Source organism: Pempheris klunzingeri, chromosome 6, assembly GCF_042242105.1.
Source record: "Pempheris klunzingeri isolate RE-2024b chromosome 6, fPemKlu1.hap1, whole genome shotgun sequence".
NCBI lineage: Eukaryota > Metazoa > Chordata > Actinopteri > Acropomatiformes > Pempheridae > Pempheris > Pempheris klunzingeri.
In genome coordinates this window covers 16,614,019-16,758,197 of record NC_092017.1, presented here as the reverse complement: position 1 = coordinate 16,758,197, position 144,179 = coordinate 16,614,019, and the positions used below count along the sequence as shown (strand labels likewise).

Sequence of the window (144,179 nt, the reverse complement as noted above, 5' to 3'; positions counted from 1 at the left end):
GCTCTGCTTCCATCCTCCATCCCTCCCTCCTGTGGCCTACATATTTCACCATTCAGAGCCTCACACGTGAGTTCAGCATCCACTCACACCTACATGTTGTCTGTCTGCAGTCACTGTGAGGAAAGCATGACATAGTTTGAGGCGTGAAAAGCTTTCTGACCTTCTCTTCTTTGTTGGTTTTCTTGTCTGTTCTACACAAATGGAGCTGAAATGACGAAAACCAATGAATTCAAATCAACACCAGATCAACAAGAAAGAATGAAAACAGATATGAAGATACAGCAAAAGAATACAGCAAAAGAGCATTATTATCGACTTTTTCTTCTAAAGTTCTAAATGAAACAGGACATCTGTAAGTTGTTTTAAGAATAAAATGTAGTCATACCTAAGTAAATCCCAGGCATGTTTTATTGACACCTATTTCCCTAACATTTCTCATTAAAACATAATCATTGTTGAGCATTAATGGCTTCACAAGAAACTAAATGAATGAAAAACATTCTTCAACATTTTCATCATAGGGTAGGTTCATGTTATCCTTCTCATTCTCTCTCAATTCACTCGATAGCATATTCCCAGCAGTTGTTGTAGGTGTTTTCTTTGGGAAAGGCCTTTGGGCAGTTGGTGCCGTCTGCCCTTACATGATTTAATCCAACAGCTGGCGTCAGACTCTGTATCTGATGAAGTCTTGTATGGAGAATTTTATTATCGTCACTTCCAAATCTTTGTTGTGCTGAGTGGGAAATGATGAGGTCATACATCTTGATGCCAAATGCCAACTGTGTACAGACAACTGTGTAGTCGACAGAGCTGGCTGACTGAAATAGTGACTGGGATTGAAACCCTCTTAAAGTATTTTTGAACGGGACTCTGACACTCCAGTGATGATAATTTCCTCTTGACTATCATCTTGAGTGAAGCAGTGTGTCTCTTTGAATCCAGGTAGTGATAATTCCTTGTCAGGAAATCTAATTAGCCTGCAAATACAGAAATAAGCTCCATTGCTCTGACCAATAGTAGTGTGTCTATACCACTCATGCTGAAACCATTAGTCAGTAATCCATTAGTCAACAGAAAGTTAATCAGCAACTACTTTGATTAATCAATTAATTATTTGGGTCATTTTCAAGCAAAACATTTGCTGTTTCTAGTTTCTTTAAGATCTTTGTCATAGTAAGAGGCATGCTCAGATTTGCGGTGTGGCAAAAGGTAGCCCTGAATATAATGTAAATGTAGCGTAAGCTGGGTCTAGTGTAGGTCCGGGTAGAAAAAAAAAAAATTATTTTCAATTTTTCAAAAAGAGAAGGAAAGGTAAGAAGCTAGCTAACGCAGTAACTTCTTTTTTTTTTGGTTGAAATTGCTTGTTGATTTATAATATGAGGTACATGACAAGAGAAAGAGACGAGACCGAGACAGACAGACAGACAGACAGACAGACAGACAGACAGACAGACAGCATTGTGTGTGTTTAATATCTCAATAAAATAATGCTTGCATAAACACCTTTGACTTTTTTTCAAACTCAAGTCAATCAATGTTTAATGATAGCTGTTGTGACGTATTCTGTTTCTACTCAATACTAATACTACTTACTAACAACTACTGACATCACAATTCACGTAGTAGCATTTTTCAATGATTAAGGCCTGTACTTTCAATGTAAACAAAGTGCCTGATTGAATAAAAAAGAAAGACCACAAGTGCCTCTGCAGACTTGACATCTAGCAAGTCTAATAAACCAGCACCATAAGCTGAACATCTGCTCTCAGAACAGTAGTAACACTCTGTGTTGCTTGGGACACTTGTACTTTTGTACTCATAATGTAAGCTTCTTTGTTTACCTGAGGAAATAAGAGAAAAGTGTTGAATACACTGAATATTATTTGATTCCAAATTCCAAATAATGTAGAGTTTGTGCAGAAGGCGTCTAAAACAGACACTTATTTTCTAGTTAAATGCATTTTTATGTTAGTCTCATACTGGCCTCCCCACTGAAAATTTCCTGGCTCCCCCTGGTGAACGGAGCATTTCAGCATTTTGCATTGTTGGTCAGGAAGAAGAAGCTATTTGAATCTGCCACCACGGGCTATGGAAAATTATTATGGGCATTTTTTGAAGTACATTTTTTATATTTTATGGATCGAAATTATTGATTTAAAATAATCAGGAAAGTCATTGAAAATGAGAATAATGGTTAGGCCTACATATCATGAGCGACCTTAAATTCACAGTTTTAATTGCTTCTAATCAACACCTGAAAGTGGAATATTAATGTCAAAACGTTACATCTTATTGTTTGATGTACTGAACGAGTCTTCCATGCTCTGCTGGATCAATACTCTCAATCAGCTCGCATTGACCCGACATGACATGTGATCTGGATGGCGGTGGCGATGATCAGCTTCTGCAGGATTTCAGCAACCTACAAGGTCACCCTGCACATAAAAAAATGAAAAACAGCGTTCACTAAAGAGGCCAGAGCCTGTTTCCTAATGCTGCAACATCCATCCTCCCAATGTTTGGCCTTTGGCAGATTTAGACCTTCCTCGCTCGTTCAAGGACCTCAGGACTGTCCGTAGTTATGAAATAGGACAAACTGACACACACACATATGCACAAAACACGTAAATATACACACACAGAGGTGGTTGTTTACTTTGTACACATTGCTGTGATGAATGCAGACTGCTGTGCAGCTGATAGAATGTGTATCATTGTAAAATGTATTAATCATGTTAACCACTGTTGCAATATATGTACACAATAATGAACACTAGGCAGAACGGGGCCATGCTGACACTGTTCTTCATCATCTTCTAATTACTCTGTGTTACAAGCTATGAATAGTTTTCCCCACAGTAAAGCTGTGCGTCCTCCTGTTTCACTTCTGTCATGTCATGTTTTTCATCAATGACTTTAACACGCTTTCTCGATCCATTCCTCTAATAAAGTGGCAGACGTAGGACATCAGGTCTTTACCCTGACATCTCTCTCATACATTACGTGGTGACAGGGCATTCCATCACGGGAGGAAACCGTATTAGCAGACCTTTAGAGGCTGCACGTTGCCACAGAGTGATGTCGTTCGATGCAGCTGATTGCATTTTCACGTGGCAGATAGTCCACTAATGGCAATCATGATATGGTGAGAGTAAATGAGATAGCTGTGAAGAAAATAGGTTGGAAGCAGATTAGACAGACAGCAGCCTCAGCATCATCTGCTTGGCACTCTGCTCCGTAAGCGCCAGGGTCAGAAAGATAGTCAAAAATAATCTGCAGCTGTGATGGTTTTTTGCTGCTCTGAGATATATGATCTACAGTGTTTGAAGCATTAAAAAAAAGTGTTTATGGAGAAGACATAATCCACATGCTGTGCTTTATATTGCTCATTTGGCTTCACCACACAATCCAGATGAGCAGTCAGTCACAGCCAACTCTCCTGTATAGGCCCTGGCAGTTATAATGTGTTGAGATTTGGCAAACCCCCTTCTAAAAATGGTATGACAATCCTTAAACATATCCACTGTTTGCTCAAGTCTGTTCAGCTAACTTCAGCTAACACAGAACGAGAGCTGAAACTAATTAGTCAATTGGTAGAAAATAAATAAACAGCTATTTGTATAATCGATTAATTCAGTAAGTAATTTTTTTTTTTTAAGCTAAGCTCCCCAAAATGTGTTGGTCTCAGCTTCATAAACATAAATATTTGGGGGTTTTATTAGTCTTTTACTAAATATTAAATTAAATACCTTTGGGTTTTGGACTGTTGCTCAGACATAACAAGCAAAATGAAGACATCACTTTGAGATCTTGGAAAATGTGGGATTTTATAGGCCAAATGAATAACCAAATAACTGAGTAAACATTAGCAGATTAATCAGTTAGAAAAATAATTGCAATCCTACAGTAAATAAAGACAGAAATAGAAACATTGTTTTGACGAATGAGCCTTATGACACTAAACACAAAACTAATTTTCAAAGTTAATAGCTTTTACAAAACTTCTTGTGTGCTCATGTGCAGACACACACACACACACACACACACACGCTGCGGTTTGATCAAGCATCTCCTTATTAAGAGCATCCATCACCTTATGACTTCTTGAAAATCTAAGGACTTCTAAAATCTCTTGGCCACTTGAGAGAGATAATAACATGAAAGTGAACTTACCCTGCAGGGAATAAGAAGTTATATCAGTCAGAGCCAGGCTACCTCTCCGCCCTCCTCAGAGAGTTACAACCCCAGGACGAACCTTATTAAGGTGGAAATAACTCAACTGGATTGCCAGAGGAGCCCTCATACAGGGGATCTAGCACTTTCAATTTGGCTCACCAAAAAGCCTGCGAGGTCAATTTGAGCGCAGATGATTTCACACACCAGTGGTTCACGTGCATTTCAGCTGCAAGGAAATTTTGCTCCTAAATGATAAAAGTGCTATTTGAAATTCTGCCATAAGATGCAGATAACTTCTGAAGTGGAAGAAAGGTTGAGTGAAGTTCTGTTGTCTTAGAGGTGCCATGTTTGCAGAATTAAAGTATGAGAGCAAAAGATAGAACAAAGATAGTTTACATGTTTAATTTGTTTTCCCAGGATGTACCTGCAAAAGGCAAGTGCTTGCACCTCAAAATCACTAATCTTTCAGTTCTGTGTGTTTTTGCCATTTTTATTTCCAAAGCAGACATGTTGCAAAACAGCAAACAAACCCTCATCCATCCATCCATCCATCCATCCATCCATCCATTCTCTATACCGTTTATCCGCCACGGTCGAGGGAACAAACCTTCATATGCTTATGAAACTACGCACAAGTTTTGTGAAGCATTTTCTGAATACAGAGGTCAGGCTGAAACTCCCCCCAAGAAAAAAGATCACATAGTCTAAAAAAATTTTGATAAACCTAGAACTGAGAATTTCCTTCTGTGTCAAAATTTGCCACAATTACATTAGTTGAAATGCAATTTATATTTATAATGGTTATAACTACAGTATATTATCACATTTAGCAACGTTGTTTTGATGACAGTGGCTGATTAGAAACATTCATCTCTAATACCTAAATCCCTCAAAGTTATAATATAATGGATGCAGGGAGTTGCCTAATTTGCCTGAAGCAGACAAACTGAAAATCTGCTGAAACTGCTAAAAAGTAGGTCAAGAATTCATGGCTTCCTGCAGTAATACTCCATGATTTAATATTTTACTTAAAGGCCACAACAAAACTCCCAAGAGATGTGATATAAAAAGACTTTTAGAGCAAGCCAGAATGAACATAAACCTCTAAAAAATGGACTATATCATAATTGAACTTACTAATTGAACTAATTATCAAAACTAAAGGTGAAATGCACATGGCAATACTTTTATATTTTTGAGTTTTTAACAGCATAAAAGGGCACGCATTTTTGCACTGTACCTACTGAGTTAAACACATGACCTGATTACGGTGATGAGAAATATGACTACGGGTCAACATCAGACTTTGCACTTATGTTAGAGTAGTGAAGTGTTTGCAGAAGTCGCTGTGAGAAAAAGACAGCTGGCATGGAGAACAACATGCGTAATATTCTGGTCTGACCTCACTGATAAAGCTCAAGAGGAAAAGGTGACATCATCTGGGACTCTTCACCACAGTCGACATACCATCACCACATGGCACACTTTTCTGCTTCTGGGAACCGACTTCAGATGTGGATTGAACCTCCGTTTGACAGCATGGTTTCCCGTAAACAGGCCTGTCTGATGATCTTAGCTGGGAACACTGTGATAATAATGCTGTTCTCCTGCATCTATTGGTGGCACAGATGAAGCTTTGTTTGAAGAGATACAAGCATATATATTGTAAAAATAAATCTCAATAAGACTTTTCAATACACTCTTTTCCCGTTTAACAATGTGTCAAATTTCTCCAATTGAAGCAATACCAAAATTCAGTTTTTACCTATAATAGCGGTTCAGAAAACACACACTTAACAGCGGGACTTCTCATTAAAGGCTGCATCGTGACATGATTTCAGCTCTGCCCCATTTTCATTGTTACACTATTTGACCGCACATCCACAACACTGGCCCCTGAACTGATCCATGACATCTTTCAAACCGATGATGAATGAAGCTCTTCATGTGGCCTTGGCCTGCAGACACCGTTACCTGCTATTTAATTTTTCTAATTCTTTTTCTAATTCTATTATATTCTGCTATTTAATTTTTCTAATTCTTAACTGTGTGCTTTTATTTGTTTTTGTCTGTCCCTTTGAGCTGCTGTAACAGCAAAGTTTCCCCACTGAGGGATCAATAAATAAAAAGCTTATCTTATCTTATATCTTACGTGTCACATTAATAAAAGGTTCAAGTCAGATTTTTGGACGTTGTGGATGTTGAAGACAATATCAGCTGACTGTGTGGGAGTGCAGACATGATTGTACAATTTCTTTCCACCCGAAAATGTCATTTAATGTGTTAAATTGCCTCACATTGCTCTATTTGAATAAGTTGTGCTAATTGATGAATTACTTTATCCATCTTGAGTGAGTGAGCAAGAATTAAATTGAGACACCATCCCTGAAAGATCTGATTGAAAACGAGTAGTTTGATATGTATTTTATAACTGTGCATAAACAAATCCACACATTCAGCCACACCCATTCAAATAATTTTGTACCATGTAAATAAATGTTAGCTTAGTTGAATGCTCATGAATGAATGAATGAATGAATTCTGAATGCTTAACTCAATTGTTATTTTATTGTAAATATATCTTATGTGTGATCTATTCAATTATTTTCTATTCTGTTCTATCCTATTCTATTGTGAGTGTTTTTCTGTGAAAGATGAGACACATTTTCTTAATTTTTCAATGGAGGGGAGGTTTGAAAATGAGTCATGCTCTTTATTCGCACGATGCTGATTCGTATTGACACCTAGGAGCTGCCCAGTGCAACTGCATTCCTCTACTTGGTCACCTCTGAGTTATTAGTTAATGGATAATTTGAGGCTTGAGGTCACAATGACACAGCATTTTGAGAGCATCTAGAAGATCCTCCGTAGTACTTTATGTTTTTATGCTACAGTAGAATAATGGTCTGGGATGTAACACAGCAAAAGAACATGGGCCTTTTTCAAAGAGGACATTTTGACATGTCACAGAATGAAAAGCACAAGTGGAAATATTGAAAATAATGATGGTTGGACTCCATTTATCTGCTTCAGTTTTGGGGTGCTGGTATGCTGGTATGCTGGTTCAGTGTCATACTGTCCTGACTTAAGTAGAAATGAATCATGGTAAATGTTATTAGCAACACCTGTGTTTTTCCCACTATGACAAGTCAGAATGTCTGCTGTGAAAAAGCCTGTTTCACAACAGACACAAAGGAGGATAGCAGAGGTAAAAGGTTTGCTGCTTGGTTGGAGTTTTTCTTTAAGCTAAGGACTACACACAAAAGATATACTGCACAAGTTAATTTGAGATTAACTTGACTTTAAACTTTATTTCCTGTTGGTGTATGATGCTCACAGACAACACACAAGTTTTTTTTCTGTGAGTTTAAATGTTAGGAAGTACGGTACCCCAGTAAAAAACCTAACAATCAACAATCACTGAGATCTACAAGTACACCAAGTTATGCACTGAATGTGATCCAGTTTAATTAATTAGGCTTTTGTTTACTTTTACAGCATTTGGCAGGTGCTTTTATCAATTTACAGCTAAGTACTTGTGATTAAGAGAGCTACAGTACATCAGATTAAGTGCAGATTGAATTTGGCAGCTGTGAGATCATTGTGGAATTCGGTAAAGAGCCTCAGAAGTATCTGACGACAGAGGCGAGAGTTTTCCTTTTCTCTGGAAGTTCAACCAGCAAACACCAACTTAGAGGTTGTGAAACAAAGTGGTTTTTGTCCCAAACATTCCAGTGTGAATAAGAGTAAATTATGTTAATCCTTGTTAAACCGGCAGCAATTTGTCCAGGCGATCTCACAGCAGGTATTAAGCCCTTGCCTCTGTTACAAGACTTTGAGATTACCAAACTACGGGGAATGCATGTTGATGCAAACATGTACATTTTCTTATTTTCCACAAAAGATGTATCATGCTACTTTGAATCCACAGGTGTGGTGTGGATGAAGTCACCATCTGCGCTCACACATGTGCAGTATCCATAATGCCCTTGTTTGACCTCAAGTGGATTTTTAAAGGTGGAAGCTGAGGAGACTGTCTGGTTATAGCCACATATTTCACTGACACAATCTTCAACAAGAAAATCCTGTCAGGTTTATGATGCTGATTCCACGTGTTATTGAAGACTGTGACGGAGGGCAGACTGAAAGCGTGGGTGCATGTGTGAAGAGATACAACTGGCAGAGACACAGACACAGACACAGGGAGCTTGTTAGTCCAATGGTGACATAAGTGTCACCTCAACAACGGTAACGTACAGGAGACAGGGAGGATGTGTCTTCTGTCACTTTGAGCAGGAATTTTTTCCAGATTATTTTAGTAAAATTATAGTTTGACCTGTCACAAACATTACATTGCATACATATACACTGATGTATTTTAGTGTAATAACAATATCTTGTTGATGATAACATTATCGACTTATTCTATGATATATGGACGTGACCTCGACCGTTTTTGCTGACCTAAATATTGCGTCTGCAAGCGCGAGTGTCATCATCATTTTAGCTAGCATGATATAACGACAAAATGCAATACAATGAATCATCCCATTCAGTTTTCTTTTATTTAGTTTTCATTTATGTAGGATATTTTAATAATTTCATATATCCCAGTGTCTGAATATCATTAAAAACTGAAAGTTCAATTCTTTTTTAAAAGTTGTACTTTTGTTAATATGTTATTATATTATCATAATATCAGTCGCATAAAAAGGCCTTAAAATGGCAATGATATTATTTATCACAAGTATTTCTGGGACAATATATTTTCCTAACAAAGGTAGTTTGTAGTAGTAGTAGTAGTGACAGGCCTACTTATGGCTGATTTACATTTTCCAAACTTTGATTATTTGAGTGTGTTTTTCAAGAATGCTTTATGATCACAGATAGTCGCAGGTGCTAGATGTAAATCAGTCATGTTGCTCACTGTCAGTATGATAGAATACAGATGTGTGCATAAAGAGTGTGGGAAGATCTCCACTGAAAAATAGTTTTCTGTCATCAAATCATTTTTTATTTTAAATGTTCAGCTCTGTGTTTTGTAATATGTAGACTCACACTTTAGTGTCACATGCATCCTGCACGTTGCTTATGATTAATTAGTTGAGCACTCTCACGTTGCTTACTCCAGCTAAAGTCCTTTGTTTTGGCAATTTGGCTTTTGGAGTCAATGCTTTTTTTTTCATGACCACATCATGCAGTATACATGAGGTCTGAGTCACAGGGACATTGCGTGCAGGATGTAGCCAGGAAGCATCACCCCTCGAGTCAGAGATGCATTTAAATTTAGCCCTGCACCTTGTGATATAATTAGCCCACCTCTACCTCCTGTTGGATGTTAAGCTTGTTTTGTAGCACTGCCAGGGAGCAAAGAGAGAGTGGTGACTGGCTGAGGACGCAGACTGTGAACAAACAAAACAAGATCATCCTTCCGATGCCAGCTCAAAGATTTTACAGCTCCAAGAACAAGTTGTCCTGATGTTGATTTGACCTGGCAAATGCCTGGATAAAAGCACACGTTACCTGTTTAATTATGGCAGAAAGTGTCAGGTTTAGTGGGTCTGATTATAGAGCACGACGCCCCCAACCATCAGTTTCGCTTCAACAAAGCTGCTGACCCACTGTGGCCTTATAAGCTTATGTTAAAATACCTGGAAAATGTACTTGGAAGACTTTCCTTTCTGGATCATACCAAGATGTGAGTGAGATGTTAGAAATTTTGCATAAAACATCCTGAAGCTTTACAACCCTGTTTGCAACATTGATTTGAATACGTTCTGGTATAAATCCTTGACTTAGCTGCAATGCATACTGCATGTAATGCATAATGCATATATACTGCAGAACTGCAGACCCTGGTGCAGTGGTCTGTTATGACAAATGTATGCACATTTGCTGTCAATGCTCGTTCATAAGAGTCGAAACAACTAGTGCGTTATTCAAATAATACATTGGCATTTTTGGAATTATGCTTATTTGCTTTTCTGATGAGAGTTAGATGAGAAGATCGACACATCTTTCAGCTCTGGTATATATGAAGCTACAGCTAGCACAGTGTAGCACAGATTCTGCACAAATTCATCTAGACTGGCTCTGTCCAGTGGCAACACACTCTGCATACCACCATCTTTTAGCTCACTAATAAACACATTGTATGTTTTTCGTTTAATCTACGCAAAGCCAAATTGTTTTATGAGGGTTTATGTGCCAGACTATTTTTTGGCTTGTCTTATCGTCACCGTGAGGTTGCCAGGCAATCAGTGGAGACTTCAGGAAATCAGTGCAGCACATAAATCCCTTGTAATGCTGCATGACAGTGTTTACTGCACAGACATGAGAGTGGTATTAATATTCTTATCTAATTCTTGGCAAGAAAGCAATAAGCATATTAACAAAATGTCTACTGTCTACTACACCTATCAGTCCCTTTTTTTTTCAGGTGCAAATATCAAACATTTACTGGATCCAGCTTTTCAATTGGGAGGATTTACTGCTATCCGTTGACTTATGTAATTGTTAATTTAATATTTTTGGGTGTTAGACTGTTGGTCAGGCAAAACAAGCAATTTGAAGACATCGCCATAACCGTTGGGTGTTTTTCATAATTTTCTGACTGGGAAAGGATTAATCAGTTAATGTCACATGGGTATTATTTGTGAAAGTGCACAAAAAATACCCAGTACATTATCATGGGATGTGAACTTTTGCTGCACTCCGCATGTACAGTATGAACCTCATTTGTGCATCTGAGGGCCATGGATAAAAAAAATTCAATTACCTGATGTGACAAACTAGAATTATCTGATATTCTTGTGAAACCAGTATCATAATCAGCTGGAGCTGCTAAGGGAACAAAAATACATTGTTCAATTCCAGACAAATCTTATTATTAGTTCAACAGTATCTGTGGTAAATTGGCTTTGGCTGTGACTCCAAATATTCATACTTGAACTGAGCTTGTGGTCCAAACAAGAATACCTTGACATAAAAAGTGTATTTTTACAGCCCAGATGTTTTCAGTCAGTGGACAATGGTGGCCTGGACTGCCAAGGAGGGAAAATCCTTGAAATGTCTCCACTGGGGAGTCATTTTTTATTAAAAGACAAGGGAGTGGTGACAATGCTGTCATGTTAGGAGAAAGATAAAATAGAAGGTCAATTCAGACAAGCTTTTATACAATAACTGGAGTTTTTAGTATGATGCAACAGGTTGGGGAATATATCATTCTCCTAAAACATGTTGGTGACTAATCTACGTAGCCATAGCGTCATATATTATCAAGGTCTTCTGAAATGTTGTGCTTTCACATAATGACTGCAGCCAAAAATCCTGATGATGTTATGGTTTTCTTTCTGGAGACAGATTGTTTCATATGGCAGGAAGGAGCAGAGAAGTACAGGCTGTGCTGTTGTTTTTGAACACTTACCAAATTTCTTTTTCTTTTTTTTTCTAAATTCCTTTTGCATTTTTTATCTTATAAACTGTTATGATTATGTAACATTACACATAAATGGCAATTGCTGCTTGGGGTCGGAGACAACAGTACAGTCAAGGTCACTGCCAGGGGAGAATTTTGCATTTGTTTGTGTGTCTTTTTAGGATCCACAAGTGCCTCATTAGAGCAATAAAAGTTGAGCAGATTCGCTGTAATTTTTTTCCAGGCTGGTTATGTGACCTTTCCAATTATCCGTGAGAAAGTGTTGCTTTTAGGGCCCCAATTCTTTTGATAATTTAGGGCCTCATTTCTACTGAAATGTTATCATTAGTGATTTGAGTAAACCCATTATGACTAGCTGGAGGTTGTCTTTCCTTGCCAACTGTTACTCTGACCCAAACTTTCCCCAACCCCCCAACCCCATTTATTATTGTGTGTACTGTATAATTGAGCTTTGTGGTCATACAGAACTCATTAGCTTGCCAACAATGTGCTGCTGAGACAATAATTAGACATGGTAGTCATCCTGTATTAATGCGGTCCCTGCAGAAAGCTTACAGAAACATGTCCAACCAATTACTGTGGAGTGGTGAACCCCCCATGTCCTTGAACAAAAGAGTGGAGCATCATTTCCTCCTATAGAGAAGCTGACTTTCAAAGGACTTTGCTGAAGCCTCACAGAGGGTCTCACTTTCTAACAAGCCTCATTTGATGGTCTCTCCTCTGTGCAATAGGAGGAATCTGCTAAATCTGGTGCATGGCTGTGCAGATATATTTCTGACCCATTTACACAATATCCAGAGAGGCTTTCTGGAGCCTTTGTAGCCCCCCTGCTCATCCCCTCCATTTGTCTTCATGGTTCATCACAGAGAGGTGCAGCTCTAACTCTCTCAGGTCTCAGCTGGAGCTGGTGAAGATGGATGCAGTCCCACCTTAGTTTGTTATTGTTTCCGTTCCCCTTGGCTGATGAAGTAATCAATAATGACAACCAGCTCTCATGTGGCCACATTAGCTGCTCTCTTAAGCTGCCATGGGGCAACATCCATTCCTGAATCAGATACATGATCACGAGGGCCAAGTCTGAAGCCAGGTACCGACTGCTGGCTCTGAAAGGAGTATCAGGGAGTATTTGTTTCCAGAGATGAAGCTCTGATTGCCTGAGTTGTTTCAGCAGGTTGGCGGTTCTTGGAAGGCTCAGAGCTGGGGATAGAAACAATAGCGAATGATTCTCAGGAGTTCAGACAAGCATTCAGGCATGAAGAAGAAAAGGTGACCTTCACACTAAATGAGCTCAAACACAATAAGAAAAAAGAACATAGGTTGTCTTCATCAATAAATTTCCTTGTGTTCACTGAGGATTGATGGTTTTCATTTGGCATATTTTATCAGACCTGTGCAGCAGCTGTAACAACAGATACAACTGCAAAAGAGTGTTGCAATTTCTCCACATTATCAAGGAAATTAGCACCCAAGGTAACATAATATTTTGTAGAGAGCATGCGTTGGGAAGATAATGCAATAATGCAACTACATTTACATGAACTGGATAAAAGAACTCAATTATTGGGAGAAGTCAGGTTTAAGCAAGACACCAGGAAATGTATTTTGCACTGAAATTGGGTTTTCAGTACAATTAAGTAGTACAATCTCTCTAAATCACCCACTTTACTCGCCTTTGGTCAGTAACACTGTATGTTTTCCTTGTTGTAACTGACCAGTGTTAGCTGTAATTAGTTCTCTGGTTTTATTATGAAACTGTTGCATGTGTTTAAATTCTTGTCTATTTTCCTCTGTTGGAATTAATGTATTTAGATTTATCATTTATTTATAGCAATACAGTTTTGGCTCATTTACAGTCTGAGTTTGGGTTGAATTACTTTGGCTTCAGAACAAGAGGGTACTTTAAGAAGTCTGGTTAAGCTTATGCATGTCCAAATAATCAGGTTTCTCCTTCAGAAATCTACCTTGTTACCTTGGTTTTCTTAATCCTTCAATCTGATAAAGTGACGCAGGTCTCTCATTCAGAGGGAGCTTCGCAGATTTAGTTTACTGCTAAAAGCAGTGATGATCATATTACTTAAGTGCATGTGAATGCAGCCTATGTGTGTGTGCATAAGCATGTGTGTGTATATGTTTACGTGTGTCTCTTAGTGTCCAGTGGGAAATGTGCTAATGGGGGCTTTTCCTGGTGCAGAGGGCCTCTGCAGATTAGAGAGCAGATGTTGTGTTGATTGATTCATCTGTACCTCTCGCTGCATATTCCTCAGAACGAGCAGTGGACCATCATAGTGTTAAACCCCTCACAGTGGGCTCCTTGTTTTATGATGTAACTAACACCACACAGACAAGCATTCCTGCATTCCTCACACTGCTGAATGCCAAACGGAGATTGTAGTCCTGGGCACAATGTTTCTTTTTTAGTAAAAAAATATAAGTGATTTAAATGTTGCAGATATGTGCAGAGCTACTCCGTGTTAATGTATTCTAATATTTCAACTTCGAGGTGATGACAAAACTCCTGGTCCTGACAAGGAAATTATAACATATGCTGCTGTAAAATCACAACTTATCACGGTAAATAAGATATGGTTCAGGTATGTTTAAGGTATAGTTAATGTTAGAGAACTGAAAAACTGATTAAGTTTAAAGAAAGTTTGGTTTTCAGGAACATAAAAGTCTCTGGGCATGCAACCTTACAACACCACAACTCTCACATGATAATTTCTTTTGGCAAGCGACATAACAAACACACACAGACACATTCAATCTCACACAGGCACTGAATGCTGACATGGATATAATAGATGTAGATATTGTGCTTCAGGACCGTTTGGCTGGACTTGAGGAACTGTGTTGGGCTTGGGTACACTGTCAACCTTTGACCTTTGAGAAAGTGCTCACATGTAATACATCTTGAAACGGAGGAATGTAAGGTTGCATAAGGGGAATTTTCACGTTGACAGATTTGTTTTGCACCAGTACAGCGAAGAGATGAATGATTCATGATAAAACTCTCCAACTCATTATGAGGTGGAGAAATAGTTTTTAAATATTTAGCCATTTCAGATGGTTTGGCAGTCAAAGATAGAAATATTTCTTTTCAGTCTGTCTGTCTTTTTAGCCTGCCTTGATGCCGGTCTGTCTTAATTCTCTTAACCTGCTTTTTTCTTTTGCTTCTCCTTCCTGTCTTTGTCTTTTACTTTCCCTCTCACCTTGGCAGCGTTAACTGGGCTGATGAGAAATGGCTGCTGTGCTTTCAGCCTCCAGACTATAAATATGAGAGAACAACCTCTTATAAATATTTGAAAGGGGCAATAACTGTTCCAGTCTCCTCACATGCTCACACACAAACACACACACACCACTACAGTACATGCACTGTCACACAAAATGAATAGTCTCTCACCCTCAAATAAACACACAAGATGTTCACATTATCATCTCTCAACACACCCACAAGTTCATTCTCGAGCCTCCCTACTGCATACTGATACACCTGTCCTTGCTGCGGTGAGTTATATGTACATCATAACATGTAGGTTAACAACCTGCAACATTATTGGCGGGGGAAGGATGGCTGGACAAAGGCAGGAGGAGGAGGATGCAGAGATAGGGAAGAAGATGTGCTAATGTGCCAACTACTCCTCCTCTCCATCACCTTGGCAAATAAACCCACATGCTCCCGTCAATGCAAAAAGGCACTTATTATTCCGCCTGGGTTTTAATTCAGTCTGTGCTTTGTAATTACTACTGATGTGAAGAGAGAAATATGTTATATGTGAGTGACACAAAGATGTAGCTGACTTTCTTACACTGAGGCAAATCAAAACTTTTTTTTACAGCCTGGTGACTGGTGAAAATTTTAACTTTATTGACATAATCAATCACCTCCTCACAGAACTCTATTGCGGCCAGTACCGTTAAATTGATTTAAACAATATACAAGAAAAACATAATTCCAATATATCTTTATGAATATTCATCCTTTATATATTTCCTCACTTTGATTACTTAGTACCCACATTTTATCTTTCTATCTGTGTGATTTTCTTTCCACAAATTAAATAATGTTGAGGTAAAAGTGAAAACACTGTCAATTTGATGTAAAAATTCACCAACCAGTCCATCAAATTAAATGGCAAAATCCTATATTTTCTGATATTCCACTTGTTGATCCACCTTTACTTACTCCCTCTGGACTTGGTGGCTCTGTAACATCACACAGCTTCTGTCTGGCATCTCAACAGACAAAAGTCAGAAATACTACACCTGCTAGAAAACATTTGTTCACTTTGAATAAATGTTATTAAGGCTTTGATTTGGCGACATTTCACCCACAGGGGTGTAAAAACAAGGACGAACAGCACAGGATTCACTTATCTTTTTAGACAACTGACCTGCATAAATCAAATAATATGCACACACAATGTGTCATGCACACAAGGTAATGCGTCTTTTAAAAGAACACCAGGTTTAAGCCAGGCTCTGAAGAAGGCTCAGTTTTCCTCCTGAGAGACACTTTATATTTTTGGCTCCGAGAGTCGGCAGAGAGGATGAATGAGACGGGGTTGCTGGGGCTGAGCGCTGACCCTGGACCTGCTGCGTCTGCTCCTGTGTGATATGAGCTGTCTGAGGATTAAGGCTGCTCAGAACCTGCGGCCTTCAGAGATCAGGCCTGCTGTGTATTAACTCCGATAGAGTTACCAGACAAGAGCAGCTGAGCTGAAGAAACTCTCACAAGAGTCCACCAGAAAAAAATGTCTATCAGGGCTTTTGTTACATCACAGCTCAAAAAACAAAACATCTTGGTGCTGCTACCCTCGTTGATTTTGGCAGTTACGTAATCCCAATCGAATTTAGCCGACTGTTGTTGTCGATAAATGCCCACCTTATCTGCTGAGTGAAAGCCTGGCACCTCTAAAGCTCCTTTCATTATGAATGACCCCATTAGGAATGGGGCTTATGCCACGCTGGCTGCTGTGGCTGTTGTGTTTGTGTGTGTCTGTGTGCTTGCTTTGCTGTCCTTGTCAACACCAGCTGGAGGTTTAGGCCTTTGGGGTGAGGACATTCTTACCAAGAGAGCTCATTTTGGCTAGTCCGCAGGGCATCTAGTTTACAATTCAGGGCATGTATTGATTACAATCATTAGTTTATTTCAGGTTGAGAGTAAAGGTTGAGGTCAGTTTAGGGTTAGAACTAAAATTAGAGTTAGGTATAGAGGAACATACTTTCCAGAGTAGAGCTCAATGAAATGATGATACACCTCAGCCCTCAGCGCAGTCTTAAGACAAACCAAATCTGATTCGGCCAAAGAACTAAAATCAAACTTAAATGAAAGTTAGATTTGCTCATTGCTTTTTGTGCAAGGGGGAAGGTAGCTGTCCCTCACTGCACTGTTTCATCTGCAGGAAAAACTGTCAAATGCAGCAATGCAGGAAACCTTCAGAGACATCTTGATACAAAACACACCTCTTCAGCCAAGGAAGATACTGAAGAGTTAAAGTGATTAAGATGGGCAGAAAAATATATGACATACATGTGTGGTAGGAAGGAGGTCTGTGCAAGGAGGGTTAAAAAAAAAAGGATGTCATGGTTTTAAAAATATGGCAAATACTGAGTTAGAATAAGTTGTATGGAAAAGGTTTAGGGTTGAGATTATGAAGTGATTAAGAATCCTAAATGGCTAGATTTGTGTGTGTGCTAGTGTCAGAGTGACAGTGACAGAGTTAAGTGCATTTTATCTTTGTCCTATATGCATGGGTGCTCCTTATCAGCAAATACTGAGACACACGCGTGCACACACACACACACTGTCCTGGTTATCAGGATCTCACCCCACTGTTACTGTGGATGTTGAAGCCAAGTTTCCTCCACCAGTAAATAGCAGGGTGGGTGACCCCAATAACAGGAGGTGCCAGCCTCTCCAAAACAATTTGCATCAGTTGTCACATCAGATCTAGCACCACTAGTCGTTCTCACCTCGCAGTCAAAGCTCACAGCTGATGAAATAAATATATATTACAATAAAACAGTATACACAGCTTACCACAGTATAGATAATTTTCTATGACTACTTCTTTTTTGTAGCCTTAGTGGGATTGTCTTGTTGTTCATGTCTATTCAGAAATCTTTCTTAAAAGTTCCCCTGATACTTATTAATTTTATCCCAGAGATATGATCGTGCCTTGCTTGCTGCTGCCTCTTTTCAAATCCAATCACACTCTGTCTCACCATTCACCTATTAATCTCTCACTTTCGGTCTCTCTTGAATAACGTAACTTTATCATCCCGTTTTCTTACTGTCAAAGCATCCCAATTTTTTTCAATCATGAGCTAGAAAACTATTCCTCCCCTGAAGGTTCAAAAGAAGGCCTGTCATCAATGTTCACATTATACAAATAGAGAGGAGTTTATGAACTGAAAGGATAGTAGTCTTCTGTTGAAACACTGTCAAGTGCCAAGCTGGATACGTTGTAATGTACAATGTAAATATAAATCAAACTCTTTAGTGCACCTTGTACACCCATTTCTCTGCCGTCTGCAGTTGGTTCTCAATATGAACTGACTGTTGCTGTAAGCTGATGAGCATCTATCTCCCTGTGTAACATTGATAATGTTTCTATTAGCTGGTAGCACGAGACAGTGCAGCAGATCACCTTTCACAGTCAGCTGGTGCTGTGGAGACAAAGGACCGCTCACACCTTGCAACTGAGCAAGAAGCTAAGTGACAGTGAATAGGTGCTATCAAATATTCATCTACATCTGTAGTTGATAGTGGTTCAAAGTATAGCTTATACAGCCGGGCTTGTAAACACGACTCCTCCTCTCCTCCGCTATCGATATTTCACAGTCCTGCTCACTGATGTTCAAAAGGCATTTTTCCTTTAGGGCTTTTTCATAGCTTTTCTTCCTGTCAAAGGAAAGAACAGCTACACTTCTGTTATCTCTGTTTTCCTATTTTGTATGCGTGTTTTGCATCAATTTGTCTCCACAATGAAACATTTTTTAAATTTAGCTTGACACATACACACGTGCAATAATGCAATAATGCAATAATGCAATAATGCAATAATGTAATAATGTAATATAGTAATTACATTTTAAAAGTTATATATACTACTCTTTATCATGCCTTATCTCATGCCTGTGCTCCTGGTCTTGTCCTTTGGAGCTACAGTTGTGCAATAGTTCACAAATGTGTAATAGCACTTCTGGTTATGAGCACAAGTCATTCTACACTTTAGCACCACAGCAGTAGAAACACTTTGTCCAATTGCCCCCAGATTGCCCTTCCTGTCACTCCCACTCAGCTTGTTTTTCTTATTTGTTTTGCGTGTGTGAGTTTATCTTTCAGTATAGGGACTAAATTTAGCTTTGCACCTCCTAATCTCATTTCTTTAAACCAGGCGAGAGGGTAATGAGACCACTGCTTACACACATCTTCACTCAGGAGAGGCAATAAATGTCCATAAGTTGCCTTTAACACACTTGGTTGAGTTTGATGTCCTGGGTATTTACAGGAAGACATCGTGGTGATGGGCTTGTATGTGTGCACACTGTATGTTTGGATACACGTGCCTTCTTGCGTGTGTGTGTGTGTGAGTGCGTGTGTGTGTGTGTGTGATAACATGGCTGTCAGCAGCTGAGGCTCATTGGTAAACCCTGCAGGGAGGCAGTGACTATCTCATCGTGTGTGTTTTCCTCTTTTCATTCACACCTCATTCCTGTGAAACTAAACACACTCACACAAGAGTATACAGTCATGTAGGCAATTAGTTACCGTGCACACATAGGTTCACGTCACACAGATGCAAGCACAAACACAATCATACACACATTTGATCTTTTTTAATGAACCATTTAAGTGTCTTGCTGAAGGGCAGAAGATATTTACTGGGTCCACACAAAATATTGTGCATAGTGTGTGTAAAAAAGTGCAGCAATTCGACCGATACACTAGACACTTACAAACTCCGCAAACAAAATACAATCCACTCGTGGGTGTCTTGACTGATGATTACAAACCTTGACATGTAGAGGGGCTTTTTATGCTTTTCTTATCAGTATATTTGCTGATATATTTAAGACTGTTGAGTCAAAGTGTTTTCCTGACAAAAGTCCATTTATAATAATAATAAAGATAATGATACTGTCACGTGGAAGGACACTCAGATTCTCGGATCATATTGTTATCTGCTGAGTATATTGAGTACATGACCATCAGCTCCACCTGAACGTAAGTATGTGGCTGCAGTTACTCATTAACATAGAACAACATAAAGACAAAAAATGTGAGAAAACAAAAAAAAAGCATGTCATGTGCCCACTGTCCCAAATGTTACATAAACATAGATGAAAAAGACAATGAGAGACTGTACAAGGTATAGGATAGTATAATGATGGGGTAAAAGGATTCCTATTGCAGGACACATACACACACAGCCATTAGCTTGCTATAATCCTCGGTGTGTCTCCGAGCCGTTACAAAGATGGAAGCTTGAGTAACATGAACACAAAGCCTGCTCTATGTGAGGGTTAGCCAGGTCCTTATGGGGTTGTAGATGTAATTTCCCAGACCAAAGTTCATGATACGGCTGTGTAACATGAAGATGTTGTGAGACAGCATTAATGGAGGAGATACAATGGTCTCATTTAGGAGGCTGGCCAGAGCCGGAGCTGACTGCTCCTTGTCTCGACATCAAGAGGAACAGGGCAAGCAACATGCGAGCTGCAGCTACTGCGCACGGTGGAGAAGAAAGACACGGAGAGCAGCAGAATCAGACAGACAGCAGTTATTTACTGTCTCTATGATTCTGTTCTTGCTTTGTTTCCCAAGTGTTTTTCACTTGAGGCTGAGCTAAGCTGAACTTATGGAGCAAATGTCAAAATTGCAGCAAGCTCAATGAAGATTAGAGAGGCTTACAGTAGTAGTGGGCAGTAGCTGCTATGTAAAGGCAGGTTACAACTGTTGCTGTTGTTTTGGGGCACTTTCTTAAACAATTGATGTTGTTCTCAAGGGAGGGCCGTCTCCTTTTTATTATTTGAGACTTTATTTGAGCTGTGGGTTTAATTTACGTACAGTTTTCACTGCAGCCGACTGAAGGCCCTCAGGAAGCGTCAAACAGCAACACGCCTGTAGCAGGTAGTTACTGCCTTGCTCAAAGACATTCAGCAGCAGCTCGTTTTATCACAGGGATCAATTCTTTAGCTTGTAACAAATACCACACATGTATGCATTAACAGTGGATAGAAAAAAAAAACCAAAAGCATGAATGAAACATGACCAGTATAGGCAACGAGCTCACAAATAAACGGCTCCATTACAAGTTTTGGACAGAATTGGAGTCTGTTATGCAAGGCCAGTTTTCTGTAATGAGGCAGTGCTCAGGACTTTGTAGAGCACGAATAATATGTTTGCATGAACTTAACAAACTTAACAAGTTCAATTACATAACATGGACTGTCGGGGGGGTTTCATGCTTGTGTACTAAGCCAAATACCTCTAGCAGTATTAGTCAGTTTGTGTGTTCTTTGTCTATTGCCAAAGGGCCTTTGGGAGCATCAAGTGATACTAACATGTGAGAGTAGCAATTAGGGTCAACTGAGTGTAAATTTGTTGAAGCACCAGTGATGGTAATTTCAAGCCTGAAATAACAGAAGGCAGAGTAGATCAGTTACACACTAATTTTGCCTTATTCTGGGGGATCGTCGCTCAGGCTGAGAGAAAGAAAACAGGAGAATCAGAAAGAGACCAAGACAGAAAAAAGCCAAAGAGATAGCGGAGTCATGGCTCAATATATAAGCCGTGGAGAGCAAAGCTGGTTCCCTTCACTACATCATATACCACAGTCCTATTAAGCAGAGCCAACTTAATGAAATAGAGGGTCAGGATCTAAGTTCCTATCACTCAGAATGAGGTCACTCTGAACTCATAAAAAAATGATGAAAACTCATAAAACCTATAAGTCACTTTCTCATTATTTGTGGTGAGAGTCAGGGCTGCCTCGCCTCCTCCGAGGTTCTGCTGTATTCCACAGACTATTGATCCTGGTACTCTAATGCAATCTGGCTCCCCTCTCACCACTTATTGACACTGGAGTTTTAGACTAATGCCTTCTGAATAAACACTGATGTGATCATGTGCAATAAATGAGAATATATGGGCCAAAACAGCTGTAGAACAGTGTGAGCCATACAAGAAAACAAGCACAAAAACAGGTTTAATTTGGTGCATCACCCTGATACACACATTGGTCAATACTCTAATTATGTGGGTAGAAACTTTTTGTTACATAGTGTGCTATATCTGTCTCACTCCTAGAAGTGGAGTATTGAAACACAAAGTATGTCAGATCTCCAGTTATAATGAGGAGAAATTAATAATTGGAATAATTTAATTTAAAAGAAGGAAATGTTTTATATAGTTTTGTTTTTCAGAGGAGCTCAATAATTTAGCAGTAGCATTTTTAAAAGCAAGAGCTGTAACATGGGGGAAATTAGCAAAAGTATCCAACCTAAAACCTCATTGCTCCCTTCAGGCCTCCGTCCAAAGCCAACTTTTAGTCTGCTCTTAGCCCTTTAACTCTAGTGGCCCAGAGGCTGTGCTTTGTGCTTTTAACTCACGAAGCGACAATCTGTTAAGGTCCATAATTTTGAGCTGCGGGTCTCACTGTTTTCGGCTCAATGGGCATGTGCTTCATGTTAGGTGACTCATTGAGAGTCTCTGAGCCGCTACTCAAATTTTGGCTGCACTTTTTCTGCCGGCCATCCAGTCGTTTCAATCAGGCTGAATGAAACAATTGGACAGGCTTATTACAGCCTTGTGACAGCCACAGACACCATTTTTTTTCCCTTTTTCTTTTTTTTAATTTATTGCCATCAGATTGTTATAAAAATTTCAATTAATATAGAAAGTTGCTTCAAAATAAGTCACATACTCTGCCTTTAACGGACAGTGATGTAGTAATAGAAAATCAATGGTAACTAAAAGTTATCAATAGTGAAATTAAAAATACGTTTCACAACTGAAAAGTTTAAGTCCCTACATGCAGAGGCTCCACTGTGTTATGTAGTCCACAAAGATCATTTTGTTAGAGCTCAGATCTAATTTGGATGGATTTGGATGAAAACAGGGACAAAAGGACACAGTGACCCAGTGTCAGTGCACCACTTTGACAGAAAATTCCCAATATGTTCTCTGAAATAACATATGATGTCCCAAGCTAAAAGTTTTAAACTCTAGGGCACTATTTGGTACAAACATTTCACACTCAGAATTCAAATGTAAATGCAATGTACTGTGTAGTAAATAGGTGATGATTTAGGACAAAACCTTTGTAACCGTTGATCATAACCCACATTACCTGCCCCCCGTGATCGACCATCTGGAGTATCAGCAATACAAACTTTTATAAATAATGCAAAATAAAGAAATCTGTTGTCATTTAAACATGTTTTAAAGTGATAAATAGCAAATCACTAAATTCACATTATCTACATGTATGTACTTACTCCTTTACGGTATTTACTTCAGGTTTGACATTAAGTGTTTGACATCTGTCAGCTTCATCATTCAAAGTTAGACGGCTGAATTATCAATTGCATTTTGCAGGGATGCGCTCAGTGGGATGCAGTCTTCAGCTATCGATTCCTGTGCAGTAGATTGCCATTGACTTTGTAAAGGGAGATTAAAGTGTCAAACTGTGGAGGGGTGAGACTAATCACTAATTAGAAATAAATGGATTCCGACTTTCATTGAGTCATTTCAGTAAGAAGTTAATATGCACAGATGCTTTTGCTTTATAAGAATAAGGAGTTTTCTGAAAAAAAAAATGATAATGTATATTTCTGCTGCAGGGGGCAAAAAATAGGGTTTGAATTCTTGTTGTAATATATGTTTATTTTACTGCAGAGGAGATCTTGTAACACATTTAAAGAGGTAAATAAAACAAGTGAAAAAACATGTTATGTAAGTGTTCACCCACCTGGCTTATGGGTAAGGCTGAGAGACAGAGGAACAATGGCAATCAGCATGATGTACAGCCATAGTCAGGTTTAAAGGGATAATTTGATTAAATGCCAAAAGAGCTGGCAGACGACGGCATGTAATTTAAATAACTGAAATTGAAAAGACTCGGGGAAAAGTTGTCCTACCTCTATGCATAACTGCTTCTTCTCGTCAATTCTTCACATTAATTTCTTGACTATAATTTAATAGTTGTCTTCATCCTGATTGTGACAGGATTTCAACGGTGAAATTACGCTACTATCAATATCCACTAATTTCATAAGATGGTGTGTTGTTCTGGTACTTTCTCTAAGTAAAAAATAGCAAGACACCTTGTAAATGTCCAACAATTTGAAATAAAGGTAGCAGCCATGCATATTTGAGACTCTCGCATTGTTGCCCTCTGCAGTAAAGAGTCGTAGTTTAAGTTTTTATGTTGGCCTTGTATTTGCTTGAATTAGCAGTCAGAAAATTTGAAGAGTATTTCATTGCAATACAATACAAACACAGTGTAAAGCGCATAATGTCCAGTGGCTCTCTGGTTCTTTGCTGATATGAGGCAACAAGCTGTTACAACAATCAACTTTGTTGAAGAGAGCATTCCCAACCACTAAATGTCTTCACATTGCTTGTCTTTCAATGTTTTTCTTTTGATTTACCTCATCTCACTGCGATTTTATCCCAGCGAAGCCTGTGAACATAAACCAATAGCAATCCTGCTCTTATGGGTCTGATTACAGTGCAGAGCCTCAGAAGAGCCCTATAATCAGAGAAGCTTGATAACCCTGTTGTATGTTCAGGAAAGCGACCAAGCTGTTCACACTACATGCACATCTATTCACACTAGGGGACGTATTTCAATCAATCAATTATATAGTTCTAATTCATAAGTAATGTTATCTCCAGACACTTTTCATCAAAGAGTAGGTCTAAGTCTCATCTTTAACTCATTCATCAAGGTGAGATATTTATGGCTGCAATATAACATTTCTTCCTTCAAACACAAAATCCTGAAACATTGTTGAAGAATTTCAGTCAGTTCAGTGGATGTTGATCCACACTACCGGCACATTGAACAGCTTAATTCCAATGGGACACTGCTGTGTCACGTTGTGTCCGTGCTGTGGCGACCAGTGTTGATAGCAGCCTATCTAGTTAATGCTTGTGATTCTATCAGAAGTGCTACTGTGTACTTCAGAGGCGCCTGTCATGCCTGGTCTACTTGACTGGCCGCCTGTAGCTGCACAGAGCAGAAGAGGTCACACACAAGAACATCATTGAGAGGCCGGGCAGTTTTAAAAATAAAACACCCTGTGCATGATAAAATTCATCACTACATCAATATTATTTCATAACCGGTAGCACCAGGCCAGACGTCAAACAGTCAGAGGAGTTTTTACCATCATGGACAAGAAGAAGTTCATCCACACGGCACAGCAACACAGGAAATACCTTAAATAAACACAATTAAAACAGACAAAATAAGAAATGTAGCATGCTTTCCTATGTTAGATGTATCTAAAGCAAGGGAAAATGTCCAAATCAACAAAACCTGAGCAAGTGAACTAATCACTCGCAAAATGTTCAGCTCCTGAAGAAACGAAGTACATTTTTAGGACAAAATAAAATTGCCATTGCACAGGAAAATTAAGAAACATCACACTCATATTGCGAATTCTAACCTGTTATAGTGACATGACACAAAATGGAAATATGTCTATGTTTAATTCCACGTCTAAGCTTGCAGAATCTTAAATAGGTAAGAGTGTCAAGCTGCTAATGTGAAGATACGTGAGTGCTGCTTTTAAAAGGATTTATCAGGTTCTCTCTTGCCAACAGCGATGGATTAACCAAGAAAAAGAGGACCTGTGGCACTCAGAAGCTCAGTGGAGCACTTGAGATTATGTTTTGAAGCCTACTGATCTCAAGGTGATCCTCCATGCAAATGCCCTCCAAACCCCAAAGAGTAGACTCATAACGCAATGCGTGCAAATGGGCCTGCACACTCATCATAGTCCTACAGCGAAGGTAAATAGCACCAGAAATTCTTACTTTAAGGATTTGAGGACAATGTTTCTAAATGCATGGCATCACTAAGCTCTTTAAGCTTCATCAATAGAAATGTTTAAAGCCATAAAAGGCTTTGTAAATTAACTTACTCAACAGTTTCAGTGTAAAAAGATGACATTTAATGAATCAGCTTGGGTAAAATCCTTTTCCTGCCAAACAAATAGCGTGCATGTGCATGATTGTAATTATATAAGTCCGTGCTGAGGATGGGATGTATGAGTTGGGTACAAATTATTTGCCCTGTAAAAAGATGATGATATTTTCAGATGGAGATCATTTTCATAACACAGCCTTCTTAATTCAAAAGCATTTGTCATTGAACACACTTGGGTCAATATGACATTTATTTTTTTGAGTAGCTTAATAGCTTTTGCCCTCATAGGTCTCTAACTGTCCGTTTTATCCCCGCATATGTAAAACTGGTACCTATGAAACTCCATCGCTTGGAGAGCAATGATTATTGTTATAATTAACTGTTTGGAGAAACTGTAAACCAAAGTATAATGTAAACTGTTCCAAAGATATTCAACTTACAGAGATATAAAACTGATTGATTTTCTGTTGATAGACTACCTGACTGACTAACTTATCATTTTAGCTGTAGAAACTTCCACAAATAATTGTATCGGCTAAAACATTGAAACGTAAGTTTTACATATTTTGGGTTCAAAATGACTTGTGCAAGCAACCAATAATGGGTGACAGATGGGCTGCAATGACTAATTTAATTTAATTAACTTTGGGGCAATGGAGCCTAATCAAAGTACATCCACTAAAAGTGTTTGTTTTTGCAAATGACAGGTTTAGATTGTTATTCCCACTGGACCTACCGAACTCTGTTGACAAAAACAGTAATTTTACCTTACAGAAAAGGGGAGTGGTCTACTGGTCTACTGCTGCCTTGATTGGTTAGGTGTGTTGGATCAGAATTAACCCTTAAAATACCAAAGTCACACCATAATGTAATCAACTAAGTGATTGAGGCAGTGGTAGACCAGCAACTCCTGTGTAAAATTACAGGTTTTTTCAATAGAGTCTGGTGGGTTTGAATATCGCGATAGAACAGTTGTTTCTGGTTGTCAAAAAGGATCATACAGGTCTTTCTCTGTAGGGACCCTTTCCGTAACGTTGTCAGACACATCGAATAACCATCTGAGCCTGTCAGTGTACTTTGATCTGGCACAATTGCCCTGAAGGATTATATTACAGCCATTACCCTTCATTTGCAGTGTGTTCTTGGCTGCTGGCAGAGTCGATCGACTGGACTGATTCCAAAAATTTTGTACCTATCAGTCATTTCAAACCCAAAACATGTTAAACTAAGGCCCAGGTTTAAAAATACCAGAGCCATCCTTTAATGTGTCTCACATGTGATCACTGATTACCCCATCCTGGGTGACTGAATGACTCATTACATGTACCTGATTGCAAATCAGTGACATATAACTATGTGCAGTGGTGCAGTGAACATTTCAGCCTCAATCTCAAAATAAAATTGAAGCCCAAATGTCTTGAAAGAATCTATTTTCAAAGATCAAGAACACCTGTACTTTTCAGTGCAGACTGAGAGTGTTTGTTGTAAAATCTGAGTTAAATCTGTTGGAACACCTCATTGTAGATGTCAGGCAGCCTTAATTTAAGGTTTTTGGACAAAGACACAGCATCAGCCCATCAGTTGGTGTAAGAACTGACTTACCCTTATTTATCTTAAGTATCTTTCAGTGATTTCAGTGTGGGAGGATTTCCACGGAAAACAGAGGCTGAGAAAAGCATTTATCATTGTAATAGCCAGAAAATTAAATGTGACATTATATGATATATATGATTATTTTTATGAAAGTCTGTCATTCTTTAGTCTTTCTTTATGAACCACTAGTTTCTTTGAAACACAAAGTCTCTCAAGGTCAGAATCTCTCTGTCTTGTATTTGGTGTTTTTTCAGCTGTGTATATCTCTTTGTGCTGCAGAGGAAGGCAGTCTGGAAGCAGAAGTATACATCCTGGCAGATATACAGATATATAGATCTTCTTTTATGATCCATTCTTGTATCTCTTTGTGTGCACTGTATCTATACCACAATGGACTCTGGATTCAGTATTGACTTATTCAAATGTTGACATTTAGGCCCTTTTTTCATTGCTTATTGAGTTGACCTGACTGTCTCACCAAAAAAAGGAAAAATGTTACCATATTGAGTTCACAGTTCTCTCTTTACTTGCAGTAACCTCATTCTCACCCCATCCCTCCATCCCTGAATCATTCTTTTGTAACCAACCATTTGTCCTGCCCCTCAGCCTCAGCCAGTCCTCAGTCAGCCATGGGCAAATGCAATACTCTACAGGGCCCTGACTGATTTAATTAATCAAAACTAAAGTGAGCAGAGGACAAGTGAGGGTACAGAGGCCATCCTAGCAACTCGATAGTGAGTTTGTTTGCATGTGTGTGAGATTGGATGGTAAGTAATAAGAGGATAGATTAAAAGATAATGAGAGAGAGATATCTAAAGAGCAAACATGGACAAAAGTATAGATTTTTTGACATAACATCGATTAGTAGATGCTCAAAAAGGAGGACATAAAATGCATGATACAACTATTTCTCAGTTCATTCATTGAGAGAGCTGAGTGTCCTACATTATAAAGCTTGTCTTCACATATATTTTATATGAAGTCAAAGAAAAAAAATTGGAAGAAACAGCATTTAACCGAGCATGGTGGTAGAAAATCTCATTTCTCAATTTCTCAATTTCTGAGGATGCCAAACAGAATAACTTTAGCTTTGCTTCAAAAGCTGGAGCCCCCACATTAATTTGAGCAAGGCCACTGGCACTGTCATCCTTTTGCAGCGCCGCAACATGACGTGATAAGATAAGAGATAAGAGGTAAGAGAGACTTTATTTATCCCACACTCGAGAAATTCACTTGTTACAGCATGTTCAAGCAACAGAGGAGACAGGAAAGGTGCAGAAATGAAGTGTCAGTAACAGCATAAGTGCAAGAACAAGAGAGAAAACATAAAAATAAATGCAAATATAAAAATATGAGGAGAAAATATATAAGATATATACATGTACGGCATGAGGCTGCACAGGCCAGTCAGATACAGGCAAGGGTGCCATCTTGGTGCATTACTTTAACATAATGCCATTAAAAAACTGTAATATGAACACTGTAAATCTAATGTTAACCTCACAGTCATAAAATATAGAACGATTACGGATGTGAAAACTCTCGAGATATAAAATCCTGTCTTACAGTATTATAAACAATGTTTTGAGTCTCAGTGACTGATGACAATGTGCAGACTGAGGTTCTGTTAACATTAAGAGGCATTCTGATACTTCTCTACTGAATAGAAAAAAAGTATTATGGAGCTGAAGTCATATCTGCTTCTTTTGGTTCTGCCCTGCCATGTGTACCTTTCGTGTGAGCTACTATGTCTTTGTATTGTATTAACATGTATAATATTATCAGATATCTATCAAATCTAAACTGTCTTGAGGCAGCTTAATGTTTATTGTAGGCTCCCTAATCTTTATTCTGAGGATGATTCCTTTATCAATTTAATATTGCAGGTTCCCTGACAGTTTTACTCAAGTGAGGAAGGGTTGTGTCCATCCTCTCCCAGGAATTATCCTTTGTGTCTTGTTTCAGGCATTGACCAGAGTTTACCTGTTGTAAGTACTCTTTCTAAAGATAAACTTTTGAAAAATGTCATCTGGCACCTGTATATTTGCAAGGCTTTCACAATTAGGATTGTATGGAGGAGTAGCAGAACAGTCTCCACCTTGTCTGTTTGTATCTTGTCAAGAGGATGGAGGAGTGACGTGATTTCATCATTCTGCATGTGTATTTGTATTCATAGTGTTCAAGTTATGCTTTTTTTCCAAAATCACCTGAACCTGATTTATCACTGTCCACATGTCACGTGAACACGTGCAGACTGCTTTCACAAAATAAATCCCTGGTAAAATGATTCAGAAATCAAATTAGAGTAAAATAATGCTGGATAAGAAGAACGAGAGACTTTGAGATAAAAAGAACCAATTGGGACATACTGTAATTGCCACTTCATTATCACCTTGGAAACGACAGGAATATTTTGAATGAAAATCCCTCTCTTTCTCTCTGACAGACTCTTTCTCTTCTCTGTCTCCACTGCTTTCATGTCAAATTATCTGTGCAAAGTAGTGACAGAGTGCAAGTTAATTATGGCAAAGACAGACACAGGAAAAGAGGGAGAAGTGACCGGTCTGGCCAGCCCTCCACTTTTCCCAATTACACTGCTGCCAGAGAGCTGCCCCTGGCTGACTGGAGCACCAATTACCATCTACAGTGAGAGGCTTTTGGAAACCTCTCTGAGTCAGTCCTGTGACCTGACATTCACCCTGGCATCAATGTATATTAACAGTCAGCCAATGAGACCATAATGAGATCACACCCAGGCAGAGGCTGTAAAGTACAGTGCATCCCTCAGGACAGAACTTTGGCACAACACAACACACAGGCTGGAAATCCTACATGAGCTCTGATAGACAATTTTGGATTATGGAGCTCACAAAAGTGCAGTGCAGTGTGAACCTGTGCCAGACGGGGACTGGCACCACATATTCTCACGTTGCCCCCCACAGGACACCTCATGGGACTCGGACATATTTACTCTCCAAGCTGCTGGGAATCTAAGCTCAAAGGTCCTTTTTTTAGTAGCTTTCAAAGCTTTCAGCCACACTTCTCTTCACTAGCCCACAGATCCATCATGTGCCCGAAGCTCCACCTCAGCTAGCTCCATTCGCTGAGTGACAACCGTCACTGTGTGTGTGTTTGAAAGCTCTGAAAGTTCATGAGCGGACCTTTGAGCTTCAACTCTTTCGCTACATATGCTTTTCCCAAAGGTCAAAAATGAATATGAATGCTCAGAGTTTGGATGGATTTCTAATGTTCCCTTGAGTATTCTTGTGAGCTGGTCCACTGGTAGCGGAGTTTGCAGGTTTTCTGCTGAATGTGAGGTTCCACATTGTTTCTGAGTCTCTTCTTTTGCACTGTAATAACATTTCTAGGAAATTTAGGTCCTTTTCACACCTGTAAGTTAGTTCATTTGGTCTGCACTACAGGTGAACTACAAAGAAAAAATATTTCCTTGTAGTCGATTTAGGTTTAGACTGGATTTTTACCACAAACAAAAGTTACAAACATTAAGTCATATGGACTGACCGGTAACTCGTTCACACAGTGACCAGTGATCTGGGTGATCATTATCTTGCATCATTAGCACTGCATGGGCCCATGAGTGAAGATCAACACACATTTTATTCCAGTGACTGATAGTCATGCTGCATGCTGATGTGACTCATGTGTTTATTTATCTTTTCTGGTGTTCAAAAATAAATAGGTAGCGGTATGATCATTATTATTTGAGACAGTAACTGTATCTCGTATGTCATTAAATATGATGGACAGGTCGAAACAGGATAATGATGAGCCGGCTGGTAGGAGGGGGCTGTCAGAGTGTGGTTGCTATATTTTGCCCACTTTTTAATGACTTACTGAGAAGTGAGAGACACAAGTACTTTACAGATAAAACTATTAGTCGAGTAATCAATTGATCAGCAAAAAAAATTATCTGCAACTATTTTGGAAATTGATTATTAGTATTGCTGGTACCGGCTTCTCCACTGTGAGGATTTATTGCTTTTATAGTATTGTAAACTGAATATCTTTGGGTTTTATGTTGGTCCAACAAAACAAAACATTTGAATACATCCGCTTGGGCCGTTGGAAATTGTGGTGGGGAATTTTAACTATTTTCTGACATTGTACAGACAAAATGATTGATCAATTATGAAAATAATCCCTGTGATCCTGTTTCACTTCATAGTCTCTGTACTCACGTGTTTACGCATACACATGTTAGCCATGTTTCCCAGATGATATGAGGGAATATTTTCCTTCACAGTTACCAGAATCAGCGGATTGATTATGTAAAATGTAATTTAAAAGCAGTTTAGCTCTTCATAGAAACAGCTTTTTGATATCACATATCTACTATTACACAATTCTATGGTTTGCTTGTCTTGTGTTTGTTTGTGAGTTTGGTTGAAGAAGTCTCTGTACAGCGGTTTGGTCTGAACCAGCCTAAATTAATAAAAACCAAACCAAAAGAGCAAGGATACCATAGTTTGTTTAAATTGCAATAAACAACTTACAATATTTTTTAAGGTTTAGGTAATTTGATTCATAAAACTTTTTTGTGCTCTCTTTTCTTAACCATTAAACACAACCTGTTTATCCTGTCATTCCTTCCTATTTCCCAGAGGCTGAACAGCTTTCTGAATCATGCATCAATTTAACATAGCACAAATAACCAGCACTTTCAATACTAGAAGCAACGCTAAAAATAGGGAACAATACAAAAGAAAATGGGACATTGAAGTATCACACAACCATTGACAATCTGACAATAGGTGCTATTCTTATTTATTTATTTTGCGTTACATATTTTATGCCTGTGGTGCTCCCCGCCACCCTCCCTGGGAGCCCTGCTGAATAGGAATGTGCACAAAATGACTGAGTTAGAGAATGAGTTATGAAAAATAGTTATGCAACTGTTGAAGTCCTATGAAATGCAGGAACTGTATTGCTGTAGGATAGCTGGGGACTATTTGATGTGGCTGGTGCAGCTGGCAGTCAGCCAGAGCATCCAATACACAGGGAAACAATAAGAGAGAGAGTGGGGGTTAATGCACAAGTTGAAGTGATAAAGCAAATTGCAGAGTGTGATTTAAGTTGACAGCAGCAGTCACTAATGGCTATAATGAACAGCAGAGTGGAGGCCTGGACCAGATGGATGCACAGGTCATCTGTACACATTCATTTGATGCACACAAAGATGAGTGGAGGTCTATTCATCACAACATCTTTAGTAAGCACAAGACACATTCAAACTGTTATTGGGCTGAAACTGAGAGAAACTGAGAACGCAGGGGAAAAAATTTGTGTGCAGGACTGAGCACAAAATCTTTATTTTGTATGGCGTGCTCAGTGTGGAACCTGTTCTTGAATTGTGGCAAACAACCTCAGACAGAAACACAGGAGGAAAGGATAACACTTCTGGGTCAGATCCAAAGATTTTCTTTCTCTGCTATCAGGAGGAGTTTGAATACAAAAAATACAAACAAACTGACTTTGGACGGATAATTGACTTGTTCTGTCATTGATTTTGTCATTATTCTGCAGTTCCGCTGCATTTCTTAATTTGAGGTTACATTTGTATAAATCAAATCAATGTTTAAACATATATATGATAGATATGATACGCATAATATAATATTAAAAATATGAGCAAGCATAGAGGAAACCCTTTTAAATCTTTGATTTGTTTACTTTGCTATAAATTCCCATAGTTTATTATTAATTATTCCACCATCTTTTAAAAAAAGAGCTTGGACACTGTAATCTGTCTGCATATGTTCAGTTTATTGTAAACGCCAATCCAAATAAACCTCTTACTGCAAACCTCAGCCATAAAAAATGTATCGACAGGTTCAAGGCTCATGTGCGATGACCCTGCACAGAAAAAACTGAAAGAACATTGAATCACACTCAGGCAGTGACCCTACCAGCAGACCCTGTAAGGCAGCATATCATTCATGTTCCGAAAGGGACAGATCAACACAGTACATGAATGTCATAATTTTAGTATCTTTTAAAGAGTACAGGAAGGAAAAACTAGGTTAGACAACAAGTAAAAAGCTGCAGCTTTGAAAATATGTTATAAAAAGACACACGGCATTATGCTTTGCAGCTGTTTCATTTTGATGTTTATTTTGTTGAAATGTGTGGCACTGCCAGTTATCAATTCCATTATATCAATAAAGCTCAAACTTCCAAAATTAAAGTCTGACTAAGAGCTTTGTTGGTGCTCAATAGTAACTGACCTGACAAACATCAAATTACAGGTGAGAGCACAAAGTGTTCCCTCCTCTCTCACTGCAGAGATCAGTGTCAGCTGAGCAGTATGTGGAGATGGGGAAAGATATGCTGTCCCTTTATTTCTTCTTCTCTCTCTATCTCTCTTTCTCCTTGCCTTACACCCCCTCCCTCCCTCCTTTATCTCCCCCATTAAAAGACTGAAATTAAATCTTTGGCAAAGCTCCTGCACTAATCCTGGATTCTAGGACTCTGCACTTAAACTGAGATCACTCTATCTTCCCTCAGTCTCTCTCTCTCTCTCTCTGTCTCTTATTCTGTGTGTGTGCGTGTGTGTGTGTGTGTGTGTGTGTGTGTGTGAGAGAGAGAGAGAGTATTTTGCTCTTTTTCCTCCCCCACTTGTCTTTTTCTTCTGTCAAGATGCAGGCTATGGTCTCAGTGCAAATGAAAGTTTTTGTTCCTGCACTTCTTTCCCTTCCTGTGTTACAGAAAACTGCTCATCAGTCATCAATCAATCAACAGGCTTAAATTTAGTGGAGGGAGCTCTTAACATTAACTGTCATAATGCGTGCATAATCTCTAAAACACACACAGATTTAAAGCATTGCCAATATTGGATGGCTTGCATTTGTATGCATTTGGGTGCAATGAAACTTGTTTCACAGTACCTAATGCAGATTCCTGTACATGCAAGTGAAGCTGATGGTCATAACTGAGCGAAGGATGGTGGACATGAGATTCTGTCAGCTGGTTTAATAATGAGTTCAGCCTGTTTGCACAAGTATATTTTTAGCCTCCCGTCCAGATAGCAGAGACACTGAATATTGTCTCACTGCTGTGAGAACAGATCACCTCAGGAGATAAGAGAAGGTGATAAAGTGATGAAAACTTCAACAGCATGCTAAGGAAACTAAAGAATGACAGCCAACTTCAGAGATAGAGGGGGAAGAAAAACCCAATTAAATTAATTTTGTGACTTTCACTATCATACTGCATATTCTTAAGTGACACTAGCATTGGCATTTCATTTCATTTTACCTTTTCAGGGAGATGTGTATGTACTTTAAAATTAGTAATACTTCAGAGGCTGATTCTGGATCTTTCTGAAATCTACAAACTTCTATTTCATGTGTCAACAACAGCAAAACATCTGTTGAAATGTGTTTATCCCTTCAACTCATCACATCCATAGACCTGAGAGGTGTTTATTTTCATGGTCACATATTTTATTGCTTTTGTTTTATCTGTCAGTAGAAAACCTTCCTTCAGTCAGCTTCTCTGTGGCTTCTTACGTGTTCTCCAAGTCAGTCGCTCATTCCTCATCCCTTTTGAAAAGAAATCTCTACATTTTTTCCCCTTTTTTTTTAACCAATAGCAACATGTGAGCGCATACAAAATAGAAGTGTGTAGACTGGGTGCCCCTTGTCTTTGTCGTCACTGCTGTTGGGTCATGCTACCACCTGGTTGGGTGGTAGGTTAAATAGAGATAAACAAAAGTGAAGCACAGCATAACCCTGAATACAATAAAATACAATAAAAGGTCATTAAAAGGTAATACTATATTCTTACAGTTCATCATTGCCACAACTGATACTTCCTCATATGACTGAAACAGAGACGGCCTGAGGTATGCAAATATCACTGTAAGCCAGCATCATTGTTGGTTTCCAATAAAAGTGCAAGCAGGAAAGAACAGCCAAGCAGAGTGACAACTGAACCGATATGAAGGGGCTTATGAGGAAGAAAGCAGCACAGCAGGAACAGAACAAGGACAGAAAACACCAAACAAAAAGATCAGCCAACCAACAACTGGTTTGTTGGTATTTCATGATTGGCTGAACTGATACGTGCAGTTTTCAGTCTGCTGTCTCGCGGGAACGAGTGGGAAGGCCTGTCGAAGATGAAGCCTGTGTGAAATAAAACATAAAACAGCACTTGTGAGATTTTAGTACTGCGGCCAGCTGGCTGCACAGAAACTGTTGCTAAGGTTTTATAGACAAGGCTTCATTGTGTATGCAAAAGAAGAAGAAAAATACATTTAGATTTACATACAAGCACCGAAACTGATTTATTTGTACAGTTTAATGTGCTGAACATGTATATTTAGAATAGAATTTGAGCCTCATCTTGGTGATATAAACGTGTCATCTGAAAATGTTTCATTACACTATTATGGAGTTTTAGAAAATTAAAGTACTCTGATAGAATACAAAGCAAAGCAGACCCTCAGAAGCAATGGATCCTCATAGTAATAAAGATGAATGAAAATACAACATGCACTTCACTATTTGAAATGGCAATTTTCTTTAGTGGGCTATAGAGTCAGGGTTAGAGAGTCTAGTGTCTCGATTAGCTGCAAAAGTGTTTCAGAATTGCATATTTTGAAAGGGATTGGTGACAGTTGAAAGTAGTCTCAAGGAGTCCCCCATCAATAGGGTAAATGCTAAGGTAAAGATTGAAAGAGTAGTGAGGAGCAATGTAAAGGACACACCAAGAGCTCAGCCCTGCAGATGGGTTGCGCATCTGTGAGCGCATGCATTACCGGTGGGTGGGGGAGTTTGCCGACCCACAAGCACGTGTCTTGGCCGCCCGCTGTGGCACCCTGGTGCCTTGTGTGGAGGAAAATAGAGGGCTGATTGATCACCTGCTGCACAGACGCATCAGTCAGCAGCCATTCAGTGCCCTCAGAGTGAGGGACAGTGATAGACGGAAGCAAACAAAGATGGAGAAAAAGACATAGAGATGAGATGGAAAAGAAAAAAAGCAAACGTAAAAAAAAGGAAATACACAAAGTAAAAAGGAAAAAGAGTTGTAGAGACAGAAGTGAAGAGAAAAGAAAAGAGAGCAACAGAGGGCAAGAGATAAAAATAAGAAAAAAAATAGAGATTTGCTGGAAGAAAAAGAGTAAGAGAGAATTCTTTCATCACCATAATAAAGTGTTGATTGAAAGAAGCTGGAACATACAGGTGGAGGTCTGAGGAGTCTTTTTTTTCCCCCTCTTGTTTCTCATCACGTTCAGTGCATGTGTGGAGCACATGTGATGATGGAGGCCCCTTTTCTTTTTTTTTTGACTACGCAGCATCGTGTTCACGGGCTGTCAGTGTGGCTGCCAGTCCCGTGAGTGAGAAATGAGTGATGCTGCGTTATTGGAAAAAACTAACATGATGGGGAAAGAAGGGGCTCCATGAGTCCTCCATTGAAATATTTTACTTCCAAACAATTGCTATTTTGTCTGTGCAGTCATACCTTTCATAGAAATGGAGATAGAATATCTCCCAGCATGCACTGAACAGAAAGTCGGAGGATACAATTGTTCACAGGCTGTCATACATTTATTTACACAAAGAACAATCTAGAGTCTCCATTTATATTTATTGTGTGGGGACCTCGTGTAAATACAGAAAATGGATTACTCACCAACCTCTGAAAAGTATCTGAGGAAATGTAATAATTATGTAAATCATTTTGAATAGTGAAATTACACTTAAAATGCATCCAATGCATTTACATACATTGGATGAATCATTTACATTTTGCATTTACATTGAATTTCTCTACAGATTCCACTACTGTCATCGGGTGCCGTTACACTCAGCCTGAGACAGTGTGTCGATTTGCATTATTAGGGAATCTCCTCATCGGCATATGATTAATTATGTCTCTTACAGATTCACATGGTGTGAGATGACTGAAGCCACCACGCTGTGATGATGAATGCTTCTGAAACGGTATTTCTGATGCACACCAGTTGCTGAACTTCTGGAGACACACTGAGAACCACCAGGAAAGCTCATAGACAGAAAAACCTACTGGACTCTTTTATTCATGTTTCACATTTCACCATTGACATTTATTGGAGCCTTGCAATCGGGAAATTGGGAATTGGGAAAAGAGGAGGTTCGCCCCAGCATTGCCCCAGGTGCTTCACTGATACATTTTCTCATCATTTAATGCTGTTAGAGAGCAAATTTTGCTGCCAGGTTTTATAATATCCCTCGGTGCACAATCACTGAATGAAAGGAGGATATTTGCTGCATGTAAAGCGTTTTGCAGGATATTAATTTAGTCATCCTTGCAGTTGTCATGAATGAAAAGTGAGAGACTGGTCAGATTATTACTGTGGTTGAACAAGCATATGTGAAGAGTCTCCTCAACAACTTAATTGGCTCTTTTTGAGTGCCTCCTAGTTAATTAAAAATCCTTAAGTTGTGTAGTTCTTGAATTTAATACAACCCCACTTTTTTGATTTAAAAAAATCCAGGTAAACACACTCATATTTGGGCCACTATTCTAATTGAACGTCGGACTGTAATTCAAGTAAATTTATTTTTCTACAACTAGCATGTTTTTAATTATTTAGTATGCATGTTAAATGTGCCAAAACTGGCATGGGGACGTAACGATATAATTGAACAACAGCATACACAGCACACATGCACCCTCACATACTGTACATTTAAAACAAATATGCAGATGAAAATCAATAGGTTAACTGAATGTCAGCATGTGAACAAGCACGAGGATGAGAGATCGACACGGAGAGAGATTAAGAAGAGGTGGAGAGAGGGAGGCTGCTATAGTTAGTGATGGAAGCCCTGAGTTGTGAATGTAGGTCATCAATTCAGAAATGTATGTCAGTGTGTTAGGAACGAGCGATACAACTTCAGGGAGACAGATAAAAGAAGAGATGGTCCGATGATGGTTAACAGATGATTAGATGAATAATACGAGGGAGGGTTATTGAAAAAGAGCGGGAGAGGAGAGAGGGGTTTGTCAAAGGAGGGAAAAAGAGCAGAGAAATATAAAAGAAAATGCTGTGATATACTCAATGGTGAATCGATTCTCTGTTTAATTATGCATTGCCTTGAATTACTCAGGCATCACATTGTATAACCATGCAATTAACTGTCCTACCTTCGGTCAACACTTCCATACAGTGGCACTCAGAAGCACAAAAGACCATAGAAAGGCAGGCTTTGTTGTATGGAGAAAGGACTGACAAAAGAAATTCCACTTCGCGGGTTTATCCTGTTATTGTATTGCCTTGGTACAATATAAGAGCAGATCACTGTGGGCATTCCTCTTGTTCTGAAGTGGTCAAATGATTCAGAGAGTGCTGTCTTACATTAAACAGATCTTAAGATGCAAATAGCTAAATGTGCACTCTAAGTGTTTCAGTCTTGTAATACTGAGCATCTATGACTGTTTTATTTTGGGCTGTCTTTGCACTATATTTTACGCAAGGTATTCTAATACCTATGCATTGTTGTTGAGGCACAGGCACATAAAGCAAGCAGGGGGTGTTGTTCTAACACAGATAAATTGACCTGAAGCATTTGCTAATGGTGATAAAGGAGCGACAGGCCAAGAAAAACAATGAAAAATCTCTTTCAGCCACTTTTGTGCTGCAGAACTTTTGTACCTACAAAGCTGGAGGTCTGGGTCCCATCTATATAACCGGCACTCTATCTAGTCCTCTTTGTTATTACTAAGCAACAATTACATGTTACAGTTTAGAATAACTGTTTTGGAATAGCTGAGCTGTCCCATTTCATGAGAAGCAGCACTGCTTCCTTCAGAGTACTGCAGTGCCTCCCATAGGCAACGCTGTGTGTGAACAGGACATTATATACAGAACAGACCACATTGTATGTCTGTGTGCTGGCCTCATCTCAGTTTACAGATACAGTAACAACAACATGTAACTTATATCTTATTGGTTGATTTACTAACATCAGTATCTTCAGATTACTGTTAACTGGTTTGCACTTTAAGCATCGAAGTCACTATTTATCATAGCTTCTGCTCAAACATAAAATGAAGCATGGATCTGCAACTGCACTGCTTATTTGCAGCCTCAGCATGGTTCATAGTCCTTCCATCAATCTGAAATATTAGAGCCTCTATGAATTTTCAGGTGTAAAATCCAAAGCAACAACAGAGAAAGCTCAGTGACTTAGTTATGTGTCCAATCAGCTGTAAGAAAGATTCATGTTTCATCTCAGAATTGTCAAACTTACAGCCTTTTTGAAATGATTCCTGTCCAAAGCAAGTTGCCAGGCAGTTTTGCCAGACCACAGAGAACTTTGTGGGCAGGCTAAGTGAGGATGACAAATGACAAAACATTCAACAACAAACACCATGTTCTGCTGCCTTTTGATACAAATGCCTGTAGCCTAAACCACAGCACTGCCCTGGACCGGAATGAGAGCAGCTGCGATCAAACTGGCATTGATAAATCAAACTTCCCCTGCAGTGATAGCCATACATAATGAGCCGTGACTTAAGTTACGTAACACAATTAACTGGAAGCACAGCAGCATCCATTTGCTGTTCCAAGAAGAGCCAAACACCATTACCCCATTAAATGCAACCTCAGTTTGTTTGATACATGGTGTTGGATCAGCATGTGTATGTGTGTTTAGCATGCAGACGTGACAACTTGTACATTTGCTGGTTTGCGGAGCAGCTGTACACGAGGTGTATACATGCATTCATGCACAGGGTGTGCTGGGCTAAGATGTTTGAGATTACTTCACGGATTTGACCTCTCATGTCTCCTTCCTAAATTTCAGCAAATACCGTGTGTTCTGTGTGCTCCTTATGAAATGAAGCGAAATTAAATTAAAGTACAGTATATACATAAAGTAAGGCTTCATACACTATTGGTAAATACAAAACAGCGTGATTTACAAATAGTCCGATCAGATGACTTAAGGACATGAGGTTAACTTCATGATATTTCACTTTTAGACTCTAAGACTTTTAAAGTCTTAGTTTAGTTTATGAGTTAACTAAAAATATAAAGGTTATTGGTTACTGTGGGTCATGTACAACCATGTACAGTATACTACATTTGAGTACCGAGTATTGTGTCTGACATGCTTAACAATTAGGCTCTGTTCATTTAAAATAAATCAGATATTAGAAATCTATTCACCCTTAAAAGGGCTGTAAATAAAATACAAATATAGAAACGGCAGATTTTAACAAAGTGTGAATAAAAACTAGACTGACTGACTTTTTGAGGCCAATTTTCTTTACACAACTCAACTCTTTTTTCTCTCTACACAAATAACAGGTTCTCTTAAATTTTCTTAAGACATGTGCTCTCTTCCGTATTGTGTACTTAAAAGAGGTGTTTCTGATGGAGTGGCATGTATGTGTGCAGTGATACCGATCCCTTACTCTGCTCCGTAATTTAAAGAAACCCATTTGTGACCCCTTTACCATCTGCTGATCCCGAAATGTTTGCTGTGAAATCTCACAAAACCCTGTGTCATCTCTATTCTCCAAATTCCTGCTCACCAAAACTGTACTCTGTGTATGTGTGTGTGTGTGTGTGTGTGTGTGTGTGTGTGTGTGTGTGTGTGTGTGTGTGTGCGCGCACGTGTGCGTCCACTGGATCCATGAGCCACGTGCGGCCTTTGCTCTTTTTCTCTCTGCTATCTTTACATGCTGTGTCTATTTTTGCCACACTGACTTGTGTCTCTGAGGCGTGAAATTCACATAAATACCTGCAATCACTGACAGTATATATAACGTTTTTTAAATTATGCAGTTCATTTGTCACTGACTTTGTCTTAACACATACAGAAGTATAACAGTATACAGCAAATTAGAGAGACTGAGAGAAGGAAGGAGGAAGATGGTCATACCTCCATTGGTTGATGCCAATATATCTGCCAGACTGGAGTAAAAATGACACTTCATAGACCTGTGAATGTGAATAGTTAATACATACATGGTTGAGATAAAACATTCACAAGGGGGAAAATGTTTCAAACATTTCACACTGTCTCAGTCAAAATGTCCATTGAAGTGAACATACAAAAATAATAATGAAGACATGATGAAGACCAGATTGTGTTGTTTTGATGTTGACTTTGTTTTTTCTTCAGACATATCTCATATATTATCTATGGGTGCTTTCTGTACTCTTCATCCCAGTAGATGTCCCAGTAACTCTGGCAGAAGTTATTTTAACACTCCACCTGTTCATCCACACAGGACTACAACACATGCTAGTAAATATTTGCTTGAGTTTGTGTAGGCAAGAGTATATGATTATGGTGCGTACGTGTGTATTAGCACATATGGTATTAGCAGGACAGTGTGTATGCACGTATGTGTACCAGAGTCATAATAAATCAGAGTTGCTGCGGCCGGTGTCACTCCAGCAGAAGTCACAACAGCAAAGAGTGGGTAGTCCAGGCTTCTGGATGGTGAGTTGTGCCAGGGCTGAACTGGCAGCCTCTCTGGGGCAGATGGAGGAAGTAGCACTGCCATGAGGGTGGTGCACAGGCTGAGTGGTTGGGCCACTGTCCCTGTGAGATCTAGTTTGAGTTTTGTTTTGAGGCATCAAAGACTTTTGTAAAGTCAAATTATCTATCAGCAGATGTCCCTGAACATCGCCTGTATACACCACCTGTTCTTTAGTGCGATACACTGGTCATGACTGTTGGCACCCATGAGCATTATTCTACGTGCACAGCAGATGACTTGGTCGACTGGTGTGAGTATGGATTTGTGTTTTTTGAAAACCCTATAAACATGCCACCCTAAAACATGTGAATGCATAAAGCTAACTTAAGAAAAATGAGTGAATTTAAAGGCACGCAAACAGAAAGAGTAACTGCGTGAACATACGTGAAGCGGTGTGATTACTGGACGTGCACAGATGGTAAAATAAAACAGAGCACAAGCGACAGAGACAACAAGGCACAGAGAGAACATGTGACTCAAAGAAAGACAGAATGAGCGATAATATATTTTCAGTATCCTCCATCACCACCCACACCTTTTAATTCACTGCCGCTGACAGCTGGTACTGTCTTCACAATGAAGCAACGTGTTTATTAGCCCTGCATGCTACATAAAACATAAAAGAAAAATAGAAAAAGCACATTTATAATCCACATCCCACTGGCTGTTATATAAAATGATATCATACTGAAAGTCAAGGAAGAGGAAGGAAGTAGAACAGCTGTTAATAGCTGTATAACATTTGTATGGTACATTTGGAGGTTTTCATCCATGATGTCTGTACAGTTACCAGGTAAAATGTTAAATATGCATTAGCCCTCAATCTGCCTTGCTTATGGTGAGTCAGAGTTATGGCTAAGTCAAGGCAGCTTTTAAAAGGCAGGATCTGCAGTTTATTCTAAAAGCACTTTTTGTTATATTAGTTGAAATTCTCATAATAACCCAACAGCGCCAAATAAATGAAATAGTCTGACAAAATAAAAAGAAAAAAATCCAATGTATGTCCGACTCGCCTGTCTGCTTACAGACCTGCCTACCTGCAGGCACACTGCAAGTGCACCTATAGCGCATGACTGGAGTCTCCCACAAGGCTGAAGCTAGTGAACTTGTTGCACAAGAATGTCAGAGAAAGTGTGGCCAAAATTTAATTATGGCTCATCGACAGACTGTCATGAGTTACCAGCACGAGGCACACACCCACTGAACCGAAGAAACAAGAAAGAGCCGCTGCTGATGGCGACAGACAGTTGTTTAGTGAACACAAAGCACAGCCTCCCAGTCCAGTGACCAGTTGTTATGAGCTAAAGGTACCATAATGTCTGTGATGATTGTTTTGCTTGTGTTCACATGATTGTACATGTATGAATATCTGATTGTATTTACATGATTGTGTGGTTTAACAGAGATGTTTATTTGTTAGACTGAAGAGAGGCTGTCAGTCAGCGGTTGTGTTCAGAACAAACAGTCAGCGGAGGCCAGAGTCATCGCTGTCGTGGACTCGTCCTCCAGCTGCAACGTTAGTCAGACAGTGTGTTCGTGTGTTGTGACTTCAGGAGAAAGTCTGAAGGGTGGGGGGATATTTTCGGTTTGGATATTTTCAAAATCTGGCTAGTCTTTCTAGCTGCTCCAATGTTGCAGACTCTTCCTTTAAAATGGGGAAATTTTGTGCTGAAATTCCTCTTCATTTGTACTTCAGTTTGTGTAGAAGAACTTGTGAGGCATGTGATAGGAACCAAGTTTTACAGTTGTTTAATGTGTAATCGTATCACAACCGGAGAGCTGAAAGACAATAAAGATAAATAGAGCTCAGAGGTAAAAATTATTGAATCAACTCTTCTGCTGTCCAGTGACTGAAATTTACCAGACAAACTCAACAAGATGTCTCAAGACAAATAGTGTTGTTTTGTAAAGCTGGTATAATCATATTACTGTCCTTCTGATGGAGATGGGATGAAACAATGCTCGGTAGCTGGTCTGCAACTGTTTGCATACATTATTTCATATTACCATCAGTTTGAGTCATTATGATAAACACTTTTGTGTTAAATCTGCAGAGGAAAGCGACAGATGTCGATGGACCACCAGCTGGAATTAAACATGACTGCAGTTATAAAGCAAGTTTTTGTTGTACTTAAGATTGTAGAAGAATGTGTGACAGCATGTGCAAGTCAGGTTACATTCAGATGAGGATTTGAAACACACACTACCACACACACACATACCAGCAGAGCAACAAAAGCTCAGAAGATGAACTGGAGCAGCTTTTCAGTTCACACACAAGGACGCTCTGTTGCCTTAAAATGCGAAGAGCATGTGGTCTGAATTTCTCATATGCAACAAGGTAACCTGTGTCAAAGCAAGTTACAATAAAGCCGCTTCAGGTGCCCTTGAGTTCAAACAGATTGCCTTGTCTATGTGGAGCTTTGCAATTCATCTAGACGCAGGCAGAAAGCAAGGCAGAATTTACATTGAAAAAACGATCCATTGCTCCATCACCACTGCTAATTTTAATTTAATCAAAGCTTTTATTCTGACTGGGAACAAAATATTCCCTGAACAGAATGTGCTATGGGTGAAATAGCTGAACATTTATGCAAGTGTCAGTATTTTGCCTGGCACCACGTTCCTTTCAGAAGCACCCTCACCAGAGGTAGAGAGGTAATTTTCATTAGTCATCCCTCTCTTTGCATAGCAGGCTCGTCTGTGATAAAAGAAATAAACACAAAGAGAGAAAGCAGAGCGAGATTGGAACAGTAGGAGCATCTGTGTGTGTGTTGTGTGGATACTGAATGTGGGTCAAACTCGCGGAGACCTGACACTTTACTGGCCTCGTCAACAAACTCCCTTCAGTCTGCCTGGAGAAATTAATTTATCCTGTAGCTTTTACATGCGCTTGTGTGAGTATGAATTCCTCAAACAAAGACGCGTTTCTGTGTGCATCTGCTTTCCTTCAGCCTGACAACAAGAGATTGGAATCAGTCAGCTGCTCACCTGCGCACGTCCCCAGCCCCCCTCTCTCTTTTTCTCTCTACGTCATTCACAACTTTGATGTCATTTATGGCCTTTCTCCTCCGTCTCTGATATTCATAAATGTTCTTTTATCATAAAGGGCAAGTGTTACAGAAATTAAAACAAACAAAAGATGAAGATTAATAAATAAGAGAACAAACCATCTTAAGTGAGTAACATGACCTACATTATTGTGTAACCCCTCTCTGTGCCCCAAGATAGAGTCAAAAGATTGAGCACTTACCCAAAAATAGTGTTTCAAATCCATAAACAATCCTGAGTTAGGCAACGATGCGTTTCATGAACCAGAAGACAAAATAATAAGCATGTGCAGGCTGAGCAAGATTATTCAGGACAAATTGCAGACAAAGTGTTTATTGTTTCTTCATCAGGCAGCATTTTTTTTTCTTGATACCTTCCACATGAGAGACAGCATAGATCAATTGTTGAGAACCATCTGCCGGGGGCCATGTGAGCTGAGCTTTACAACATTCAGGTGCCTGTTTTGTCTGTGTGTGAGTGTGCATGAAAATGTGTAAATGTTTGTGTAAATGTAGAGCACAATGGGCTCGTTAACTTTTTATGAACTGTATTAAGTATATAGAATGATTGATTTCTTGTTTGAGGCTGTAGAACTACAGAGTGAATATAAGACTGATGTATAAGACTGTCTGATTAGGAAAGCTCCCACATTGTCCTGACAGGATGAGGATGGCACTTCATTGAGAGTCAGGTGATTCTGACCAGCTGAGGACTGGTGCAGCTTAAAGGGAAATTTAGCCACATATTTTGCGGATGTCCATTCAGGAAAAAGTGGTCACTTAAATTGAAATAAATACCTCAATGTGCGCCATATTGAGTCATGACATCTTTATACCATCGGTCTAATACTGTGCTTGGTGACAGATGTCAGTGCCAACTCTATTGAAGTCTATGGGAGATGAATATAGAAGAACACTAAAACACAACATATCTACAGTGATTTTTTAGGACAGATTTAAAATGTGCATATTTATTTATCTGCCGTTGGTCTCCAAATAATATCCAAACATGATTATAGGCGTTCCTCGCAGGGCTCCTGCCTAGTCAAACTTGACACAGTGATATAATGCCCCTTCCTTTTTTAGCTACCAAGGACACCAAATGCAGATATATGAATTCGCACATTCAGTGGTTTATTTTCTGAAGTGTGAAGTGTCATCAGGGCGGTACGATGGTTAGCACTGTTGCCTCACAGCAAGAAGGTTCCAGGTTCAAATCCACTTTCAGTTTGCTGTTGGTTTGCTTGTTCTCCCCATGTTTGCGTGAGTTTTCTCCGGGTACTCCGGCTTCCTCCCACAGCCCAAAGACATGCAGGTTATGTTAATTAGTGACTCTAATTTACTCGTGAGTGTGAGCATGAATGATTATCTGTCTCTGTGTGTTGGCCGAGTGGTTAACTGGCAATGTAACCCTGCCTCTAGCCCAAAGTCAGCTGGAACCCCCGCAACCCTGAAGGATAAGCAGTATGGATAATGGATGGCTTTCCTCATTAAAGGTTATATCATGTAGATATGTTGGATTTTACTTTCTTAATGTTCCAGCTGAACCCACAATGCAGACACAGAAATGGGTGGTTGGGAGACAAATGGGTTTATTAACACCAATAGATAGGAGCAAGGACGGGGGAAAAGGGGCTAGCGGGAAGCAGGACCGGGGTGGGGAACAGGGAAGACAACCAGGTGGAACAGGGAGCAGGAGCGGGACGGAGACCGTGGGAGACAGGCTGGAGACCTGAGAGAACAGACGAGGGAGGGAGACAAAAACCAGAACCAGGACAGAGAGCAAATACGAGCAAAATAACAAGAAGTCTTGGAGAATGGATCCTGAAGTGTACCTAGTGCAACAGACAATCTGGCAGTGAGTGGTGATCTGGGCTGGGTTTATGTTGGCAGGGAAGGAGTGGGTGGCTTGATTGGGGATTGGTGTCTGGTGTGTGTGAATTGCAGGTGTGTGGGCAGAGTGACCTGGAGTAACCTCTGCTCGGGTGGCAGGTGGAGGGAGACAGCACAGGAGGGAGAAAGAGCAGGGGAGACAGAAAACAGGATCCTAACACTTAAACATTCATCTCCCAATAAAACTAGCACCAAAGTCTGGCACCAAGCACAGCATTAGAAGGACAGAATGAAGACATCATGACTCTTCCTTCTTGTTTAGTTTCCTTGGTCTTAGATAAAGAAATGTTGATGCCTCATCGGTGTATGTCAGACCATAAGTAAATGCTTCATGCAAATAGTAAATACACTGTACTTATATGATGCCTTTCTAGTTTTTTCAACCACTCACTTCACATTCACATTCACTCACTCACACACCATTCAAACAGATGTCATCAGAAGGAAACTAATCACACACACACAGCTTCAGTGTGTGAGCAGGTGTAATTTGGGATTCAGTGTCTTGCCCAAGGACACTTCGACATGCAGACTGGAGGAGCTTAGGATGGAAAGCAGTCTAGCTAGTAAACCACAGCCTGGCACGTCTGCCTGTATGTGTGAGTAAATGTGAGTTTTATTTTCATTTGTACGCCAGTGAGTTTTCCTTTGCTGCCTATTAGCAGCCTAAGGTGACTGGATATGACACAAGTACTTAGTCATCAGTGATTTTATGCCAGTAGCATAAGAGAGAAAGAAATAAAGTTAAACAGAGAAGATGAAAGATAAAATTATGTGTTATGTGGAAGAGGTTGCTGATACTGACGAAACCCACAGAGAATAATCACCAAACTCTGTTGTTCCCTACAGCTCTATGGAGCTCTTTAACTTCTTTCAGCTTATTGTTGTGGTTTTCTTGCCTGCAAACCCTGCCACATTAATTTTGCATGCTCCATGAACGAAAGATATTTTCATAATGGCTCAACAATATTCTTAAAACTATACTGCACAGAGTAAGCATGCAAGCACTCTTACTAATTAATTTACAAACACTAATATCTTCAGAGAAAGAGTTCAGATTGTCATAATGTACAGTACTGGTCTGGTGCACAGTATCCTTTGTGCATTGGCTTCCTACTGAGAACAAACAGAAAAAAATGAGTACCATAAAAAACATCTAGCAGGAGCTACTTACAGCAAGTGGCAAAACAATTTCCAGTACTGCAGGGCTGCCCATCACCTCGACCTCTGAGCTCTGAGATACCAGTCAGAGTCTGCTGTGATGAATGAGAACTTACCATGGAGCGTGACTCGCTTTCCACTCTTGGTAAGTAATTATTGTCTGCTAGTAGAGTTGAAAGGGTCTTTTGCCACTGCTGCTGTTCCCTTCAATGGACAACTAAAGATGGTTCATTAATGTGAATTTAGAGGCAGCGAATATTGAATAAAAGTTTTCTTCACACACAAACAGTGTGCACAAACATAATTCAGAAGTCAATGTGTCAATATCCTTGACCTAGGACATAAAAACCCTCTTTGTAAAGCATCAGCTATGGTACCTATGTGGTACCTATGAGGTACCTATGAGGTATGGTATTTATGCAGAAAATTGGTCATCACGAAACATGTAATTGTTAAAATAGTTCTTCATTGCGTAGTTACTCTGCATCCAAATAATTACTGGAACACAGAAACATTATTTTGATAGAAAGAAAACAGTTGAAATCTTAATTTGAATCCTCCGGTTGTGCAGAGTCAGTCAGCGTCGTCACAAGCTACTCTGTCAACTCATCACTATGGCTGTCACATTTTCCATGTTGACGTCCAGTATATATATGGAACCTGTGATTAAGATGCCTCCCTGTCACTGATGGCAGCCTGAGACCAGCATGTGCTCAGAAGACTTTGACTAGTTGACTTCTCTGTCATAAATGCCAGTGAGTCACCACCACTGCTCTGGCAGGGACACAGGGTGTGGACGCTGGCCATCTGGGCCAAGGAATGAGGACAGAGTCGTGGACACACAGACTGCCTACAGGGCATGCAGTCATTCGGTGGTGGGTTATAATGATGCTGTCAACAATAGAGACCGGGCTTGTTGCCATGGCAACGCCTGGTGTTTGTTCCAAGCATCTAGTTCAGGAACTAATAATTGATTCATGGATTGATTGATATTCACTCTGTGTTTTAACATGAATGAAACTTTGTATAGTCATCCTAGCAGCACCACAGAGTTTTAATGCTCATTACTTCCCCAGAAATAAAGCTGCTGGATGCACAAAAATATGACAAAAAGAATGACTAAGTGGTATTTTGGGTGAACAACTATTTAGCATGTAGGTAACATTTAGTATGTTAGTGTGCTAACATTCGCACATATTTGACATGCTTACATTTGGGACATTAGTCTATCTCGCAAATGTGAACACTAGAATATTCCAAAGTACAGCTAAGGCTGCTGGGAATTTTTGTGGTTATCACTGACATGTAGATGAGAATCCTTGTGAATTAATTAATTAATTAATTAATTAACTCCAAAAATGAAAAAAGGGAACTGAAACTGCCAGTTAAATATTACAGTCTTTCGTCTCAGTTACTTCTTGATGGGTTTACTGGATATTAGAGGCCTGATATTTATTTCGTCGATTCATGGTTGTCTATTTGTCATTTTGCTTGGTTTTCTCCACATGGAAGTGAGTAGTCCAGGGTCAACTACAGAACAGCTCTGCTTGAACTGATGGGAGTTCAGTGCCTTCAGTGGGGCAGCTGCTCACTGTCATGAGACTTGAACCCAGAGCTTCTGGTTGGCTGACCGTCTCCATCTGTTTATTACGCCATCCTGCAGGCCATGGTGAAGAATTTCCAGTTTTTAAATGTGGTAGAAAACACAGTTTCTGAACTGATTAAATAGCAGATTTCTGATGTGGCCTCCTAACTGTGATCTCCGTACCTACACTCTGCTATAAAGTGTTTCACCAACTGAACTGGCATGGTCTGACTGTTTGTTAATCAGCACTGGAGATTCTCTGCTGCTAGCCTGTTGCATGTACTGTAGCACACTGACCTACTTATGTGGTCTGCTGTCCGTGTCTTATATCTGAGGCGTCATTATCACAACCTTTCCCTCTGGTTTTGCACTCAGACTCTATATATACACTCTCTGTGTATATATAGGTGTGTGTGTGTGTGTGTGTGTGTGTGTGGATTATGTGTGCCCAACTGTGTGCACATGTATGTAATAGCTCCATTCTAGATGTCTTATGAGAGAGATGGGTAGTCACAGTTCTGTTAAATCAGTAAAGGTTCACTAGTGGTTTTATAAGCACTGCCGCCCTTTAGTATGACATTGAAACTCGCAACGCACACACACACCTACACTGCTGTTCAGCTCTTCCTACGAACTCCCATAAATGCCATTTTATGATCTCGCCAGAAGCAATCTGTGTGTCGTGAATAATCCTCAGTCAAATACCACAAAATGGGGTCAGCATTTATGTCTTGTCAGGTAACTGGCACATAAAGCAACGCAGCGCATTGATTAACTTGATTAACTTGACAGATTAACTTGATATATAAAAGGATGATGTAGAAAAGATCTCGCTCTTTCAAAGGGAACAAAGTGGACAGCTCTCATCCAAGACTTCAATTAAGCGTCTCAGGTGATTTAAGATCTGGGTCATTCACACTTTAATGTCCTAGTTGAGTTGTAAAGGTCACGTCAGTCAAGATTATTCAAGGCCAAACAAGCTCTCTTAACTCCTGCTTGTAGCTGTAAAATAGTTACTTTTTCCATTTTCCAGACCATCCACTTTCTTCAGTAAAATCCTTGTGTCTTCTAATCAAAGATATTGACTTCATGGGAGAGAAGATGACCCAGTTTACCAAATGTAATCTCATTTGATTCTTTGGTGATTGATTTTTTAACCTGATCAATCTCCAATGAGCCCAGTGTTGAATAAATTTCCAGTTCATTCGTGTCCTCTATGACCTAAAGCTCGATTGACAGCACTCGACAGGGTTGAGCAAAGGTAGAAGAAGTAGGTCAGCCAGTTTATTATTATCAGTGGCGTGTGTGAAAGCTATTGAACGCTATCTTAATTATCAAAAATCACACATTTCTACAGAATGTGAAATGATAATTTGATAAATTAGGTGATTTCATCTAAACAGCGAGAAGACGTGTTTCCTGTGCTGCACTCTGACGTACAACGGCTCATAAATCACTGCAAAGCCTACGAGGGGAACTTTGTTTACTTTTGTGTTGAATGTTTTACTCTTCCAGAGAATTTCTATTTATTTCAGATAAAAAAGATCTGTTGTCCTGTATAACACATTTAAAAGATGTCCAGGATTACAAAATGTTGTGTATAAAAGCTAAAATGCCAAAGTACATTCTCACATCTCAGTCTAAAATCTAAATAAAAGACAAGTCATTAAGACAAGCAGCCCATTAAGATTCTCCTTGACTTGACAACTTCCACTGTGTATTTTGAAATGCATTGAAGCACAGCAGAATGTGTGAACCTGGCAGCCAAAGCTGGAAAGCAAAGGGTGAACCGGGAGGTGAAGAAAATGGCGCGTAGAAAATGGCCATACAATAAGATTTGGCAGAAAAAGACTCAGCAGCACCAAGGACCCATGAACATCAAGGTCCCTATTTTCTTGGAGGTACAATAACCAGCATAAGCAGCAACAGTTTGGTATTCTCCTGACCTTGAAATTTGCCTTTCCTGTCTGTGTGGTGTTTGGGTGCCTGGGGCACACAGAGCACATGGTGCACAGGTGTGAGGAGAGGCAGAAAAAGGAGAAAGTTTCACTGAAAGGACTGAGAATAGATGCCTCAGAATCTTCACTTCGCTGCCGAATCCGGTGATTTTTACTGACAAGTGCAACCACCTGCAGCAAATGCAGAAATAACAGATTAATGCTTAAAATGTCGACAAAACGTTTTAATCAAAAACAGCCAGCAGATTTAAATCAACATCAAAAATCAACATTTACTGTTGAATTAGGTCAGCATATCACTGCTTCTTGACTCACATCAGTTCCCAAAGGTAAAACAAATGAAAACTATTGATTTGAGGGAGTGAATTATTAATACAAAGGAATAAATGAATTTGAGCTTTGTATTACTGTACACCTGATTCAGGTGTTATGATACAATTATTTACTCTCTTTCCATTTAATAAATCTGCCAAAGAGAGTAAATCTAATAAACTTCAATGGAGACATTACCTCACAACAAAACCATGCAATTAAGTAACATCTTATTCAACGTATTTCAGTCAGAACTTTTTTTTACATATAAGGCACATAAAATGATTGAACTCTACTGCACCTGGGGACAAGTTCAATCAAACTTATTCCATCTTAGGAATAGTTTGCCACCTCAGATTTTAAATCAGATTCTGGAGCTGAATACAAGATTAGATGTTGACATGGACATTCCCCCCGTGGACTTTGAAGTAGGGCGACACAGAGACCTAATTTCTGCAAGATAGAGCCATATATTATGTGGGTCAGCCTCCCGGCCAGTGTTCACAGTTTGCGTCCTCCCAAAGGGCATTGTGATTCCATATCTTGTAAATAAATAGCTGTAATATGTCGAGGTGTTGCTCTTGAGACAGTCTCTTCATATATCTCTCTGTCTGCTTATTGTGAGACGGCGTGCTCCCCGTCGTTTGTGACGCACCTCCCAAATCCGTCTTCCATACCCACCTGATCCCACATAGTGTATCTCGTATCATTTTAAAAGCTGATCATACGAACATATTATTGAAATGACGAACATGTCTCAAGTGTACTTCCTGTTGCTGTACTTTAACTGTATGAACATAATCTCTTTAAGGCTTTCGCCAACACATTATTTCACAGCTGTTTTATTTCACACCATGTTGTGTTAAATATTGGAAACCTCAGTTACACCTTCAGCTATAGTCTGTGAAAATCCCTATTTTACATAATGTAAACTGACTCGACCTACAGGTTGGTATTGTGCAACTATACACTGTGTACTTACACCATTTTGCTGCAAGTGCAAAAAGAATAGTATTTTATTGTTCATTTCCTCAGTTAGGAGCTTAATTAGTGCAGGTGACTGACAAAATGAGACGACATAGTCAAAAAAGGTAGAATGATGCCCAAAAAAGTGTGAATTCACAGAAATATAAGATTAGATTTTTTTTTAATCTGTAAAATACAATGAATAAAATTATCATCCCAATTCCTGTTACATAGAGTTTTTTCCAGCTTTTAGCTGGCCCCCAAATTCCCCACAAATGATTTGGGGGTAATTCTGTCGTTGATTTGAATTTTGTTTTCATTGCTCCAAGCATAATGAGTATGTATGTATCTTCTAATTCACAGTCATTGATAATGTTCATGTACAGATTTCAGGACATCGTACTGTTGTCATTCCAAAATCACACGCATGACTCAGACTTGCAATTAAACAGTGCTAATGAGCCACGGAAAAGATGTTTATAGTCAGTAACCCAATTTCGAGCCATGCCGTTTTGGCTGATGTTTCATCTGTTTGGTGGTTCATAAAATGACCCTCTGCTGTCGTCATAATCTTCCCTCGTTTATAAGTTACAGCTGTTCTCACACTAAGAGGTAGAAAACAGAGCAATCTCTGAAGAGCACAGATGGTGGTGGTGTGTGTGAGTGTGTGCATATTCATATGTGTCTCGTCATGCATATGCAAAGCTTAGGGTGTGAAGACAGGAGCATGATGAAAAGTAGAGATAAAAAATGTTGTCTTTTAATGACAGTAGCAACTACACATGTGCTTACAGTATATTGTCCTTGTTTGAGTGCGGGCCTGATTTTCTCACATTTAAGAAGGAAAGCCACAGGATTCACTGCTGCTGGAAAGCTTGTTATGCATGAGTAGCAGCATTCATTGTCTTTCATTGCCGACTCTCACCTTGAGATCGGCCATTGTTGGCAGACTATTGAGCTGTCAGGAAATAATCAGAGTTCAGTAGTGATTCGGTCTAAATGCATACAAATTCACTATGGTGTTATAGGAAACTGGCACACAGCACCAGGGGACCAGTCCCCCGCTGAATACAGTACATGAAATTAATAGAAAGTATCATAATGACTATTTGATCTTGGAAAGGTTCGCTATCATTGAACTAATATGAAGGTATCAATAGATGCTTGGAGTCCAAAGTCATTTTACAAGTTTCAAGAATTTTTTACACCAAACCACTTTTTATTGCTCATCGTTCATATCTATGGTGTGTGTGTGTGTGTGTGTGTGTGTACACAGTCTAGAATGGTCATGTTGTGCTGTAAACAAACATTAGCGATCAGTTTTCAAAATGTGACCGAAAATTTCCAAGCCCGATGGAAATGGCCAGCGAGTGAGTAGCTGGTACACATGCCACTCTTTAAGTTTAATGTTTTTATCTCCTCTAAATAACAAAATGCAGTAGAGTTAGTGTGAGAGGCTTATGTATGTAACAATCCTGATGTGAAAACTCTTCATAATACAACATGAAATAAAGAGATCATTATCCACTTCAACCAGTACAGAGACAGGTCTGGACCAGGATGTGTTTAGCTGAGGTTAGCACAAAGACTGGAAACAGGGGAAACAGCTTGCTTCCAGTTATGAAAAATCCTTCCAGTTACTTTGAAATAGTTATGTTGTGTCTCGATAGAAAGCAATAAATGTCTTCATACGGGGAGCCCTGGTGCTCAAGGGGTCAAGGCAGCCATGAACCACAACGTTCTTGCTTGGAGACTGAAGTTGCATGCCACTTTCCATCTCTCTACTTTACTATCTAATAAAGACATGAAAATGCCCAGGAATACTTAAGAAACACTAAGACTAGCTAATTATTTGTTAAACTGTGTCTCAGATCAGCTTTGTAGTTATTTGAAAGCACTGAAGACACATAACTGATATTAATATCAATGATTTAATCTGACCCTGGGCGAAGCAGCAACCAAGAATACCTCTCAAAATGCTCTTTTTAGTTTAAAAAATATTTCTGGACACAGTAAGAGAGAGGAAAATAGAGTGCAGAATAAACACCAACTCAAACAGTGAAGTGAGCGATGTGTACAGATGGATGATGATGTGGAGCGTTAAAGTGGGCAGACTGCCCACTATCTGTGGGAGTGGGTGGTGGTGGGAGACAAAAGAGGCACAGAGTAAAAGTAAGAGAGAGAGAGAGAGAGGGTGGAGGAGCCCTCAGGAAAATACTAGCCTACATTTTGTCTACTGGAGCACTGTGTCAGCTGCACACACACACACACATTTACAAAGAACAGGCACATATCAAAACATACTGTCAAAAATTAAGTTGAGCTCCTGTCAGGTTGATGTTTTTCAGAACCAGAGAAGGCAATATATTTTGGATTTAGAGTGGCAATCTGTGGGATTTCATTTCCTCTTTCTGCCAAAGCTGCTTTCAACAAGAGTGAGCAGAGGTATTTGTTATTGTGTCACTGTATGTTATCATGCTCGTTTTTATTTTTATTTTTATCAAACACTGATGGTGTGAACACTGAGAAGAAAATAGTTTGATATACTCAGTGAATGTACCGGTGTCAAGAGTTCCTTCAAAATGGATTTGAGGATCAGATCTAAAAGTAACGTAAACCTGCCCTGAAAATGTGTATGATGCATTAGTCAGTCCATCTATTTTTTGTCTCCAAAGAGTTCTTTCATCGATGCTATAGAATGGGTAGTGGATTAGCCAAGTTCAGGATTGTCAAATTGTCAGAACAGTCACAGCCAACAAGAAAGAGATTAAAGGTTTAAGAATTTTTTTTATCACCAGGGGGAGAAACTTAATGTTGTGTCTACACCGTCTGCTAGCAGTATTTAAGTAAAGTTCTAGCATGTTAAAAGCAAGACGCTGTCAGAAACACATAGAACATGAAGTGAGAATAAAATATATAGTAAAGTGTATTTCCAGTTTCCAGCTCTCATGGGAAGAGGCACCGAGAACTCTGACCAAGAGTGTGCACCGCCCAGTGGTTCACAGACAAAAACAAGGTCAGTAGGTCACTTGTTCAAACACCATTTTTGACTTGTTGCCATACACACAGGACTAGGCTCCTTCACATGTCTATGCTGTTCACTCTGTGTGCATGTCTGTAGGAGTATATTCATGTGATGTGCTGAATATGGTGCTGATTTACTGAGTTATCTGTGATTAACAGCTATAGATTCTGCAGTTAATTTGTCTTCATTTCACTGTCGGCCTGTAGGAAACTGAGCTGCACAGAAACACTCAGCCTCTCACTGAGGTCTAGATTGAACTGTTGCTGTTTCTTGGCTGAGACATCAATGCTGCTGATGTATCAGATCTATCTCAGCCTGCTGTGTCTGCTGCTCGCCCTACAGGTAAATGTGCTTGTCGATTTGGCGATGAATTCAGGCCGAGGGATTTTAGAAATCACAGCTCACTAATGGGCTACATAGCCTTAAGGTATTATGCCTAACAGAATATAATTTCATTAGTGTAGGAGCTGTAATACAAGGCCAAGCAGCAGACCTTCGACACTTTGTTAATGGTGCAATCAATTTCTGCAATATGGGAGAGACAGTTGAAACAGCTGCTTTTTTTACATGTGCGAAATTGTCTAAAAATGCATACATTATAGTGCCTGTTGCTCAAGAAAAGATTTAAAAGAGGGTCAATGTTACAAGACCATGTGAACCAACAGATCAGATGTCTGTAGATGTCGGTTGTTTGCCACTGTGGTCTGTAAAATGTCACTCTAAGCCAAATATTTATTTCCACAGTGTTTGAGATTTATAAAACAGGACCAAGCATACATGCGACTTTTAAAAAAAATCTGACAAACAATGCATTTGTACATTTTACTTTAGAGTTTTATGTGTCTGGCTCCAGGACATTCTTCAGAGAACCAATATGGTTTAGTTAGAGACAAAGTTTCAGAGGTTTGAGGTGTAAATTGGTGTAAATTTGATGTCAGCACATTCAGGGGTCAAAACTGATGAGCGGAGGGGTTTTTTTCTGTCCACGGACTGTTAGCTGTCTGTGCTGGCAGATGTGAGTGACAGAAGTAGGTCACGTCTAGCTCGTAGCAGACAAACAAGAACACGCTGGTTTGTACAATGACAAATGTGTGGCCACACCATTAACATTCATTTATTTTTCCGCCTCATTCTCACCCTGAAGTGACTAAGAGCATCCCCTTTTTCCACATGGACGGGGCTGATGACAGGCTCCCTGCTGAGCTGTTTAAGTACTGATACAGGAACAAGAGTAAAAAGAACAAGTATGTGTGAATTGTCAGCTTCCGTAAAACAATAAAAACACATTAAAAAAAGGGTAAAATTATCACATAATTTATTTGGGTGAGCTGGAACACAAAATTTCAAAGTTCTGAAATAATGCAGAGACAAAAATCTGAACAAATATCTTCTATGAAAGGTCATTGAGTTTAAACATTCATTGAAATGAGCATTTAAAAAAATGTTTGGCTTCATCTAATGCTGCTCTCACATTAGCTCTTGTCATGCCATTAAAAGAAACCTGCCAAACGGAGTCTTTAACACTGACCACAGCAGCTTTCTAATCTGTCACTGAGGTTTCTCTGTGAGATATGGAACATTTATTTTGCGCTTATTAGCAAACATCTGTTAGCCCTTTAAAATCATAATTGCACATTCAACTTACTGATTGAGAAGAGTCATTTACCACTTTCACACTGAGGCAGTGAACTAGGAGAAGTGTCACCTGTTATTTATCAAGCTAAACTCGATCATTCTCACTGTACACCATCTTGACTGTACAGCTATTTTGAACATCCATTGTTATACACCGGAGTGTTTGAAAGGGTTAAATCATAAAGCTTGTTAACTTCATTTTACAGGTCTATAATTTCCTACTAATTTTAAACCAGATTCCTGGTCAGAGCTAAATGGATGTAATTTGACACTATCGTGAAAATAGAGAAAGTGTTTAATTGGTACATTTCCAATTACAATATCTATTAATTGCTACCATAACCTGTAGGTCAGTGCACAGCAGATTAGCTGAACACTCAAAATGGGAAAATTGTCTGCAGGCAAGAATACAATTCAGTACGTAATGATGAACATTGAATGAAGATTTACTTTGCTTTGATGTTTTTTTCAAGAAATTTTCTGACGTATGTTTTTTCCAGGAAACTTCACAGCAGCTTCTAGGAAAACAGTGACAGATTACACAGGAATTACAGCGAGGAATATTTGTAAGCTTGAAAAGGTGTCCAAGTGGAAATGTGAACAATGCATTGAATTAAGTATTATTTGAACGTAAAACTGCTGTGTCTGAAATCAGACATGGCGCCTGAGAACTGAAAGCCCTGAACTACAAACATAGATGTTCAAGGGCCAAAAAATGAATAAATGCAGTAAAGTTAAAAAAAATTATGATAAAGCATGTGTTTTAAGTTGTATAGTGCAAACAGGAACTGAGATTGGTTATTGAAGTTATTTTCCAAAATCTATGGAGGCTTAGGAGTGTAGTTCTGAAAGAGGCAGAAAAAAAATATCGATCAGCTTCAGTGCGAGTTCAAGGAAAGCTTATTGATTTGGAATGTTGTTTCTCAAGAGTCTTCAGTAGCCTTTGTCTGAATTCAGTGACGCATTCAGCTGCTTCACTCTCGCTGTGTGTATGTGTGTGCTAAAGTGTGCATCACCTCAGACAATTTCCTGACTGATGAATATTGAGTGTTGACATTTCTTTGAAACAGAGTGTCAGTTCAGTGAACACAGCAAGAAAACTCGAAAGTGGGTCAGTGTCTGCAGTCACGTTTCCGGCCACTTCGCCCCTTCTAAAACGTGAGTATGGCCTTGGCCCTACTGCAAACTACAGGCATCAGTGCCATCATTGTTAACCATCATCTCCCTGATGCCTCCTCCACCCAGCGATGTGATTGTTTCACATCTTCCTTGCTGCAGAGAGACGTGTTTGAAAGGATAGTATGTTGTGCCGTACGCCCACATGGCTGCAGAAAGATGTTCACTGGTGTTAAACTCTCCCGTTCTTCTACATACCACAAAGGTGAATGGCACCAGATTAGCTCTCCCCTGCTGCAGTGGTGTGGGAGCTGGGTGAACTTTGACCACTGATGGAAAGCTTGAGGGAGGGAGGTGGAAAAGGGAGACTCTTTTTGCTTGCAGATGTCAATTACCCATATATTCATTGCAGATACATACAACTTAAAAAACTCTGATGTAAACAATGCATCTGCACATTTTAGTCATGAATCTACGCAGTTTTATGCATTTGGCCGAAGGACATTTTCAAAGAAGAAATATGAAAAGATTGCAGACAAAGTTTCAGTGGTTTGCAGTGTAAATTGTTCTTTTTTAATGTCAGCACATTCAGGGGTCAAGGCTGATGGACGGTGTTTTTTCGGTCCATGGACTGTTAGATGACTGTACTGGCAGATGTGAGTGACAGAAATAGGTCACATCTAGCATGTAGAGACACTTTGTTTGCCAATTACCACATTTGGTGAGCCTATATTCATTGCAGATAACATTTGGTAACGATATGAATTCCTTGTGAATCATCAGCTCAACATACAGTCACTTACACCACCGTGTAATGGACAACAGTCATAGATTCTCCTCAAATACCCTCTGCAAATATAAAAAAAATTATTGAAATTAGCTAATACATTAGCAAAAATTACTCATTAGCAAAAAAGTAGAACCATTGCTACAATAGAATAAGACGTCCTCCAGCAGGGCGCTTCATAGGCCAATCAAATAACATGAACGCCGTCATTTTTACTGCTAGGCCTTCAAATTAATGGATCCGTTACTCAACTAAGCTCCATAAATCACATTTCTTCTTTTCGTCATTCCAGTACCTGACGAAACACACCCCACTATTACATTGTTGTGAAGCAGGGCTATTTTCTTTCAACCTGAATGCCAACATTTATCCTAAAATGAGACAAATGAGCACCATATTTGTGGCCACTTTGTATGGGCAGGCCCTTCAGTAGCCCCTTGACCAGCAGGGGGCAGAGTCTGTGACAGTGGTCAAGAAAAGAAACTGCCATTAGAATTACAATCCGCCCTCTCCAAAAAGCAGGACAAATATTTCCTGTACTGTAGGAGTCATAGACTCCTTTTTAATCCAATCATCAGTCCAGTGCATGCATCAGTCATCTGGTATACGCGTGTTACAGTTCCCGTGGTAGATATAGACGGGTCCACCACAGCGATAATACAACTGAAACACGTCTCCGTATCCATGGTCCCTCCACCATGTGCACAGCTGGCGGTTCCAACCACAAGCCAGGGAATAAAACAGTTCAGGATGCTCCATGCCTATCATGGTGAAGAAGTCCTGGTCTCCCAGGTGGCCCCTGAAGCGATACTGGTCTGCTAGTTTGGCCACATTGCTAGGCTCCAACAACTGGTTGTAGAGAGCTGAGGCCCTCATGGCTCCTAGGTCCAATAGCATCACGCCACTATTGAAGCCTGGGAGGCCGTCAGGAGGAGGTTCACCTACTCTGGTCTGAGGATTCTCCTTACGATACTGCCAGAAAGTGTGCCTGAAGAAAGAAGGAAAGAGGTTTACATGACAATGAAGATGGGAAATGCAATATTTTGAATTTCAGTTGATACATTGGATTTGTAGCAGTAAGAGCCCTAAATCTGTGCAGAGGTACGATGACATCTCTTGAATAACTTGACCAATTGAGTTAGCAAGCTCTCTAATGTGCAGGTTAGCTCCCCAGTCACAGTAACTTGCCGACAAATACTGGTCAGGCTTCCAGCACCATCTATTATATCGTGTCACTGGGCACTACGGCTGACGCAACGGGACCCGCGGTAATAGAATTGGACCTCACCTTGACTCGATTAACCATAACAAAACATGGACCCCGACCTGTATGGGTCCCGGCTCTGGTCTCAGATCCTCTGGTTTGGGTAGACCCTTGAAGACCTTTAGCACAAAGGTCTGGAACCATGTGTAACACATCCGTCTATGAAATCACCTTGTGTGTTGGTGATTACAAAGTATTTTTCTGTATCTGAACTTCGTCCTCTCCAGAGTCAAGAACTTGTACACTCCCAGTGAAATGTCTCACTCATATGTATGTTTGGGCTGTTGCACATTTAGACAAGTGCGAGTCCACTCTGTTTCGGGTCGTGTCTGCTGAACAAACAGCACTGTGGCCAAAAACAGGAAGAGAGCTGGTTCAGGAGAGTCAGAGCATGTTGGAGTGCCAGAGGCTTGTGCCAACTCAGCACCCTGTTCTGCCAACATACCGACGCTAAAGTAGCTAAATGACACACAGGGGGCCATTCAACAAGCATTTCTATGCAGTTACACCCCAACGTATGATTATTCAATTGAGTTCATTATTCCGGTTTTAACATTTATTGTATTCATAAAATGAATACTAAAGTGTTACCACTTTTACCACATCTAAAATACTGGAATGCAAAGAAATAATGCAATGGAACTAACAGAAATATGGGAGTAAAACTAACTGGTAAAACTAAACTGGGACCAGATGTTAAAGTACACTGGGCTACAGGAGAGCAGCTACACTTGTCAGAAGTAGAGTTGTGAGAATGTGAAAGAGGGAAGCATAAGTTCAGTTCAATTACTTAAGCTGGGACAGCTTCCACTAAAACAGAAGACCCCCCCCCCCGTTAGGAGTGTTTGTTTGCCCTTTCAACCCCTGATTTATGAGTATGTACGAGTTATTTATCTCATCTCTCAGGAGGAACAGACAAAACCCATACTGGATGAACAAGAAACTCATAAAAGTCTTGTCGACAGCTGTCATTTTCTTACTACAGTACTTTCATTTTGCTGTGGTTTTCATACTTCTAGCAAGTCTATGGAGACCACTGGTGTCTCTGCTGTGGGTGTACTATTTTTATTTTTTTTTTTTGGAGTGAAGTGTTTGCTTCAAGAAAGTACAAAATGTCCTTTTCCGTATACTGACTAACAGCTGGTGCAATGATCTTTCATTTCTGCCGAACACGTGAATGAATGGCAAATGTACCCTTTCTTGCATGCCTGCGTACACGCACACACTTTGCATAGTACTGAGATTATTCTTAGCATTGGCTGAGAAACCTACAGTAGATAAAATATTAATGGCAAAATGTGTTGGCTTAAAACACTTGGGGATAGGAGACAAAGCTGTTGCTTTCCTTTAAGTCATGCTAATAAATTGATGAAATTTATAATCAGCTGAGCTCTTCCTGCTCTGTTGGTGCAGCTAAACGCATGTGGGAAAATTGGTTAGAGCAATTATGCTTCATATTGTAGAAGATACCTCTCTCTCTCTCTCTCTCTCTCTCTCTCTCTCTCTCTCTTTCGCTCTCTCTCTCTCTGCATTTTAATCAAATCTAGTGGGAGAAGCAGATTCTCTGAGTCACGCTTTGATATTATTACTGACCTATATTCAGCAGCCGTAGCTTGTCCGCACAGTTTCAAACAGTCTGTTGGTTTGGTAGCAGGGGACTTGTGGCCCCTGTGGACCATTTATCATTTGTAAAGACATACACTGGGTCTACGTGCGCAGAGACACATGCAGGGCGAGCACATTCAGTGAGGGAACATTCTGCTGTTTTGACATAAGAATGCACTAAGTGGAACATACTGCATTTGCTTAAGTCATGATGGCCATAAGAGAAGAGATATGTGCAACAGGTTTTTGGTGCCCTTAGGCTAATTTTGTTACTGCTGGACTGAGCCAGCTGGCTTTTCCCCCTTGTTTCCAGCCTTGGTGATAGGCTAAGCTAACCTGCTGCTGGCCGACAAATCTAGTATCAATGTTTTCACCGAGCTCTCTGCAAGAAAGTGGAATATTGGAAACATACAGTAACTACAAGCGACTATCATGTAAACTTAAACTTTTGTAAGGGACGTGGATGTTTGTGTCTGTGCATGAACGGATATAATAAAGGAGTAACAGTGAACATGAACATCAATTCACTGTTTTCAGTGATAATAAATAGTAATAAGACAAAGTATCCTCTTTTATCCACATGGCACGATAAAACATCACGACATTAGATATTTTCTCAACGGCCGATGACATATAATGAATTTTAAATGCAAAAATTCTAAAAAAGATGTTAGTCCAACCGTTGATGCACAAATTAAAATATATAATAGTTAAACTTTCTTTTTTGATCAGGCAGGTAATCAGAAGAAAACTATACTTTTTATGATGTCAATACACCAGCAACTTAAAATATGCATAAAAATATTTCCAGTCAAGTTCTTGCATAAATGACATCAGGAACCACTTACAGAAGAACTCCAGGCTTCATGCACAAAGGCATGTGTTTACAATTACTAGCTTAAATACATCCCTCTCTCATATCAAATACCTCGGTATCGTTTTATCCCCATTTCGAAGCACAAAAATACTTGGAAAGAGTTTGGCAGCATTACATAACAACTTGCGTGCTTATGTAAAACACATGAACTAACTTAAATATATAAAGTATATGTGTTGCTAAACTCAATTATCAAACTGCACATCAGTTATGTCTTTTCTAAATGCAGTTTCTCTTGCTTTAGTCCTTGATGAAAGTGGTCAATTTCAGTCTTGATTCGTTTGAGATTTGAATACAGAATGGGTCTGTTCTGTAAGTTTTTTCTGCCCCTTTGTAACAGTACAATCACACCAGTCTCCGTCAATCTACACACAATTCCCTCTTAGCTTAGATCAGTGCACCTACAATTTCTCCTGCTCTGCTAGTTCACAGCTCCATCGTCTCCTGCCTCCAGTTTTCACTGCCAACCTTTCACGTCTCTCTCACTCGCGAGAAAATGGAAAGCATTAGCAGGCAACGGGGACATTCTGTGCTGCTATCCCATCCAAACGTGTCCACAGAACAAGAAACAGCCGGCTCTCGGAGAGCTGCGCAAAACACTCGCTGACAGAAGGGAGTCTGGTTCTGAGGTACATAAATGAAAAGTCTGGTGCTTTTCATCACAGGGTAGTTTGGCAATGAGTAAAAAGATTGTGAAGGTGCAATCTCTTCAAGAAACATATCTACTACTTCAATCAGAACAAAGACAGTGAGAGAGCGAAAACACTAGTTAATACTAGTAAAAAAACAAGTTTGTGACCATCACAAAATGATTTCACATTGAACATTTTATTTAATCCTGGAGCAAAAACTGCGAATCCACGGGATGTATCACAACATAGAGACTCAATCCACAAAGCATTAAGAGAGTGACTTCCTTCTTGCTACTGTCTCTCATTATGTGTGTGCTGTGACACTCACGTAAGTGGGTCTTGTCTCTTGGGTTTAAAAACATTACAAATGCAGCTGCAGTGAAAAGACATGGGGCATTTTTTCCAATAATGAACTTTACAGTGGCAGGATGTGCTCAAAATGCGGCTGGTGGGAGGATGCGTCCTCCTGCATAATGCTCTGTCCATTAACCAGAAAACAGAGTGGGAGCTGAGAGCCCTCTCCACTCAACACAGGAAAACACTCCATTGGAGAGGATGCACACAATGCATCGCTAATACCAAGTTACAAAATTTTAATATTTCAAGGTCCACTGAGCACGGGCTAATGGCCAACAAGCCACCACACTGGGCTTATAAGCTGGTAGCAGATTTGTTTCTCTAATGTTCACTCTGGCTGGATGATTAGCTAAAGAAAACACTTGATAGCCTGGCAGTGCAACCATGCTACTTTGTTGTGGTCTGCAGTGAAGCTGTAGTGAATTTCATGCAGACTCTCAAACTGCTTTGAATAAAGGCAAACCCTGATCATAAGTCCTGTTTTCCCCACTACTTCTGGCTCAAGGATAGCATCCATGGCCGCGTCCATAAAGTCCGTTCTCGTGCAAAGTGAAACATGAACTACTTCCCCTAAAGCATAATGTAGAAATCCCACATTTGTCTTGCTCTTCTCTTGTCCACATACATGTTCTCATGCTCTTAGAAGCAGCAAAAAACAATTTCTTTGGCTGCAATAATGTTATGAGAAGTTCATCATGTGAAATTCCAGTACATCTTTAATTTTATCTGCGTGACAGATGATTCAGTTCCCGGTTCTGTTGATGTTGGAAGACGCTTTCAACTAATTTTTACATGTCAGGACATTTTGTTTTTATGTAATTGTCTAGTAATTTTACAAAATAAATGAAAGCATGTTTGTCAAGTATGCCTACAGGGTCAGTACTGTTGATGTCAATACAATATATCATTTTACATGGAACGCTTGGATTTGTATGCAGAGGTTGCACCTGACATGACCAGTCACCACATGAACAAACAAAAAAAAAAAATCTGACAACTACTGACTAAGTGGATAACAATATCCACAAGATTCTCAGTGACGTAAACCCCCAACTCCTGTCAACACATTTTAAATTTCCTTTTGAGACAGGAGAAGAAAAATCACTTGCTAGTACTGGAATGTGCATCTAAATTTCGAATAACTTGTCCTTCATAACACTGCAAGCTCTGGACTCTCACACAACAAGACGTCCTGAACTGGCCGACAAAGACAGAGAATCAGCTGTAATAGTTTGTGTGAAAGTTCACATCCCTTAAATTGCAACCAGTCAGGCTTCGCATGCTAAGAGGCACGATCTCCTGCTATCGTGCTGTGTGTTTTAAAGGAGTGCGTCCGGGAACAACATTAGCAGGGGATTCCCAGGGTCAGTAACCCATTGAGCCAGTGCAGTGGTGGGGCAGAGATACAGATCTGTTTGGAGATGGTGGTGCCAACTGGAGCCCGGCAGGAAAACTACAACTCCACTTCTAAAGCTACTCATGCAGAAAACTGACATCAGTACTTACAGTTATGCAGACTAAGCTTTACTGTCTCATACGCACACACAAATATTACCTTTCCACTGATGACATGCCTATTTCCCAGCTTCAGTCCAGATCTAAATCCCTTAATATTGGGTATCTGCTGATTCTAAGTCTCATCTGAGACTTATATTTATGTAAATGTTGATTAAACGTGTGTCTGACACATTGAAATAATAGCTGTAGCCTAGCGTTTTGCTCCACTGACTGGAGGTCCTGGTTAAAGACTATAAACTATGAGCTTAAATATTAAGTTTATTTTTAAGTTTAACAGGAGGAATGAGACAACTGAAGCTAAAGAGAGAGGCATCGCCGTTGGAGTTGTTGGAACTACTAAAAACTCAGTCCACTTGCAGTCGGACAGTGGTGTAACACAGCGGAGGTCATTCCCACACAAACAACAGACACCGGCTGAAAGCACAAACCTGGCAACAGATATGTTTAATTTGTCCTGTTATTAAATTACTCACAGAACTATCGTTGATGTGATGTGCTGCTGGCGACGTTTGTCAATTCAACTGATGAAAGCAGCAGTAGTCCTGGCTAAATAGGAGAGGCTGCTACCTGAATGTTTCTTACATTGCTACTCTTTGCTAATAATAATGCTGCAACGGCAGATGTGGATAAAATTCAGTAGAGTAAAGAAAGGACGGGAATTTGATTTGGTTTATTTTAGCCAATACCAGACCGGTTCAATTTGCCCTGATACTGATCCTTGGGATCGGCACAGGACATCTGAGATCCCCTTTCACAAGGAAGTCATAAGATGTGAGTGTGCATAAATCTTAAGAAAGAGTGTTATCAATATCTTATTTGTACACTCAGTATCACATGCTGCAATGAAGCCATAACGCCTGGTGGCAATTGTTAAAAAATATATATGAGAAAAACGTACACATTTGCATGCACATAAGATGAAATATGAGTAAAAGTTGACCTCTAATTAAAGTACAATGTTCTTATCGAATGATTCATTCACACACTGTCTTCAAAACCCTGGAGGAAACCACCTGGCTGTATGTTTATCCCACTAAGCAGCTGCTACATGAAACATCCCACCTGACCTTGCCTCGTGTAGTCTTGCCACACACACACACACACACACACACACACACACACACACACACACACACACACACACACACACACACACACACACACACACACACTCACACACTCACACACACACACTCACACACACACACACACACACACACACACACACACACACACACGTCCTGTTTTGATGCCATGTCTGGGTGGAAAACAGTGAAGTAGTCTAAACGGACCAGGCATGTTTGTTTTACTATCTTGGAGAGGAACGGAAAAATCAGCCGAGGAACAAAGAGCTTGAAAGTCTGCGTCCCTTGTGTACGTGCACACACATGGACGTACACGTACACACACACACACGCACACACACACAGAATTCACTGCCATAAATATGAATAACAGCTGGTGTTATTATTAAGTGGTTTGTGCGTATCTTCATTATCTTAATCAGAATCGAATAGGAAAGGAAATGTGTTATGGATAAGATCAAAAGTTGCTCTGTGCTCATTCACCAAAAAAAACTTCCCAGTCTGATATGGACAGATGTGAGTATGTGGGTCTAAGAATCCAACTAAGCACTTGACGCTTGTTGTGACTCTTCCACACAGATCCTCCCAGCGTGCACACAGGTATTAGTTTTATTTCTAGAGGATAAAAACAATGGTCTGAGGAGGCGGCGTATTCTTCCTTTTGAACTGGAGAGCAGGGCTAAGGATGAGAGGAGGGAGGAGTTATGTCTAAGGGCTCTGCAGAGCCACAACAGGGCACTGTAATCTAAAGTCAAAGTGGGTTCAACAAGCTTACTTGATTTATGTCAAGTTCCCAATGAAATAACACCAGTTAGAGGAGGTTGTACGGATCCTATCAGTGTGTTTGTCAGTTCTGAGGATGAGCAGATTGTTCATTTACTCCAGACAGGTCTGACAAGAGGAGAGGCAGACACATCTGAATCACAAACACAAAACATTCCCTGACAAGAAGAATGTCTCTGCTTAGATTCTGCCAAATCCTCAATTATTCATCTGGCAGGGAAACAACACATCATGCTGTCAGTGATCCATGATAGCAGCTATAAAGTCACAGTTGCAGCACTAACTTGCAGCACTGGCTCTAGAGGTCAGGTAAAATGATGGTTCTCAGCAGTTTGTGGTTTGTGGCTGATTTTGCACAATGGTAATTACCTTATGATTCATGATAGCATGTCAACATATTGTTTAATCTTTACCAGAGATACTCTACAACCTCCCATCATCGTATTTGAGGAGGATCTGATAATTTCCTATCTTCCTATCCTAATCCCTATTCTTATCCCATTTTCGCTTTTATCATGTGCTGTTACTGAAACACATTTTATATGAGTTTCTCCATGTCTTTCACTTTGAGTGGAAACTAAAGGATATTTTACAGCGTAACATTTCATTTTTATCATGACAATTCTGGACTAACAATTTATTACATGGATCATCAGAATGGCCACAGATTGTTTCTGCTAAATGTTGCCTTACAATCTTTTAATTTTTGCTTGTGGTTCGGACACGACAGACTGATAACACTGCTGAGGTTCCTGTGAATCAGAGTCTGTAAGAGAGGCTTCTGATGTTCTTTCTCACTTAGAAACTGTAAGTGAAAATAACTGTGAATTTGCAAGTGAGGCCCAGAAAACTGAAATCCATCTGGGGTCAACAAGAGCGAGCAACATTACTGTGGTGTCTTTTAACCCAATAATGAAAAAGAGATATGAGGTAAAACAAAGGATGTTGCTGATGTGGCTGGTCTCCCTAAAACCATGCATATGTATAATATATATTATAAATGTATAATATATGTATACGTGAACATTGGAAAATAAACTTCATACCAAGAGATCTTCTTATCATCTAAACATTTTTGAAACAAAACATTTTGATGATCTTTCCAACTTTAAACAGTATTCGGCATGGACCAGCTCATAGGAAAGATACACTGAGTGACCAAAACAAGAGCACAATGTCATCAGTTTACGTTTCAGTCGGTTATTAAAATTCAAATTTATGAATGAAATCAGGATACGTCTGTCCAAAGAGAAAGGAAACATGACTAAGAATCTAACAAAGCAAAACATACATGATGGCTTTTGATCAATTGCCCCATTTAATGTCTCCATCTAAGACCAGGGAGCAGGTCATTCACTTCACACTCCTAAACTAGACTTCTGGTTGGACACATTTTTATCACAAAAGTGAAGATGTCTTCTAGTTGAGAGGCAAAACCTAAAAGTATGGACTTTTATAATTGTAGCCGGAGAGCATCTTGACACTGAGTGGATTCTTAAAAGCTGAGACACCAAAATGAAAGCAGAGGCTCGTACTCATGTGCATTTTAACATTTGACAAGTAATACATTTCAAAGCGATGAACTGGCACAGTGCTCTCTGTTTCGGCTGACACTAATATATTGCAGACTTTTAGCGCTTTTGTATAGCCCTGACTATTTTGCATTAATAAAAGCTGGCACACTGCCTACCTGTAGACTGGCTGCATCTCTCTGGTGATGCCTATCACTGCTCCAGGAGGAAAACTGTCAAATTCTTGGAAAAGGTCCCTGATGTTGGTCCTGTATTTGAGATCCAGGTCTAGCTGCAGTATGCGTGTCAGATCTGAAAGAAGAATAAAACACATTGATAAGGCATCAAAAATACACATGAATGTTATTTTAAACATGCAATACTATCGAGTTTCTCTGACCACCAGCACATCACCCAGTGACTGACTGCCTGTCTAATCACTTCCAGGAATACAGAGTTAGAGGAAATAAGAGCAGACTCTGACAAGAGCCTAACACAATTAAATGATTGCCCTGCAGTGGCGTTAATAATTCTCTCCCTTGGAAATGTTGCCATTGACCTTAAAACACAAAATTGCATGAAAATGTCTATAAATTGAGACGATAAACATACTGAAAGTTGAGCTTGACAATAAAACTGTGTACAATGGACAGTCATGAGCATACATGCGGTAGATGGTTAACACTGTATCTTGTTTGTGGATGACACAGTAACAGCAGTATCCAGGATATTCAGGCCCTCATCTGTTCATTGTTTCAGCTTCCTATGTTTTTCTGGTTGGCATGGCGATGAAAGGATGGGAAATAATCAGGAATGGTGTGCCAGGGGCACAACGTGATTATTGGACTGATGAAAACACTTGACAGTTTAGGACGTACAGTCAAACGGCCTCTACACTGAGAGTAGTAAACATTTATTGACTATACAAAAGGCTGCTTTGACAACAACTGCTGAATTACAACCGGTGCTGGTGCAAACGATGAGGGTGCATAAAAATAATGAGCTTCATGGGTTGTCTGCATCATAAACCTTCAGAGCTCAATTCAACATGATTTCAGATCTGTTTCAGTTTCATCAAAGCCTTGTTGATATCCTGCAAGATAATTATAATTCTGGCAGCACAAAATGTGTACTACTATACAGGAGGAAATGTCATTTTTTTCCATTTGTGTTGCATCACCCATCCGGTAAGTGCACAGAAATATTAGAATGAAAATAAAGAGGCTGCATAAGAAAAATAATCTCCTGCCAGTTCAGCGTATGTGTAAACAAGGCAGAGTAAAATGAATTTCACCTTCATGGCAGCATATGAGCTGTCGTCTAATCTTGTTGCTTTTGTCCTATGTTTGTGATATACATCAATGTTACTTTAAAGTCATTACAAAAAATAGGTAAATGTGCCCAGCTTCTATACATTTAGACTCTTAAAAAAGTTGGCATTTGGTCCATAACCAACTTAAAACTGAACAACAATTTCAGATGTTTCATGCTGTCACTCATTACAGTTATTGTGCAGGATGCAGGTTTTATATATAATTGATTGAAACAAGTTAGGATAAATGAAAAATGCATCATCCCAATCATCAGTCCTAGTCTTTTGTCTACTGGGCTTAAAAATAGACAGGTGAAGTCCGACGCAGGACTGTACTCAAAAGAACACAGACGGACGACCTAGTTTTGATGAAAGGAAATCACAACTTTGGCCTCAGCAGAGCCCACTGAATTGCAAAACATTACACACAGCTGGACTACAAGTTTGTGCTGCAAAGATATCAGAGTGGGAGTTTCTGTTGAAACAAGTGATGGAAAAAGACGACTCAGCAACACAGCGGCGACCAGTTTTCTGTGCTCTCCAAACAAGGAAGCTGGAATCACAATGCCTTCATGTACTGTGGCAACACAGAGGGGCCAAGAGGAGTAATCTCCGAGTGGTCAACGCTGTTTGTTTGTACTAACGGGGCTTAACTAGTGGGAGTATAACAGGAAAGGCCCTTCAGTTGTTACAACATTGTAATGTGGTGGGTTTGATGTTAGATCAATGACTCGACATGACAAGTCCTGTGAAGGTGAAAGAGGGCTTTGTGGTGCAGCCTGTTTTGTCATATTATTGATTAAGATTTCACTAAAAATATGATTTTAATTGTATTACAATATTCTGTTGCTGCTTGTTTTACGTTCTCATGACAGCTGTGGTACAGCGTCAGCATTTTGTTTTTGGTCTTCGGTCTTTGGTCTCTTTATATTATAAATTCAATGTTTTCACCACTGCCTTAAAGCCATCACTCTCACCAGTATGAATGAAAAAGTAACTCAGATCCCAAACAATGGGGAAAAACACTGTTTTCAATCTGAATTCGTTTTGGTGCTTGTAAGTGTAGTGGGTAAGACGCTGTAATAAGCCGTGGTGCTCACAGTGCTCTTTGTTATCCAACTAAGCCCACTGCTTAAAAGTAGCATTTGTAAATTTAATGACAAACAGAAGCAGAAAGAGAAAATAATTATCTTTAACCTGGGGAAGACAGATTCTGATGTAGTTGTCAATTAGAGTATCAGTATTTGACAGCTTTCCTTGTTTACAGGAAGCTGTGTATCAGCCAGTTGTTTAGCCAGTGTACACATAAATCAAACATTTACGGAATTTGCAAGTATATTTCAAATGGGTGAGGGCTACAGGAGGCAGGACATGATGCAAGAGTACGCTGCAGTTGTAATTCTGTGTTTTAAGTGTTTACCAGAAACAAGACGTCTTATTTTTTTTAAGAAATCACAGGAAGTCCTCTCTCCCATTAGTGTTGACTTCAGGCCCAGTCAGAACTAAACTACTGTGGTTAAAACAAACGCCGGAGAACTACGTTAAACATGATAACTAACAATGTTACTGCGCTCTGAATATCTGTGTAGTTGGTTTTCCATCACTGAGCATGAACAAGTTTACCTCCAGGGCTTTCTGCCAGAAGGAGTTCAAGAAAACAGGTGACGTAGTCCAAAATCATGATGATGGTGATATTGATCATTCATTTTTACACACACACACACACACACACCATGTGTATGCAGGGTTAGGTTTGGGTTTAAGGTTACTTCCCAAGTTTATTGTGGATCAGAAACCGAAATGTACACGACCTTGAATCAGGTCACAAACACAACTTAAGCTTGGTTTTGAATCAAAATATTACCAGATAACAATATAAATTGGGCTTTATACTGAAAGAGCAGCTTTATTGGTTATGACTGAGTGTTATTTAAATGAAAGTTTTCCTGCCATACCTCCCCCCTTGTCCATCACTAATCATGCAGCCTCACTTTTAACTGTAACTAGGCACCCATGCTTGCAAGGATGAAATACAGACGATATGAAATCAAGGAAACTAAATGAACTTATAGAAACAGTAGAATGAGCTGTACACATATATCACTGTTTTATGTCAATAATCCTTTGTTCTTTTTACAGTATTTACAACAGCTGCTATTGTACGAAATGGATTATTAGAAATAAAGGGTTAAGTTAAAATCAATCTTGCCCTGGCGTGTGGGTGTTGTTAATTTATTGCAGGAATAATGCCGTTAGGGTGACTTAAAGCTCGCCTGAGGCTCTGGTCAGATCAGACAGTCCCATTTGACTGAATCTCAACTCAAAGCCAAAGCAACAAAACATCCCATTTTTTTCAGTGAGAAAGTGGGTCAACCTCATTAAGCCCTAATGTCGGTCCTGATGTGAGCACTTACAGCCTACATGTATGGGTCATTGTTTTCTGCTTTTACCAGCATTCACTGGAAACATCCTGCTTTTTTGAAAGGGATCATTTAATCCATTTTCACCCTCTTCGTTTCCATGCATCCAAATATTGATGGGTTTCCTGCTGCAAGAAAAAAAACTGTCAACTGCTGTCAGGAGTGCTAGTTTAAAAAACGCCTCTAGAAATATAAAGTAAAAACAAAAACACATTTCAGGTTTCAGAAAAATCACTAGTTAATTTTCAAATTAGAAAACAAGGGAAGGGTAGTTTTACTGGACTGCAAACCAAATTTAGACTTAATCAAATTATTGAAAATTACTAATAAAATTATACTGGCCAAAGACACACAGTAGTCAGTTCATGTTTTAACAAAACAATGAACAGATGATGAACTGCTGCAGATACATAAACAACAGTATGACAAATAAAGCAATGTGATTACAACTTTAGTTACCTCACCACGTTGGAATTGGTATTAAGTTTTAAATTTGTTTTTCTAAACTTTCCTTCATCTATTAATTTCATAGTTGTATATTAATTAATCCATGAGGAAGATTTGTTAGTTCTGTATTATTCACTTTGGAGAAACAGGGGAGGGGGATAGCAGGGATGCCTCCTGACCTTCTTTGTTTTAAAAAGGCCATACAGCGTGTGTTACGTTTCACCACAAAAGCAAATGTGTTTTCAGAGCTTCATCTTGGAATTTCACCAGATGGGAGGTGCTGTGAAACAAACTGCTTTTGAAAACGGTCAAAAGGCAAATGAAGATAGAACCTAAAAAATAAATCAGCCGTTTTGACATCCGCAGTGTAATTTTAGGCCTGCGTAACAACCGATTAGCTACAGCTTCACTTCCAGGTACCACCTGTCTTCACTTTAAGCAAAGCAATTCACACATTAGCAATGCTACTTCTGCCTTAGATGGAAAAAAAAGAGGTCGAGATCGTAGGAGAGACTCAAGTCCCAGCATGTTGAGACCTCTACGGGGGATACAATCCATGGAACAACTCTCCACGAAAAAAAACTGTGTTTCTTAGGAACAATTCATTACAACAGGTTTCCATTGTGCAACTATATTTCTCATCCTCCGAGGACAGACGGTGTGAAAATGGCATCACCTTTTTGAGCCACTTGTCTAATGACTGCTTTCATCACGGTATGTAAGCTTGATGAGTTCTCCTTAAAACTGTCACATATACAGTTTATCACGTTTATGTTTGAATGTCTCCCCTTGGGGTTACACTGCACTTACTCCATAAGACAGGCAAGCTCACACAATCAGTATTATAATATGTTATAATAGGGCTGGATACTGGCACTGATCTTCCAGTTCAATTCGATTCACAATGCCCATTATCCATTTGCTTTGATTCAATTCCATTTGATTCTTGATGATTCAGTCCCATCCTCAGATAAATGCCAATGTTGCATAAAGTTAGAATTTAGCCTGGAAATTGTGTAAACTGCACATTATGGGCTGTAAATGCATTTCCCTGTTAATAAACTGTGGACAAAGGTTTTATTTTCTTTGGCAAATGCAAGATGACAAAAACAGGACACGTGTATTTTTAGGCCTATATATGCAGCTGAGCGAGAAAAATAAGAGACCTGCACCACTCTCACAGACGTTATCATCACACTGTGTCTCAACTGTCTATAAAATGGAGACACTGAAAACTCTTCCTATGAAATCATAATGAATAAACAGTCATTTCTGACTGATCTTTAGTATCACTGATGTTGTGACATACACTTTGACAGCTGTTTTGTAATATAGTATCATGTGTTGAACAAATGTTTGTACAGTGAAACTACTGTCACTACAATCAAAATATGGTAATGGTATTGTACATGAAATGTGACGCCCCGACCCTCCTCTATCTACCTTCTTATATATATAAAAAAACAATGTTAAGTACAATGAGTTTGACTCTCGTGGGTCGACTAAAAATAATACATGGACATCAAATGCAAATTTTAATTTCCCATTTATAGTGAACAGACAGTTTCCTTTAACACTCAGTCCAAAGTGCTGACAGTTTCTTCTACTTCTTTCGGCTCTTTGACAACCAAATTAAACTTGCTGAAATCACATCTCCCACTTCACAAGTTAAAGGATGTTACATTTCCAGCCCTCCCACTTGCAGCTGTTACTGATATTTGTGGATACCACTTTTGTTTCACTGTGTCAGTAATCAAAAATGGTGTTTGCTGAATGAAGAGAGATTAAGAAAAAAAAAAAACGAAATCATAAAAGGACAATGTAAAGAAAATAACACTGGTGTAGGTTTGTGCACCGTGTACCCTCACTGCCTCCGTTAAGAAAATCACATTATGCCCTTTATAGATAAAAGCATTCTTCAAATAGAAATGTGTGACCACTTTGACACACGGAGCAGGCGGGTGGCACACATGGTTGATCAATAAGCATTTCAAGGACACAACGTGACACACCATCAGACACACAGCTCCACTTCAGGGACCGCTCGGGAAAACTGGCTTTTGTGATACAATAGACCCAATGCCACATTGGCAATGTGCGTAAGATCATTCATTTATCATCCTGTTTTGCCTTAAATTAAACATATTATACTCATTTTACCTTCATACTTGTATTTGGGGGTCCTGCTAGAAAATGTCTACATGCTGTAATACTGCTGCATACTCCTCTTTTCGGCCTGTTTCTGAGCGCTCCGTTTTATCCCCTGTCGCTTTAAGCCGCCCCTCGTGGAAAAGCTCAGTCTGCACTGATTGATCAGCTCCCACAAGCCTGAGCAGACACCTCCCACCAACCTCCACATCAGTTGTGCCTGTGTCTGGAGGACAGCAGACGCTTCAAAGGGGAGCCACATTAGCCGAGCAACATGCTAACGGCAAGTTCAACATACTAACCTGCCGAGTGAACAGCAACACAACATAAAACACAGTAAAACTTACAGCTTCCAAGTCTGAAGTAAGGTCACGGACAGCGAACATTGAGCCATCCTTGAGCTTGTACTGTTAATAGCCCTTGTTAAAAAGCGCAGTCCCAGAGATAATGTAATAAAAGCATTGCACACAGACATGTTTTGCAGTCCCAGTGAGGACATTTCTGTCACAAGTTCATCCAAAGTCCTCCCACTACTGGCACAATTGTGCGTGCTTTGCTTGTACTTTCGACATTTTATTCCTGGAGCTGGCGTTAGCCACATAGCAATGGCAGACAGCGAGGTGTATTCAGGATTTCAGTGGACGGGGCTGTCAGCCAGCTGAGGGGCTGAATGAGGTCAGATCCCTTTCACACACATTTACTGAAAGATGGAGCAGCTGACAAAGAGACAGGATGATCTTTTCTCGTAGTTTGAAAGTCTCTAGACACAATATATTTGTGCTGAAAAGACATTAAAGAGCATTTTTCATATTATCTCCCCCTTTAAGACATTTATCTTTTTCATCGTAATTTCCTATTCTGCGCCCTAAATAATAGCCAATTTTCCTGAATAACGTCAATGGCGCACTTCAATGTGCTGTAGAAAACCTCAAAGAAAACCTGAATCTGGGGGTTGTCAAGCCTTTCAATGTGGACCTGCAGTATCTTCCTTTGGTGGAAAGCAAATAAATGAAGAAATTAATGAATGAATCTGATTCCTTCCATGTTTATGAAAAATATGGAAATGCACGTAACTAATGAAAAACAGAAACTCTTCACTTCAGAGAGAAAAATGACATCACCTGTGTTCAGGTGATGGCATCACCTGTGTTCATGACATGTCCACCCCCATTATTAAACCTAAATCACTTGTTAAAGTTAGACGTTTAACATTTACATGTAAATGTTAAAGAGGAAAAACGTGATGATTCATGGTGTTTACATCGTATCTACTGCCACTCCACTCCTGGAGTTACCATCAAAAAAATGGGAAACGTGCCCTGCTGTCTGCAAAACAGACGTTTCAGGTTTCATATGTGTGCCTCTGGTGATGGTATTGATTCAAACCCCAAAGCTCAATGGTTTGGTTTGTGGAGTGATGCCCCGTGCTGCACATCCACAGAAGTGAAACCCAACAGTGCTCACCAGGGGAGGTCTCTGCCATCGGTCAGCACCAACACAGGGGGCACTAATGTGGGCAGCAGTGACAAAACACATCCTTCCTCCCTTACTCCCCAGGGCCTCTGCAGCATGCCACGTGTCTGTTAGATACCTGCCCAAACCGACTTCTCCAGCTGTGCGCCAGCAGTGCCAGGACAGAGAAGTGAGCATCTGAGTGAATTTAAAACACGGTCTGCCACAGAATCAAAGCAGAATGCTATTTTTAAAGCTATATAAAGTAACAGTATTCATGTAAAAAAAATATGTTTTTCTTAGATGTAATGCCTTGGCCCTTTCTCAACCAGCAGGTAAATTATGTAATTTAATAACTAAAGCACTTACGATTTTCCTCATTTGCTCAAATGAAATTCTGCTGTCTGCTGAGTACAATTTCACCCCACTGAGAGCAACATACAAGAGAATATATGCATCAGTGATTAACAGAAAGTGCTTTTCTTACTTTCAGGCATGATGTGATGCATGGCAACAGACAGGAAGAAGATGGCATCGCTGTAGTAAGCCCCAGAGCCAGCGCTGAAGTGTTTCTGCATGGCCTCCACAATAGGGAACAGCTTCTGTGTGAGAGCCTCCACGTCATGGAACAACACCTGCTCGACAGATCAACACACACACACGAGTCATATTAGTAAAACAATTCTGTTCCAACTGCAGTAGAGCTGGGCAATGTATGGAGCTATCAAAGATGTCACTTTATTCCGTAAGACCATAAGATTTGTGTTATTGCAATATGGACTTAAATCTGTGTTTTCCTCACTTTAAAGGCTACATTCCTGTTTTGATTTTGTCAGACTGTTCAGAGAGACAGCGAAGGCCTCACATCAACCTTGACCTTCTTCCTAAAATGTTTCCTGTAAATATGACTACATTACAATGAACATTATATATTACGTTACATCACATATACATTATATTAAGGCATTTGGTCAAAAGCATCACAGTGTTTGAATCCATTAGTATCAACCAGCTCAACCTCTCAAACTTTTTACTGTCCACGATTAATAAAGGGGACAATGCTGTCTTTAAGAGAAATAAAAATATGGTACATTTGTTAATTAATCTATACATTTTGACCACAAATGTTGCTTCATATGATGGTCAAACACTCACACTAATCTACAACCCATTTTGCATTAAACACGGTCTTCCTGTGCCCATGTTTCCCACCTCTCAGTGCTCCTCCTCTGAGCTTAAAATCCCACGACCGCTGCAAGGCAGCAGTTCCTATCGGAGCAATAGTCTACAGATTACTGAAAGATAATTCATTTTTAAATATAGTAAGCACTGATTATCATTAAAGCTTTCCTGCAAAAGGAAAATTAAATATGTCAGTATGGGACAAACAGCATTTAATGAAGAGAATCTGGCCTTGCAAGTGTGTGTGTTAAAGGCTTAAAACATAAAAGCTGGACAATATGGCTGTCGTATTATAAACCGGGCCCATGTGCCTCAATGGGCAAACATCATTTAATGATCCCTGGGAGATTAAGGTAAGCCTTCAGTCGTTTGGGGAAATCAGTGCTGTCCTGGGCTGCAGCTGGTAATGTCACATAAATCACTACAACAGGATGTAGTGCTAAAATCCTGATAATTAATTGTCACTCACTGGGACTGTAAAGGACACATGTATATTGTAGGCATTTATTAGACTTCCTTAACTCTTCCAAAATAGTTTGCTGTAGCTGTACGAGCATCATAGTGCAAATATCAGAAAATATGTTCACGGTTTCTTATTAAACGATACATTTGTCTCATTGCCACCTTTTGCTCTTGTGGTTTCCACATTTCTCTATCCAGAATAAAACTTTCAACCAAAAGCTAACGCTCTCAGTTTTCAACTTGACACACCCGCCGCCAATCACAACTAAAACCAAAAACAAACCACAGGAAGCAAAGTAAAAGTAAAATGAGTTGCGTAAAATGATGTCTCTCTGTATTTGACATGACCATAGTAAAGCAAGATTAACAAGAAGTATGGATAGAGGTAGATTGTTAAATCCACTTTATAGCATGTATTTGAACTATCTATGTACTAGCTATCAGCTTTTTTACGCTGCATGCATCTTATTTTCCAGCTTACACAAATCCAACTTCTATAACCCTCCAAAATGTTTGTCTGTGTATTTTTACATTTTCCCTTTAAAAGCACAAGTGACGCACAGTTGATAGCAGTCTGCTTTTGTGTCATGTGTGCAGCTATGATTGCTTCCACTCTTGCAGCTTGCACAAGAAGACCAACCAGAGGAGTTTGCCGACTAACCAGACTTTGAAGTCTGAGGTGCTTCAATATGCAAGTGAATGAAGCTTGGCCGTTTTAAGAGCCTAAGTACTAGCTGCTATTTTATACTTAGGACCTGTGGTTTGTGAGGGACAAGTTAAGGACCCACCCTTCCTCAGAAGCTGAATGTGTGAGAGGCTGATGGCGATCTTACAGACTATTGCTTACCATTTTAATGTGGAAGAGATCAGTCACTCACCCCACCCTCATCCAACTCAGATTTTTCAAAGATTATAGATTTTTGAGCGTGCTGACAAGTGCCAAGTAGTTAAATAGCATTGTTTATCCTATGATAAAATAAATACGGTCCTGTTCTGTTATCTGCTCTTGTGACACTTTTGGCATCCAGTCTGTTTGGCCACGTAATATTATTAGTTCACAAACAAAACTAGCTGCACGACGTTGACCTCAGAGGCTGGACATGTTTGGCAGTCAATGGCAAGTTGTTCCTCAAGAGCAAAATTTCCTTTTTTGACTTTTATGGCCCCTTTTTATGGCCAGGCTTGCTTACCATAAACTACTGAGGACGAGAGGAAGCAAATCAAGATGTTTACGCTTATATCCACCTAAATATAAAACATATGGAGATAACTTTATATGCAGATAACTTTAAAACAACCATAATCTTTTATCCAGAAATTTATTTCCCAATAAGTTACATTTATTGCTTTTGTGAGGTAGGGTTTTTCAATAAATATCCACTAAACTCATGCACGCATCTTTTTATCTGCATACATTAAAACATAAACAGCACAGGAACAAAAAAAGGTTTACAAAGTACAGTCAGAACATGATGCCCATTGTGGGTGCCTGTTGGTAGGACATTCATTTCAAAGGATCTCCATAAGGACGGGAAGCCCCCAAAGGCCTTCATAACAACATGACTTTATCCATCTTCCAAACTGTTTTTGTAGTTACTGGAGCCTGCTAATTTACTTGTAATCTTATAGCACTTCCCTGTTGTGAGTTACATAACACTCCAACAGATACACTCCTAAAAAAATGACATGAAAGTGAAACATTTCATGAAGCGATGGCTTGAGTGCAGAAAGACTCCAGTGTGCTGTGTCACGAGAACTGTGTGAACGCTGGTCAGCAGTAATGAGCACAGCCTCTCGGCAGTGCGACTCTGCAGGCTGTTTGTTGCGAATGTTGAGTGGGTCATCGCATATACCGCCGTTGGGAAGTGATGGAGGCTAAAAATTCTTGCATAACCGCTGCCTCACCCTCTTGCTCTTTTCAGATTAATAATTAAAAGAAACGAGGCTTGAGATGAGCGGACAGGGATGTCAACATGCTTGTGTACACAGCCTCTGTCTGCCCCTGGGGTGTCCCCGTCCCATCTGTAACTTTGACAGGCCTTCTGTGAGCGCCTGTTTGTGTGTGCATAAGAAGCTGTGCTTGTGTCAGTGGTGGCAGAACATTACTTCATGATTCATTATCTCAAACCACAATGTTTAAAAGCACTGGTCTGGAATGATACCATGAGATTGGTAAATATCACTGGGCGTACAGCCTGCTGGTCCAATCCAGGCACATTTAGAATTTATGGAGCATGCAACTTTTATTGGGGGGGGGGGGAGTGAAGAATTATCTAAGAGAGTTATAAAAACTTGTTTCCTTGGGCCAGGGTGTACTAACTAGAGCCTGAATGATGCATCAGCATTGATAGTGTTGACATATTAGCAACAGTGTATTTGCCTGCTGATGAGTAAAAATCCTGTAGTATGGATCGCTACACATGTGTCTTTTTAATGAGGATTTTTTTGGGGGGTATGACAGGGAACCAATTATGCACCTAAAGTTCCCGGCCACAGTCAACCTGTGGGTTCAGCGGTTCGTGGCCAAAGATGTGTTTGAGGTCATTTAGAGACAGTTGCCTTTTTATAGTTTGTTCAGCATAGACAACAACATTCTCACTTTTACTGTAAAATGTGCAGCTCAATACATATCTTCATTACAATTCTTTAATAACCAAATTTAAGGGATCCATATCAAAGTTCTTGCCTGAACAACTCTTTTGAGGTTGATACAAATCAATATCAAAACTACCTATAATGAAATACTGTCCGACTGTAATTTTTTAACAAACAAAAAATCTTGATATGGATCCCATTGATTAGTTTTCCTTAAGAACAGTGAACAACCTAGATACATTTTACAGTTGGAAAATGAACATGTAAGTGTTCCCTAGTGGACAAACTGCGTAATGGAGACACTGTACATAAATTACTTTGAGCCTAGTTTGTCATTTCTTTACAACCATTTGTTGTTAGATATCGGCTGACACACACACCGATACTGATATGTCTGCAATATGCCAATATTCTCCTCACAGGTTAATCAGTTGAGCTCTAACCAAAATGTTGAACAACAAAGTACAAATCCAGTATTAGTCAGGCTCTCCTATGTGAATTTGAGTTACAATGCATTGAGAGCACAATGGACTCGGGCATAGACTCAGACTGGTCCGTAAACTCAAACCCGGCTCTTATAATCTTAAAATATCTCACAATGTCTGCACTGTCTCTCCTCAGCAACACTCTGCTTCACTCTGCTTTTTCTGACAGATTTCTGGCTGACGGTTTACATAAATATAACCAGAAAAATGTGCTTCATGCTGCCAATATTTTTGAGTGTTTGTTTATGTGACGACTCTAAATTGTCCGTAGTGTGGGTGTGAGTGTGGATGGTTGTCTGCGTAGCCCTGCGAGTGACTGGCGACCGGTCCAGGGTGTATCCCGCCTCTCGCCCTAAGCCAGCTGGCATTGTCTCCAGCCCCCCCGCAATCCTTAAGGACAAGTGGTATAAACAATGAATGGGTGGATGGATTGATGTTTGTTTGACGCTGTTAATTAACGATCCTTATAATCTCGACTGGTCCTCTTCGACACCCAGGTGACACTACAGATTTCTTTTTATATTGGTGTAGCAGGTCTTACAGCTCTTCATCATCACACATCAAATGTGAACAGTAAACAGTTTGACACACTTCTGCAGCGCTCCTGAACTCAGTCTGAGAATAGAAGAGTGTAAAATGGTCACGAAGCAATCTGACCAACAGGTTCGAAAACTGCCAAGATGGCAAGCTGAGCGAACCTTTAACCAATCCAAAGCAAGCATGAGATCAGCCTAAGCTAATACAGCGTTGTTACATCCACACCAGATGTTGTAGATGATGAGACATTCCTGAGAGAAAAGGCCGAGCTGGTGAAGAGGATTTGGAAAGGGATAAGTAATGTGTAAACAAGTTTATGATCTTGTGCTCTGTGAAGGATACAAAGGAGGAGAAATGGGGCAGGACTTTGTATGCAACAGAAAGAGCAGCAGAGGAGGGTTATACGGTAATCCTCTGTTTTGGCAGAGAAAACACAGTAAGGAAGGGATATCCCCATTAGTGAGGGATTAGTTTGGTAGGCCAATGCTGCCCCCATGTGTTTCCACATAAAACAGCACCAACAGCTAATGTCCCTCAGTGTCTAGAGGAGGCCTGGGTTAAGGGGTCAGCACGCTTCAAACAAAGTGCTTGTCAAGTTGTTGAACAGTGTCTAAAATCCTGTCAACCACACAACTTTCTGACATTGGAAATGACAGCTGCAAATCAACAAGCTGTAAAGCATCCCCACTTCATTCAGCAATCGGCCAGGTGTGCGGGGGCGAGAAAAATAAATAAATAAAATAAGGACTTTAACTTCTCTCACAAGCGCCCTTTTGGTCTTTTTTTAACTGAAGACAACTATTTCTGGCATGTGTATTCAAAAGAGTGCAACACTATGAATGCCTTTGAAAGGAGACTGTCCAAAAGTGTATGCTGTTATCCTATTCGTCTACTGGGGCTACTATTTTGACAACCTCCACCCAACACTGCCAAAATACAGACTGTCAAAACGGTGTGTTAAAGTGCAAAAAAATTACTCTCCTAGTCAGAAGTTAACTACTGAATGCTCCTTTACATCTGACTTTAAAGTGTTGAATGTTGAACTAATAAAACTTTCTGTGAAAGACAGTGATTCTGCTACTGGTCCATCAGCTCATCAGGTCCATTGTGCAAAATGCAAAACAGATGCAACAATAAACCAGTCAGCTGTGTTTCTACAGAGTTTCTGTTTCACTGTTTTACTACAAAGACTTTAATACAAATACTAAATTGCTTTTATCTTCCCTCATTTAACTTCATGATGTGAAAGTCTATCCCATTATCTCAACAGCATACGATCAAACTCAAGTTATTTCAATGCACATAAAAGGCAACTATACTAAAAAACTTCCATCAATATGAGAAAAAAATATTGTGAGGATTTCTTCTAATCTTGAAATCAATAAATAACACAGACACGGTAGGGTGAAAACACATTTTTAGTCTCCCTACCTCGTACTTAAACGTTGCATCAAGGAGGAGTTCTTGCAGCATCATCTCTCCCAGTTCTTTGCTGGCCTGGTCACTCACAAAATGAAGGACCATCACCTCTCCTTCCAGGAAGTGTCCGTGCTTAACCATGGACAACATGGCAACCCTGAACTTGTCCTGCAGACTCCGGCTCTTGTCCACCTTGGTGAACATCATGAGTGCGTGGTAGCGTTGGTCCCCAGCGTCACCGTTCTCTTTCCTGGACCTAAATCCGTCGCCCTCACCTCCTGAAACTCGCTCTTCCCCGCCTTGCTCGTCAGATCCGGCTGGGTGTGAGAGCCTGGTGTCCACAGTCAGGTCTGCATCGTTTCTGTTGGCGTTGTGGCTGGCCTGGGTCTGCTTGATCCTCTTTGTGGTGCTGGAGAAGTTCTGCCTCTCCGAGCCAAAGTAGTAAAAAGCTACAACAGCAAGTGCTGCAGCCAGGAGAAGCACAAACTGATAGGACCTGAAAGTACTGATCCTACCCATGATTCTGGCTAGCAGTCTCAGGATGCCCATATCTCCCAGTTGGTGTCATGAGAATAGCGGTGGACATGGGAAAACATTCACCATTTTGTGTCCTTCCAGTTCATGGTTATCTTCCGTAAATTGCCATCTTTTCCTGTAAGAGAGATAATACTCATTTTAATCCTGGTCTTGTCACACAGTGATGACAGCGCCCACCTAAAACTGTAAAAATGTAAAGAAAGTCGGTGCACAAATTACAATCCTTTACATGAGAACTGACTTTAAGATAATTACAGGTTGTTTGTGGTTGTTTTTCATTTTGGACAATGACTTTGTGTGGTAAACAGTCCTTGAAAAGATCCAGAAAGATTCTGCATTGTTCCCTCCCAGATGGCATGTGTCCATCATATGTGGCCATGATCTGCAGTTCTTTGTATTTTAGTCATCTTAAACTGAAAGTCATCTATAAATTAAAGATTAAAAAACATTAGCACTGTTGTCTCTCTAAATATGGAGGTCCATTCATCAGGTGAGGTCAAAATTTGTGAGGAAAATGGTTAAAATGTCAAAAGGGAGAAAAGCCCATTGAAAACTGTGAAGTGGGCTTAATTGGAGCAGGTGAGCTTAAAGGAAACATCAGTGAATTTATGATTAATAGGATATTTAATGCTAAAGGATTTTTTTTGATAGGTCCCCTTAAAGCCCACTGGGTAAACATGTTAATAAAAAAGACAAACATACACATTTATTGTATATTTAACAGTATAATAATATCAACTATATATGCTTATCATTGCAATGAACCATACTATGCAGCTATGCTATTGATGCAGCATGTAGTCTGTTCGCTAGCATGCTAAAACTCATAATTTAATCTATAAAGACACAATATTTCTAATTCAAGTAATGCTCTAACATGTGTCTTGACCAAAACACTAATCATTTAATTTTTGATAACGTGTTTTGAAACAGCATCATTGGCAGAAACATCATAAAGAATAAAATGATGATTTTTCTTTTTTTTTTGTGCCAAATTTGAAAGTGGGCTTAAATAAGAACGTTCACTCTGAACACTTTAAATATGCAGATGTGGTGTTTTCACACATGTGCTCCCTTTATGTTTATTTTTATATTCTGGTCTTTTTACAGTTTTGACTGTATGCTGTCTTTCTAAATATATTGTTAACATTAGGTTGGAAACAGTTCATTACCCTTTTCCTGTCTATGATGGTTGTATTGTTTGAATCTTGGGGATTGCATGCAGTGTTTTTATACATTTTGCGCCAATGTTGCACCGTAAACACTAACACTTGCAAAAAAAGGCTCTAACATTCCACTGTAATCATGCACAGAAGATAAAACTTATCATTGCATAAGAAAGGCTGCATTGGCACGTCCACTTGCCTGTCTCATGTCGTTGATCTCTGCAGGTCCATCTTGACAGCTCGCTCGGGGATTATACAGCCCTGATTTACTCTAAGAAGCAAAGCCTACCGTAGCTACCGTTACAGTGAATTTCAACGACACAATCAACGCTCTTGAGATGCCATAAAATCAAAATGTCTGCAGCAGCAACCACTGCAGCGACCTGTTGACCTGCAGACTGGAATCGAGGATGCTAAGTTAACGTTAGCAGGCGACGACTTTGCGCCAGATGCGGGTCGTTCAGCTGCCCTCCGACGCTGTTTGATTCACGTAAACGCACCGTTTGTTTTAAATTACCGACGGATCTTTGCACGCATTTGTCGTTCTTAAACGATTACGGGGTTTGCATGGCTTTGTGATTTCGAGAATAAAATCAGCAAAAAGACGTTTTGGAGAAACCACCAGCTAACAGCCTAGCAACAACATACTGTGACACTTCCGTAGCCACGCCCCCTTCACGGCCAGCCGTATTCCGAGCTATGCCGCCTTCAGGGACAGTTAGAAAAAAAAAATTCCTTGAGTAGAGATTAAGATGTGTCAAATAGTTGGTCAGGTTGTTTCTACACCAGCCATGATACTGTATATGCTTACATTATAGTTAGTATAGTCATATTCTTATGTTGTACTTCATACATATGTTTCTGGAGCTTTATGTAAATATTATGTAGATTTCATAAATGGAAGCAACTAAGTACATTTGCTCAAGAGCTGTACCTAAGTACAGTTTTGGGGTACTTGGATAGAGTATTTCCATTTGATGCTTCTTTAAACTATAAAGAATTTATTTGACAACTGTATTTACTTTCCAGATTATGATTTTACTAGCGCTATACCAATAAACCAACTAGGCTGATGTATCAGCCGCTACTAACACATTCAAGCATCAACGTTATATGTATAAGCTGCCGTATGTGTTTATCTGTATGTCTGCAAACAAGTTTCAGTACAGAAGCAATGTGTCTATGAAGATTCTCAGTCATCCAGGTCATAGTTATTCCGTAGGAGTGGACCAAAAGTCAACTGGACTTGTTGAAGGTACTTGAAGGCGTTTCGCTTCCCATCCAAGAGGCTTCTTCAGTTGTGAATAACTCAATTCACGACGTCCGTTCTTCAGTTCTGAAGAAGCCTCTTGGATGGGAGGTGAAACGCCTTCACGTACCTTGACTTTTGCTCAACTCCTTTGGAATTCAGTACAGAAATGCTGAACTAGGTTTTATGTAATTGAAAAACCATGTCACCATCATAACTATATTCTTTCATAAAAATCTAATCATAATTTGTATCAAGATTGTTATGTGTACAGGTCAAATTTAAAAAAAGCATTACTATATGTTTCAAACTCACAAATACTGATATTAATTTCAGCCTCAACGATCCAGTAATGGTGAGGCTAAAGATTTTACATGTACAAAACTAAATATTACTATTTTAACTTAAACAAATGGTCAAATTATTTCTTCCACCAATGGTGAACATCAATCAAAAACACAAAGCCATCATTTTGCCACACTTGGATGAGAGAAGTCGTGATGGCTGGGGCAAAAATTAATTTGTACGAGCTTACAAACGGCACGTAAAAGCAGCATTCCTGCCTCACGACATTTTCGGCAGCGGCATTGTTGCTCTCTGACCGCGGCCGTTGTGTTCTTCTCCGCAGCAAATGTTAGCCATCTTCTACCTACAGGAACGATGCTAGCTTTTTCGTCCGTCTGATGTTGTTTTCCTCATAATCGTTACCTAGCTCGACTTTTTTTGTTTTAAGTTCAGACACGTTGCTAGCATATAGCTAGCTAGCTGGTTTAGCACTCGCGAAAATGAACTCCAACACGCACGTCATTCAGGTGACAAATGTCTCCCCGAGCACGACGTCCGACCAAATGAGGACGCTGTTTGGCTTCCTCGGAAACATAGAGGAGCTCAAACTGTTTCCACCTGAGTGAGTATTGGCAAACTTTCAAGTAGACATAGCGCTTTCTTACCTGCCTCGCGCTGGGCTTCTATCGAGGCCTTGTTGTGTCGAGTAGGCCTCGCTGCTAATGCATTAGCTTGCTAATGCTAACGTTTGCCCGCGCCTTTAGTGAACGCTGCTGCAGTCACTCCCCTTAGCTTTACCACATGAGGGGCACATATTGATCAATTTCCTGTTGTGTGCTTATGTGAGTGGATTAGAGCAGATTTATGTCGTGCTTTTTTTTCTCCACAGACGCCTGGATGTAAATAGTATCTAAACAGTTAGCTAGTCGACCGTTCGACAGTATGTTAATCGACAACTATTTTGACTATTTGTTAGTTGTTTTGGTTAATTATCTAACAGAAAATGCTGGGATTTTAACTAAAGATTATATTATATTAATCTGTAATTGATTGATTGGAAGCACTAAGTGCTTCCAATCAATCAATTAAAACACCAGTAAGTTCATCACTGAACATTAGGTCAAGCTGCATTGCCATTGTTTTGTTGTATCACTGTAAATGCATTTATTTGTGCATTTTGTCTTTCTATGACATTTCATAGATCCAATTGAGCAAGTAATTGTTACACTAATCAGTTCTACAAATAATATTTGCAGCCCTAAATGTAAAACCTGCAGTATTTTCTAAGGTACTAATGCTGAGAAGTTTAAATCAAAACAAGTCAATTTATATGTTGTTGGTGACTTCCTGTTAGGTTCCCTAGATCCCACATGGGAAGCTTATTAGCTGTTATACATACTTCATTATTACAGTATTGTAACATTGATGTTTTATGTTTTATAATTGTTTTCTGCTTTGTGTTTTCCTTTATCAAATAACTCCTGGCTTCTGGGGCAGGTAGAACATGTCCAGGAATGTAGCATACTAACAATCTGATCATAACTTCACTCATGGGTGAAAGAGAGGTTCAGTGAGCGATAAGAATTGTGCTAACATTACACCACACTGGTAATTAAATATATCCAAGATACCTTGGTGGTACAAGCAGAGGATGTACAGATCACAGTGGGCCCATATAGCCTGTACTCCATTATTAACTTAGTCATCCCTGTGGACACACAACTCATTCAAGTCAGTTTGAAGAAGGCATGTTTGGTCTCTTTGTTTGTATTCTTTGCACAACATATCTGTATTTTTTTCCAGTGACTCTCCCTTGCCTGTGACTTCACGTGTCTGTTTTGTAAAGTTCCTTGAGTCTGAGTCGGTGGGAGTTTCCCAACACCTGACGAACACCGTCTTCGTGGACAGAGCCCTGATCGTGGTCCCTTTTGCTGAAGGTGGGTGTCTGTTTTATTTTTGCCTCGCTCACATGGCTATCTGTGAACATGCATCACAATGTGTAGGTTGTTTGAATATAATTAAAAACACAATCTGAGCCATTGTGAGTTTTTTCTGACCTAGCAGAATTAGCTAAGCTTTTCAGTGCTTGGCATTACTAGGTATGTAAAAGGGAAATGTACATTTGTGTCCATGTCTTACAATCTAGCTGTAAACTTCTCTCTCTGTTATTTGTGTTGTGGTTTTCATAGTGGACAAGTCATTTGCAGAGAGCCCCTTCCTTGCTGGCTGAAAGTGGTCCTCTGCTGCCATCAGGAGATTAGAAAAAATAATGGCACCAGGCTCGCAAGCCCCCTTCTCTCTCTTGTTCTGCAGTAAAATATTAACTCTTTGATTTTTGTCTCTGTTCAAGGCATCTTTTCTTTAAAAAACTATCCACGCAAAATGAGGGGGTGGGGGAGAGGGTGCAGTTCCTCATATGTTCAAAGGATTTTAATGCTTTTCAAATGAAACATATGTCGATAAGTAGGCATGCACCAAGCTAGGGATGCCCCGAGCAGATCTGCTGGATTGGCATTGAGGCAGATTGAAACATTTTTTTAACTAATTGGTATCGTCTTCAAGCTCAAACCACTTCTGATCCTCTGTTTATATTTAAACTTTTTGCACTGTGGGGACGCCAGCTGCCAAAATATCCCATTGTGCATGAACCTATAAATGTAAGCTAAGTTTTAATTCATGGTATCCACCCTAACATCAGCAAGAAAAATCAGCTACATTTTGCAAGAGTCATACACTTTTTAAAGATATGCAGCTGAAAACTGCATTTAAATGTGGGTATACCAGATAAACTGATACTTAAGACAGCTGTTCCACACTGACACTCTTGTCCACTGACATTATTTGCAACACTGAAGTACATACGGACTGGTGTTTTCAGTTACTGACTGATTAGACCTATTTTTAGGTTCAAGTAGGGCGAGCCTATAGTTAACAAACTCCAGGGGTAAGTTGTCCTGTTGCGGATCTGTTTTTTTCCTTAAGGTGGACTGGTTCAACAAACACACCCTAACCGGATAGCCTTATTGAATCCGATCTTGGCCTGATCATGCTAAGTATACACTGCACAACTGTATTATAAAGGAAAATGTAAATACTGGATCTGGACTTGGTATTGGGAGAATCCTAATATTAAATGGCTCAGATCAGGGGGAAAATGTTCGGGACATCCCTACACCAAGCACAAAGCATGCAGGATAGATGAACTAATCAGCTGTGCATGCTAGAATAGATTTTGAAGGTGTGCCATCATCTATGCAGTTACTTTCAGCAGATGTGGTGGAAGTTAATTAGCACATAATTTGGTTATTAATCATGATAAGCGCACAAACTGCTTTTGGCATTTACTGGCTTAATGTGCCAAAGCACATAATTTCACTCTGCATCAGTACTTCCAAATTTTCACTAACTCACACAAGGTAAAAGTAGTTTTGAGCCTCTGCTTGATGTTGCAGTAAAAATGCTTTTTTATTGACCCTCTCCACACATGACTCTGAACGAGTTGAGTGACTCTCACGTTTAACAGTGGTGTTTCTTTTGTTGTTGTGTTTTACAGTTCTTTTTCCTGGTTCAGCCAGCCCTATATACCAGGCCCTGCTGAAAATGCCACCAACAGTTTTGTCTTCTGCAGCCTTATCCTGTTTCTCAAGTGTCCTTTCTGTTTGTGTGTGTGTGTGTGTGTGTGTGTGTGTGTGCGTGCGTGTGCGCATGTGTGTGTATGTTTCTCTCTCTCCCTCTCTCTCTCCCCTTTTTAAAATGTAAAATGTCAGATTAAAAATAGCCTGTTTTCAGATTGCACAACCATGGATGATCATCTCCATAAGATTTTTTCCTTTGATTTTACTATCTGATTTTGCTTCAGCTTTGGGCACATTTTTCATGATTTTATCACAGCTTTTGCTGGCAATAGCCCATAACTGTTACTGTTTAGTGCAGTTTATCTTTGATATTGTTTAGTGTTTTTAGTGACTTACTGTCGGCTTAAACCTAACAGTACTGTAGCTTGTTAGCAGCACTTTATCTGGTTGTCAAGTTTTTTTTGTGTGGTGGGATTGTACAAATTAACCACCAACAAAAGCCCAGAAAAGGCAATCTGACTGAACCTTTTCTGTTTTTGTATTGGTGATGGTAAGTGATGTTGAAATGTACCCTTGTGTCTCCACCAAAATCATGAACTTTGTTTTCTGTATCTCAATGTTTTTGTGTGCTTTATAGCGAAGCAGCCGGCGCGAGTCGCTTGTTCATAAAACATCTAATGAAAGTTGAGAGCACATCCCACGGGACAACTGGCTGTGCTTGCTTACGTTTGGTTCATGACTTAAAAAACAAGTACAGGTGATAAAATCTTGGCAGTGTTGACCACAGTGTGTATTGTGACTTTTAAACTCATAGCTGCTAATCCTACAATCATACTTTCACAAAAAAAAAAAAAAAAAAAAGTCAGGGATCAAGATTTACAGACAAGACAAAAAGTGGATTTTTTATTATTTTTTTTTACTACAGAGTAGTTAGACTGAGGTGGCTTGTCTGCAAGTCTTGTCTGAGTGTTTATCGATGTCTGCTCGGAGCACGCACTGAAATGTCGTTTCTCTCCAGGAGTCATTCCTGATGAATCTAAAGCTATGTCGCTGCTGGCTCCAGCCAATGCCGTGGCAGGAATGATGCCTGGAGGAGGCCTTCTCCCAACACCCAATCCTCTGGCAACAGTGAGTTTTGACATTTAAGTTTGCTTTTAAAAGCTTAGATTGTACTCATGGTCTATGCAAGTGTTCATCTTGGGTTTCTCTTTTTCTATTGCTGTACAAGAATCATTGATAGTTATCAATGATTGTAAGTTTAGTTATAATTCATGTAAAATGTTGAATATTTCTATTTTCTAATTCCTGACATTTTCCAAAACATGCTGTATGTTTTTAGACTCCAAGCAGCACTTGTGAATATCAGCCATATTTGTCAAAGTTATTAAGAGACTGTAAACTCGTTAATGGTGTGTGTTCCAACACCCAAAGCATAAGAAGTGTTAGAAATTATTAACTCATAATTTGATCTAATTATGAGTTAAAGAAGTTAAATTGGGACTAAATGTAGAAGGAAATTGGGGAAAGTGTTTTTTTTTTAGTATTTTTGTTTCATAAAAATCAACTGGAACGTAACATGAAGAGAGGGAGCACTGATAGTCCTTTGAATTGAGGCACAATCATTAATCTGCTGATAATTAATACATGGTGCTGGGTGCTGCATACAAAGGGTGGTGAGTTCTGTTTACTTAGCACAGCAATGCATCAATGTGTAATTTCAGATGGGAGGGACGCCTTTCGGAGGTCTTGGAGCTCCCAACATGGAGCAAATGGCTGCCATGGGACTGCCGGGACCCAACATGAACCCCCAGGTGAGCACTTGTTCAGTCACATTCGTAGTCGCCGTATGCTCAAAACAAAATGTCTTTCTCATAAGTAAACATTGTCCTCCATTCTTTCAGGCTCTTTCTGCAGACTTCCTGAAGCTCATGCAGTCCATGGACCCCAAGTAAGAAACCATACACACACACACTCATCGAGCGTATGCAATCTAATGCGTCTTTGTTTCTTTGAGAAAAATCTAAAATACTCTTGACACTTTCAGATTGAATCCATTAGCTGCTGGACTGAACTTGAATCCAGGGCTGAAAACTGATGCCTCCAATAAGGAGATTGAAGAGGCCATGAAGAGAGTCCGAGAGGCCCAGTCTCTCATTTCTGCAGCCATTGAACCAGGAAGTGAGTTCTCCATTTCCTCATGTCCCCTTCTCTGAAAACTATAAATGCTGTATACACTACTCGTTTTAAAAGCCCCTACGACCTGGTAGATATTTAACTTTGTCGTTGTTTATGCAGATAAGAAGGATGACAAGCGTAAACATTCCCGCTCGCGATCGCGGTCACGGCGCAGGCGGTCCAGATCTCGTTCAAGACACAGGTACGGGACAAGTTCTGTCCGGACTAGCAATGTCAGATGCAAACAAAATGATGTGGTGTCTACGTACAGAACACATGAATGGTAGATTTAATTTCTGACAGTATTATGTTGTGTTTTAAAATGTGCCACTTTTGCATTTTGGCAGACGTTCCAAGAGTCGGTCTCGGCGGAGGTCTCATTCAAGGAGTAGGAGGAGGTCCAAGAGTCCACGGAGGAGGAGGACTCACTCTCGGGATAGAAGCCGCCGCAGTAGATCTAGGTTAGTGTCTCAGCTATTACCCAAAGGACAGAAATAGCTGCTATGTTTCAATTTATTGCCAGTTTACCTTTGAACCCAACACTTTCTGAATACCCAATGCTTTGCAAAGGACTCCTGAACAACTCCTCTTTCCAGGCTCAGATGCCTTGCTTACTGGCACTGTGAGAGGAGTTAAACAGTTTCCTGCAATGTGCAGCTGTTTGATGGTGTTGTTGACCTTGCTTGTGTTCTTGATCAGGGACAGGAGAAAGGAGGAAAAGTCTAAGAAAAGGTCTAAGACGCCCCCTAAGAGCTACAGCAGTGCCAGGAGGTCTCGGAGCATTAGTCGGTGAGTGGTCAGAGGAGTGTCTAGCGAAATGCTGAAATACAAGCACGTTTCAGTTCTTCCCGTATTCACAGCATCAGATAACCTGAAATGGCAGCAGGCCAGAATTTGGTAGGAATGACAGAAGCATGAACAGTTAGTAATATGGTTTCATTACTTTGTTTTTCCAGGAGGCACAGGCGAAGCCGCAGTGCATCTCGGTCTCCCAAGAGGAGGTTGTCCAGGTCTCCATCGCCCAGACGGTGAGCTGTCAGACGTGTGCTTTTAATTTAATCACATTTCAGTGTACAACAACTAAAAGTGACTTTTTTTTTTTCATAAACATTTTATTAGGAGTTTTTTTTTCTTTCAAAGTGATACAATTTTTCAATTATACTCGTTCTTACGAAGCAGTTCAGTATCACATGCTTTACACAAACATAGAAAACAAGTATAAAAAGAAAAGCAATACAGAAATAGAATAAACCGAGATAACACATAACACAGGGCCTTTCAAGCACATAGCTTCTCTTTTTGAATTTAGGAGATGGTCATCTCTAGATACAGTACATGGGATTCAAGCAAGGGATTCAAAAATTAGTCAAGTCATCAGAAACATCAAAGTCCTTAGTAAAGTCAATAAAGGGTCCCCAAATCTTTTCGAATTCTTGTTGCCTTGACTTATGTATATATGTTATTCTTTCCAAAGGTAAGCTAGACAGCATCTGTTTTAACCATTGGGAGATGCCAGGTCCATTCATATTTTTCCAGTTTATAGCAATACATCTTTTTGCAATGAGCTTAAATCAATAAAAGTACTTTCTGCTTTACTAAAGTTATGTTTATCCGGATATATAGCCATTATACAAAAGTGACATTTTTAATGTGTTACTCACAGTCACAAGAAAGAGAAGAAGAAGGACAAGGAGCGTGAGAAGGAGCGCGACAGAGATCGGAGGGAGGACCGGAGCAGAGATGAAAGGGAACGCTCCAGCAGCAAGAAGAAGAAGAGCAAAGACAAGGAACGAGATCGGGACCGCAAGTCCGATAGTGAGAAAGGCGACGTTAAGGTATGTTTAGAGCATAGTCTCTCAAAGTGTGGCTGGTGGGCCACTGGCAGCCCTCAGAAACATTTTGTGTGGCCCCCAAACATGACATGATGTGTGACCAGGGGGAATCGACAGCATAAGAAAGGAAATCTCCCTCGTTCTGCAGGTTCTCCTGTGTTGTTGGGGAATCTTTCTGGCGTCTTAATGCTAAATAAATGATTGGTTTTGAAGTTATTTTGCATTCTGTGTAGCCCTCAATCATATGTGGCCTCCTTAAATTAGTGCTCGGCCTTTAAAACTTTGAGAAACCCTGGTTTAGAGCATAGAATTACATATTGTAATCGTTGGCCTCTAATTGAAAATCAGTAGGCGGCTACATTTCATGACATTTGGCTGAAAATGCAGCTTCAAATGGACAGCTTTAAAACATCTGTTTTCCGACACTCGCTTGAATTGTCTTGACAGGTGACCCGAGATTACGATGAAGAGGAGCAGGGATATGACAGTGAAAAAGAAGGAGAGGAGGATGACGATGAGAGGAAGAGCGACTCTGACTCTGCCTCTTCCCCCAAAGGCCAGGAGGAGATGGAGAGGTCAGAGGGCCAAATCCCCAAAAAGTCCAAGCTGAATGGAGACGATCACCATCAGGAAGACATGGAGATGAGTGACTAAGAACATCCCAAACCACACCGTGTTATATTTCCACTGTTCCCTTTTATATTTTTAATACAGGCAACATGTCTGTGCCTGATTACTCTGAGTAAAAAAAAAAAATGTTGTCTTAACTGTAGAAACATTGGGGCAGGGAGGGGGTGGGGGGTGTAGAAGGAGAGCAGTCCAATAACTTTTGTAAAGACAAGGAAACAAGGCCTAAAATATAAACATGAGACCTGGTTTTAAATTGTCATTGCTGTACTTTTTTAAGATCCTGATGCTTTTTTCTTTTTGTTGCCTTTGTTGTCAAACTTTGTCTTCCTGACAGTAGAATACGCAGCATTTTCCACTGAAATGTTGTCCATGTAAATATTTTACTAGTTGGGATTGAGTCCTTTTTTCCTCATTCAGACTTTCTGTCTCACCTCCCCGGCACCAATTTCACGTCAGTTGTTTTGGTTTGCTGAACCATTTTGCTTTAACTGTAACGCACATGTCGTGTTTCTGCTGACCTTCCCATTCACACCCCTTTGTAAGTGTACACTGTAGATTGAAATGTGTCGTTGCAATGAGAGACTTTGTCTGCAACAGGTTTTCCAAAGGAAACTAATAAAATTGGGTCAAACTGTCTGCTTGTGTTTTTAATCATTGAATGAAAAACAGATGCAGATGTTAGACATTTTGTACGTCGTACCAGCTGTAACTTCATACAACACGAGAAAAGATTGACATCAAAGTGTGAACATATTTTTTTTTTACAATAACGGTTAGAGAAGTGAAAAAAAACAAGTCCAAACCTTATTAGATATGTGGAATTTTTATTTTAGTACATTTTATATGAAAATAGTGTCGCAGACTTGTACAACAGTTCTCGCTGAACAATGGACATGTAGATGAATGAATTTCCTACTTAAAACATGGAAAATTCAAGCGGCTGAAGACGGCATGAAAACAAAACGTTATAAGCGTTCGTGTCAGTGAGGAGGCACACTTCCAGTAACAGTAGCTGCACTTTGTAATGTATGAATGTAATCTGAAAGATGAAATATACTGTATTTGGTTACACTGATACTGGGTATGGATGTATGTAACACTTAGAGCTACCCCATCTGTTTAAACTCCAGGTGCAGGCAAGCTAACAAACAAACAAGAGCACATCTGTTTGTGCTGCGATTAAAAGCTCATGAACCACATCAGCAGCTACAAACACTCATTAAGAGTTTTGACGTTTTCACCTCCTGGACATCCTCTGTGCTTTTGTGCTTGTCCCCCTGTGGAGATGACTGATTGTTCCACACATCTGGAGGAGGTTCATAAGGTTTGTCCGATACAGTGGGAAGGGAAATAATGACAGGAGAATTAGGAGCTTCTTTTTCTTCTTTAAAACATTACAAGTATGTACAAAAATAGCAACTGCCACCATGTTACAAACCGATAAACCCCTTGAATTAACTCACGTGACGCGACATAAGAAAAATTTCCACAACTCTTCCTCTTGCAGAGGGCATCTTATACTCATCAGCACAAACAATAGGAAAAGAACATAAAAGATAAACCTGTATTTACACACTTGCGCAGGAGAAAAGCCTGGTTCTTGTTATGTGTAAAAATGCCATGAGAGTTGTAGTCTTCCATTCATTCCCTAATACCTACGTCCCGTACAATCCCCAGTATTACTCTCTTAGCAGGATTGTACAGTTTGTCACATAGTTAACAAAAGGTGTAAGAAACAAAAGGCTTAGATGTCATAACTTACACTCGCTGCCACTCAAGCAAACTTTGTGGTACCATAAAAACTGCAGCATTTCTAGCGTTGCCTCGATGGAAGTAGAATCTTTTAAATGCGGGATTAAGAGTATCACAAAACGAGTCTCTATAAACTCAGCTGAATGTAGAGTGGCTGTAGTGGATCTAAATAGTGCCCAAAAGTTCAGTGATGCTACTCCATGCCCATGAAAATCAACATTACACACACGCACGCTCACGCACACAAGCACGCACGCACACACGCACACACACACACGTGCAGCGTTAAAGTGGAATTCTGCAAAAAATTATTTTTAGGTTTTTAACCTACAAAAGAAGTCACTTAACATTTTAAATGACATTTCATCATGTTTGGGAACATTTCTCAAATGTTCGGTTATTCTCGAGCATAAAAAAGCAGCGATTCTGTTACAATTTGATGTCTCTCTGATCCCAGATCTAATATCACAAGGCTGAAATTAGATTTTTTTTTTTTTTTTTTTAAGTCTGCTTAAGCAGGAAAAAGAACGTAAAAAGTCATTTTTGGTGGAATTCCTCCCTAACGTGTCACACAGTAATATCAGTGCTTTACTACAGGTCAGTTAAAAACATTCCCTTTATAAATATTACTTACATACTTAAATACATAGCATCAACTGAACGGGTTGTCGGTCTTCTGCTTATACCCCCAATAAAGAAAACCCACCTGCCCCGCCGTCACTTATTTGAACTTCAATGCCCTGTCGCTGATGAGAGGTTCACACTCTCAGCTTTAAGTTACTTTAAGAACTTTTTCGGCTGTTGGATTCAAACCAAATCTGAAGATGAGAGTAAAAGCCTGCAACGGCACGCTTTGCCACAGCGGGCCTCCGTCAGCACTGATGACGCCACTTTTTTGTCAAACTCTCCCGTGTTGTTGCCGTCTGTATTCAAAGTTGGGACAATTACTGCTGTTTTTTTCCTCCATTTTTCCTTTTTTAATTCAAAAAGTGTGTTTTGTAGCACAATGTCGCCTTGTTGCACGCTTTGTTTCCTGCTCCGGCTCGAGGGGTTAAAGGTCGGGGAAGCGGCTGGGGTCTTCTTTGTAGTCGTTGGGAATGGTAAAAATGGACTGATCAAACTCATCGTAGCGAAACTCCTGAAACGTCACGGTGGCTGTGATCGTAGGAAAGACGGGGATGTCTGCAGGGAGACGAGCAGAGTTACAAACTGTACCTGCGGGGATGTGTGAGGCTTGATGATGCTTGGAAATCTTAAACCTGTCTGCAGTAGATTTCTTCCCATCAATTTAAATGAGTTAGATAAGGTATCAAATAGATTAAAAAAAATCCCTTTCAATGAGCACATCCTTAAGTTTGCCAATCCCACATTTTCTTTTATTTTTCTAATTTACAAAATACGCCTCCTTGAATTACTTACCGAGTTTGACAGGAAAGCCGGGGGGGAGCTTCATCTGAACAAACTCCCTGAGTTTATTAAAGTGCTTGAAGGGTGCGATCACCTCCAGAACATTCAATAACCTGAGGACAGGAGAACAGGAGAGCAGGTTACACTGGGAGAGAAACTACCTACAAATGCATTTATGGCTGAAACACATCCAAATACACGGCTAATTCTGCTGGTTAGAAATCACAAGATAATTTGTTAGACTGTTGGATTATAATTGTTTATTTCTTCACCAGTATGAGATGAATGTGCAGCTTATATCAACACAATGAGCCATTCTAAGTTCTTAGCAAATGTAAAGGAAGTAATTCCAACAAAAAAAAAAACTTTTTTCTGTCATTTGCACAAATTAGTAACTTCCCTTTTTATCACCACTATGCACACGCCAGGAGAGAAAAAAAAAAAACAAGCATGAGGGGATTTTGGCTGCCTGCTTTGTAATAACAGTGCGGCCGCCAAGTGAAAGAAGGACTCACGATTCAATGCCCAGAGGGAAGTCTTGACTCATGGCTATCGTGGCTTTGAAGTTCTTCTTGCTCTCTTTGCAGACCAGCTCTCTTCCTAGATGAGGGGCTCTGACAGGAGAGAGAGCAAAGTGACGACAGCTTGTCAGGATGTAATCGTGTGATGAAGGCAGCTCACAGAGGAAGACTTTCCAGCTACTTATTATGTGAAAATCCTCCATGCGTGTTGTCCTTTCGACGTGAACCTCATCAGTAAGTGTCCTTTGAAATGTGTTTGTGTTCAGGAATTACATAGATTATATAACAAGGATACTGTAGCAATATAGTTGTGACAGAAATGTGATTCAGTACAAGTCTGATTTCCCATTCTTTTAAAGAGGGAAACTAAAATAGTGGTTCATATGGAAGGTCAACCAGAAATTTTGTCCCTTCATTCACAAATAAAATATCTGAATTACAGTGATACCGTTTCCCCTTAATGGTCTGGTTTCCCCCGCAGAAGCCTATTTATTTCGACACCTACTTTCCATTGTCAGCAGTGATGTATTCCTCCCAGGATATAGTGTTGGGTGAAGGTGGAGTCAGAGACTGCCTCCTGGCCGGCTGAAGAGCAGAGAGAGAGAGAGAGAAAAGGTCAGATCTCAGGTTAAACTACAGCAGGGTGGCACGTTTTAAAGACAGCCAAGAAAACAAAATGACAAGGACGGCAGACAAAACAAAATGGTTCCTGATTAAACTGAGAATCCTCAAACGGTCATCTTAAAACGTCGGTGTTCATTTGTTAAATTCCCTCAAATACCTGTCCTTTACTGCTACAGACACCGAGTTTTACTCTTTATCCCACCTTTCTTAATTCATTCCAACAGTAACGCCATGCACAGCACGGGCCACTAGAGGGCCTCGGTGCATCACCAAGCCTACAGTGAGCCTCAGTCTGGCCTGTTAAGCCTCACACATACACTGTGACTGAATGATTATGACTTAGTACACTAAGGAACATCTGTAGAGACGAACAGATGTGATGGGCTTTCAGAGTCTAGTTTAATATAACTTTGTACGTGCTGCTCTTTCTTCCTGAACAGCAGGGTTTTTGCTCTTAATCCTTTTTTTTTTTTTTTTCATTCACACTTTAAAAATGTTTACATTTCTACAAGTGCACCAGTAAGTAAAAATAAAAAAAAACATCCCCTTTCAGCTCAAGACGAATGCTTTCTGAGGTGGGATCTTTATAGATTTAAACGTCATAATGCATCATGGATAGATGGATGAATTTAAGAGCCAAAGGATGCAGTGCATATACCGAGACGCTAACAGAGGGATACTGAAAGATCATTGGAATTGAAAGCAGGGCCAGTGTTATGTGACCTGTGCTGTACCTTTACTGTAAGATTTACTTCCAAGATGTTAAGAAATGTGATAACTGGAGCAAAAGCTGGTTCACTGAATGAACTTACTTTCAAAATACTCCGTAACAAGTGGCCTTAACAGTGTAATGTAGAACGGTTTATTCAGATTCACCTGTAGTGCTGCTAGAGTCAGGTCAATACCAAAAACTGGCTTTCTGCTGATTGTTATTATCCGCTGTGACTCTACCCACCAGCGGAGCAGCGTGACCGAAAGCTACATGTTATTATCTGGGTGTTTTGGAGAGAGCAGTTCCCTCCTCATATCGAACGATCTAAGCTTCCTGAGGAAAATGATCTCGACGTGGCACTCTTGAATAAACTGTGACAGTTCTCCTTCGGCGTTAGTTTATTTTAAGATCGGACGGCCTGTTCTTGCTGACCCTGAATTGGAACTGGAATGAGCTCCATCCTGTTCCTCCTAAAAATGGACTGTCTCCTTGTATGAACCCGCTGTGCTTGTCAAGTTTTAAAAAAAATAAATAAATAAATATATGAAAAGTAAGAGAAAAATGGATTCCATCCGCTGACCTCTCTTTTATAAGCTGTGGTTAAATAAGGCAACTAGGGCAGAATAATGTGGAAAAATGCTGTGGCTGACAGGACACCTGTTTGTGCCAAGAGTCTGCTGCGTGTGATATGAATGAAAACGGAGACGTGTCTTTGTTTTCCTTCAATCCCACTTGCACTGCCGTCATCACAGACATGTTTGGGTGTTTTCACTGTGGGCTGCGGCCCAGCTAAGTGCTCGCCCTCTAACACTGTGTGCATCAGCTCTGGCGTGTTGTTGTGATGAGGACAGAGTACACACAGCCTGCGGAGGCCCTGATCTGTTGGTATGCCGCTCCCGCCCCCCCCCCGTCATTCCATGGCACCAGGGGTTTTAGCCCTCATCCATGTGATCAATAGTGTCAAGCCCTGTTCGAAAGCCCCCCACGCTTCCCTGTGTCCACAGGCGCGGAGCTGACCTGCTGTCCCTCGCCGTGGTAAACACAGCTACGTCACAGCAGCTGCTTATTTTCACTCTCGCCCACTTCCATGTATCATTTTCCGCTGGGGTGGAAAGGAGGAACACTTTCCACATCGACACCCACTGAAACACAGCCTTTTTTCTTTTTTTTTCACTTTAAACATAAGTGGGCTTTGAGTGAAATGAGTGTAAATAGACTGGGAGACAACAGAGGACACTGTGATGAGACAAAGCCCAGCACAGAACAAGGGGGAGTCGACAAAAAACAACCGAGCAGTTAAAAGGCATCTATTGAGTGTTGAGAGGCTTTGTCTTCACTGTGTGACTGGCTTTATGCTCAGTGTTTAGACAAGGGCTTGCTAAGCAAACTCTAGAACATACTGTAGTGAGGGGGTGGTGGGTGGGAGAGTCGTCCCTGTGAATCAGGTGCAGCTCTGTAGCTTTCACCACTAGGTGACAGTGCCGGGGCTCAAATCCATGCACGGTGGACGAGGAGCAGGGAGGAGGAGGGGGGCTGTTTCACAAACAACTGTGATAGGGGACAGATGTTCACTCTGTTTCATTGTCCGAAACAAATAAAACATCAAAGAAACAACAGCTGGGAGTCAGACAGGAATTTTTCAATAAACCATGCAGAGTCGATCGACAAGTGTCTGGCAGGAAGTCCATGCTGTTTCTACAAGATTTATCTTTGTATAGATACAGCGGTGAGAACGGTGAGGTTTATTGTATCTGAGACTCGTGTCCTACCCCAAGGTTCCAGCGGGACAGGACAGTTTCGGGACTGGACTGGTGGTTACGCTGCAGGTATAAGTAAACAGGGTGTTTATCGGCACGCCAGCGCTCCAACTGGCTCTCACAAACGTTCCCCACAGTGAGTCACAAAGTAACCTTAAACTTTATATCTTTGCTCTAAGTGTCCAGCTGCAGTCTATTAGCCATCCTTTCTATTTATACTGAAAAAAGGGGAAAAAAAGATCCAGGATTTCCGTGAATATCTGTCACGCTAAATGGCCCAGTAGAAGGTATTGTAACCGGGTTTTGCTGACTGAATGAGAATCTGTAAGGGAATATGGAGGATATGTGGCTGACATACATTGCAATAACAGCATCAGACCTGGAGAGCATGTATCTCATATATCTCTGACAGAAAAGGTTGTCAGTGCAGAAAGGTACAGTTTTTTCCCCAGGTTCTTTGGAGAGACCAGGGACTAAATGTAGTTCCTGTCAGATGGTTTTAGGTGTAAAAAAGTCCTTGTAGTAGTTGCGGCAACTACAGCTCACGTACCACTTCATTCATAGACAAGGAAGTATTGGGAGTCACTGGTGTTAATATTAGGACAAGGGACAGACATGTATTGTTGATTATTAACACTGCCGAAGCAAGGCATTGTTGTTATCTTGACAGAGAGCAAGGTGCAAGAGCGAGTAGAGAGAGTGAACAAGCTGAGGGCAAGAGAATGGGAGGAGAGAGAGGAGGAGAACTGCAGTCAAGCAAGCTAGCAGTGAATGAGAGAGGAAAGCGAGTGAACAAGAAAAATTAAGACTTTACTTGCTGATTGTTTCAGGGAGGTAATGTTCTAAAACACAAAATCTACAGCGGTGTTGCTCATTTTTTGGTCTCCTTTTTCCTCTCTGCATATCTACTTTACTTTTGTTCATTACACCAAAGTCAAACATCTGTTGTGTTATTGTTTCTTCTGTGTGTAAACCTTTAAAACACTGCCGTCTTTTTTTCTGTCATCTGTCTAGTTTGCCTAATTTTCACGGTTCTTCAGATGCTGTGGAAATGCTGACAGGAACACAGAATAGTTCCCTGTTTAGTTTCTGAGTTTGGTTCCTCTGGCTTTACAGTTCCTCGAACGTTTGGACAAAAACGGCTACTACTACTACTAATAATAATATCCAACCCATGAAATACTTAAAATGAGCCATCAAAAGCAGGTCAGAGTAATCAGGAATCCTTAAAGGTACAGTATCCTGGTGTTATCAACATGACCAATCTATGATGGGATGTTTGTGATGTGATGCTCCATATGGCCCTACAACCCCAATGATCACACCACGAGTGATGAGGGTGGGGACATTGTGGGCTGAGGCTGTAGATGTGATGATTAGATTATTTATCTGGTGGAACAGCCTTCTCTCTGCTTACTCCATCACCCTGCTGAAAAGTGTGATGGATGTTAAGTAATCATATCAACAGTCTGTTCTGCTTATCCAGTCAGTCCCTCCCGTTTTTGTATGGGGTGACTCTTGCTTGCAAGCAACAAAACCCCATTTGGAATAAGAGACAAAGACAGATATTTAGTTTGAGCTTTTGTTGCAACTGCTGTTTAGTTGCCACAACACATGTGGCGATCAGCCACATTCGGCGCCTGACTCACCTCAAAGTTCTGCTCTATGAGATTCCCTCCTTTGCTCAGGCTTTCCATGATGGCTTTGTTTCTCAAGATGTCTTCCTCGCTCAGATGCTCCCGCCTCTTCCTGGACTCGAGCACCAGGCCATTCACAGAGTAGAAATCTGCCAGAAAGTTTCCCACGCGCTCCTGGAGGAAGACGAAACAGTTAGATAAGGCTCCCCGCTGAGGCACCAATTTCCCTTTTAAACACGTCAAAAGGACAAAGGAGCGGGAGGACAGAAAGCAATACCCGCATAACTCATCCACCGCCTTCATGCCCCCTGCCCCGTCTGTGTTGTTTTTAACTCCGAGCCTATCACCTGTGGTCCCTTCCTGAGGTTACTACTGATGCTCCTTGGATTTATTTATTTTGTCTTTGCTGCCTGCTACGGGAGATGTAGCACAGGAAATGTGATCAGGAAAGCGGACGGAGTCTACAGCAATGAATAGCAGAACTGTAGTACTGAAAGAAGAGTCACACTCTGCCAGAGAAAGGCTCACTGGGTGAGATAACAAGAAACAACGTTAACAGGTCAGGCTAATATCACTGTCTACTACTCACTTGGCGGGTGTATGGCTGGGGACCCGAGAAGGTGCAGTGTTGAGTGTGAAGTTATTTGGATGTGAAATGTTAAAGGTGTCATTAAAAGAAAACATTAGCGGATCTTGACCTCCCAAAGATGGCGAGCCCTCTACCTCAGATGTGTGCGCGCATCTCAAGAATCGTTCATCCAATCAATGTCACACTTGGCGGGTGTATTGCTGAGAACCCAAGGGAGTGCAGTGTAGAGTGTGAAGTCGATCGGATGAGCAGTTCTCAACAACGATGCGAGCAGCAATACAGAGAGCCAGGTAATCGGGCACGTTTGGAATGAGCATGCGCTCCCAACAGCCATGCAGGCACTGCATCAGCACAACATTATTTGTCTGCAGTACTTTACTCTCCCAGCATCATTGCTTTTACAGTAAAGTAAGAGTCCAGGGGTCCATATGTTCTCCTTCCTGTGGCTTTTCATTAGAGAGCTCATCCAGCACACTGCCAGAGCGCTTATCAGACCATAAAACATTTTCTTCCATTTAGTTTGTGCATGTTGCTTTTCAGGTTGGACAAGATGTGAAGGGGTCAACTGTCTGCGTTCCTTTTGCCCAGCTGAAAACGATCATATATTGCAATTGATGTCATGTTACGCACACACTGTAAAGTACATTCTGATGTACATCTGTGTACTGACCCCTGCGCGTTGTTTGCCTTCTATTTCCTGCCTTCCTCAGAGACTTTATCAAATTCCCAACTGTCTGTCTGGGCCATACTACGAAAAAATTCAACAAATTCCGCATCCAGGTGAAACCCTGCGACCCACAGCTCACGGAAAAGCTGTAGTGGTGGGAGTAAAGCTATGTCGCTAAGAGCAACCACAACGCAGCTACAACAACTGACACCAACCGTCTTGTCTTCTCTGAACAGCCAGCCAGTCTGCGCCCTGGAAAAGGTGATGGACTTGGTGGAGAGTGTGGCGGAGTACACGTCGCTGCTCATCAGAATGTCCACTTCCTCCTCCGTCTCCATCTCCGACTCCTGGACATACAGGACAGCGTTAGGAAACTACAGAGGCATCAACGCAGGCACAGGCACTCAGTGTGAGGTGGAAAGCAGCACCAGATGTGGCCATTCACTTCCATAAGGAAGTGAGTTCGCTAACAAGCTGGTTTGGCCGTTCGAAAACCCCCCAAAGAACGTGGCAGTAGAGAAGAAAGGAAACAAATGCACATCAAGATCTAATGACTGAATTTGGATTCTAAGTCAACACTGACCACATTATGCTCATAAGATGATGGACTTTACTGTAACATCATCATCAGAATAAACCTTACATTTCTAGCCCTGGTACTGCTAAAACTATTGTTTTTTTCCAACCAAAAGTTCCCTGAAGTGATGGAGCTAAAACAGTTAAACAAATAGTACATTTACAGTACATTCAGTTAGCAGTGAGAATCACTTTTCAAGCTAAAAAACAAATATTTGTTGGTTCCCGTTTGTCAGATGAGAGTATTTGCAGCTTTTCTTTGTCTTAGCTGACAGCAACCTGAGCATTTAAGTGCTTTAAACTGTTAGTTGGACCAAAAAAAAAAAATTTGAAAACACTTTGGGGAAAATATGAGTCCAATTTTCAGACATAGGATTGGATGTGTTAGCGGGTTAATTGATGGTGAAAATGAATGTCAGTTGCAGCACTACATGCGGGTTGTAATGAGCTTTGCAAACTTCAGGGGCCGCAAGTGAGGCTTATATCAGCATGTGTCTCACATACCTCATGGTGTATCCGCTGGTAGACTTTCTGTTCGTTGTCTAGCACAACAAAAGACTCTGAGGGGATGGCATTGCCGTTGAAGATAAAACTGAGGTTACCGCGCTGACACTTCATGTCTGTGAAGTCTATCAGGGTAGTGTCCAATCTATACGCACACACAAACATGCACACACAAACATGCACATACAGAGGGTATGGTTAGTGTGGAAATTTTAGACAGAGGAACGGAGAAGACAGCCAAACAACGACATGGAAACAGAGGATGACAGCAAAAGAGCTGAACTGAGTTTAACTTTGACCACATGTAAGACACTGGCAAACACAGTGTCACAACTGCAAGCAGGAGAAAAAAAAAACTGTGATGGAGACAGAGTCTATGGTAATCATTGCCATGGGAAACCAACAGCACATTTCAAGAATCTTTTTTTTTTTTTCACTTTGTCAAATGAGGTAGTCCTGGAATGAGGCATGGCAGCAAAGAGAATAACTGATCTGCTTGTGGAGACCAGACAAAGTGGTAGGTGCTATGGGTGGGTATGACAGGCCTGACACACTGTAGTGCTAGAATGTAAATGAACTTGCTGTGACAGTTTTTTTCTTTTACTCTCTCTGCCTCTTTCTCTCTCTCTCTCTCTCTGCAACTCCAGGATAATAAGTGGGCATTTTGAATACCAAATTAGACAGCCAGGAGCAGTTTCAAAGAATAATGACAGGCTCTACATCAGGGATATCTTATACAGGAACGGCACACACAGACACAAACACTCTCATTTATGCACTGAGTTCATTCTTCAAACAGATATAGTTGATATGTTATGATACCCGAATATAGAAGCGTCTGTGTGTGTGTGCTGGATAAATGGATGCCCCTGTTTGTCACACATGTAACCCAGTAATATAACTCACGTGAACACACTTGATGTGTGTGTATATGCACGAGCAGCAAGCGCTGAAACTAAAGGCTGCTGAACGCTGGCTGGTGTTAGCTTTTTGCCCCCAAGGTTATGAAACAAAGCGACGTGGATTGCCGCTGTGTGTCAGCATGCGTCAGAGTGTGACGAATTTCTGCTGACATCCTTTGTAAGTGAGCTAGGCAGCGCATTACACACTACTGTAACTCTCCTTCAGTGAGGCTCTGATTTAAATTGAAACACAGAAGTAAAAGATCTCTGCACAGAAGCATCGCAATTCTACTTCCTCATACTGCCAGGCACTGATTTCACACTCTAGTTAAACCAAACTAGGTTGAGAGGAGAAAACGGGAGGTAGAGAGAGATGAAAGAGGAAAAAAGGAGTGGTTACTATTTGCAGCACATGATGACAGATATATACTCAGCTATAAAAGTATCTAAGTGCTTCAATAAAAGGTTTTTTCAAGGAATTACTGTTTGACACAAGACCACAAAACATATTGTTGTCACAAGGCAGGTGTGTCTTCAAACATCACGCTTTTCATTTAATTGCATTACATTTTTTGACAGGACTTGCCTGATGTTGATGCCCTGTTTGTAGATTTTACACGCATCTGACGGCAGGATTCTGGAGAGCAAAGGCACTGCAACATGAAAAGAAACAGTAAGAACATGTGAAGAAACATCTAAATTTAGAAAGCTCACTCAATAATGAAGACTGCCTTCCTTTTCAAAGCCTCAGTAGCATATAGCTCTGTAGACTAGATGGCATACAATATGTAGCTCTTTGGCTAAATATTTAATCACTCCAGTCCCCACTAACTGAAAGCAAGAAACTTCCGTTGCTTTTCTGTCGTTGCACAAAAAAATCATGAGGTATTTTAAGAGTCCAACATACTTCTGTGAAGGACTGCATTGAAGAAAAAAAGCTGTTACAAAATCAAGTGGCTCCTCCAAACCTAACAGAGCATCACATGTACAGTAAACAGGCCAGAAATCCCTCTGACAGTCTCAGGTCCTTGAAACTGTAACGGTTCAAACCAGATTCTTCTCTAAGTGCATCAATCTTTGGCTCTGTGACCAACAAATATAATGTTTAGATGACTGTCACGATATCAAAGCCTTTACTATCCATCTACACAGTTTCCCCTTACAAATACGCCGTTATGCAACCAGTTTACTTTTAGTTACTATCATGCATCCATTACATAATCTTGCCCACTTTGTCAATAATTCACAAACACACAGTGAGTACTCAGAATTCAGTCCTGGCTCACACCCCAAGGCCAGACTTGTAAGCAGAGTAAGCAAATGCTGCTGCACCAGCAGATACATTAGTCTGTTGTCATACAATATGTGTCATCTGTTACAGTTTACCAGTTGAAATTATGTATAAATTCAATGGAGAAATGCTTCTGGTATGAGCAGATATTCCCGCAGTGACATTAGAGGATGGTGTTGGTGGTGATCAGTTCGTGTCCAGCAGGAGGAGTCATTTTTAGCCTGTGCCCACCGGTTACTCCAATAGTGACAGATAAACGCCCACCGGTTACTCCAATAGTGACAGATAAACGCTAACAGCACAGACACTGACACAGACTCCATCGCTCTCTACTGTATGTGACACACTCCTCTGTTGGTGTTTCAGAATTCACCCTTACTGAGGACGCATGGTTCATTTCCAGAGAGGATAGAGGGAGAGGTCTGGGGATCAATGGTGTTTCCTGTCAACTTCACTGTTGTAAGATAGCAGAAAATGTTGTTCGACTCACCCCAGCTTTGGAAGTCCCAGTGAAGCTCCAAGTAAAAGTCTCCAAGCTGCAAATGAAGTCAAAGAAAGCTCAATTGCAAGTAAAACTACATTAGTGGAAAATGTGGGTGATAAAACATGTGTGCAGCAAAAACAGTGAAAATGACCAATTTTACAAAGAATAAACAAGTCATATTTGCAGAGCAGCAATCAAAGTGATGTACTAAAGCCTTTCACTATACATGGAGCTGTGTAAACATGAGCTTTTATGCCCATCCATAGCAAATCCCGCCTGACTGACTCAACTCAATACAGCCTAATTATCCTGTGAGGTACACGGATGGGATGAACTGATCCCATCAACATTGGTGGTCTCAATCTGGCATTCAGTGACTACGTGAGGTTGGCGGGCGATCATCATTTCCCAGAGCTATGTAATCTCAGAGAGAGGATGACACAGAAAAATCTCATCCAGGAAGGATTGCATCCTGTCACATAGAACACAGGCTGGCGGTGTCAGGCAACTTGTATGGCCATCAAAATCTGGAAACCCACTGAAACAAACCTATACTGTAGTGGCCTATTTAAATCTAGATATAACACACAGGATTTCAGATTCGTTTGCCTCTTTTGCGCTTTTATTTTTGCTTACTTGCTCCCTGACTCTCTTATGAAGGTGGCACCAGATGATTACGCCAACAGTTTGGCCTTCGTAAACCCACGTTAGGCAGCAACAACTATTTAGTTGCTCTGACAAGCATATATGTCAGTCGGTACATGACTAACCATTTACAATGTCTGGGATAATTGTGGCTCTGTTTGTAAATACATGTTTACAATATGTATGTACACATGACGTCATACCAGGCAGCCACAAAAGCATGGTGAGGTTTCATTTGACCACGTCAACTCTGACTAGTTGATCATGTCTGACTGTGTTCCTTCTGGCTTTCATTGTTGTGATGACAATGGCAAACTTGACTGATGTCTGGGAGGGACGTTTGTGCATTTGTGGGTGTGTATTTTGTATATCTGGCCCTGTGTATTCATTATTTGCTGCATGCAGTGAGAGCAGAGGAGATGTAGAATCAAGAGGAGAAAAGAGGAGATGAAAAGCCTCAAAGAGATGGGAGCAGAGCGAGAGGTGAGAAGATCCGACGAGCAGAAAATAGAAACAGCATCAAGAGCAGCACTGTCAGAGAGAACTGAGCAGCACACAGAGTAAGGACTGCACACCTCTTTCAGGGCTTTCAGCAGCTTGGGCCTCTTGTCCTCCACACTTTCCCTGGACTGTTGCTTCAGCTTCCTCAGCAGTGCTGTGACTAAAAGACACAAAAAGAGAAAAAAAAAATGAAGAGAAGCACTAGAGTCCAAAAGCATTCAGCAATGACATTGGTTTTGCTGCATAGAAAAAAAAGAAATGGCTGAAAAGTAACTTTTGGCTTTTCGCACATAGAAAATTGCTAAAAACTTTATAAGAGAAATGTCATTTGTTCCCATCATGACTGACAGGGAATTTATTCAAATAACCTTTTTGCTTCCCACCACTTAACTTGCTCCAAAAAGATGATTTAGTCATTTTGTTATTCAAAAACTAATTTCTCTACTGCATTGCTCTTGTTTTGGCAAAACCTCCCTACGTGGCATGAAAGCCAGATTCCCCTTAATCATGATTAGTTGGCAGTGGAAAAAACACAATTCATTTAAAAATTAAACCTTTCTTAATTTTAGAGAAAGCTGCTCTCTTCCATATGGAGCTTTCTGAGAGCATCTGCCTTCTAAGTGCATTGCAGTCCCACCTCACTCATCTTACTGTAAAGAAGGTGATGAAGGTTTTGATATATGAACATGTCAGCAGACAGCAGCTGTTGTTGCCAGACTTCATCAACCTAAAAGGTCGAAATGTGACTAATACTAATATGAGTTATTACTATTAATATGAGTAATTACTAATATGAGAAAGGTTACGTTTCTAACAGGCTGCTTTTTAACGTACATGAGTCCATATTGCCTGTATGAATGTACTGTAAGTCACCACCATTAACTCAAGCAACGGACTCACAGATGCAAATCCTGTTAGCAATGAGACACGCTAAAGGCAAAGCTCATGCAGTTTACAGTAACAATGGCTTTTGGTTCAGAGATGTGCTGACTTCCTGGGGCCAGATGGGACACTCCCAGTAGCATCACGTCCAATCCCTACACACCACCTGCAGGGATCAAAACGTTCCAGGAAGTTCAAAGGGAGCCTGGCAGATATGGAGCTGCTCGCTAATGAGCTGCACCTTTAGCTTCCTTAATGACCTGGGGGAGAGACGTACTCACAGGAGACTTTTTAACCATGGCGGGTCACATTAACGAGCTTTCACAGCTCTTCAGCCCATTGGCTGCAGAAGACGTGTTTGTTTATGTAAAAGAATGCAGGCTTAAGGAAAAAGGGTTCACACCCAACTAGCAAGCATTGATTAAATGTTATTTATAAAAGGGATTGTGAGCATCATTTGCTCACTGACATAATTGTGGTGCTTTGATGAAGCCAGGAGGGATTGAATGACAACATGATTGTGCCACTTATAAACTAATGGAAATAGTGATAAAAACACCCAGACTGCCCTACATTTTATAGGGCTAAAAGCAGTAGTGGGCACATGGCATGATCATTTGCCTAACTAGCTCCTGTGTTTCACATGTTGAGTCAACATACACAAACATGTTCATATTGTCTTACTGGGGCTTACCATGAGGCAGCACTGAGGGGGCGGAGGGCTCGATGGTAAAACAAGGCCAAATGAGAGCACAGGCATGCAGACACACACACACACACACACACACACACACACACACACATCACTACACATGACGACACTCGCGCCAATTGACACGGACGCAAGAACAGGGCGAGGGTGTCTTTGTGGCCCGGCTGCCTAATGAGTGCGGACAGGCTCGGGACGGGGCTCCTCCTGATCCTTGCCGCTTCTCAGTGGGACGAGGAAAGAAGTACAATCTCACCATCTGCCCACAGACCACCCAGCCAACACAGGCTGAGAGACCGATGCAGACCGCTTTACCACTAAACCACACTGACTCTCCATGCTGGCGCTAATTCACCCGTATACTGATTAGGGCACTTTCCTGGCTTTAATTAGGCGAGTGATCTCAGTAATTTCACCTCTGTACATTAATGAAAAGAGACAAAGTCAAGACTACTTTGTAATTACCTCAACACAAATTGCCACTGCTTACTTATTAGGCCTTGGATCTAACTGGACAACTGATGCTGGCAGGTCTCCAAGAGTCTGAGAACATTAAATATTGACACAGGTACGCTGTGGAGTCACTGTGTGGTGGCAAAAAGCAGAAAGGCAGCGGCAAACAGGCCGGTCTTGTAACGCTCATCACATCAACGTCACACTGACCCGGGCCGGTCTGAATATAGTTTCAAATATTTAAACTGACTGAGTTATGACAATTAATTTTACAAGACTCAAAATGGCCACATTATCTGAAGATAGCACATGCGGGACGGGGAGCTCTTAATGTCTGATTAAAAATTGCAAACTGCTTTTAGAAGGTATGCATAAATGAAGTGGGGAGGGAAAAAGAGTTTAGTTAAGCTTTAGCTACGTTAAGCTGCCTGTTCAGGCATTATCTACAAATGACTGATGACCCATTATCCTTTAGCACAGACCAAGAGCAGTATTCCATCTAATAAACACCAACGTGACTGTGGCAGCCTTTAAACAAGCTCCTGTAGCTGAAAACACAGCTGTGTGAGTGGAAGGCAACTGAGGACAGAAATAGCTTTTATTGAACAAAACAAATGTCAAAATCTATTTCTGAGCCACATTTTGCCTCTTTGTTCAAATGGAAAACTGTAAGTGGCAAAACTCAGGTGACAAATACCTCAAATTACAACAAGCTCATGTTGACATAAGTGGAAATCAGTCACAAACATTGGATAAAAATAACACCAAGTTAGTGTTTTTTTAATTAATCCTATTCAAGAAAATGATTTGCTCAGAAAGACACAGAATACTCTGGCAACATTGAAATGCAGACCAAAATTATGTTACCAGTTTTCCAATCTCCTTACTGTAAATCAAACCAAGCTGCTATGTCTCCACTTCCCTCACAGACTCCTGACTGGCGCTGACTCAGCTCATTATGAATAATTGCTAGGCAGGGCTCTGTTAGGCTCAGCCTATAAAAGGCCTCAACATTTATTGCGCTGAATAGGGAAAATAGTCACAGTTTCCTTCAGTGCTTTTCTCCTTTAATGTCATCATAGCAGACGGTTGAACTTTTACGCAATGGAGGCCAAGTGTGATTGTTTTAGTGTGATTGTAGGTGTGATTGTTTTAGTGTGCAGACGTTTGTAACTGAGCTGCCACAACAGAGGCGCTGCCCTGTACTTTGGAGCCACATTAAAGAACACAGGGAGTATTAAACAACAACAGAAGCAGACATTCTCAGCGGCCGAGTTTTTTGCTTGAGTGCAACGGAAGCTGCAGTCCCTTTTGTTGTCAGATTCAGATGATCCACAGACTGACCTACTGTACCTGTCTGCCAGCAGGCTGAGGTTGTACCGGTCTATTCCTGAATCAGCAGACAGACACAGGCCGGGCCACAAGGCACTAGCCTCCAGACTCCTCTCCCTGGCCCGGAGCCAGGAGAAGCCAGTATAATCCTCTGTTCCATAGAGGTCTTTGAGGCACTCTGAAGTTGGCCCGTCACCTGGTGCGCATGTGCCTTATGGTGTCCAGAAGCAAAGCTGCTATGACAATGAAAAGAATGACTTTTGCCTTTTGAAAAGACAGCGTTACAGCCCTGTGTTTGAACAATGCAGGGTAAACAATGAACCTCCATACTCCATACTTTTCACTTAATAGAAAACCCTTAGATATTCTTTCACTACTTTAAATTCATTTTTGTTACAAGTTGCTGTGAATTACTTTTATTATTAAACTGCTTTCTCTCAACCAGCTTCATCTTCTGCATGAATTCAGTCAGAGATTTTTCGGTAACTCCCAGATTGTCTTTTAACATTATTCAGACACCAGGTGCAAATTTGCTGCATTCAGCATGTAAGAGCAATGGGGAATGAAGTCTGCAGCAACCGCAAAACAGCAAGCTTTTCCAAGAGGGTAAAAACAAGAACTGTGTCCTTAACTCACAACACAGTATGTCCTATAGCTGCATTACACAGTGGTCTGTACAAGCTAGGTGAGGTGAGGACCTGTCAAATTGTAAAGAAAAGTGGTGCTGCAGGGTTCATTAGAGGCTTTGGTCGATAGAGTCCCTTGTAAACCTGGTAAGGTAAGGTAAGTGGCATTAGAGAGTTAATTAGAGGATGCAGTCAATGGAGACACTTTAAGCTGCTCAACATTGGTGCCAATTGGCTGCACTAACAAGCCCACGCATTTAACAAGTGTTTGAGAAACTTAACCAGTATTCTGCTTTCCGGCTTCAAAGTAGCTGTATTGTAAATGACTCAGTGTTAGATTGTCACATTCATGTTTGGCCAGTTATCTGCAGGAACACACCACCAAGTAAAATGGGCCCAGACGTTCCCAGAATAGTATTATACTGCATTTAATAGACCGTGCATTTATGAGGCTGCCACAGTAAGAGAGATATTTACCTTCATTCTTCATAACAGTTCTGTTCAATGTGACATGCTAACGTGGCCAGCTCACATGCTGAGGTATTTAAGACAATGTAGACTGCTCAAAAAACAATATAAATGATGAGGAAATTATATCCGTTTACTGATTTAGAGGGGTACCTCATGGACCCGTGATAGGCCCAGATCAGTTGACAACAGGCCATTTGCCATCTCAGTCTGGCTGTAGTTTTGCAGCAGTATTGTAGTGTTGCAATTCACTGTGACACATTCTTATTTATATCTCACCACTGCCACAGGGCTGCACCACACAAAATGAAACTTCAGGCCTTCCTGTTCCCATGACCAGCATATCAAGAGCTTTAAATAGATAATGGAAAAAATGCACCTACAAAGTAAAAACACACTTTGAGATATCAAAAAAACTATCCAGCCTTACAACGGTCTACTACAAAAGGAGAGATAAATGTTGAATGAGGAGTTTACTTTCAAAGCATATTTTGGGAAATGCTCATTACCAGAAGTATAAATTCAAATATAAAAAATATATAAGTCTGAGCCACTTTGAACTGTGTGTAGAAAATGGGTGAGGCACAGGCTTCAGCCTAATCAGCCTATGAGGAGAGAGAGAAACATCTAATGAATTGCCTTTCATTGGAGCACAAAAGCCAGAGGGCCTTGAGGAATGCCCCCTCTCTCCGAGGGACAAAGGAGGCAGGCCAGTATCACTGCCTCACTTGGAGGCAGCAGTTTGGAAGAATGTGCAGAGGCGAATGCTGATTAGCATCAGCTGATTGGACCTTCTCCATCCTCCATCATTGTTTTCACACAGGAAAACCACAAATGAAACGCAGTGCAGTGGCAACAGTGGTGGTGGCATGTCACAGGTCTGTTTCGGTGTATTACCAAGCAGGGACTGTCAGCCGATCACAGATACTTACTCATTTGTCTGTCTCCGTAGCTGATGGCTTCAGCGAGGGGGCTCCATCCCTGAGCGTTCTTCACCTTCACTGGTGCATTATGGGCCAGCAGCAGGTGGGCACACTCTGTAAGAAGGGACAGGAAGATGATGAAATGATACGTTTTACTAACAGCATCACAATATAGACAAGCAAGATACATAACAACATACATGGTTCTTTATACAAACAAAAGACCAGACTCACAAACGGCCCAAGAGAAAAGAGAGACATCTTAACATAAATATGTGCTTTCCAAACATGACTCAGTAGGTGCCCCTATTAACAACGGTCTGTTTGTTTTTAGTCTTAAACCTAGATTTTTTTTTTTTGAATAAGCACAGGATTGCTCAGGGATGGCGGACTGCCCACAGTTTCATTCAGAATTACGATACATGGATTATGACTGCAGTCAATTTATGTGTGCTTTAAAAAAAAATCTGCAAGGTGGATCTGCAACACACTGAACCAGCGAAGCAACATCTGATGTGGCTTTTTTCCCCCTTCTGACCACCCATTACAATCCTGGTTGCTGCTTTCTGCTTAAACAGAAGGGACTGGAGATGGATTTCATTAAAGAAAAAAGAGAGATGATAAAAGTGTGAATGAGTTCCTCCAAAATGATAAATGTAGCCCAATTATTTTGGATCAGAAGCCTAAACATCAAAGCTGTCTCAGAGACGACTCCTGGGTACCAGGAAATTGGTCTTCTTTTAACAAGAGAGACAAAAATATACACAGAAAAACAGATGGGACAGAAAAACTGGTATTTAACAAAAATGACCTTTTGACAAACACCGATGGGAGAATATTCTCCAATGACTTTCTTTGTTTGTCTTCCTGATGTCCTGATGCTACACATCCACAACACATGCAAAGCTAAACTGTAGAAAAAGAACATTGTGTCTATTTGTGCTCAAACAAGCATAGGACAAGGATGTTTTAAAACCAAAGATTTACTATATATTTATCTATATGTTCAATAAGTTAAGACTGACCAAATATCCCGGATTTTCCATGACCTACTTCTTGCCATCACCTTTGATGTTGCTATAGTGACATAAAAAATTTAATTCATAGGAAACTCAGAGCCCCCGTTCAAATAGATAAAACAATCCAACAAACTCATTTTAACTCCATGTCAACACTGTGCACAGCTCTAATTTTGTTTTTAACTTATCTTCAAGAGGTGAACCAACCAAATATGAAGTCTTGAACACTTTTACTGGCTTTACTTTTTTTCTGTGCTGCCCATTCGCGCACAAATGCTGCTGCATGTCTCTGTTTACTATGATCACACTTTCATCATAAACACATCTACGACTTTGCAGTAAAGTTTGATCAAAACATTGGCTGACCATTATAAGGATGCGTGAGGCAAACTGAAGATGTTTCTTGTAGCATCAAATCAATGATATAAAAATAATTCTAGTTTTGTAGAGGAACAGATTGTGTAGGATTGAGATGACAGCTGACCTATTAACCAAAGAGCCATATGGAGCCCGCAGTTACACAAGACTCCTCGCCCAGCGTAGAGTCTATGCTGATATAAAACAAGGAGGGATTCTCAGAAATAAAATGTCAAACTCCACATAAAGATATCCCCTGGTAGTGTGCAGAGTGTAACCCTCCGAGCTGTGCTTGTATTCCAACAATGGGAAAACAGCCAAAGAGCCTCATCCCTTTTCTATGGCAAGATCAGCAGTAAGTGCAGCACAAAATCCTTTCACTCTCTGGGCAGCCTGTCAACTACAGCAAGCCAAAGATGAAGCCTGTTGTTCCGGCTCAGCTGTCAGTTTTGTCGTGACATCATTCATTATGTTGTTGGCGTCCGTAGCGCTCTGTCTGAGCGCTGGGCAGGAGCAGTCACAGTCGCAGCCCTGTGAGCAGGAAACCACTCAAATGCAAAAGCAGAAGCTAACTGCTAACTGTCTGCTGCTGAGTGGATATACAGGGCAGGAACTTGGGCTTTATTACAGCTGTTTGACCAGCCTCTTCAGCGATCATGTAGGCTGACAAAAGCATCACAGATAACTTTCAGTACAGCCTCTTTCATTGCAAACCTTTGAGTCAAACCCATTAATCATATGAACAAATTCAAACTGGTTACTGCCCTCATGTTCAGACTTGTTTCTCTACCTAACATTAGTATTAAAACTATTTTTTTTAAAAAGCCTCCCTCCAGTGGTGTACTCACAGAACCAGTGTGGTGATCGGAAAATAATAACTACTGCTATTTGAAAAAAGAACTGTAATACATAGCAGCATTGTCACATAGTCAAAAACACCACATTGCCCCTCTGATCTACATTCTCACTATGTTTTATTAATGAGAAAGAGGCCAGGGTCTCATACATTCTTTATGACAGAGAGGAATACATTTTGAAACTCTTCCTAATTAAACATTATGCACATGACAGAGAGGAGCGTGGCTCTCTCAAAACAATAGTTGCAGAAAAATAGAAAGGTGTTGTGACAGCACACGGTACGATTAGGCTTAATTCTTTACAAAAACAACTATAAGCAAACCATTGCTTCTATGTACAGTATGCTTGAAGGTGGAAGCATGGCAAAGAAAATCAAAATGAACAAAGACGGACCGATGAGAAGTCACTGTGCAGCTGAGGTTCAAAGATTTGGCTCATGACAAGTCTGAATTTGTCTTTTTTCAAATTTGTGCCCAATTCTGCTCGACGTGATATGCGTGTTAAGTGCTGAATACTGTTCAAATGGTGACCACTTCAGAAAGACTGACTAATATTGGCCATATTGCATGCTTTAATTAAATAAAGGATCTTTGTTGGCATCAGGAAAAGGGTGGATGTAACTGCAGAGTGCCTCACAGAAGAACCTTACATTAGCAAACAAAAAAGCAAACCTCTGAACCTCGTTCTGTTCGAGGTTTCTTCCCGTTAAAGGGAAGTTTTTCCTGCCACTGTTGCCTAACATAATATCTGATGCTTGCTCATGTGGGGATCCTTGAATCCTTAATTTTGAATTCCTGAATCTCTCTCTTAATTAAAGAGTTTGGTCTAGACCTGCTCTTTAAGTAAAGCGTCTTGAGATAACGCTGTTATGAATTGGAGCTATATAAATAAAGATTGATTGATTGATGCATTATTCCAAATGGAGCGCATGCTCGGGGATGGAGCAGCAGATAATAGAGGCTGATTTTGAGAAAATAGAGGCGGACAAGTGCTTGAGCGCTGGCTTTCTGATGTAAGCCTCATATTCCCTCTAGCCTTTGACCTATATATGACTCCGCTAAACCCTACAATTGTGTAATGATAATAATAACATTTAGCAGCTATACATTATATAACCATATAGAGAACAGCCAGGCCATGTGCACTGAACTGCAGGCCTGCTAGCTTCAGGTCTGGCTTCAGCCTTTCAGGTACAAGAAGCAGACTGCCTGGCTTTGAGCGTGAACTGATACTAACCAAAATATTTCAATGATTTGAGTCACCATAGTGTACAGACATAAGGTTTCTACACTATAGGTTATCAATGTCAGACAACTTTTGCTCTTTTTTATTTGTTAATTAACTAAAACTAAATTATCAAAATAATTGAGGCGTCCTGGTGACCTTGGACTTAAGGCACCAACCAGGAACTTCAACATCCCTGGTGCACGTCCAGCTGGGGTCCTTTGCTGCATGTCATTCTCTATCTCTCTATCCCCTTTGTTTCCTATCATCTCTCTACTGCCAGCTAGCCAAAAAAATCCCCCCCAAAAAGAGACACACAAGACAACAGTTTTCTGTCCATCAACTACCAACACTAGGTTGTTTCATCTCTGTATCATATAATACAGTCATGAGACAATGAATCACAAATACGGTTCTTGTGAGCTGGTGTTGTCTTCCTTGGTTCCTTAAAAGGAAGCTGGGAAAGAATAATCAAGCAACTGCAGGTTATTCATTTGAATAAAATCGACAACAGCTGCCTGGACGCATTAACATTTAGCCTATAACTCATTAGCCATGGTTTGCTGTCGGATTCGATCCGACACGCAGTCGTGAAAGTACTGACGGAAGGAACTCTCCCTGTGGGTCTCTGGGTTGATTGCATGTGCAGCAACTGAACGGAGGTCCTGCTCGAGTCACATACAACAGAGGAATGAGGGAGGCAGAGCAGGATGGAGAAATAAAGTGCTAATCTAATGCTTCACTACGTGCATTCGCTACAGATGGGGCACTTGTTAAGAGCCTCTGTTGGGCTGTTGCAACCCCCACCGACACACCACCAATTCTGATCCGGGTTGAGTACATCTATAAAATGGCTTTTGCTCACTTCCTCGCCATCGATTCACACAATCAGCATCTGACTCACAGAGGAGTTGAAGAATCACATTGTTACGGTCTCTGAGGCAAAACTGACATCACCTGTTATTTTTTGGAGATTGACCCAGATGAAATTTTCTAGATGAAATTAATGTTAATGTACATAATTAGTATTATTATTAGTATAATAACTTATTTAGTGGCAACCTGATAGAATGTGCCTATGTGCCATTTCAGAAGGAGATTAATCCTGCCAGACTGGCACTTTGGCTCCAGGCACTTACTTGGCTCTTATCTTGTATCTGTGAATCCAATTCAAAATATCCCAATATTATCCTTGTGACCATGGGAACAGATATCACAACCACTTGACTAAAGGAAAACATTCTCTGTCCTTTGAGGGGACGCGGCAGGAAGACAACAGTCTAATCTTTTATCCCTGAACCATGGTGTCATCTGAACTGTGGTTTGCGGAGAATTTCATTTCCAGAGAATGTGTTCAGGACACAAATAATGAGTCATGAGCTGAAAATATTAATTGATCAACTATTTCAACTATCAGTTAATCTTTAAATCTTAAAAAATTATGAAAATATACTGCTTTAACTTGTTTTATATAATTGTAGGCTGTATATATTTGGGTTGTGGAGTGCTGATCAGACAAAACAAAACATTTGAAGACGTCACTCTGGGCTATAAGAGACTGCAATGGGTGCTAATCGACATTTTATGTTGATTGATTGAAAATAGAATTAGCAGATTAATTATGGCTTGAAATATTTTTTACTTGCAGAAGCTGTATATATTTCCTTTGAAGACATTTGGCAACACTGAGAAAATAAGGGTCCCTGTAAAAAGTAACAGAGACAGCATCTTACATTTTTCCAGTAAGGACAAAATAAGTGTGGATACAATATTGTGCCTTGTTGTATCTCACAAGAAAAAAACACATGTACACACTGCTTTATTTTTTTTTAAATCAAAGGTTAATTTAGCTTTGCACCATAGTTATGCGCATATAATAGCACTCCTTTCTTAGTATTGCTTTCATTAACAATAGAAAAACCACAAATATGAACAACATTATGCTCTGTGTTTGGCAGCTAGTGATAAAAATTGCTTCTCTTCTTCTTCCACAAGGGATTTTTCATCTGTTAAAACTCCAAATTTAAGGCAATATGGACATACACTGCTGTCATGACTAGTCTGGTAAATAATAAGCAAACACACTAAGCCATACACAAAGAGAGCCTTGTCCTCTCCATCCCAACAGACCAGCCACACCCAGACTATGATCTCATGCTGTAGCCTTCAGCCTGTCTGGCCTGAGCATCCCTGGAGGACAGGGCAGCAGCTCAGGCAAGAGATAGGCAACCTCATTAGCACAATCAATTCCATAGCGTCCCATCCGCCACTACACTTCGGCACGCTGGTGTCTGGACTACCAATAAGCAGTGGCAGGGCCTTTACTCCGGCGACGGGGAATTGAACTTTGCGAATGTGAAATCAATTGCAACCCGTGCTCGAATGTCAGACACTAAACAAATGGGAACGTGCAGTACCAGTAACCCTATGCTTCAACTCTTCACTGAGAGCCTGCTGCAAAAAGGAGGAGGAGGGGATTCATTTTTTAATAGCATGTTCTGAAGTCCTCATGTGAAATCAAATGTAAGCATCGACTCACAAAGGGGAAGAGCATAAATGTTTTATGTACATGCTTTCAGTCCAGCTGGTGCAAAGATTACTACAAAGCCTGGATACTTTATGGCATATTCATTGTATACTCCAAACTGATGGGACGTGTTATATAAATACACAACTTGGAGCCCTTTTTGACTTCCAGGTTCTTTTGGGGAAATACACAGAGCTGTGCCATCTGTGTGAAATCATTCTTTCCGCAACTGATTCCAACTAAACTAAAAACTATCATAATAAAGAAATAACCTCCTCAGCACAGGAGACGCCAGCAGAAAACTAATACCCGCACACTAAGCAAATATTATGGAAGTAGAAAAAGACATATCTTATCTCAACTAATTATCCCCTTCGCCAGCTTCAAACTATTAGTCTTTGAGCCAGCGGTGGAACATCAATCAGAACAAGAGACTTTAGCCACTGAGAGATCCCACTTCTGGCAGTCTCATTATTATCTAAAACCCACTGATTCAATTTGTTTTAATATACTCTAGAAATTTATAAAATAGAAGGGGGGACATGTCCATAGGAGAGGAGGGAAATTGTTTTCTTGCTCAGTCCCGTTTTAACAAGGCGAAAATCCATAAACACCACTATTTGAGCGCGAGCATCTTGCCGGCTGGGATTTGTGTGGTGATCTGTGACAAATGTCTGGTGGTGCTTAGCCAGAAGACAAACGCACAAACAAAGATGGGAAATGCACATAAACACTCAAATGAACAAAAACACAAACAGAAGACATACAGACCCGCAGAGGGATTCATTTAGAAAGCTGCAGAGACAAGCAGAGACAAAAATAAACCACGTGGAGGTGAATCTTTAAACATGACTCACCTTTGTGGCCCATCATGACAGCCAGATGCAACGGTGTGTTTCCTGAAGGAAAAGAGAAGGAAAAAAAAAAACACCATTTGTCAGCTGCCTTTGATAGTCACAATAAGAGACGAGAGACTGTGACAAGCGCTGCACCTCCACGACTGTCACGCTCAGGGTAAATTAAATGTTTAAATTGGGAGGCAGAATCCACTAAATTCCAAATGATAAGGTAAGTATGTGCCTATTGTGTGTTCTGCCGCCATGACAAGCAATATTATGGTCCATTAACCTACAGCACCCCCGAAATAAGCCGCATTTAACTGACAGGGACATGGCTTGTTAACAAACATTAAGTAAACATTGAATGGTAAGAAATGCATTCAGGGGAAAATAACATTTGAGTCAGGTGTGGAGAAGAACAGGTTTTGTTGCCAAGATGTGAAATGTGCCTCATAAGCATTGGAAAATCCCTCAAGAGGAAGCCAAACTGCCTTGTCAGCCCCTTCAGGCTCCTCTTCCACGGAAAGAGCAGAGGGAAAGCATCCAGAGTAAAGAGGGCCTGACTTGTAGGAGCCCTGGTGTGGGTGAAATTACAGGCAGGGGGTCGACTACCAGTCCCCCTGGATGTTGTGATAAACTGCATAGGAAGGCCAGTGACACAACTAAAGTCATTTTCTCAGCATATAAAGGTGTTGGGATGACAACAAGTACGCCTGCAGTTCAGGCGTCCTTGGGTATGACACTGAACCACTGTAAACTGCCCTGAAAAGGTCAGTTCACCTGGTGGTATCTCGCCATGCAGATAGTTTCATGGTTTGGAGATATTGGTCTGTGAGCTTTTTGTTGTCAATCCCAAACTAATGGAGATGACAGGAATGTAATTTACATTACTCAAATCATTGAAAATCATTTGAAAAATGCATCACCAACGTACCTTTCCAAAATCTGTCAATTAATGGATCACGTTATTCACCAATTTTGACAGAGATGAATTGTTTTAAAAGGCATTCATCAAGCAGAAAAGACTCATCTTAGCTTGTCAAATGTGAGGACCAACTATCACCTCATTTAACATCATTAGAGACATTAACTACATGTTATGCTTGCTTTAACTGTGGCTAATGTTATGCCAGTGGGAGGAATAGAATGAATACCAGAGCTTATTTCTTTGTTCTTATCTTACTGGCTGTTAATCAAAATGAAAACATGCTAAATGGCTAAATGAGTGTGGGAGTAAACACACAAACTGCTGCCAGTGAACCATACCAACTCTCAGCAAGGCGGGCAAGACCTTTGAAAAATACTGGCTCACGTTCCACAACAGTACCAGAGGCAAATGTCCTCCTGTCTCACACCTTTTCTTGTTGCCTTACACCACGTCAGGAGCTTTGATTTGAAGACAAACCACATTCCTGTGCTGACACTAAGCTCTGAGTGCACGCCATCTTTTGTCTTGGTGTGTGAACAGGAAAAACACAATCTTGTCCTTTTTCCAGTTTGGGGAGGGAGGAAGGGGGAGTTCTTAGGAGACTGTGGTGTTATCTGAACAGACTTTGCCCTGCAGAAGAGGTCAGGCTATCAGACTGCCAAAGTCTTGCAAAAAGTCCCTAAATATTGACTATTAGATATGGACCAACCAAATATGGCTTATCTGAGAAGGTTTTTTTTATTACTGGTCCTGATTTAGTGAGAAATTCAACGCTGTAGGTGGGAGGAGGCATAAAAAAAAAAAGACAATCATTTCTCCACACTTTTTTTTTTTAAGCTCTATTAACTTGATTCCTCATTTTGGGGATCATTTATCCAGGCCTTGGTGAGGACAAGCCTCGCCTACTTCCAGTGTAGCTGGTGACTGATGGCCTAAGCTTCACTGGAGCTTGAAATCGGCACATCATGATGGGTTTTGGGATCCTAACTTCAGGGCTGAGATGTGAGCAGCTGGTAAACTTACCATGGACGTCTTTCTGGGCGATATTCTGCGTCCGTATGAGCGAGGACAGCCGTCGGACATCTCCTTTAAACACACACTCGTGCACCGGAAAGTCCTGCCCGGTTCGGATAATGGGGTTTTTGTTATTGTCATCGATGACATCCGATGTGGACAGTGTGTTGGTGTTGGCGTTAATCTGCGACTGTTGCTGCTGTTGCTGCTGCTGCTGTTGTTGCTGCTGCTGCTGCTGCTGTGTGGATGGAGACTTGATTAACTTGTGATTGCTGAAGATTTTACTCGCTCTGCTCTTGTTGTTGGTCTTGGAGGCGGTGAACGTCCCGGTGGCAGCCTCCTCGTCCGGCTCCAGCAGATCCTCGTCCTTGCTCGGCCTGTGGTCCTTGCGCAGGGAGCGGATCTTCTCTCCGGTCATTTTCTACGCGGTTGACGCTAACGGAGCAGAGGGTGCCGTCGCTGACGATGACCCTCCGGGCGAACTGACGCGATCCGCCAGTTGGAAGTCTTCACGAAAACCCTGGAAATTACACAACATGAAAACACTCAACCCTCACCCGGACAGGCCAAAAAACGACAGTTTGTTAAACGACGAACAAGTAGCAACTCCCGGTCACCGGTTTACTATGAAAACAAACAGTTCGCCCTCCTCCTACCGCCCAAAACTGTCGCTGGTTGCTGCACAACACAAGCGGCTCCAGTTGACTAGTACGGAAGACTCAGCCGATGTCTTCCGCCTCGAAGTATCGCGAGAGTTGCAGGAAGGTTACTATCGGTCACTGGTTAACACTTTTCCTTGTTTCCAGTACACGATTAGAGATGTGTACACAACACTCAGTGGTGAGAAATAAAGTATATTTAGTCAAGTAATAGCAGAGATACTTTCCTTATCTCACATATAGAGCAACTTACTTTTCTGTTTTATTATTTTTTAATAATTCTATGAGGCGTTTTACAAAAACAGAATTGCACCCTAAAATGCAGAAAAACAGATGAAAAAAAGCCCCACCTCAAGATTTACAGTAAATTGCTACTTTGAAAGTAATTTTGCATGTTGCGCCATTCAGGGTGCAATAATGTAACATGCTAAAAGGAGGCCCTCTGCATACTGAGCACCTTCGCTTTTAATCATTTCACAAAGCTACAATTTATTTATTTATCTATTTATCTTAATAATATTTCTGTATTGCAGGACTTCTACTTGCAATAAATTACTTTTACATGATGGTATACTTTTGTTTAAGTGAAGGCTCTGAATGCTTCTTCCACCACTGATCGTTAATATTCAGACCATGGGTTGGTAAGTATTACTTCAGTGAAAGTTTCATCAATAAAAGATACTTAAAAGTATAAGCCTCTGTGTGTGTTATTATATATCACATTATTGAATTGTTAATACTAACACTCATGCATACCTATAGCATTTCACTGTTGTTACTGGTTGGAGTGCAGCTTATTTTAACTGGTTCATATACTGGAGTTTGGCTGTACATTATAATAATTCACTTACATCAAATGTACAGCATCATCCTGTAAAAATACTCAATTACCAGTAAAATCTCTGAATTTATAGCACAACTTAAATAAAAGTGCAAGTTCAATTATGTCGTTAAAATGTACTTGAAGTATCAAAATGTGAATTCCACTCATAAGATAAATGTGGTAAAAAAGTAAAAAGTAGAAAATTACCATGTGAAATAGAAGTGTAAAGAAATGAAAATACTAAAAACTGTATACATACTGTGTACTTCATTGTACTGCACTGTACAACTAGTAGTACTACTTCAACTAGCCTACAACTAACTACTACTGTGTATTTGAAGTCTACTAGCAGACACTTGCTGACAGGGAGAGAAGAGCAGATACAGTACTTTGAACCAGTGCCTGAAGGATAAAAGTTCAATTTACATTTTTATTATGAAATGTGTCAAAGCCGACAGCAGCAGCAGCTCCAGATGCACAGATGGATAATTATTTCTCATCCTTTAGTTGACTCGAGGACAAAGACAGAAAAGATAAATAAACATTATGGTTTTATAATCTCTTTAGTTTATCATTTTATTGTCGCTAAGAGCTTATATGTAATAAAACATCTCCATGCAAGTCTGCTGCGATGCTTGAAAGAATTTCCACAAGAGTCAGCAAGATGATAAGAAGATACTAAACTGTAAAGAATTTCTGTAGAAACAAGTTTTCCCATAACTAGAGGAGTGTTCACTTGACTGTGCATTTATTACATTCACATAGTTATATGTTGGTCATCTATCTATCTGTCTATGTTGTGGAATGTATATCTAAATATATTTACTAGTACTGTACTGTACTTAAGTACAAATTTGAGGTACATTTAGCCCACTTTACTTGAGTCTTTTATTTTCATGCCACGTTCTACTTCACTCCAAATCAGAAAGAAATATTATACATTTTACTTAACTACAATTATTTGAGAGCTCCAGTTACTTTACAAATTACAATGTTGAACACAAAACAAACAGAGAGCTTATAAGATATGTTTTGTTAGAAATTAAACTATCCAACAGTATATGCAATCACAAGTACAGCTGAAGTGATTAGTCAGCTAACTGGCTAACTGACTATTTTCACAATAGGCCTTTTTCACAGCAGACATTTTGACTCGTCATAGAGGTACAGGTGTTACTAATAACAATAACGTTGGCTCTGTCCCTGTAAGCCGTGACAGTGAATCAGCAAGCACAATGTCAGCATCCAGAAACTAAAGCAGCTAAATGGAATCCAGCCCTCGTTCCTTTGATTATTTGCATCTGTGCTTTTCCTACTGTGACAATTCAATATGTCCTCTGTGAAAAAGGCCAATCATTTGAGTCACTTTCATTAAAAAAGAATTTGTGAAGAGTTGCAGCTTTTCCTTTCAATAATTTCAATAATTTTAGTTAATAATTTTTATGAATTCTGAGGTTTTAGACTAATAATTGGACAAACCCCTTTTGGGTAATTGTTGTGGCATTTGTCACTAGTTTCTGATTTCTGATTTCTGATTTTTTTTTTTACAAACCAAACAAACAATTGATTAATGGAAAAAATAGTTAGCAGATTAATCCATAATGAAAATAATCATGACCTGCAGTCCTATATCCAAAAAAGTTAAAACACGCTCCAACTCAACTCACAACACCAGTAAAATCCTGCTTTAACATCAATGCATCAGTAATAATAATCTAATGATATGATATATAATGGGACAACAGTCACAGGTCAAATTTTTCTATATTGAATATTTTTACTTGTATTATGTAAAGTACATTTTCCTCAATATACTTACATACGTTTACTTAGGCTAACAGTTTTTCAATGCAGGACTTTTACTAGTATCAGGTTATTTTTCACAAAGTGATGTTATAACTTTAACTTTAGTGAAGAATGTGAATAATTCCTCCATCACTGCACACTGCTGGGCGGACTCAGTGACACCTATAGGGGCCACATGACTCATGTTTTATCTGGTGCATCCAGTCTGACTGGGTTTAGACAGGGACAGACAAGGAGTCACAATACAGTGAGTACAGAGCACTTCCTCCCTCTATGGCTGGAAAATGGAAGCACAGCTTAACATCACTGCACAACATTCAGTGTCTCAATTCGCAACTACAAAACTTCAGGTGGTGGTTGAAAGATATCCTGACTATTGTATTGGGTGATACAAAGGTTTTAATTACGTTCCTTATATTTAGTCACTTAAATGCGATTTTGACATGATTACAGAACTACATTAATTCTAATCACAAGTTTAGTTTCACTCAGTTGAACTAATTTGGCGAATTAAATGTGTAATAAATGAGACAAATGAGTAAAAAAAAAAAAAAAAAGTATATGACTTCCTCGGGTGAAACAACAGGAAACGTTACATCAGTACACACACAAAGAACGCAAACAACGTGCATGGTCACATGGGTAGGACGCCCCTGCTCGCTGACCAATCACAGCCTGGCTCCGCTTGTTGATGAGCGCTGATTGGCTGACGGGGACGAGCGCAGCGCACAGCTCCGTTAAATGGTTTTTCCCCTTTTACCATGCAGCGGTAATGCATACTCATCCTGAGTTCAGTGTGATCCACGTCTGCGAGAGCGCATCGTCATGGAGCACAACCACAAACAAGACGAGCAGAGCGACCTGTTCGCCGGCTTCAGCAGCGCCTTTAAATCGTTCGCCACAGAGGCGATTCACGTCGGCCAGGAGCCGGAGCAGTGGAAGTCAATGGCCGTAGTGCCGCCGATTTCTCTTTCTACCACGTTCAAGCAGGACGCACCAGGAAACCACGCCGTAAGTAGCCCGATATGCCTTAGTTATTTAAGGCGGGGGAGGGGTGAGGGGTGAAGAGGGGTGAAGCAGCCCTTATTCAAGAGCGTCATGCACGAGGACTTCAGTGTGGTATGAATTAATATTCAGCCCCTGGTTAGAGCCTTAAGAATATATTGTGTGATTCTATCAGAGCATATTTTAAAGACGTGATCAACACCCTGATCTGTGGATGAATAGATCGAGTACTTAATTCATCTCCATTCGGCGATCCAGCGTTAAAGCAGCCTATTCACACATGAATCACAAGATAAGATAAGATAAGATAAGATATTCCTTTATTTATCCCACAATGGGGAAATTTCAAAAAGTGAAACGCACACAGAGACGTCACTAAGAGGAAAGTCAGTCTACGCCCATATTAGCTAGTATTTCCCAGGCTATATATATGGTGACTAATGTTTGACTGACCCCTTCTGTAGAAACTGAACTAAAATAAAAAGTGGGGCCATATTTAGAATCTGTATCCAACAATAGTACCTGGTAATATTCTGTACATGGTCTAAGTCTGTATATTGTCCTCTATTGTACTGATTGTTTTCTTTATCAGTCCATTATGTGTGGATGACTGTATGAGTGTGTCGTACACCTGTACTACCCGTTGGATGTCAAATAAACTACCACACATACATGGGTGTTCCTCTGCTTACTCTGTCAAAACAGAATCTATCTTAAGAGAGACAGCTTAGTTTCATTTTTTCACCCCCCACACACTGTGGAAACTGACCCAGAGTCAAGTCCTGGGAATCCAGACTAAGATGAGCAGTAATATTGTGAAACTATCATTTGTCTCTGTCAATGATTATAGTGTGGGCTAGTCATGAATTGGTGCAGAGACTAGCCATTATAGTCCTGCTACAATCTCACACAGACAACACAGGTCACATCAGTAAAGTGGCCGCAGACTGCATTAAAACTTTTATCACGTCGGTTTTTTAATCCAATCCATCCAGGAGGGAGGTGATTCACATGGAGTGCAAAGTCTGAAATACATATCTCAACTTTCAAAGCAGCATCAAACCAGAGTAAAGCTGTCAAACAAAAACGGCAGCGTTAGGCTTATCCACCATCTGCTTTACCACCACGTACTTACAGATGGCCTCCTTCACAGAGAAACGACCACACAAACCCTCTGTTCAAGGCCATTCAAGCCCCACGTGAGACCGAAGGCAACAGCCTCCAGTGTTCTTGTCATTTATCCAAACATATGTCTTGTTTTAAGTACATTTAGAGCCCTTTTCATTAGTACTCAATGCCGAACCTCCTTCAGAAATGCTAAATGACTCCACTTTCAAAGACTCCAAGAGCTGTTTTACATTTGACTTTAAATTAATAGATCTCTCTTTGTATGTTTCTCATATTAACAGCATCAGATGTGCACATGTGCAGCCTTGTCTCACACACACACGGATTTACATTTTTTACATTAATTTAATCCGGGACAACTTGTTAATATCTTCCCACCAGCGAGCTCATGTAAGAGTTGTGGTAAGAGTTGAGGTAATTACTTAATTACCGGGGAAGGTCTTCTTCTCTCACGACACCCTGTTATTTTAAACAGACATTGGTGCTGACTCGTACTTCAGAAGCAGTGGTTTGTGTATTGCTTTTCAAAGTTTGCAGTCTGGTTCGCACACCTACTTTATTATTTGCTACACTAGCGTTACCTGATTGTGATAATGGCAAGCCAATTCAAGTGTTTATGGTGTGTAGCTAAAGCCTGTTTAGAGATAAAAGAATGTTATGACTCATGCTTGGCAAAAAACTTTAAATGCATCAATGCACACTTGCACACACACTGCTTCCACATAGTGTAATTGTGTCACTGTTGAATTTGGTGATTTAAATGTCTTCTAATCCTGTATTTTCATGTAGGGGTTTGAATACAGCCGGAGCGGAAACCCGACTAGAAACTGTCTAGAGAAAGCTGTGGCCGCTTTGGATGGAGCAAAGTACTGTAAGTATGACGATTAAAAACAGATGGTCACAAAAAACACGACAGTATTTAACAACACCGTGTTCAACAAAACGGATCGATCATAATATGTAAAGTGTATGAAAACTGCAGCGTCTGTTTCCTCTGGCAGGAAAAGGTTGACAACTCTTGTGCTTTTCCTCTGCAGGCCTCGCCCTTGCCTCTGGGTTGGCAGCCACAGTAACCATCACTCACATGCTGAAGGCCGGCGATGGAATCGTCTGCATGGATGATGTGTATGGAGGTGAGACACTTTACCCTGTGTAGGAAAATAAAAATGATACAACCATGAAGTGTTGACGCTCACCATTTGAAGAAACATTACTCACATGTACAAAATGGTTGCTGGTCTGCGAGTCGAAGCACGTTGTGAGTACTTTCACTTTCTGAATTGTAAGGCACAAACCGCTACTTCCAAAGAATTGCAGCTGAAGTTGGTCTGGAGGTGTCTTTTGCTGACTGTACAAAACCAGAGAAGCTGAAGGCTGCTCTGAAGGCCAACACTAAAGTGAGTCAAAGGATGTGATTAGTAGAATAAAATGTTTTATGTCCAGAGCTGTTGTGTGAGTAGTTTCATCTGCCTTCAGCAGATTTGATCCTTTTAGGTACATAATAGACAAAAGATAATAAGTTTCAACCTTCTGCTTCAGGTGTGCGTGTTTTGTTATCAGATGTGTCCTTTCCCTTTGGAAACTCACTGTGAATCAACACTTTTTGTGATGACTGTGACTAGCCTTCATGCACCAGCTGCCACCTTCCCAACACTCTGCTACAATGCTACAATCGCTTTCTCTCTTCAGCTGGTGTGGATTGAGACGCCCACCAACCCCACGATGAAGGTTGTCGACATCAAGGCCTGTTCTGAGCTGGTCCACGAACACAGGAAAGACATAGTGGTGGTCGTGGACAACACCTTCATGTCTGCCTATTTCCAGGTGAGGGTGACAGATGAGCACGCTCTTTTGACTTTGAAGAAGCTGTTTAATACTTACGTGCTCTCAAATTCTAGTTCATGTGGAAATCCGTCACTGATTAACTCGTGTTTGTCTTGTGCGCTCTTAGCGCCCCTTGGCTTTGGGAGCTGACATCTGCATGTATTCAGCCACCAAATACATGAACGGTAGGTTATTCACATTCCAGACATTTTACTAACACAAGATTTCATTAAAACCAAATGAATCTAAATGAATGAGAGCAGTTTCTCTGTCAGCTTATGTGTCAAAATGAGGAATGTGGAGGATCCTGTAGTCTGCCGTTTTCACCAAAGCATTATAACAGGTTTTAGGACATCAAAGTAATAGGGCTTTATCTTTCCCAAACTTTCATCAAACAATTATTTTGCAAGGAAAACTAAAATATGCATATCATTTAATTTACCTTATCTAACCTATCTAATTATAACATACAACAACGTGGTTATTATATTCTTATATAATTCTTAAAGAAACAAAACATCAGTTACAACTCCACCATCAGTCACTTGTAAAAATAAAACATCTACCTCTCTTTTATTCCTGTCTTTTAATGTGACAGGTCACAGTGATGTGGTCATGGGGCTGGTCTCAATGAACCGGGATGATCTGTATGAGCGACTCAAGTTTCTGCAAAATGGTGAGTAGAAAGAAGAACAAATTAAAACTACTCTTGTGTTTGTGAGGTGCATAACTCATTCTGATAAAATGCCTTTCATCGGTTTACATCAGTCTTGCCTGATATAGTTTCTCATGACGGACAGAAGCCAAACATTTGCTGGCTCCAGCTTCACCAGTCATGTCTTAAATTAGGTGTAATTTAGGAACTGAGACACTGAACAGCTCTACTGTCACTTATTTACCCAATGTGTGGCTCCGCCACACTCTGTATTTGTTGGACTGGCTTTTTCAACCTGACCTACATTCACTCCCTAAACAACCAAAACATGTCCTGGGGCCAAAGTTCAAAACCATATTAAAACCTTTTCAGAAGGAAGTGTTTGTTTATGGCTTTTGTTGTTGGCCTGATCTGGGTTTTGGGAGGCTTTGTAACCTCTTTGTTTTTTATTTCTCATGCGATTATTATTTTTTTTTTTTGTTGCATTGATTCAGCACTGGGCGGTGTGCCGTCTCCCTTTGACTGCTTCCTGTGTAACCGAGGACTCAAGACGCTACACCTGCGAATGGAGCGCCATTTCCAGAATGCCATGGCGGCTGCCAAGTATCTGGAGGCTGATCCCAGGGTGGAGCGCGTTATCTTCCCAGGTGAATATACAGTAGTCAGAAACATAACAGGTTTCAGATATAAAGGACATTGAGCAGTCCTATCATAACAGCGTATTACTGACATACTTCGTAGCATTCTAAGACTAAATTGTACAAACAAGGACCTTTTGGTTACATTTTAATGCCATTGTTAATGGAAGAATACACAGAATGTTACAAAACATGAAGTCCTCTGGGACAAAGTCGTTGTCCTTGTGGGTCATTTAAGGTGCCTGAATGAGGCCTTTCACAGTGATTTATTGCTGTCTTTTCATATAACATCATAAACAAGCCTCAGCAGCACAGTAATGTCACGGTTTTCCAAGTTTTTTATCCACTTTGCCTCCGTACAAAAAGTTGGCACTTCTTTGTACAGGTTTTTCATCTTCTTATGCTACAGAAAAAGGATTACAATTTTGGACTTTTAACTAAGCACGATGGATTCATCAGCTCTTTTCCCTCTAATTTTGCATTCAAGCTTTTTTCTGCAGCTACACCTTACATCTACACCCACAGCTATTTGACTAGCTGTGAGCCAAAGGTGTAGCAACTCCAGAGTTGGAATAAACTACTTGTAGCATATTTGGAGTAAATTGGGCCTTTTTTTTTTTACACTTTCAAAGAGGCATTGAAGGCCACACGTATATATTACACGAACAAAGTGTGTTCAAACCCACACAGTGTCTATGAAAGGGCACCGCTCCACTTGTGCCTCAGTGACTGTAGTCACCAACTGACTGGGTTTTCATGTTTTCTCTCTTCCAATGCAGGCCTGCCTTCTCACCCCCAGCACGATGTGATGAAGAGACAGTGCACCGGATGCCCGGGGATGATCACCTTCTACATTAAGGGGCACCTAGAGCATGCCAAAACCTTCCTCAGTAACCTCAAAGTAATTCGGCCATGAACCTTTATTACATCTGGACTGTTTTGTGTTTTGCGAGTTTTTGTGGGGTTTGTTGCAAAATGACTGGATCAGATTCCCAGACTGAGGGCATCATTTACTTTTCGTGCTGATTTTTGGCAGCTTTTTATTTAATACAATCATGCCTCAGCATTAATAAGTGGCTCATGTTGTCATAAGGAGACCGGATTGTATTTTGCTGTATATGACAGACATGAATACTCACTGTTGGTTGAAAATAATCCAAACCACAAAATGTAAGCAAAGAATATGACCATGGCTGGAGTAGTTGCTGTATTTGTTTGTGTCCGTATTCATCATCTTTTGAGTGATGAGACTTGGTTTCTCAATTCCTTCTATAATTTAAAAAAAAACTATTTATGTCCTGCAGTGTCTCACTTCATTTCCTCTGTTGTCTCCTTATTTTAGATGTTTGCGATAGCTGAGAGTCTCGGTGGTTATGAAAGTTTAGCAGAACATCCGTAAGTATACCTGCAGAAATGTACTAGTATGATGATGCATTTTTTTTGTACTCTGTTAAGTTTTGGTATTCAGTAGCATTATAATTTCAGACTGTTCAGAGAAGAAGTGGCATGAAAAATGTAAAATAATCACATTTTTAGCTTTTAAGGTGCAGGTTTCTCAGACTGAAACTTTCAGCAAATGTAATCTATGATGTAATGTAACACATAGCACCACAAGGGGGCAGCAGAGACCAAGATATAATGTATAGACTCGGATTTTAATTGAGATACTTTATTTCCATTATGAAGTCTATGTCTTGGCTCTAATCTCTATTAAAACAACAGGATGCTTTTCTGTATATGGCTCATTTGTAAGCGGCACTGTCGTTTATCACAATTTAGGGCGATTATGACCCATGCATCAGTGCCAGAAAAAGAGAGGACTCTCCTGGGCATCAGTGACACACTGATCCGACTCTCTGTGGGACTGGAGGATGAGGCCGACATCATCGAAGACCTGGAGCAAGCACTGTCTGCTGCTGTAAGTAACAACACTGGAGTACAGGATTGTGTCCACCAAGTTAATATGTAAATATCAAATTCATTTAGATTTTCGGTCGTGCATGGAACATGGAAATGAAATGTGGGAACAGAAAATCTAGCTAAATTTTATTGGTATTTAATGCACCATAGTCTCTCTACTCGCTGAGCTTCATGGTTTGAATGCTGTGAAGGGGATCCAAAATGCTCCACGTGTGACTTGCTAATGATTAATCAGAGGATAAATGTGCCCGTGCCTCTGTGTACTTTACAAGTCCAAGGTTACATCTAATCTCAGGGCCATGTGGGAAGTTTTTAAATCTGGTGACGCATTAAATTTACCAGGGAATATATTTTTAGGAATCTTCAGAAAAATGAGTGGCTGATCAGATTTCACAACGTCCAAGAAACCGTTCCCTTTTCAGAGTTTAAACTAAGCAAGCTGCGACTTGTTGATTTTAAGCACACAAAAAAACTATATATTTGACCTGTGGGATGCAGAATAGACACGTCTGTCAAAATGAAGACAAATCCGGCCTGGAGAAGAAGGGGCAATTATCTTGGGAACATTTAGGGAGAGCCAGGCCAGGAAGAATTGCAGACCAGGATTGAGTTAGGTATGCAGTGGTTGGACGCTGTGCACTTTGTAGAGGGCTGTGGCGTATCCACCCATCCCATAAACCCCCCTCTCCCCGCTGCCTGAGCAGATCCATCATGCACTATGAGGTTTCTGTATTTGTGCTACAGTCTTAGGATAAGTCCCTCTCAGTGCAGTCCACTGGGGATATTCATCCATTTGCTCTTTTACAGTGAATTTATATTGTGTTTATGTTATCTCCCAAAGTCACGCTCTATTGTGTTACTCCGCTAAAATCTGAAAAAAATGTTTATAAGTTCTCACAAACACACGGATATCTTAAAAAAGCTTGGTGCTGATTTATTAGCTACATGTCTTTTCTCAGTATTTTTGTTGTGGAAAGAATTCAAAGTATTTCTGCAAAGGAGACAGATGGCTCATCAGAAATACTGCAGTTTTCATAGAATCCACTTTCAAGTTCTTTGCTCAGTTCGAGCTTTTTTTTTCGCCTCTGTGCACTGCTGTGTGCCGTTTGCCCTCAGATTTGGCTCGGCTCATCCAAACATCTGTGTTTTTATCACATCTCTCTCTGCTCAAACAGCTGGTGTCAACATCTGAGATTTTATTACACCTCGGCCTTTCTTCATTTTTGCCCCGGTTTTATCTGTGGCACAGAATTTTAACCAAATCTCTTTTTAGTCAGTGTGGAATGTTTATGGATGTGTGCAAAGATCGTAAAACTCTTTCTGCCATCTTATGCAGCTCCATCCTGCATGGCACCTCCTCTCCTCAGGATCCACATAATGCCTCTGTATCCCTCTGCTGCCCGTCGGTAGCAAATGGAAATTAAATAGAGACAAATATCTCTAATGACTGTCTGTGGCCCTGAGAAAAAAAGCATCTCTGATGGGTGAAGCATTTAATTGAATGGGATGGCAGGTCAGACTGGTGCAGGCGGTTAATATTTCCGGTCAGCTGTCCTCATGCAAGGGTCAGATTTGAATCACAAACTCTCCAGTGAGTTGTTGCTGTGGGGGGGGGGGGCTTGCCTTCTTCACAGACATTTTGGCATTCAGCCTTAGCTCATCATGTAGCGTTTTATTAACTGTGGCTGTATTAACTCATATCTGTCAGCTGCTTTGTGAATGAGGACTGTACTGAGTATTGATTTTCATTCATCATTTTTTCTTTTCCTTTTGTCTTTTAATAGCATCCAAAGAAGCAGTGAAATGTCTTCAGGGTGTCCTTGAGCTGAGGTTGAGTCAGCCGAAGGCCGGAATAAAGACTTGAGGTACCTGAAGTCTAAAATTGCCGCGGATCAACATTTGGTACCTCAGTTCAGCGCACAAACAGCAGAGATTCAGGGAACAACTTTAGAAAACACAAATCATGCTATCTGTGAACTATTAACACAATTGTTACATGAGAATCTTTTTAATGCCTATCTTACTAGAACATCAGCTGTAATCTTATTTATCTTATGCAGGTTTTGCTTTGTTTTTATGTTTGTATGCATTTTGTTTTAATTTAGTTTTATTTGGAAGGCTTTAATGGGGCATAGACCTATTCAGTCAAGACTGATGCAGTATGAGTTTCTGTCGGAAAACGACAGAACTTTCCGTATAATCTTGCTATAAAACCCATCGACTTCAGGCCGCATCCTAGTTTTGATGCACAGAGCGCTCTCCAAATGGAAAGTTTTCTATCGCTCCCTCTTCATACATCTGCAGCTGTAATCTGTAGTAATAACTTCCTAATTCTAATAACCTAGTTTTCTCTGTAAAAGATGTAGACGTGTTATAATGATTTCTAATTAGTCAGACTAATCAGATTCATCCTTGCAAAGCTAATGTCGCCACCTACTGTACAAAAATCAGAAATGGTTTCACTTTATTGTCAATTTCTGCTTAAGGAGTTTAGAGTCTCTTCTGAAACATGCAAATCGTGTTATGAAGAACAAACTTCTCAACATCAAAAATGATGAAAAAACCCCCCCGATGTCAGTTTTGTTTGACTAGAGCTTGATATTATGCCTCAAGGAGTTGTATGCCTTGTAAAAGAGCTCTCCGAGTTTGAGACTAATCAGCATATTTGCCAATAACTGAGGAAGTGTTTGGTACGAATATGCCTTCTTTTAAGCAGAATTTCCCAGCAGTGATGATGCTGAAGTTTTTTTTTTTTTTTTAAATAGTAACAACTGAAGGTTGTTACGGGATTATTTCTCAGAATGTTTGATGAAAAGCTTTGTGTGTGTTCTTGAACTCAAGACAAAGCATTTGGGTCCATAACAAAAGCAAAATGTCTCCCAGGACAGGACTCGCACAGTATTTTTCCGTGCAGTGAAAAAGGTTTCACTCGAGCACCCCCCCACCCCCCTTCTGCTTCCCTCACCGGTAGTCACACATCACACCGCTGCTCAACAATATGCTTCATTTGGGACAGACCACTCAAGATCAATGTCATTTATGTAACCCACAAATCCATTAAAATCAGTTTGCAGTATAAGTCTCTGCTTCTCTCACTTTCTCTCAACCATCTCCCTGTACAAGCACGAGCAGTGTAATTGTGATCACAGTATCCGTAACCGTAGCAAGTCGATATGCCACATTCAATTTAGCCTACAAGGCAGTGGGCCGCACACTGGGGTTTTAGCTGATGGATCAAATGAGCTAGTTGTCGTCCTAATGACCTAAACCGCCAATAACATTTCCACAAGGAGACTGAAGGTTTTCGGTTCTCTGTAGAACACCAATTATCATCTTTTAAAGGTTTTGGTTCATTGGAAATGTAATTTCTTGTTGCCTACGACCATGTAATGGATTTTACTCCTCTGAGGAATTTATGAAAGCTGGCACATTCAGTTAGATAGTATAGATTCAGGGAAGTGTTGCTCTAAATGGAAACAAGATTAGGGGGAGGCTTTGTATTAAAAGTAGAGGTGCTACTGAAGTGTTTGAAATTCAGCTCTCGACACTCCCTTCCTTGACTCATGTGGTGGGATCTCGTCACTGAGTGTGCGGTTAGTGTTTCAGAAACATCATCATTCAGTGCACATTTTTCAGAGTTCAGCTCCCTACAGTCAGCCAGCAGAACACATCTTTTTCGGATGAGTCTCATACATGGATAAGAGTCTCTGACGAAGCATGAGAGTTTATTATCTCGGCTTTTGGTACTTTTTTTTTTTTTTTACAAATATGACCATGGAGTCACATTCACTGCAAAACAATGTGTGCTATCTCTAGTGTTAAACGGCAAAATGTGCAGCAAAAGTCTTCAATACAAACATCAAGTAGCTGTTGTGACTCCTAATGCAGCATCACAGTTAAAAACAAACCACCCACGGAGCGCCTTGGTAGCTGAGCATGCCACAAGACTGCTTGGCCAACTCTGGTCACTGGTTCGATTTTGAGCCGGTGACCTTTGCTGCAGGTTGTGTCCCTCTCTCTCTCTCCCCTGTTTCATGTCTGTCTCTCACTTTCCTGTAAAAACAACCCACTTGTATTTACTTGAGGCCATCTGCACTCCATCACATCTGAAGTCACAGATGACATTCATGTACACAAATCTGAAGATAAGAGGTTTGGAATTTGGAGAGCATCTAGCCATGTCACTGATGGTGACGCCAACAATGGCAGCAAGCAGTGCCGGCTTGAAGTATTGACTTGGGTTCCCAGAAATCCTGTGAAGTGACATCAACTGCAGACGGCGAGGCCATGTTTGTTTGGACAGTCTGTGAGAACTAGAATAATATCGCCAGGAGATACCAAAGAGATGAGCGAGGCCAAAGATGCAAGTGTTGTGAGCAGATTTCGTTTGATAAATGCTTATTTACTGTGACACAGGAGACAGTTTTCCTTTCAGTTTCACGTTTGCTAGTCTGACACTCCATTCTGAATATCCTGATAAGGTCAAAGCCCTCAAATATGCTTTGATTGATATTTGCCCTGTCATGATTTAAATTTGCCAGGAATAAGTCAAAAGTATTGTGCGGTGCTACCAAATAAGCAGTGATTACTTTACATTATATTTATTTAGCTGACACTTTTAACCAAAGCGACTTACAACAAGTGCATTCACCCATGTGGATACAACCCCAGAATCACAAATTAAGTACATCAACATCATCCAATATACTGCTTAAAGTAAAAAGTTTAAAAACAATGATACATAAGAAATGGGAGTTATGTTGATCACTATGCAAGTAACAGTAATTTAGTGTCAAAATTAATATTGAATTAAATCTGGTTCAAAAGTAAAAGATTTTTAGTTGCTTGTGTTACTTTAATCCATTATTTCAACAGCAGGCGAATGACTGTAACATGTTTATAGAACCTGTTTGACATTGAAATATAGTCATTTAAATGCAGCAAATGTTACATGTAACCAAAGTCTGTAACTACTTAAACCTTTAAACTAAAATTCAGCCAGAGATCCACTACTAAATGCACATTGTAGAGTGATTGTTTTCTCACATTATGTCCAATTTTAACCTAGACATCTTAAGATATATTATGATGTCTTATGACCTATAAATCACCAAATTCATTCTTGCTTTGTGAGCTCAGTTGGTTTTTATCTTTGCTGGTGGTTCAGTCTCTTACAGTTTATTTTTGTAACTCGTGTAAAGGCCACATACCCAACCAGAACAACAAAACGTCTCTACCCTAGGAGCAAGCGGTTCAGTGAAGTAAATCTTATCTGATCAAATATTTGGAGGTGGCTGTTCTGCCTGATGAGATAATGAATAATCCCTGAACCCATTAACACTCTCCCACATTCGCTAGTTTGTTTGCAGGGGGGAGAGACCAGAGGTTAAACAGCAACTGTATGTTGTGTTTACTGTGTTTTATTGTCCATGTAAAGTGTGTGTTGGTAAATTACAAAGTAAATAAACCTGTTTTGTCACTGATTAAAGCCCCATCTGTGTCGAGAACCAGTAAAGAATAAATGCAGCCATAATCCTAGTACAGATCTGGCTACAGTTACAAATGTCAAAATATGTTAAATCGGACATATTGTCCTTTTAGTTTCAGTTTAAGTTACATATAAACCCTTAAACTTAAAGTGTGCAGTAGCACCAAACAAGAATGACTCCAGCATAGCTGACCTTCAGAGCATTACACTTCATGTACTGTCATGTTATATAGCTGAGTTGTAAAGGACGTGCACATTGATGCTCATTTTTATAGCATGTCCGCTGTGCCTTGTTCATTATAAGTGGTCCTGCAGCCCTGAATGTCAGCCTTGCCAGCTCTCACACTGAGCTACTGTAAACACAGAGTTTAATCTCATACTTGATGTGGTTTCTGGGGCAGTGAAAATGGACTTGAAATGTCCATAATTATTCTTGAGGAGTTTAAAGAACAATTATCCTCTTATATGTTGTAAGGACTGTACTTTAAACAATTTAGGCGACGTAGCTCTTCATTTCTTTTTTGTGCCGTTAAGTAAAGATCATACACTCTGCTGAGGTTATATCTATTTTTAGGACTGAAACGATAACGGTCCAATCAACTGTGTCAGGTGTGCGAAAAACGATAATTACATCTCTGAAGTGTTTGATTCCTTATTCTTCTCTCAGGCACTGCATCAAAACGGGAAAGAACATAATTATTCCTGTATTGATTGATTTGATTGATTGCTGTTCTGGGAAAACTAGAAACAGCAGCGAGAGCGGCAGTTCTTCGTTAGTTATTTTAACCCATTTTTACCCACAACTGAACTGCAACGAGGTCAGCGATCTGAAAAACACTTTTTTTATTTTTTTATTTTGCATGTTCTTCTGTTATATGACTCACAGTGAGTAGACATTGTCTGCAGCTGCCATTAAATATAATGATGATGATGAGGGAAAAATCATTACAGCACCCATTAAAACAGGACAGAAGGTGTAATCGAATGTACTCATCAAATGGATGAAATAAATGTTTTAGCCCCCAATCTTAAAAAAAAAAACATAAGGACTCATCACTAGCTCTCCCACCAGCACTTTATTTTTAAGATAAAATTCACCTGATTTATTCAACTTACAGCAGACACTGACCATGGCAGCAGCTTTAAAATTTAAAAGGTCATGAGTGGTACCAGTCGGAGACAGATCTACAAGGACAATGAAATCGGGCTTATGTACGCACCATTTGGTTGACACTTCTATCCGTATTGAGTCCAGAGTTCATAAATATTTGGCATGAGCCGTCTCAGTGAATTTTATAGCCAGCAGCAGCAGACAGCTCGAGGACACTTTTTTTTTGGCCTGAAAAAAGTCACGCTCAGCAGATATCACAATCAAAATCAATATCATCAGTCCAAATGTGTTGACTCACACTTCAGTTCTCCAGCTCGATATGCTTATGGAGAACAAATTTCCAGAGGTATGCAAATATAGACGTACAACTAAGCTAAACAGATATAAGAAAACTTAAATGTGTAGCTACACTATGTTGCTAATATGCACACATACGAGCTGGGGTTTTATCTGCATGTGTGTGAGTGTGACACAACATAATGCTATTGTGCAGTATTTGTCACGCTAATATATATAGTACAGGAAAAACTAGGAGAATAACTAACAAGAAAATGGAAAAAATAACTTCTATGAGCTCTTGCTTTCTAAAAACATCAGTGTATGTCATGTCCAACTCTCACCATGTCCCCCGAAGGTCAATACATAGTATGTACAGTGGGGCAAAAAAGTATTTAGTCAGCCACCAATTGTGGAAGTTCTCCCACTTAAAAAGATGAGAGAGGCCTGTAATTTTCATCATAGGTACACTTCAACTATGAGAGACAGAATGGGGGGAAAGAATCCCAGAAATCACATTGTAGGATTTTTAAAGAATTTATTTGCAAATTATAGTGGAAAATAAGTATTTGGTCAATAACAAAAGTTCATCTCTATACTTTGTTATATACCCTTTGTTGGCAATGACAGAGGTCAAACGTTTTCTGTAAGTCTTCACAAGGTTTTCACACACTGTTGCTGGTATTTTGGCCCATTCCTCCATGCAGATCTCCTCTAGAGCAGTGATGTTTTGGGGCTGTCGCTGGGCAACACGGACTTTCAACTCCCTCCAAAGATTTTCTATGGGGTTGAGATCTGGAGACTGGCTAGGCCACTCCAGGACCTTGAAATGCTTCTTACGAAGCCACTCCTTCGTTGCCCGGGCGGTGTGTTTGGGATCGTTGTCATGCTGAAAGACCCAGCCACGTTTCATCTTCAATGCCCTTGCTGATGGAAGGAGGTTTTCACTCAAAATCTCACGATACATGGCCCCATTCATTCTTTCCTTTACACGGATCAGTCGTCCTGGTCCCTTTGCAGAAAAACAGCCCCAAAGCATGATGTTTCCACCCCCATGCTTCACAGTAGGTATGGTGTTCTTTGGATGCAACTCAGAATTCTTTCTCCTCCAAACACGACAAGTTGAGTTTTTAAATCATCCAAATGCTCTCTAGCAAACTTCAGACGGGCCTGGACATGTACTGGCTTAAGCAGGGGGACACGTCTGGCACTGCAGGATTTGAGTCCCTGGCGGCGTAGTGTGTTACTGATGGTAGCCTTTGTTACTTTGGTCCCAGCTCTCTGCAGGTCATTCACTAGGTCCCCCCGTGTGGTTCTGGGACTTTTGCTCACCGTTCTTGTGATCATTTTGACCCCACAGGGTGAGATCTTGCGTGGAGCCCCAGATCGAGGGAGATTATCAGTGGTCTTGTATGTCTTCCATTTTCTAATAATTGCTCCCACAGTTGATTTCTTCACACCAAGCTGCTTACCTATTGCAGATTCAGTCTTCCCAGCCTGGTGCAGGTCTACAATTTTGTTTCTGGTGTCCTTTGACAGCTCTTTGGTCTTGGCCATAGTGGAGTTTGGAGTGGACAGGTGTCTTTTATACTGATAACGAGTTCAAACAGATGCCATTAATACAGGTAACGAGTGGAGGACAGAGGAGCCTCTTAAAGAAGAAGTTACAGGTCTGTGAGAGCCAGAAATCTTGCTTGTTTGTAGGTGACCAAATACTTATTTTACCGAGGAATTTACCAATGAATTCATTAAAAATCCTACAATGTGATTTCCTGGATTCTTTCCCCCCATTCTGTCTCTCATAGTTGAAGTGTACCTATGATGAAAATTACAGGCCTCTCTCATTTTTTTGAATGGGAGAACTTGCACAATTGGTGGCTGACTAAATACTTTTTTGCCCCACTGTATGTTCTTTACTTGGGGCTAAAATCTGTACCAGCACAGCATGACATGCCGTCCTCTGCATACATGCATGGAAACAGATCAAGCAGAAAATTGCCTCTTGTTTCTCTTTATTACCCTCCGTCTGCTGAGATGTATTGGACCTATGTGTTTTTCCAAGGAGTCATCAATACACCATATGTTTGCACCGCCTCCTCAGAGAGAACAAGGTCCAACAGGAGTCCATCAGGTTAGAGAGCACGATAAAATATCTCCTGAGTGAGGAAATAAGTTGTCAGTGTCAGTGGAGGAGATGTATGCAGGTAGAGCTGGAGGGAAAATTTTCCCTGACCCCGTCGCAGTGAGGTATCACATCAATTATTCACACTCTGAGTTGTGTTGGGTTGTCGTGAGGACAGACAGAGCAGATTCTTTTTTCCCCCCACACAGTTTGGGTCTTTCTCAATCTGAAGTTTGTGTCTTTGCAGTTGGAAACTCATCACCTTGTAAGTAAAAAAACAAACAAGCATCTTATCTGGATCACGTACAGTAAGAGTTGCAGCACAGTGCTCCCTCTCTACCCACTCGGATGAGTCTGACCCTCAGTCATTCAAACTGTTGTGACTCACAGCCAGCAAAGCAGCACATTACCAGATCCTGAGGACACTAATACAAACATTATGATGAATGTTTGGTTGAACCAGATGACCGTTCAGGGAAAAAAGGGACAGTTTGCAAACGTGGGTGACTGCTCATTTAACTGTTCATAACTGTTGAAAAAGAATGTTTAAGAATGAATTGAACTGTGGCTCAAGAAAAATGCATTCAGTTTTGTCATGGGAGAAACTATGATATAAAGTGCATCATGAAATTATATAAATGCGAGGCAGCGTCATATGAACTGTATGTAAAGCACAGTAAATACATAAATATACCGTAGTATGACAGGTGTACTTATGGTCCAGATTTAGAATTTGTGGTAACTGACTCTTAAAAACTAGAAAGGTAAGGAGGTGAATGAGAAACACTCTTCTCTTCCCATCACAGCTTCCATCCTCTGAGCAAGACACTGAACCATCGATCACTGGCTCAGTGGTTAACAGGGAGTGCGTGAAGATGAGACACTGTGTGATTTAATAATTGGCCTCTACAGTCAGCCATTCCCATTCATGAGAATACAGAACTGTGAAAAAGTAAAATTACATTTTATACAATTATTAGACTGTGATCTGCAAATGATCATCAACACTCTTGTTTACCACTTACATCATATTCATGTGTGAGTTCTTGGTCACTGCTGTGATAATCAAAGTCCACTTCGGGGATCAATTT

At 40.3% G+C, this 144,179-nt stretch overlaps 4 protein-coding genes across 4 annotated transcripts; 2 read left to right on the top strand and 2 right to left on the bottom strand.

Moving 5' to 3' along the window:
- Positions 1-59,027: 59,027 nt before the first annotated feature.
- On the bottom strand, positions 59,028-87,468 carry xxylt1 (xyloside xylosyltransferase 1). Its single transcript, XM_070831566.1, has 5 exons — positions 87,359-87,468; positions 83,469-84,108; positions 77,264-77,411; positions 69,177-69,309; positions 59,028-60,353 (listed from the first exon to the last, which is right to left on the bottom strand). The coding sequence occupies exons 2-5, from the start codon at positions 84,003-84,005 to the stop codon at positions 59,957-59,959; spliced, it is 1,215 nt and encodes a 404-aa protein (XP_070687667.1). The 5' UTR covers positions 84,006-84,108; positions 87,359-87,468; the 3' UTR covers positions 59,028-59,956.
- LOC139202203 (serine/arginine-rich splicing factor 11-like) lies at positions 86,966-95,541 on the top strand. Its single transcript, XM_070831565.1, has 12 exons — positions 86,966-87,315; positions 88,497-88,630; positions 91,287-91,396; positions 91,990-92,079; positions 92,170-92,216; positions 92,313-92,446; positions 92,564-92,645; positions 92,791-92,904; positions 93,143-93,232; positions 93,400-93,471; positions 94,107-94,278; positions 94,723-95,541. The coding sequence occupies exons 1-12, from the start codon at positions 87,194-87,196 to the stop codon at positions 94,927-94,929; spliced, it is 1,374 nt and encodes a 457-aa protein (XP_070687666.1). The 5' UTR covers positions 86,966-87,193; the 3' UTR covers positions 94,930-95,541.
- A 737-nt stretch (positions 95,542-96,278) lies between these two features.
- On the bottom strand, positions 96,279-124,327 carry ankrd13c (ankyrin repeat domain 13C). Its single transcript, XM_070831921.1, has 13 exons — positions 123,643-124,327; positions 121,710-121,751; positions 114,877-114,981; positions 109,549-109,634; positions 108,335-108,380; positions 107,140-107,206; positions 105,652-105,796; positions 104,787-104,918; positions 103,328-103,489; positions 99,091-99,170; positions 98,580-98,678; positions 98,077-98,177; positions 96,279-97,839 (listed from the first exon to the last, which is right to left on the bottom strand). The coding sequence occupies exons 1-13, from the start codon at positions 124,049-124,051 to the stop codon at positions 97,709-97,711; spliced, it is 1,605 nt and encodes a 534-aa protein (XP_070688022.1). The 5' UTR covers positions 124,052-124,327; the 3' UTR covers positions 96,279-97,708.
- Positions 124,328-127,691: 3,364 nt separating this feature from the next.
- LOC139202439 (cystathionine gamma-lyase-like) lies at positions 127,692-137,170 on the top strand. The gene is made up of 12 exons (XM_070831919.1): positions 127,692-127,932; positions 129,844-129,925; positions 130,092-130,187; positions 130,342-130,451; positions 130,744-130,878; positions 131,006-131,063; positions 131,477-131,554; positions 132,028-132,180; positions 132,951-133,072; positions 133,514-133,566; positions 133,951-134,089; positions 135,876-137,170. The coding sequence occupies exons 1-12, from the start codon at positions 127,747-127,749 to the stop codon at positions 135,891-135,893; spliced, it is 1,230 nt and encodes a 409-aa protein (XP_070688020.1). The 5' UTR covers positions 127,692-127,746; the 3' UTR covers positions 135,894-137,170.
- The last annotated feature ends 7,009 nt before the right edge of the window (positions 137,171-144,179 follow it).

What these genes read in the sequence shown, in the direction of transcription:
- xxylt1 (XM_070831566.1), bottom strand. Translation starts at nt 84,005, where the DNA reads ATGGGCATCCTGAGACTGCTAGCCAGAATCATGGGTAGGATCAGTACT. An exon ending in GCATCACATCATGCCTGAAA is followed by an intron (nt 69,310 to 77,263) that starts GTAAGAAAAGCA and finishes TTCTTCTTTCAG; the next exon opens with ATCTGACACGCATACTGCAG. An exon ending in GAGATGCAGCCAGTCTACAG is followed by an intron (nt 60,354 to 69,176) that starts GTAGGCAGTGTG and finishes TTCTTTCTTCAG; the next exon opens with GCACACTTTCTGGCAGTATC.
- LOC139202203 (XM_070831565.1), top strand. Translation starts at nt 87,194, where the DNA reads ATGAACTCCAACACGCACGTCATTCAGGTGACAAATGTCTCCCCGAGC. An exon ending in TGCAGCCATTGAACCAGGAA is followed by an intron (nt 92,447 to 92,563) that starts GTGAGTTCTCCA and finishes TTGTTTATGCAG; the next exon opens with ATAAGAAGGATGACAAGCGT. An exon ending in GTGAGAAAGGCGACGTTAAG is followed by an intron (nt 94,279 to 94,722) that starts GTATGTTTAGAG and finishes TTGTCTTGACAG; the next exon opens with GTGACCCGAGATTACGATGA.
- ankrd13c (XM_070831921.1), bottom strand. Translation starts at nt 124,051, where the DNA reads ATGACCGGAGAGAAGATCCGCTCCCTGCGCAAGGACCACAGGCCGAGC. An exon ending in CGCCCAGAAAGACGTCCATG is followed by an intron (nt 121,752 to 123,642) that starts GTAAGTTTACCA and finishes CTTTTCCTTCAG; the next exon opens with GAAACACACCGTTGCATCTG. An exon ending in TGCTGAAAGCCCTGAAAGAG is followed by an intron (nt 108,381 to 109,548) that starts GTGTGCAGTCCT and finishes CTTCATTTGCAG; the next exon opens with CTTGGAGACTTTTACTTGGA.
- LOC139202439 (XM_070831919.1), top strand. Translation starts at nt 127,747, where the DNA reads ATGGAGCACAACCACAAACAAGACGAGCAGAGCGACCTGTTCGCCGGC. An exon ending in AGCCACCAAATACATGAACG is followed by an intron (nt 131,064 to 131,476) that starts GTAGGTTATTCA and finishes TTAATGTGACAG; the next exon opens with GTCACAGTGATGTGGTCATG. An exon ending in GAAAGTTTAGCAGAACATCC is followed by an intron (nt 133,567 to 133,950) that starts GTAAGTATACCT and finishes ATCACAATTTAG; the next exon opens with GGCGATTATGACCCATGCAT.